This window comes from Gossypium hirsutum, chromosome A04 (genome assembly GCF_007990345.1).
Source record: "Gossypium hirsutum isolate 1008001.06 chromosome A04, Gossypium_hirsutum_v2.1, whole genome shotgun sequence".
Classification (NCBI taxonomy): domain Eukaryota; kingdom Viridiplantae; phylum Streptophyta; class Magnoliopsida; order Malvales; family Malvaceae; genus Gossypium; species Gossypium hirsutum.
In genome coordinates this window covers 86,766,968-86,908,586 of record NC_053427.1, presented here as the reverse complement: position 1 = coordinate 86,908,586, position 141,619 = coordinate 86,766,968, and the positions used below count along the sequence as shown (strand labels likewise).

The 141,619-nt window shown below is 32.4% G+C and overlaps 13 protein-coding genes and 4 long non-coding RNA genes across 29 annotated transcripts; 12 read left to right on the top strand and 5 right to left on the bottom strand.

Moving 5' to 3' along the window:
- The first annotated feature begins 39,629 nt into the window (after window positions 1–39,629).
- On the top strand, window positions 39,630–40,556 carry LOC107935008 (uncharacterized). The gene is made up of 2 exons (XR_001694128.2): window positions 39,630–39,939; window positions 40,222–40,556. It is a non-coding gene; the product is annotated as an uncharacterized lncRNA (long non-coding RNA).
- Window positions 40,557–41,189: 633 nt separating this feature from the next.
- Window positions 41,190–44,127, top strand: LOC107934999 (soluble inorganic pyrophosphatase 6, chloroplastic). Its single transcript, XM_016867531.2, has 6 exons — window positions 41,190–41,613; window positions 41,690–41,850; window positions 42,882–42,982; window positions 43,099–43,280; window positions 43,622–43,720; window positions 43,806–44,127. Exons 1-6 carry the CDS (start codon window positions 41,362–41,364, stop codon window positions 43,896–43,898), a joined length of 888 nt encoding a protein of 295 aa, XP_016723020.2. The 5' UTR covers window positions 41,190–41,361; the 3' UTR covers window positions 43,899–44,127.
- On the bottom strand, window positions 43,939–46,264 carry LOC107934993 (eugenol synthase 1). Its single transcript, XM_016867518.2, has 5 exons — window positions 45,993–46,264; window positions 45,790–45,924; window positions 44,830–45,058; window positions 44,531–44,734; window positions 43,939–44,435 (listed from the first exon to the last, which is right to left on the bottom strand). Exons 1-5 carry the CDS (start codon window positions 46,182–46,184, stop codon window positions 44,239–44,241), a joined length of 957 nt encoding a protein of 318 aa, XP_016723007.1. The 5' UTR covers window positions 46,185–46,264; the 3' UTR covers window positions 43,939–44,238.
- Window positions 46,265–50,541: 4,277 nt separating this feature from the next.
- Window positions 50,542–51,538, top strand: LOC107935014 (uncharacterized). The gene is made up of 2 exons (XR_001694129.2): window positions 50,542–50,899; window positions 51,183–51,538. It is a non-coding gene; the product is annotated as an uncharacterized lncRNA (long non-coding RNA).
- A 1,849-nt stretch (window positions 51,539–53,387) lies between these two features.
- LOC107935021 (RNA demethylase ALKBH9B) lies at window positions 53,388–55,608 on the top strand. Its single transcript, XM_016867552.2, has 6 exons — window positions 53,388–53,672; window positions 53,859–54,239; window positions 54,378–54,463; window positions 54,543–54,853; window positions 54,935–55,006; window positions 55,076–55,608. Exons 1-6 carry the CDS (start codon window positions 53,507–53,509, stop codon window positions 55,386–55,388), a joined length of 1,329 nt encoding a protein of 442 aa, XP_016723041.2. The 5' UTR covers window positions 53,388–53,506; the 3' UTR covers window positions 55,389–55,608.
- A 3,363-nt stretch (window positions 55,609–58,971) lies between these two features.
- Window positions 58,972–64,346, top strand: LOC107935030 (phosphatidylinositol 4-phosphate 5-kinase 7). Of its 2 annotated transcripts, none has more exons than XM_016867564.2 (10): window positions 58,972–59,439; window positions 59,716–59,864; window positions 59,950–61,026; window positions 61,155–61,322; window positions 61,443–61,608; window positions 61,796–61,906; window positions 62,256–62,443; window positions 62,557–62,711; window positions 63,618–63,786; window positions 63,885–64,346. In XM_016867564.2, exons 2-10 carry the CDS (start codon window positions 59,770–59,772, stop codon window positions 64,165–64,167), a joined length of 2,412 nt encoding a protein of 803 aa, XP_016723053.1. In that variant the 5' UTR covers window positions 58,972–59,439; window positions 59,716–59,769; the 3' UTR covers window positions 64,168–64,346. The 2 variants fall into 2 exon arrangements, with proteins under 2 accessions (XP_016723053.1, XP_016723060.1); XM_016867571.2 differs by having other exon boundaries at window positions 58,991–59,439; window positions 63,630–63,786.
- Window positions 64,347–64,405: 59 nt separating this feature from the next.
- LOC107935044 (uncharacterized protein At1g10890) lies at window positions 64,406–68,542 on the bottom strand. 7 transcript variants are annotated; one of them, XM_016867593.2, is made up of 7 exons: window positions 68,394–68,512; window positions 68,192–68,238; window positions 68,008–68,096; window positions 67,711–67,914; window positions 66,548–66,766; window positions 65,205–65,424; window positions 64,406–64,963 (listed from the first exon to the last, which is right to left on the bottom strand). In XM_016867593.2, exons 4-7 carry the CDS (start codon window positions 67,851–67,853, stop codon window positions 64,697–64,699), a joined length of 849 nt encoding a protein of 282 aa, XP_016723082.1. In that variant the 5' UTR covers window positions 67,854–67,914; window positions 68,008–68,096; window positions 68,192–68,238; window positions 68,394–68,512; the 3' UTR covers window positions 64,406–64,696. The 7 variants fall into 7 exon arrangements, with proteins under 7 accessions (XP_016723082.1, XP_040967612.1, XP_016723073.1 ...); XM_041111678.1 differs by having other exon boundaries at window positions 66,886–67,914; window positions 68,394–68,510; XM_016867584.2 differs by lacking the exon at window positions 68,008–68,096.
- A 6,593-nt stretch (window positions 68,543–75,135) lies between these two features.
- On the top strand, window positions 75,136–77,449 carry LOC107935074 (transmembrane emp24 domain-containing protein p24delta3). The gene is made up of 4 exons (XM_016867626.2): window positions 75,136–75,579; window positions 76,259–76,471; window positions 76,969–77,045; window positions 77,146–77,449. The coding sequence occupies exons 1-4, from the start codon at window positions 75,352–75,354 to the stop codon at window positions 77,288–77,290; spliced, it is 663 nt and encodes a 220-aa protein (XP_016723115.2). The 5' UTR covers window positions 75,136–75,351; the 3' UTR covers window positions 77,291–77,449.
- A 3,572-nt stretch (window positions 77,450–81,021) lies between these two features.
- LOC107935082 (putative uncharacterized protein DDB_G0290521) lies at window positions 81,022–84,601 on the top strand. 2 transcript variants are annotated; one of them, XM_016867647.2, is made up of 6 exons: window positions 81,067–81,675; window positions 82,201–82,270; window positions 82,454–82,563; window positions 82,655–83,026; window positions 83,222–83,888; window positions 84,008–84,601. In XM_016867647.2, exons 1-6 carry the CDS (start codon window positions 81,649–81,651, stop codon window positions 84,085–84,087), a joined length of 1,326 nt encoding a protein of 441 aa, XP_016723136.1. In that variant the 5' UTR covers window positions 81,067–81,648; the 3' UTR covers window positions 84,088–84,601. The 2 variants fall into 2 exon arrangements, with proteins under 2 accessions (XP_016723129.2, XP_016723136.1); XM_016867640.2 differs by lacking the exon at window positions 82,201–82,270 and having other exon boundaries at window positions 81,022–81,675.
- A 582-nt stretch (window positions 84,602–85,183) lies between these two features.
- On the bottom strand, window positions 85,184–86,675 carry LOC107939743 (E3 ubiquitin-protein ligase MPSR1). Its single transcript, XM_016873112.2, has 2 exons — window positions 86,046–86,675; window positions 85,184–85,937 (listed from the first exon to the last, which is right to left on the bottom strand). The coding sequence occupies exons 1-2, from the start codon at window positions 86,620–86,622 to the stop codon at window positions 85,903–85,905; spliced, it is 612 nt and encodes a 203-aa protein (XP_016728601.1). The 5' UTR covers window positions 86,623–86,675; the 3' UTR covers window positions 85,184–85,902.
- Window positions 86,676–88,007: 1,332 nt separating this feature from the next.
- Window positions 88,008–89,932, top strand: LOC107935095 (probable plastid-lipid-associated protein 4, chloroplastic). Its single transcript, XM_016867657.2, has 6 exons — window positions 88,008–88,429; window positions 88,516–88,629; window positions 88,726–88,824; window positions 89,284–89,358; window positions 89,570–89,637; window positions 89,739–89,932. The coding sequence occupies exons 1-6, from the start codon at window positions 88,094–88,096 to the stop codon at window positions 89,809–89,811; spliced, it is 765 nt and encodes a 254-aa protein (XP_016723146.2). The 5' UTR covers window positions 88,008–88,093; the 3' UTR covers window positions 89,812–89,932.
- Window positions 89,933–92,295: 2,363 nt separating this feature from the next.
- Window positions 92,296–94,452, bottom strand: LOC107935104 (basic blue protein). Its single transcript, XM_016867665.2, has 2 exons — window positions 94,018–94,452; window positions 92,296–92,768 (listed from the first exon to the last, which is right to left on the bottom strand). The coding sequence occupies exons 1-2, from the start codon at window positions 94,199–94,201 to the stop codon at window positions 92,569–92,571; spliced, it is 384 nt and encodes a 127-aa protein (XP_016723154.1). The 5' UTR covers window positions 94,202–94,452; the 3' UTR covers window positions 92,296–92,568.
- Window positions 94,453–97,748: 3,296 nt separating this feature from the next.
- Window positions 97,749–100,568, top strand: LOC107935116 (uncharacterized). 2 transcript variants are annotated; one of them, XM_016867680.2, is made up of 4 exons: window positions 97,749–97,942; window positions 98,080–98,145; window positions 99,168–100,169; window positions 100,478–100,568. In XM_016867680.2, the coding sequence occupies exons 3-4, from the start codon at window positions 99,175–99,177 to the stop codon at window positions 100,548–100,550; spliced, it is 1,068 nt and encodes a 355-aa protein (XP_016723169.2). In that variant the 5' UTR covers window positions 97,749–97,942; window positions 98,080–98,145; window positions 99,168–99,174; the 3' UTR covers window positions 100,551–100,568. The 2 variants fall into 2 exon arrangements, with proteins under 2 accessions (XP_016723169.2, XP_016723161.2); XM_016867672.2 differs by having other exon boundaries at window positions 97,757–97,942; window positions 98,080–98,149.
- A 1,103-nt stretch (window positions 100,569–101,671) lies between these two features.
- On the top strand, window positions 101,672–104,896 carry LOC107935132 (ribonuclease P protein subunit p25-like protein). Of its 3 annotated transcripts, none has more exons than XM_041111675.1 (9): window positions 101,672–101,853; window positions 101,965–102,101; window positions 102,191–102,271; window positions 102,442–102,530; window positions 102,909–102,983; window positions 103,123–103,187; window positions 103,404–103,460; window positions 104,271–104,477; window positions 104,558–104,896. In XM_041111675.1, the coding sequence occupies exons 2-9, from the start codon at window positions 101,979–101,981 to the stop codon at window positions 104,641–104,643; spliced, it is 783 nt and encodes a 260-aa protein (XP_040967609.1). In that variant the 5' UTR covers window positions 101,672–101,853; window positions 101,965–101,978; the 3' UTR covers window positions 104,644–104,896. The 3 variants fall into 3 exon arrangements, with proteins under 3 accessions (XP_040967609.1, XP_016723178.2, XP_040967610.1); XM_041111676.1 differs by having other exon boundaries at window positions 101,726–101,853; window positions 101,946–102,101; XM_016867689.2 differs by lacking the exon at window positions 103,404–103,460.
- On the bottom strand, window positions 104,823–107,585 carry LOC107935148 (uncharacterized). The gene is made up of 3 exons (XR_001694149.2): window positions 106,995–107,585; window positions 106,833–106,883; window positions 104,823–105,057 (listed from the first exon to the last, which is right to left on the bottom strand). It is a non-coding gene; the product is annotated as an uncharacterized lncRNA (long non-coding RNA).
- A 4,587-nt stretch (window positions 107,586–112,172) lies between these two features.
- Window positions 112,173–112,606, top strand: LOC107935155 (uncharacterized). The gene is made up of 2 exons (XR_001694150.2): window positions 112,173–112,244; window positions 112,394–112,606. It is a non-coding gene; the product is annotated as an uncharacterized lncRNA (long non-coding RNA).
- Window positions 112,607–113,958: 1,352 nt separating this feature from the next.
- Window positions 113,959–130,702, top strand: LOC107922072 (WAT1-related protein At5g40230-like). Of its 2 annotated transcripts, none has more exons than XR_005925826.1 (6): window positions 113,959–114,010; window positions 114,490–114,572; window positions 117,012–117,076; window positions 117,271–117,478; window positions 118,406–118,470; window positions 119,597–119,925. XR_005925826.1 is itself a non-coding variant. In XM_041111674.1 (6 exons), the coding sequence occupies exons 1-6, from the start codon at window positions 118,505–118,507 to the stop codon at window positions 130,696–130,698; spliced, it is 627 nt and encodes a 208-aa protein (XP_040967608.1). In that variant the 5' UTR covers window positions 117,488–118,504; the 3' UTR covers window positions 130,699–130,702. The 2 variants fall into 2 exon arrangements, 1 of the variants encoding a protein (XP_040967608.1); XM_041111674.1 differs by lacking the exons at window positions 113,959–114,010; window positions 114,490–114,572; window positions 117,012–117,076; window positions 117,271–117,478 and adding exons at window positions 129,136–129,198; window positions 129,285–129,401; window positions 129,769–129,866; window positions 130,484–130,702 and having other exon boundaries at window positions 117,488–118,528; window positions 119,597–119,706.
- The last annotated feature ends 10,917 nt before the right edge of the window (window positions 130,703–141,619 follow it).

Here is a 141,619-nt window from a genome sequence, read left to right as displayed (position 1 = left end):
ATAATATATATGAGTCTATTTTCAGAGAAAATTAACGGAACTTGATTTGGAGTTTCGTAGCTCCAGTTATAAATAATTTAGTGACTGTTGCTCAGGAAGACAGCTTGCAGTGAAATTATGATTATGTGGTAAACATTGACAAAAATTTGTTAATGAGTTGCTTATTGTTTTCTTATAAGCTTACTATGATCTGTAGGTGTGGTTGGCCGAATATTGTAAGGGGTTAATACGTAGTTCGTATTTGAATAGTTAGATTAACGTGTTAGTAATCAAATTGTAGGCAGTTCATGTGTAGATCTCGTCAGCATATCGTCGCAAACAAGTGTGTAACTAACACCCTTTTTCTTAGTCTAGATTGGCAAAAGTCGAAAATTAGAAATGCCGAAAACTGGTATTTTGTAGATTTGCGAGTGTGCGAATGCTCGTGAGGTAAATCGATTAATGTTTTTGGTAAGCTGCAATGTTTGGACTGCAAAGTGCATGATTTCTGTGCCCTCGATATTTTTGGGCTTAATGGGCCAAAATTGGAATGATGGGCCAACGGGCCTAATTTGGTAAGAACCCTCAGTACGTGATTTTGTAGTACGTGAAAGGTAGGAATATGCATGAAAAACCCTAAAATAGATAAATTACTGAAATACCTTTAAAAGTGGAAAATTTACAGTTTTACCCCTAGGAGATAAATTATCGAAATACCCCTAGGGTTAAATTGACTTAAATGCATGTTTGACTGTTGTTATTTACTGCATGCCATGTTGTTATTATCTGATTCATGGGATTGGGATATTGACGGAGGAAGTACTGAAAGTGGCTTGTCCACGTACTAGAGGCTTTGCCTCAATTTACTGTTAACTGAGCAGCAATGCTGCAACTGTGGAGTGTTGGGCTGGGTGGGTTGAGCTATCCCCACATGGAGTGTATGGCTGGTATGGATGGAGTGTAGTGGTTGGTGGGTTGAGTAGTCTCCCCAAATGGGCTTGCATATGTTATTGATGTTGCATGTATTTTGAAATGGGCCTATGGGCCATACTGTTATCTGAATAAGGGGCTAAGGCCCAGTTTATTGTAATCTGAAAAGGGCTCTGGTCCAGTACCACTGTTACCTGAATGGGCTTAGGCCCAATAGGCTTGAGCTGACTTGGGCTTTGAATGGGTTTTCCTTACACACTGAGTTTTCCCAAACTCACCCTTTTATTTTTATCCACGCAGAAAATCCCCAACCATAGTGGGCTTGGAGCTGTGAGGGAATTCGGAGTGGCCACCCATTCTGAAAGTTTGATTTTCTTCTGGTGAACTGGACATCCTTTTATTTACGTTTGAAGTTTTGGGTTTTTAAATGTAATAAGGCCGCTTAATTATTTTTGATGGTTTTAATATGTATTACTAAGATAGGTATTACTTATTTTAACTGTTGAAATTGGATAGCTTTAGGGCGCGTTTTCAAAAAACAACAATTGATTTCAAAATAACACGACAACAAGCAAAGCTTCTGCAATGAAAGTATTTTCCAAAATTAATCACTTTTCCTAAAAATGACTTAATCAAATCGGTTTCCTAGAAATATCCATGATGTTAAGGTGTGGCAATGACGGTATGCATGTCTAGGATTGGATCCGAAGGGAGCTTGGTACTTAAGCAGTCCGATGGACTCACCACCTCTTTTCCAGTTTCCTACCTGGTCACAGCTTCCATTCACTTTAACCTATAATGAAATTATCTTTTAAAACACTAAGTAAGTTTTTCTGGATCAACAATATAAAATGTTTTGAACGCTTCGATGTGGCATGTCGGATCCGGTCATAACGTCTGGGCCGAGTTTGGGGTGTTACAAATCTGTATACGCCACACAGCTTCTCATCGGATTTCTTCTTAATGTCCATTTCATTATGGATTCTAGATGATTGTAGACGACCTTTCGAATTCGTATGCAACCATTTGCCTAGGACAAGCTCAAAAGTCATCGGAGGCACCTTCCATGTAGATGAGTTAGGAAGTACGGGGAAATCATTCTCCCATACACGCAACATGCACTCGAGGGTACACTTCATCGATAAATTGTTCTACATTGAGCGAGACTTTAGCACAAACTGCCACGAAATGTGCACATGGATAATGAAGTGTCTGGAACCTCCTACAATCGCATCGTCTGTTTTGGAGATCAACTCTGTAGGACTTCGGTGGTATACCGAGTCGACGACTAATGGTCTTTGTAACTTGAAACATTTCATTACATTGTGAATATACTTCTACATTCATCAACCTCGTCATCCACCGATTTGCATCCATTGCATTCCTGACATATTTGACAAACTAGTATCCCGCCTCCATTTGGTTGACTTGGTGCTGTGCTATTCTTGGCATTAAGGTAGCCAACTTATAGAATGTAGCCGAGAAGACGGATGAAATCAGAAGATGTCGTGTTTTTAACAACACAGAGTTAACCCCCTCCGCCAAATTAGTGGTCATATGATTGTAGTGAAAGCCCTCGTTGAAACTTTGAGCCCATTGCCACAGCTCCATGGTACCCAACCATTGTCGAAAAAATGTGTTTGTGTGACCCTCCATGTCACTCTTAAGTCAAGTCATCCTTTCCCAGAAAATGTGTGGCTCTAGTTCATGCACTATGTATATATTAAGAAAATATAAGTTACAGTCTCGCCCTAAAACATTAGGTTATATATTGAAAGGATAAGGTTATTCTTTATCCATTCTCACAACTTGTTTCCGCCAGTCTACATTCTTTTAATCTCGATGAAAGTTAGCCACGATGTGCTGGATGCAGTAAACGGATCTTCATGGCACACTAAAATGCCTAATGGCAGCAATTAATCATTTCCCTGTATCGGATATGATGCAAATATTATTGTTACTAATAACATACCTCCACAAGTTTGTAAGGAAGAATTTCCATGACTCCAGGTTCTCCTTATCTACGATGGCAAATGCTATCGGGAGCATGTTCTTGTTCCCGTCTTGAGCAACCGCAAGAAGTAAGATTTGTGTATATTTACCGTATAGCCATGTCCCATCTACTTGCACAAACGACTTGCAGTGGGGAAATGCACACAAGCATGGATCAAACATCCAGAACATCTGTTGGAAAAAAAATTTCTTGGTTGTAATTGGTCATCCGAGTCGTAATAAGGTTGTGTCTGCAACTCAATGATAGTCCCCAACACGAACTCCCGCATAGTAGCTATCCATCCCTATAACTCATTGTACAACGTATCGAAATCACCGTACAATTGCTTCATTTCCATCTATTTAGCTATCCATGCCTTCTAGTGTGATACTCGATACTAAAATTGTGCCTACATTTTGGCAATCAATACCGAAACTTTAATGGTCTGCATGTCTTTCACCATTGGCATGATGCACATACAGATAGTTTTGGAATCAAGTTTTCGATGATCTTCTGTCATATGTGTTGAAGTGCATATGTGAAGCCCAACAAATTTTTGTATCTCCCACATTTGCAACTTCTGGATAAATGCAGCTCGTCTCCGCCAATTGCAGCCTTCCACTGACCTCCAACACTCTCTAATATATAATGTCGTTTAGACATGGAAAATTTGTATTCCATTGATATATTCATGCCATACCGCTTAATGGAAAATACGCACTTTTCCTTACTTTTGAATCCCTGACCCACGAACAACTCCTCAGGATCAGAATCTACGGCCAGCTAATGAGTAGGTAGTATTTCAGAGTACTCTCGGAACTTCGTCGCGTGCTCCTGATTGGGGTCTACTCGCGACATGTGTGCCTCAGGATTATTGTGTATCACAATACGACGAATTTGGTTCCCGACTGAAGATTCGTTAATGTTTCCATCGTCATTCACAACTTTGTCATGAATATCATCCAGGACCTTATTCACATCAGGATCACTATCACTATCGACCTTGTGATCAAAAGGATCACTACTATGGTATACATCATCACCAACCACATCAGTCTCGAGTGCAGTATTAAGATCAATGTTGATCTCGCGTATAGTCGATTGACTATCAACATACGATATTGGAACCACCATACACGGCTCTTGAGCTCCATGTTCTTCACCTAATAGAGTTGGATCTTTAGTTGGCTCCACACTAGCTAACTCAGCAAATAACTAAATCGGTGCATTTTGGTTGCTCCGAGTCCCACAATAAAGAGCAACCATTGTCTCTACGTCTTTATCGTCTGCAGGTTCTATTTTGGTTAATTTTATAGGATTAGCCGAAACTAGAAACTTGTAAAAAAGTTTTGAGATCATTCTTCCACAATGTCTATCAATTTTTGCACTAATCATTTTCCTTCATATCATCAACGAGATATTTCTATTAAATCTCATTGCTATTTTTTGGCGACATTCAAATATACATACCATGGTTGTTGTCAAAATTTCTCCATCGAAATAAACGCATATGAAAAATTGATTCTCCATCTTCAATACTAGATCTGTTAAAAAAATTCAAAATTCTCAAAACAGTGTCGAATAACAAAAAAGTTACTTACATAAAATTTTTAATGCAAAATTTTTCATTCAAAAGCTAACAAAATTAATAACCTAACAAAATAACTTTCAAATAACAAAATTACTAACAAAACTCTCCATTCTATTTAAAAAGAATTAAACTAAAATATCTTATGCTTCTTTTTGTTTTCCTTTCTTTCTTTCTTCTCCCTATCTTCCTACTTCTGTTCTTCTAAATTTTTTGGATATCTCCTGCTCATTTGATTTTCAGGTGAGTATAAATAAGTGAAAAATTAAGCACTGGTGCCGCCTATTAAGTTAGAGCCACCAGTGGCGCCTACCAGATATGCACCACCTCTCCCATACCGTATTCGTACATATACACGGGTCATGTATTGTACCCGAAAAAAATAATACAATTGGTGTCGCTTATGAGAAAGGTACCACTAATAAAATAATACTTAAAAAAACAAAAAATATATATTATAAAAAAAAAGATGGTGGTGCCTATGAGAAAGGCTCCACCCAAAAAACATATCGTTTTTGTAATTTATCCCATTGACAACCCATTTCAAAATTTAAATTTTTTTTATATTATTTAGGTAAATTAACCTTAATACGCAACAGAGTGTCGTTCATCCAAATTTAGGTATATGTGTTTACCTAAATACTGATGGTGTTGTTCACTCTGTCTCTGGTTTTTCTATTGCAGGTGGAGTAATTCGTGATGAGAAGGGGACTTGGATTTTGGGCTATAATCGGTTCTTAGGGAAATGCTCAGATGCGGTTGCTGAGCTTTGGGGCATATTGGATGGTTTAGCTCTTCTTCAGAAACAAGGTTATGATGAGGTCATTATACAGTCATACAATTTCAAGAATGTTCTATCTATTAGTGACAAGAAGACTACGAGACCAAAGAACACTCTAAGAAGGAGGATCCAGCAAATTCTATCCTCTAAAGAAAAATGGTTCTTGAGATATGTTCCTAGAGAGGCCAATCACATAGTTGATGCGTTAGCAAAAATGGCTCTTTCAAGTGATGAAGTGTTGCACATGTTTGAGGAACCCCCTTTGAAAGTTAAAGTGATCTTGAAAGAAGAAAACACTCCTGATGACTCATTTATGAATAGCCTTATGTAATCTTCTGTTTTATTTATCAAAAAATATATATTCCAAATGGAACTAAATTTAATCAATTGTATATGATATTAGTATAGACACTTCGAAATACCATAAATTTACAAAATCATGCAAATCTACGAAAAAAAAAGTTTGTAATTAGGGTTTAAAAAACTTTAGTCTTAATTTAATTATCAAGTTTGGAGTTTTGTGTTATTCTTGTTTCATGTCCCTATTGGAAAATTCAATGACACCCACTTGCTCAATTATTATGATCATCAATTATTATTGTTCGTGTTATTGTTGTTTCAGCACTTGTCTTTTTCTCCAAATAATTGTTCTTAAATATGTAAGAATCTATTTGGAGAATATCAATTTAGCTATTTTTACGGAAGGTAATTTAACTCCACAAAAAGAAGAAGCCATCCATTAGCCTAAGTAATTATTACTCTCATCTCCTGTAGATAATATTGAATAAATATCAAATTTGTAACAGTTTGATTTTTTAGTGATGTCGGAAACAACGACTCGAGGTCACTAAATCCGGCAAGTAAGTTCATAAATAATATTATTTAATTTTTACGAGTCAAATAGGGTTTTAAAAAGGTTTTCGAATTGGTAATTTATATTTTATAATGAATTATTAGGTTCGAGTGGTAAAACAATAGCTCAAGTGATTTTAGAAAGTGAGGTATTGGGACCTCTTTCCTATAAACCGAGCCGTAAATATTTTTATACATATTTACGGAGTGTCATTAAGATTGTATTAAAGATTCGTTGAAAAATTTTAACGTTTCGATAGTCAATTAATTAAAAAGAACTCAATTGAAAAAGGTGCAAAACTTGCAAATTATAATAAATAAGTGATTAAATTGCTTGAATAATAACTAAAGAAGGACCTAAGTAAAATAAAGCCATTTAATGGAAAATTTGTAAATTTTATGAAATTAAAATTACAATTTGAAATTTTAAAGTTTTCTAGACATTCTTCAAATTCTCGGTCAAAACAGCCATAGTAGGGGGTTTTAAGCTGGTTTTACCTATTTTTGCTTCATGTGAGTGCAATTCTTACTCCTTTCTTTTCTTGTAATTTTTATATTTTTGAGATTGTTACAATTAGGTCCAACTAAATCTTACTTTAGTTTTTTTTTTATTAAAAATTTTGGAAGTTACCATTGATTAATATTTGATGCTTTTGATGAATAACATGGATTTAGAGCTTTAATTTTTGTTGTGTGATGATTTTATAAAGTGATTTTGTTAAAATTTGATTTTAGGATCAAATTGTGAAAAGGTTAAAATATTAAGGTTTGGTAGTAAATTTCTGGTTTATTAAGGGCTGTATGATGGCCTAGAATATTTAGATAAATTATTAATTGAGAAAAACTAGTTAATTTGATAGATTAACTAGTTAAGGGATTAAATTGCAAAAGTTATGTAAATTTGAAATTTTGAAGGGTATTAATTGTGAAATGAATTGAACTGGAATATATGCTAATGAATGAGTAATTTTATATCTTAGATCAAGATCCCGTAGATACTCGTAAAAAAGGAAAAATAGCGGAATAGTCCCTAAACTTCTGCAATTATTAAATTCAATCCAGGTAAGTTTGTACAGTTAAAATTTAATATTTATATAAATTTGATGAATGGTGTTATTTATTTATTCTATTGTTGGAATTGGATTATTTTTGGAATTATAATATTGAATTGGATTCCGATTTGAATAGAACGCGAGATTTGAGTACATTCTTATTTTGGTGTATGATGGTATTGGAAGGAGACAATGGCATTTTTCCCAAGTAAACCGGGGTTTAGCATTTGCTGTGAACTCTCGTGTTTTACTTTCTGTTCAACTCTTCTGAGTTTCTTTTCAACTCTTACGAGCTTCTGTTCAGCTTTCGAGCTTCTAATTGGCGTATTTGGGAAGCCCATCTCTTATGAGCTTCTGTTGATGATGTACTTGTCGAAACCATTTTTTAAAGGGATGTTTGAAAAATGGGAATCGACTTTTGAAAAACGAAAACGGGAGTCGCCACCAACCTTTTTAGGTGTGATTGGATCACCTTATAAAACGTTTTGGTCTAGGAAAATTAAGAAAACAGGTTCGGGAGTCGATTACGTACGAGGAAGGATTAGCACCCTCGCAACTCCCCAAATTGGTACCAAATTGAATAGTTTTCTGTCTTAATGTCAAAAATTTGAAAGGATTTAAAAATAGGACCCCTTTTTTAAAATCAAAATTATTTAAGTTGAAAAATCGAGATTCCTTAGCTCCGAAAGAATACAAACATCACATCCAGCATGATAGGACACGATATTCTTAAACTCTTGTAACTGAAATCATCTCGTGATTTACAAAATCTATTTAGAAGGATACTTTAGGCATTTAGACAAGCGGGAAATCGCAACCCAGCATGTTAGGGCACTTTTTCTCGAATTCCTAAATACGAAAAACATTGCCTCATTTTAGAAAAACTTTTGGATAAAATATGACAATTAAATGAAATATATTTTTTAAAATAATGATTTGAGTAAAATTTAAAAAATAATTTACTAAGAGTAATACTAAAAAATTATTAAAAAATAAAAGAGTTTGATATGATACTAAAATTATTAAAAATTAAAATATATAAAAAAAGAATCAGGAAAACATGGATTAAATCAAAATAAAAAGGGTTGAAAAATGAAGATGAACAAAGAATAAAATAAGAACAAACCGTAGAAAATAAGAACGTAAGTGGGAGAGAAATTTGAGTGAAAGCTCTCAAAAATTTTTATTGTTTCCCAAAACTCCAGTCCCTTTACAATGAAGGGAGAGGCCTCTATTTATAGTTGAACCTCCTCAAATCCAACGGTACAGATCAATTACATCAACGGTTAAGATTAAAAGGTATCTACAAATTAAATCTCTAAGATTACAAAATCATATCTTATAAGATTGTTTATCACATCTAAGATTGTATCATATCTAAGATTGCATATCATATCTAAGATTGCATATCATTGAAGATTATATTTCCATATGAGTCAAGCTTGTAGATGGACCTTAAATCTTTTCAAGTAATGGGCCATTCCGATCGGGCCAAATTATATTTGTAATTCTGGACTGAACTTGGACTTCGTTTTTTTTTTAGGTTTATTATTTTTGTTTTTGGACTTATTTCTGGGCCGGGCAAAATTGAGTGTCTACAGTACTCTTATCCGTAAATTGTTCTTCAATTTGAGAAAGTCTTGGTAAGGTGATTTATTTATCGAATTTTGAAAGATAAGTTATTTATTTTTGTACCAATTTGTAAACAGATATATTTATCGATTGAAGATGAGATTGACAGGGAATTATCGAGAATGGCTTTATTAGTTGATTTATTATAGTTAGTTCGGTAAGATTTTTATTTACCCCATCGAACTTACTAATAAACTTCATTAAGCTTATTTGAGTTGTTTAATGTCCTTATAGATTTTTGGAAGGTTGGACGATCAGATCAACACTCAAGTCACACTATCCATCTTATTCCGGTAGTTTTTGAAACGTTCAATACGGTTTATATGGCATGTATAGGCTTTTGTGTGGATTGGGTCAAAGTTTGGCTTGTGTAAATGTTATGAATTATATTTTGCTTATAAAACTAACATATATATATATATATTGGTTTGAGAATGAGGCATATTTGTGATGTTGGCATGAGTGATATATGTTTGTATGTATTTAAATTTGTGGTGAACTTTAGTAGATTTGTTAGATGGATTAAATAGGTAAGTTTGGATATTTGGTTGACATGTTTATAATTTGTCATTTAATGGTATCATAAGAACATATTGGTTGTATGTGATGATGAAGCATGCTAAAGACTTGATTTTAGTTTGATTTGAATGTCTTGTTATGATTTGTCGACCTATGAATTGTTGAGGCTAGGTTGGTAACAATTTGGGTGAGGAATGTGGCTTGAAAAATGACCTATTTTCATCCATATGGGCGTCTGTCTCTGCCATGTGTGACACACGACCAAGTGACACGGCCATGTGTCCCATGTGACACGAGCGTGTGACTTGGTCGTGTGACCCAAGTCAGAGAGTTACACGGAATCTCTATTTAGAATGCCCACATGGCCTGAGACACGAGCGTGTCTCTTGACTATGTGAGTCACACGGCCTAGCCACACTGTCGTGTGTCCCCTGCAACTTTGAAAATTTTCAATGTTTTTCGAAAAAAAATTTGAGTACCTGATTTAATCCCGACTTGTTTCTAATGCATATTTTGGGCCTCGAGGGCTCGTATAAGGGACAATATGTTTGATTTTGATTGGTTTCTGACATGAATGTAATATGATACAAAATATATGTTAATTTAATCTGTAAACCCTGGTAATGCTCTGTAACCCTATTCTGGCGACGGATATGGGTTAGGGATGTTACAAAATTTAATTTTATAATTATAGCAAATGATTAAATATGATTTAATATTATTAACAAAATTAATTTTATTTTACAATTATCTATAACAATATAAATTAAGAATTTTAAAAGTTGTTTAACAGTTATGCTATATTGGTAAAAGTTCTTAAATTCATAAAGTCATAAAGGTATATAAATCCAATTATTAATGCAGCTGTATAAAAACAAAATCATACTAAGTTCAAAAGGTGTGAGCAAAACTCGGTTCGACCTGAAAAAATCGAACAAAAGAATTTAAATTTCGAGTTAAACGAATCAAGTTATTCGAGTCAACTCGAATTTTTTTTTTCTAATTTCAAGTTCGAATCAAGTTGAGTTTTTGAATTCAAATAATCGAATAATTCGAATAAATCAAATACTAAAATATAATATTTTACATTTTTACCCCAAACCTCTATACTTTTTTACTTTCCCCCAAAAACTTTTACTTCCCTCCCATCCCACCCCCTATCTAGCCCAAACATTTTTTCCTCACAATTTTTTTTTAAATATTTTCCCCCTAAACTTTTACTTCTCATCCTTTACTTTCAAATCAAAAATCGAATTTATCCAAAAAAATCCATAAACCTAAATAATAATAATTTCATTAATATCTACTATTTATATTATTAAATTAAATTTCACATTTTGTACTATTTATATTATTGAATTATTTAATCATATTGAATTTTTATAAATTTCTATTAAAATTAAATTATTGATAATGCCATAAAATATTCGTGTTAAAATTTAATGTTTGTATCTATTTCACATTTTATCTTTAAGATAACGTTTATTTAAAAAAATCACATTTTTTTTACATTTAATATATTTTTAAATTTCAATATACAAAGAATCAGAAAATAATTGAAACAACTACGCAAGGAAAGAAGCTAACTCGTATATAAAATATTTGAAAGTTAATAACAAATTTGATTACGGTGGGCAAATTTGATTATAGTGGGTGACAGTGGTTACAAGAACTCGAAGTCATTTTTTTAACTAAACTCGAACAAATATATTCGATTTGATTCAACTTGAATTCCATCTCACTCAACTCGATTTGAGAAAAATCCAAATTGAGTTAGGATGATAAAATATGATTCATAAACTCGATTAACTCAAAAAAATTTCATTCGATTGATTTGATTCAATTGAACACTCACCCCTAAAGCCTAACACCCAAGTTCCAAGTAAGAGCAATATCCAAATTTTGAACCTAGAATTAAAAAGTTATAATAAATTTTAAAATAAAAAACGTTTATGAAGTTGATAATGCTCATACTCTAAATATATATATCAAGTTGATATACATTTCACTGATCATAAATTATATATATATAAGATATTTTTTTTATAATTGTATACTATAATGAGATTCATTGTAGTATAACATGGTTAAATAGTTAAAGTATATGATAGAATTATAGTATGCATAATATATTAATGGTTAAATTATATTATTAGTCTCTGTAATTTGGTTATTTTTTAGTCTCTGTACTTTTCAAATTTAAAAATGTTGTCCTCACCAAATGCTAATTGTTAAATTCATTAAGTTAAGTTTTGCTATTTCCAAAATCTGATGTGACTTAACATATTATCATGTGTAATGTTATGTTAGCTTGTTATTTTCATATCTTACTCACTAAAAATCTTGTTAATGAATTAATGGATATTATTTATATCAAGACTGAAATTTCAAAATTCAAAATGTATAGGAGAATATGGACTAAATCTACAATTTTACGCATAGTAAAAGACTACCAATTAAATTTAACTAAATTGATTTAAGTGCTACTATTTGAGTCAAGACTAAAATTTCAAAATCTAAAAAAGTACAAGGATTAAAATTTCAAAATTTGAAAAGTATAAGGACTAAAATTGACTGATTCAAAAATACAATGGCTAAATTTGATCACATTAAAATAGAAGGACTAAATCCACAACTTTCGTAAAGTATAGAGACTAATAGCAGAAGTTAACCTATAGTAAAACACGTTCAATAGATGTGTAATTTGTTATATTACAATACATGCTGGTAATACATAAAATATTATTAAAATTTTAATATCTTAATAAAATATTTTTTAATTAGATTTTGGATTGAATTTTTAACTTTTATAAATACGAGTATTGAGTTTTATATATATATATATATATATATTTTGGATTAGAAACGTATGATATAATTAGTTTATTTTGGATTTGGATAATAATAAGTATGTTATTTGCGTTTGAACTTAGAATAATATATTTAAATTTTGAAATAAATATTCTAGAATATGTGTATTAGGTTTACAAATTTAATAAGAAAGATAAAAATTATCTAATTGTCAATATAGTAATATAATATACAATAAAAATTATTTTGTCAATTTAAAACTTTATCCAACTCATGCTTTTATTTTTATATATTATTTTAAATCAAATATACAAAACTTTTGCCTATCATATTAGTTATGTTTATAAAATTCATATGTATATGATGTATCGTATTTCAATATGACAAATTAAGCTCTTTATGCATTTAAAGAGCATGCTTTCGAGCAATTGGTTGAGTCTTTCATCATTTTTTTCGTACTTAGGTTAAATTTTATTTTCAATTGCAATTTTTAGTTTTTTTTTTATGTTTCTTTCAATAAAATTATCAATTACATGTCTCTATGAACTTAATTGTGGTTAAGACATTTTCAGAGACTTAGTTGTGGAGAATGAGGAAACAAGTGTGACACCCCACACCCGACTTGAACATTATAATCGAATCTTAAGGAATTGCATGAACATGTTTAGCAACCCAAAAGTAACTCTTGAAAATCGGGTGATCTTAAAAAGTTAGTTTTTGCAAACCTCCTTCCAGTTTTTAAAAAATTCGTGTTTTAAGTTGTTCATTTTATAAAAAATCGTTTAATTGATTACTTTGTTTTGCAACGGAAATTTCATAGTATTAAATATTGAAAACCGTGACTTAGTTTGTAAAAACATATAACTTGCCTTTCTAAAATAATAATTACTAAATCCAACAAAAACAAACCAAAACCAGAATGCAAAGTCCTAAACAGTTACACAGTCTGAAAAGTCCAAAGGTCCAGACTAGTTAAAAAAACGTGAACCATCAAATTAATTAACTGAGAAACCAATTCGAGATCCCACACGTCACTCGATCCTAAGTTTGCTAATTTCCTGAAAAGATACAAATAAAGGGTAAGCTAACAAGCTCAGTGTGTAACTCAACCCATGCAAACAGAACATATAGCAATATCATGTAAAAATCATGGTTTGAACAGTTACTAATGCATGGCATATCTTGTGAAGCAATATGACAGATAGATTAGTTACAAATACAGATTCAGATACAGATGCAGATTCAAATGTAAATCCTAGTCCTATCTGCTACACATCATCTCCATCCATCCCTATACACCAATTAGGGTAATAAATACCCATCCAACCTCACACAGCACAATAGTGAGTGGATGTCACTTTTCAGAATAATGCAGCCAAGCTGCCAGAAATTATGCAGTAATTTGCCAGAATTAGATAAGTGTAGTCAAGCCACCAGAACATATAAGTGGTTTAAACCACTAGATAAGGCAAATCATTAAACTATCAACAGTTCCTCTGCCACATAATTATCCCACCCCAATGCACATGCAATCACTAACTAGATATCCAAATGCACACTATAATAGGCCAATTTTGGCCTGGGCCTGAAAAAATAATAACTGAAGCTAAAGGATGCAATCAGTCGAAAACAAGCCAAAAAGGGCCAAATTGAAAGACAATTATTAAATTGTGGCCAAATCAAAAAGATGGAGAAAGCCAAGGGGTTATCAAATTTTGTTGACTTGGTAAAAGGCTAAAAATAGAAAGATATTATTTTTATTTTATTTTGTTTTATTTTTTATTAAATTAGTTAGGCTATTTTTAGTAAACCCCATGTATATAAATAGGGGTATTTTGTTCTTTGAAAGGGGACGAATTACTGATCGATTACTTTTGGTATTCCTACTTTAATTTGGAATTGAATTATTCTCTCTTTTCCTATTTTCTTTGGAATTGAATTATTTTCTTTTCTCTTTCAATTACGTGGGACTCTTGTCCATTTCATTTCAATTTCTTTGTTTTTTCTAAATTCGTCCAATTGCTTTTAGCCCTTCCGTTTTTTTATTGTTTTGCAATTAAGTTTTCATTATTCTTAATTTTGGCCCTAAAATTTGTTTTGACTACATTTTGGTCTTCCTTGAAGCTGTGTGTTTTGGAGGGTGGGGATTATTTCCCTTTTGGTCCCTCCTTGTTATTCGCACGTTCAAATTGGTCCATTCCCTTTTATTTATTTTTGATTTGCCCCAGAATTTTGCTTTAAGATTCGATTTAATCTTTTTTTTTTGGCTATTTTATTATCAAATTAACTAATTTAATATATTATCGCTATTATTATTATGTTTCTATTTATATTTATTTTGTTATTCTAATACTATTATTATTTATCTAATTTTGATTTATTTATTTATATTTCTACTATTATTATATTTCTATTTATTATATTTCTATTTCTATTTATATACTAATATTATTTTTATTATTTCCTTATATATGTTTTTTACTCTTGTTATTAACATTCTATTTATTTATTTATTTATTTTACTTTTTTGTTATTATCTATTTTAACTTTTTATACAACGCTCATTTCAAATTTTTACACATTATTTACTTTAATATTTTCATATATTTTGTATTTCAAACTTTTTTTTTACACATTATATATTTTGAATTCTTTATATATTATTTTAAAGAGTTTTATATATTATTTTATCTTGAATAGAAAATAAATTTTTTTAATAAAATTATTTTATATACTTTAGATCATTTTTATAATCACCCACGTTTCAAAGAACCCTCTCAACTTAAGGGATTATTTCGTGTTTGGAGGTCCGAGAAATCGTGCCCAATCGTGCTGGGTTTCGATTTTTTTTTCCGTTCAACTAAAATACGAAATATCCTTTGGAAATTTTGTCCATGCTTTTTAAAACTAAAATGAGGAAATATTTCATGTTTGGGGAGTCTGAGAGATCGTGCCCAATCGTGCTGGGTTTCAATTTTTCATTCGAGTAAAATACGGAATATCTTTTTTTTTGAAATTTTATTCATGTTTTCTTAAACTAAAACGAGGCAATATTTCGTGTTTGGAAGTTTGAGAGATCGTGCCCAATCGTGCTGGGTTTCAATTTTCCATTCAATTAAAATACAGAATATCCTTTTGAAATTTCATCCGTGTTTTCTCAAATTAAAATGAGGCAACGTTTCATATTTGGAAATTCGATAAATCGTGCCCAATCGTGCTGGGTTTCGATTTACCGTTTGGGCCGAATAGCCAAATATCCTTTTTAAAAGTTTTAAGTGCATGTGTTTTGGAAATCCTGAGATGATCTTGTGTCGAGGTTTCGAAATATTATATCCAATCGTGCTGGACGTAATATTATATTTCTTCTAAGCTAGAGAATCTCAATATCCAATTCAAGTTATCCAAACGTTTTTAAATATTGTATTTTAAAATCTTTCCAAATTTTCAACATTAGGACATTAATCAATCAATACGGTACCGATTTTGGGCGTTGCGAGGGTGCTAATCCTTCCTCGCGCGTAACCGACTCCCGAATCCGTCTTCTAGTTTTTCGTAGACCAAAAACGTTGTTTTAATAAACCAAAATGTTTTATTAAAATGATCAACCACAGGGTGACCCGATCACACCTAAACAAAACGGATTGGTGGCGACTCCATTTTCGTTTTAAAGTCGATCCCCGTTTTCCAAAATAAAAATGGTTTCGATAGCTTGGCGACTCCACTGGGGACAACAAGAGAGTCAAGCTGTAAAATTGATCATTTCTTGTCCTTTTGTTGAAAATTTAAAATTTGGTTTTTTAACATACGATCCTTTTATTGCATCTCGTGGGTTTTATGGTTTTCATCATGTTATTCATATTTTTTGAGTTCTAAGTTTTTATGTCCCCTCGCATTGCATATCGCATGACCGTTGTGGTCACACCTTTTAAGTAGGAGTGAGAAGTTATGCCTTCGTGAGGTTTTCACCTCCGCATGGGCTAGTGGACTGCTTTCGGGATACATTCGTACCTATGTCTTCGTGAGGTTTTCACCTCCGTATGGCCATAGGGAAATGTATTCCCCTGAACCGAACTCGATCCGTATGAGCCTATAATGGGTGAGGATTGAGGAATCTGCTAGTTTGGGTACCCTTTTTCTAGAACTGAGCTACATATAGTGAACCTTGAGGGTCCATTTAGGTAAAATCATGCCCAAATTTAGTGGTCGCCCGAATAGGTACTTTCTCTGTTATTTATTTTTTCTGTACTAACGAGTTTTGTTTTTTTTTTGTCTATGACTGTATTGCATTACATCATCATAGAAAGGAGGTGTTGATTCATATTTTATATCTAAATAGAACAGTTTGTTATAAGAAAACAAATTTCTTGATAAAGTGGATTAAAATACGGTTGTCTGAATATGGTCCAAGTAAACACAACTGAAGAAGGATGATAGTTCGCGGAGGAAAACAAGACTTTACCTGAGGATTCAAGTCAATAAAGATTATCTGAAAGACGTCACGTCTCAACTTTCTTAATGGATCTAACGAACATTGCGAGGATAGGTGAGTATTAAGTCACAGCCTGAATCAAGCAAAAGGAGCTAGTGGGGGCATCTATTGGAAGCTTGCGAGATTTGGCTTTTACAAAGAAAAGAAATCGGTGTCCTCGCCTGGAACATGAGGGCAAAGCCGTATATGTAATCCGTTTTATGTAAAGGAATTTGCTTCCTAGAAAAGTTGTTCTAATAGAATTGAATTCAGAATCAACACCTTACTTTCTTTTGCATTCATTCCATACATTTGCATTGCATTGCATCATGTGCATTAAACATCACAAGAGAACCCTAATTAATTAGAAATCGTATTGTAGTTACCTTGGAACATTATTACTACACACGAAGAAAAGCCAAAGTTATGGATCAAAGGTTGGAAAAACTAGAGCAAATGCAGAAGGAAATGCAGGATCGGCTGCAAGAACAGATGCAAGAGCACTGACCAAGATTCAGCAGGACATGAAGGATCAGATACTGGAATCGTAAAAGAACATGATGAATCAGCTAACTCAATTATTGCTCGGAGGGCCAAGAGAAGGGAAGAGCCCTATGGTCAACCCAGAGGGCGATAGCGAGATCCTTGCTTACCCTCCAGGTTTTACCCCAGCGAATACCCCAGTACCACCACAAAGGGTGTCTATCAATATCAAACCCCAGTATCAGACTGATATTTCGGCACCAATGAATTTCCCGATGGGCTCGTGTTCTAAACTCGAAGACGATCCTGTAAATCCTTCGGTCCCCAACTTTGATAAGATGGCAGAGGTGGGGAAGGCAAAAAGAGAACTCCTAGAGTAGCTAAAACTCCAATACAAATGGCTGGAGGAGAAATTCAAGGCGCTGAAAAGTGCAGATTATCAATGTGGTATGGATGCTAAAGAGTTGAGTTTGGTTCCAGATCTAGTGCTCCCTCCGAAGTTCAAAATACCAGAGTTTGAGAAATGCAATGGAACCAGCTGCCCTGAGGCCCACATCACAATGTTTTGTCAGAGGATGACTGGTCATGTCAATAATGATCAGTTGCTAGTTCACTGTTTCCAGGATAGTCTGGGCGGGGTTGCGGCCAAATGGTACAATCAGCTAAGTCGCACCCAAATTAAATCGTGGAGGGACCTAGCACAGGCCTTCATGAAGCAGTATAGCCATGTGACGGACATAGCGTCTGATAGGATTACTTTACAGAGCATGGAAAAGAAATCGAATGAGAGTTTTCGGCAATACGCCCAAAGGTGGAGGGAGGTTGCCATGCAAGTTCAGCCACCTCTCCTAGAAAAAGAGACTACCATACTTTTCATCAATACTCTGAAAACCCCATTCATTAACCATATGTTGGGAAGCACTACTCTGAGCTTTTTAGATATGATAATGTCTGGTGAATTGATTGAAAACGCAATAAGGAGCGAAAAGATAGATACGGGAGAAAGCGCCAAGATGTCAATCCAAAAGAGAAATAAAAATGAAGTGAACATCATGAGCATGCCTTCCAAATTGGTTAATGTAGGCCAACCGAGGACTGTAACCACTAGCTATCTATCCGAATGACATACTGGGAAATCTGAATGATATATCTGAAGAGGGAACCAGGAAATGGAAATTTCCAAACCCTTATATACCTGGGGATGTTTTAAATAATGGGACTGTAGAAGAAATCCCTGTATTTTTAGTGCTGATCTAGAGTAATGTTCAAAACGTGCTTGTTGCTTTAAGTCTAGGGGCAATAAGAATCCTTTTGTGAAATAGGCTTGTGTTCAAAATCTTTATTTCAATCAAATGCATCTTTTTGAGTAAATGTTCTTTCATTCTTGATATATTCTTTTGACTGTCTTTTAAATATGCTTCATTCATGATTATACCATACAAATAATCATCCTTAGAATCATTTATTTTTTGGAAGTGTGCCTTTACACCTACAATAGGTCCCCAGATATCAACGATAGGAGCAACGCTATAACTGACTCCCTTTTGGGTTTAGATATGTGTTTAAGTAGATCTCAGGACTTTGAAGATGACAGAGATTGTAACCTATGTCCTGGTGGTAGAACAAGATGAAAAATAGATCCTACTCTAAAAAGGGTCAATGTACATTGCGAGCCTAGGAAAATAGAAAGAGGCAAAGATCGAAACCAGCAATACCACAAAGAAAAGCGAGACGTCATTGAGTTATTTCAAGAATTCAAAGATGTTTTCGCATGATCGTATCAAGATATGCCTGGGCTACAAAGACCTATGGATGCTCAAAAGGTCTGTACAAGTGTCAGAAGGACACATGCTAATGATTTTACGTTAGCCAGGTTAATCATGAGGTTCGGGTGCTATTGATCCACCATAGAAGGGGATTGTATTAGTTATGGCGTAAATGCCAAATGGAGGAAGACAGAACTTATGTGCCATCTCCATTTCTTCATAGATTTGCTATATGTGGGGCATGGATGTTATGAGGCCATTCTCGTCTAATATACACCGATTTATCTTGGTGATCTTTGATGATTTCATGAAGAGGGTGAGGGTCGCTTCATATGCCATATTACAAGGTCGGTAGTCGTCAAATTTTAAAAAAAGGGTGCCGACAAGTAATGTCACAAAAGATCATGTTTAATACAACTGCACAATGTCAAAAGTTTACAGTTTGTTCAAAGATTAGATGCCATATCCTAATACAGCAAAGGCGGCCAAAAAGAAAAAAACAAAAAAAAAGGGAAAGAAAAAACAAAAAAAATAACAAAAAGAGATTGTAGAAGGTGACCGAGACTTGTAAGGATTGGCATAAAGAAGTTACCATTTACCTTCTATGCTTATTGAATGTTAACCAAGATCTTCGCTGGGGCAACACATTGCTCATTAGTTTATAGGATAAAAATGGTTTTGAAAACAAGATTCCTTTTCTCTGAGTCTTATCAGAATTAAAATAAGATGAGGCAAAATGAATCCAATCTTGATATGTTCAGTCGAATTTAAAGGATGTCCACCACAGTCAGATGATAGGGCTTATAGCAGAGAGGTTTATCCTAAAGAATTCCACAAGAGGAACTTGATATTGTAGAAGATCATTCCTATATAGAAGGATTTCAAAGGAAGAAATATATCAAATTGAGAGGGACTTTATGTAGTAAAAAATGCATGTTCTAGAAGAGTATTGATATTGAACGAAATGGATGGCAAGGACCTGCCCAATCCGGTGAACTCAAATTCAGTCACAGTTAATAGTTTCAAAAAAACACAAAAAAAAAGGAAAAGAAAAAGGAGAGGTTAAGGCGAAAACTCGCAAAGGGCGCTTTAAGACCAAAGGGGTTTTGAATTGAATACCCGAAAAGGGCAATTCAAATTTCGACCAAAGATGAGGCATATGGTAGTCTTACTATGCTGGAATCAACGAAGAGGAAGTACGTTACGTCTTGGGGCATTGACAAAGTACTATAGATCTCCTAAACACATGTCAAGCTCAAAATGGTCCTTAAAAAGTTCGTACAGAGAAGCTCAGGCTGCGATATCTGAGGCACCTAATTTTTCATTTCACCAATTTTTGAATTTAATATATTTGATTATCTTATTCTTTTCAAGATACACTCCAATAAATTTCCTTCTTAAAGTTGCATTTGCTTACTTACTTTGAGCTATGCTCCTAATTTTCTTCTGGTCCATTGTTATGATCCTTTTTTAAGCATTTTTGCATTGAAATAATGATTAGTGGACTAATAATACCTTCACAAAAAGAGGTTCTGCATATTACTCTGGAAGCTTCTAAATAATACAAGAACCTGAAACAGGACTATTATTTAGAACTTACCAAACTTAAGGGTTGGAAAGAGGAGTCTAAATTGTCACTATCTCTTTAGATTTTTTATCAAAAGTATCAGATACAAGATGTGGCATCGGTGACACAACCTCGACGAATGACGAACAATGTTCACCCAAGCATTAAATAGGATCAACTCGAAAAAAAAATTGATATTCTGCATACGCATCTAGTCATATTACTCAGAAATGGGTGTAATAAATTATTTGATTGAAGAAGATGGTACGAATCCTATACCTCTGAGTTGCAACAGGATTTATAGAAGAAACCAAATGTTATTCCCCTGAAGTTGCAGTGGGAAGTACAAACTTTATGTCCCAAAAGGTACAGTGGAAAGGACTTTGAAACTACATTGGGGCAGGCTTGCTGAGCAGAATGGGATTGCTTCTAAGTTTTTCAAGAATACCAGCCAAACAAGATGGCAATTAATACGTCAGTGATAAGGCCCTGATGAATAATGAGTGATAACATTTTAAGCATAAAAAAGAGGCATTTCTCATGACACTCTACATTCATACCAATGTCATTTATAGTACATCTAGTTAGGAGCATTTGATTCATTTTGATCATAGCATCCTAATTATTTGGCATAAGCATCACATCTAGCTAGGAGCATTTGATTCCTTTCGATCATAGCATCCTAACTATTTGGCATAAGCATATATACGTGAAACCTATTTTATAGATTATGTTCCTCAGAGGACAGTGCATGTATCGGTAAAGTTGCGAGCCTTAACTCCCTAAGCAGTAAGGTAACAGGCTGCAAATTATAGATCTTATCTCCATGTATCGGCTATGGAGTAGATCGAAAATGGAGGGTCTTATCTCTATGTATCAGCTATGGAGCAGATTTTAACAACTAGTCTTATCTTCCTGAAGTTGCAGGGAGCAGACTGCAAATTAGAGATCTTATCTCCATGTATCGACTATGGAGCAGATTAGAAAATGGCAGGTCTTATCTCCATGTATCGGCTATGGAGTAGATTTTAGCCTCTAGTCTTATCTTCCTGAAGTTGCAGGGAGCAGACTGCAAATTCCAGATCTTATCTCCATGTATCGGCTATGGAGCAGATCAAAGATGGCGAGTCTTATCTTCATGTATCGGCTATGGAGTAGATCAGAAATGGCGAGTCTTATCTCCATGTATCGGTTATAGAGCAGATTTTAGCCTCTAGTCTTATCTTCTTGAAGTTGCAAGGAGCAGACTGCAAATTATAGATCTTATCTCCATGTATCGGCTATGGAACAAATCAGAAATGGCGAGTCTTATCTTCATGTATCGGCTATGGAGTAGATTTTAGCCACTACTCTTATCTTCCTGGAGTTGCAGGGAGTAGACTACAAATTAGAGATCTTATCTCCATGTACCGGCTATTGAGTAGATCAGAAATGGCGAGTCTTATCTCCATGTATCGACTATGGAGTAAATTTTAGTCACTAGTCTTATCTTCCTGAAGTTGTAGGTAGCAGACTACAAATTAGAGATCTTATCTCCATGTATCAGCTATGAAGCAGATCAGAAGTGGTGAGTCTTATCTCCATGTATCGGCTATGGAGCAGATTTTAGCCACTAGTCTTATCTTTCTGAAGTTACAGGGAGCAGACTGCAAATTACAGATCTTATCTCCATGTATCGGCTATGGAGCAGATTTAAGCCACCAGCCTTATCTCTCTGAGGTAGCAAGAGAGCAGGTTGAAGATACAAGCCTTAACCCCCTAAACAATAGGGTAATAGGCTGAAAATTACAGATCTCATCTCCCTAAGCAGTAGTGGAGCAGATCGAAGACGGTGAGCCTTATCCCCCTAAACAGTGGGGAAACAGGCTGAAATTACAAATCTTATCTCCCTAAGCGGTAGGGAAACAAGCTGAAAATTACAGATCTTACCTCCCTAAGCAATAGTGGAGCAGACTGAAGATTACCAAATTTTATCCCCTTTAAGTTCCAGTGGAGTGGATCGAAGCTACAAGTCTCTTCCCCTTGAAACTTTAGTCGAAGATATAAGTCCCACCTTCCTGAAGTTGCAATCGAGGCTACCTGAAGAAAGGAAGCATCAAGATGTCGAGATTTAGTAGGTCCAGGCAAAATTAGCCCTTTTATAGTCTTTGCTCCATTCTCGTTACACAACAATAAGCAAAAATAGGCAGCTGTAATAGGCCAATTTTGGCCTGGGCCCGAAAAAATAATAACCGAAGCTAAATGATGCAATCGGTCGAAAACAAGCCAAAAGGGCCAAATTGAAAGACAATCATTAAATTGTGGCCAAATCAAAAAGATGGAGAAAGCCAATGGGTTATCAAATTTTGTTGACTTGGTAAAAGGCTAAAAATAGAAAGATATTATTTTTATTTTATTTTACTTTATTTTATTATTAAATTAGTTAGGCTATTTTTAGTAAACCCCATGCATATAAATAGGGGTATTTTGTTCTTTGAAAGGGGACAAATTACTGATCGATTACTTTTGGTATTCCTACTTCAATTTGAAATTGAATTATTCTCTCTTTTCCTATTTTCTTTGGAATTGAATTATTTTCTTTTATCTTTCAATTACGTGGGAATCTTGTCCATTTCATTTCAATTTCTTTGTTTTTTTTCTAAATTTGTCCAATTGCTTTTAGCCCTTCCGTTTTTTTATTGTTTTGCAATTAAGTTTTCATTATTCTTAATTTTGGCCCTAAAATTTGTTTTGACTACATTTTGGTCTTCCTTGAAGCTGTGTGTTTTAGAGGGTAGGGATTATTTCCCTTTTGGTCCCTCCTTGTTATTCGCACGTTCAAATTGGTCCATTCCCTTTTATTTATTTTTGATTTGCCCTAGAATTTTGCTTTAAGGTTCGATTTAATCTTTTTTTCCGCTATTTTATTATCAAATTAACTAATTTAATATATTATCGCTATTATTATTATGTTTCTATTTATATTTATTTTGTTATTCTAATACTATTATTATTTATCTAATTTTTATTTATTTATTTATATTTCTACTATTATTATATTTCTATTTATTATATTTTTATTTCTATTTATATACTAATATTATTTTCATTATTATTTTCCTTATATATGTTTTTTACTCTTGTTATTAACATTCTATTTATTTATTTATTTATTTTACTTTTTTTTGTTATTATCTATTTTAACTTTTTATACAACGCTCATTTCAAATTTTTACACATTATTTACTTTAATATTTTCATATATTATGTATTTCAAACTTTTTTTACACATTATATATTTTGAATTGTTTATATATTATTTTTAAAGAGTTTTATATATTATTTTATCTTGAATGGAAAATAATTTTTTTTTAATAAAATTATTTTATATACTTTAGATCGTTTTTATAATCACCCGCATTTCAAAGAACCCTCTCAACTTAAAGGATTATTTCATGTTTGGAGGTCCGAGAAATTGTGCCCAATCGTGCTGGGTTTCGATTTTTTTTTCCGTTCAACTAAAATATGAAATATCCTTTGGAAATTTTGTCCATGCTTTTTAAAACTAAAACGAGGCAATATTTCGTGTTTGGGGAGTCTGAGAGATCGTGCCCAATCGTGCTGGGTTTCGATTTTTCATTCGACTAAAATATGGAATATCCTTTTTTTTGAAATTTTATTCATGTTTTCTTAAACAAAAACGAGGCAATATTTCGTGTTTGGAAGTTTGAGAGATCGTGCCCAATAGTGTTGGGTTTCGATTTTCCATTCGACTAAAATACAGAATATCCATTTGAAATTTCATCCATGTTTTCTCAAATTAAAATGAGGCAATGTTTCGTATTTGGAAATTCGATAAATCGTGCCCAATCGTGCTGGGTTTCGATTTACCGTTTGGGCCGAATAGCCAAATATCCTTTTTAAAAGTTTTAAGTGCATGTGTTTTGGAAATCCTGAGATGATCTTGTGTCGAGGTTTCGAAATATTATATCCAATCGTGCTGGACGTAATATTTTATTTCTTCTAAGCGAGAGAATCTCAATATCCAATTCAAGTTATCCAAACGTTTTTAAAGATTGTATTTTAAAATCTTTTCAAATTTTCAACATTAGGACATTAATCGATCAATACGGTATCGATTTTGGGCGTTGCGAGGGTGCTAATCCTTCCTCGCGCGTAACCGATTCCCGAATCCATCTTCTAGTTTTTCATAGACCAAAAACGTTGTTTTAATAAACCAAAATGTTTTATTAAAATGATCAACCACAGGGTGACCCGATCACACCTAAACAAAAAGGATTGGTGGCGACTCCATTTTCGTTTTAAAGTCGATCCCCGTTTTCCAAAATAAAAATGGTTTCGACACACACAATTCATACATGTTTTACTCATCAGAACATGCTAACATGCTTTCAAATGTTGCACATACAGAAAGAAAACATCAGATTTTAGCGCCTTAAAACACTACCAAAACAAGTCGTTCAGCACAAACACATGAAACTCGAATAAAAAATCGATCATTACTCAATTAAAGCATACAACCACAAATGTTAGGGCATATGACCTAACAAACAAAATCAATCTTTACCCTAAAGGAGAGAGTCGACGACGATCTTAATTTGCTGGAGGAGAGTTTCGTGCCACTTGTGCTTTACCTAACGAAACATAAATAAGAATTAGACCAATAGAAATCAACCACAACCTCTTACGAATAGCACATTTAACGATCTTAACTGCACGCATAGACTGCACTTACCTCAGAATTTTGCTACTACAACTGAAAATCTTCAAACACACAAGACCAATCCAAAAAGTATAATTTTAACAACAGCACAACCACCACGATAGAGATGGAAAAAGGGGTGAATGAAAAGTAAAAAAAGGAAGAAAAGGAAAAAGAAACAGAGAAAATCTTTAACACTAGTCTAACATGAAAAGCAAAATTGGAAAGGGTAGAGAGAGAGTGGGGAGAAACTTGGGACAACATAGTGAGAGAAAGTGGAAAAGTGGGAGAGGAACATGAGAGATTTTTTTCTTTTGTGATATTTTCAATTTTTTTAAAAAATAATAATATCTCACAAAATCCTAACTTATCAAATTTTCTAGAATTTGAATTTAACTCAAATTCTGACCACATTAGGGTACAGACAGAGAATACCAAAAATATTTTTTCTTTGTTCCTGTCCCAGATATGCTCCTTATCAAACTCAATGTCTGTTTTGGTGTATGAGAATAAAATAAACTTATGAGAAATGAATGAAGGCTTCAAGGTGTGTATCAACATCACTTTCTTTAAGGTTCTATTCGCCCCCACCTATATTATGGTGTGGATAAGAGTTACTAACAAATGAACCTCAATGATACAATAAAACCCAAAGGCTGCCTATGTTTTACACTGACGAGAACAGTCCACTGAACACTGAGCGGAGCATAATAAGGATATCAATTTCTATAAAGAAATTTTGTAGTAATTCTTTATAGAACAATATAGAAATATAAAAGATGATGAAAGAAATAGAAAGAAACTTTGTTCCTATGTTTTTTTAGTGTGTCATACAAATGAAATCTCATTCCTAATTGTAAGAGTTTTCATGTCTCTTCATAGAGACATAATTACCCAAATGAATAGTCACATCTTTAGCAATAAACATAATTATTCAATAAATATATACTTGAATAATTATGACTACGTATTAATAATCAAGTGACATAATTTTTGAATTTAAAAGACATAAATTTTGGTTAATTATAACTTTTCATTTACAACTATTAGAACACTATATATATTTTGAAAATATTCCAATAGTCTCTTGTCATCATGACCTTACGAGTTACAAGATTGTATAGTTTGTAGTCGTTGTTAAGAGTATTATTTTTTGTATATGTTTTAGTACATGGTTTAGGAATAAACTAATTACAATTGGTAATTTTTAATCACTTACATGAATTGTTTGTGGCAAAAAGAAGTAATTTTTTTGTTTATTTTGAAGATGTCTTATTTTTACAAAAAATTTTACTCATTCTTCTAATTTCAATATTAAATTTGTACTAAGTATTTTTTTGTTTTATACCTAACTATTTTAACACATGTATTAAATAAGTTTTTTCCTTGTGTTATTACACTAATATCAAAACACGTTATCAAAGTTGATTTTTGATATATTCTACACCATCTTACAAAGTATTTTTACTTATGTCCATTGACATTCACATTTGAAGATAACATGGAACATGGTAAAAGTTCCATGGAGCCTATGTACTAGTGTCACGGGGCTAGACCTTTCATCTCACAATCCATGTAGCTTTAGGCGATCCACTTGTCAAAACTTGCCTAAGTCAGCCTTTACTCGAATGAGGATTCCTTAAGAACTCCTCCAAAGCACCAATTGTATAGCAGAAGTGATTTATGCCAAAAGAAGCAACCAAAAGAACAACAAAAAGAGCGCTCGCAAAGTGTTTAAGTAAATGCTCTCTATTCTTTTATTCACAAAGAATAATGAAACAATGTAATGGAGTGCTTACAAATGAGGGGGAGGCTTTCTATTTATAGTTGAGCTCCCCCAAAACCGACGGTTAAGATACATTTACATCGACGGACGAGATTAACTATATCCCATAATTTAAGGGATTTACAAGATATGTTATATCAAATCCTTTCTAATCTTTACAAGATATGATTCCCTCTATCTTCTAAGATTAGTTATTAAATCAGCCTAAGTTGTCATATCTTCGCTATCGGGCCAACCAGGCTTCAATCTGACAAGCTTCTCAACAGTTCTTTGAATCGGGCCAGCTTTGTGGGCCAAATGATCCTCATCTAAACAATAGACCTCCATCGAATGCATTTGGTGCAATGGTCATGGGCTTTGAACTCTGACCCGTGACACTTAGAGCAAGATTGCATTTTGCCTTATTTACTCAAAAATGAAAAAATTAGTCTTTGTACATTAAGTCAAAAAGTAAACTAGACCCTTTCTATTAATTCATCTATTTCTACTATTAAAAACTAGCGTGGCTGACAGACTAATCAAACATTACACGTGGTGTAACTTGTACCTTATTCTGGCATACAAGGATCAATTTTTAATAGTAAATTTGAATAAGATTTTTAACAAAAGGACCAATTTGCTCTTTAATCTAACGTACAAGAACTAATTTGTCCATTTTTTGAGTATAGAGGGCAAAATGCAATTCGGCTCCTATTACAAAAGTCTCCTTATTACTTTTACCCATGGAACATTTATATCTTAGTTTCGAGTATTAGCTTTAGTTATATAACTTATTCAATATACTTATAATCAAGACTAACTCGCATAACAAGGATTCTATAGTAAAACAAATTCACCAACAAATTAACATCGAATAGTTTGAACTCTAATTGAAAGAATTATTATACTTAAATGAATCAATAGGAAGTGATAACATATTTGGAATCCACAAAATACAATCAAATCAAACCTTTTTTATCTCCTCTATTTCAACATCTTCACAAACCCCCAAAAACCAATCTTTCACAAATGTCAAGAGCCAAGACATATTCCTTAATGCATGTGTCACGGGGCTAGACTTTTCGTCTTGCAATCTGTGTGACATTAAACGATTTCTTCGCTACAAATGTACCTAAATTAGTCTAACTCTTGTAAAGTGAGAATTCTTGCAGAAATTCTCCAAGGCACCAAAGCAAAGTGGAAGCAAACTTAAAAATTGAAGAAGCTACAACAAAGAAAGCCACAAAAAGAGAGTGCACACCAAGTGTTTGAGTAATGCTCTTAATATTTATTTAATTCGGAAAGAATGAAGTGATTACAAATGAAATGTGAGACCTCTATTTATAGTTAAGCTCCCCTAGATCCAATAGTATAGATCGATTGACGTCAATGGCTAGATTAGTGTCTATCTATAAGATGAGAGTCTTAAGGGATTTAAACTCTATACATTTTTATCTCTTAGAATTTACATAATTTACATTAATTACCCTGATAACTCTAGTTCTTCTAGAGTGTTTACTGGCTACCAAGGCTTTAAGTAGATGAGTTTTGCTTATCTTCCACGAATCGGGCCAGTTCAAGTGAATCGAATGAATCTCATTTCATCTATTGAGCTCTATGGGACGTTTTGTGCACATTGCTCACGGATTTAACCCGCGACCTATGACACATGGACAAGGATAGCAAATAAAAACCAACCCAATTGACATTAAAAATTGGAACTATTTATGCAAATAAAAGTGGTTAGATTACATGAGTGTCATGTATTTCAAAATTTGAACTATTGATACAACGTGTGTTAAATAGATGTAAAAATATTTATAATCTTATTGATAAGTGGGCGAGAGGATTGGGAGGAAACTGAGGTGACGTTAAAGGAACCGATCACATGATGCGAAACACTAACACCATTGGTGGGAATCTGTTGTTGTTGCCAATTTATTTCTTTTTTACCTATGGCCCCATTTTTCCATCCGTGTTAAACCGTGGAATCACATGTAAAGGAATAAAGGAGACGATGAAAAAAAAAATGTACTGGCGTCGCCCGGTTTCCAGTGTGGTAGACTGACATGATAACCAGCTACACCACGACACCACTGCTTCAAAGTTCTGTACATTATTTATAATATTGGTTCGGCTTAAGTGACTTGTAAAGAAAATAATTCCAAATTATGATACACGATTTTACAGGTTGAATGGTGATAAATAAAAAGTACATTACCCAATTCTGTCCACTAATATGCGATTGGTAAACCAAAACTGGAAAAAGAAAAAAAAAGAATTATTCATAAAAAATTAAACGCAAAATTCAATGGCGAATTAGTTTTTGTAAAGTTGATAGAAACATTGATAGGTAAGTCACTTCACCTTGCATTCATTTACGTCTATTTTACATTTTTTTGACCATATATTGAGGCGTGGGATCACACATTTAATGGTCAGTAAATAGTTGTCCCCAGGATTCCTTTCGCAATAATTTAATTTCGTTTTGAGATAATAATAGAGTGAGACAAATAGAATTATCATGTTTAGAGGTGTATGCACTAAATGGGTCAAGTTTGGATTAAGTTTATGTACGATATTAATACAATATAGAATTGTCTAAGATCATGATAGTGTCACAAGCCGCAATTCAAAGTTTGTGACCATTACACAAAAGTTGCTCCATGGAGGTCTACATATTAAATGGGGCTCATTTGACCTACAAGAGCTGGCCTGATTTGAAGAACAAGTGATGAAGTCTATCTACTTGAAACATTAGTGGCCCAATGAGGCAATTATGGGAAAATTAGGACTATCTCGGTAAATAGCGAAAGTAATCTTTGAAGATATGTAATCTGATAAGATTTGATTTTGTAATCTAGGAGATTATGTAAATCCTTTAATCGTAGATATGCTTCAATCTCGTCTGTCGATGTAATTCGATCTATATCATCGGTTTTGGGGGAGCTCAACTATAAATAAAGAGTCTTCCTCTCAATTGTGAATCATTCATTGTATTTCATTCTTTAGTAGTAAATACTAAATTGAAAGCATTTACTTAAACACCTTTCGTGTATTGTTTTTCTGTGGTTATTTTGCTCTTTTGTGTTTCCGTCATGATTTCGATGCTTTGGAGGAATTCTGTGAGAATCCTCACTTTATGAGAGTTAGACTAACTTAGACGCATTTGAGCAAAGAAATCGTCTAAGATTGCATGGACCGCAAGGCTAAAATTCTAGCCCGTGACAATAGACTCTTCTATAGAAACTTACAAAGACAATATTATTTCACCTTTGTTAAGTCTTGAATTTCTAGCCATTATTTAAGTTAGACATCTCCATGTATCATAATTAGTGAGTTAAGACTAATATGTGTTTGATATAACGATAAAGTATATTATAATTTTAAAGAAAAATGTAAAAGAAAATGTAAATTCGAACTTACAAAATGATATTATTAAATATAGAAAGAAGAGATTTTTTTTATGAAAAGGAAAGAAAGTGATAACAAGATTTGGGAACAAAACACAACTACAAACATTTGTTTTGAGTCAAATATAATGTCGAATTTAGACTGTTATTCCGACAAATAACATGAAAGCTGTTGGTATCCTTTCATTTTCAATATAAAAGGAGAGGCTATCAGTAAAGCGTACAGGACACAAACTAGATTTAGTAATAAAAAATTCTGTTACTTTAAAATGATTTTATGCTCTGAGCCTTATGGGGAGAGAAAACAGTATTAAATTCTACTTAAATCAACTTTTAATTTAATTTAATTTAATTATGATCCAAAACAATTACTAAATACTCAAATTTTATGTACAAATAAAATAATTAGTATGCAACAACCAAAAAAATAAAAGATTTGAATAAATAAAGAAATAAAATAAGAACGTTATCTCATAGTGGGATAATCACACCGTTGTTTCTAACCAAAACAAAAAGTCCCCACAAGAATTAATGTCAAAATAAAAGGCTAAAAATGGAGATATTTTTTTCAATTTCTGAATCACATGTTGTTCCATACTAAATATCTATACATTTACCATTCTTAAATTTTTTAGGTTTGTATGTAAAACCAGCTATTTAAATTACGTAAAAACTCTCTTTATACAAGTAAATATCTATTTGATTTTGATTAGAATAAGGTTTTTAAACTTATAAATTGACATAATCGTCTCTCCTCTTGTATCATTCGAATTCTATATAGTGAATTTTCTCCTCCTCTACCAATAGTTATTTTCTTCTTAATAAGGGTTTTCCACGTAAAATTTGCATATTCTTATTTTTTTTCCTTATTTCTTTGCGATCATTCCTACTGTCATTATCAACGTATAGTATAGCAGAAGGTTTACTTGGGCAGAGGCAAATGTGGAGGGCTGACAAGGGCCACGCCCCCCCTAAAATAGAAAATTGTTGTTTGACCCTTTAAAAATTTTAAAATTTTAAATTAGTAAAGGTAAAATATCACTTTGACCTCCCCTAAAACTATGAAAATTTAATTTAATTTAATTCTTTAAAAATTATAAAGATATAGATGATTAAAAATTAAAATTTTATTTTGGCCCCCTAAAATGATTTTCTAACTTCGCCAATGTACTTGGGTGAAATTTCTGAAGGAAAAATCAAATACGTTTAAAGCCTTTAAGAACTTGTATAAGGAGCTCATGAACAAGAAGGTCAACTAGTTGGGAAGATGATTAGAATCAAAAGTGATCATGGTAAGGAATTTGAGAATAAAGAATTTTCTAACTTTTGTGACAACACAAGCATGCAACATGAGTTTTCAACCTCAAAGACTCCACAACAAAACGCCATTATTGAGAGAGAAAATTGCATGGTCGAGGATATGGATACGATCATGCTAAATGCCAAAGGAACTTCTCACAGATTTTTGGGCGGAGAATGTGAATGCAGATTCACATATGATGAATAGGATATTGTCAATGCCCAAGATAAAGATGATCCCATATGAGATGTGGAGAGGAAGAAAGCTAACTACGAATTACTTCTATGTTTTTGGAAGCACATGCTATATTCTCAAAAACAGAACCTATTAAACAGAACTTGATGCACGCAATGACAATGAGATTTTGCTTGGATACTCCATCAATGGTAAAGCTTATAGTGTTTAACAAGTTCACAAAATCAATTACGGAGTCTTCCAATTTTGTTGTCGATAAACTATACCTAATCAGTGTGTAGAAAGAACTAGTAGAACTGAATGTAAAAATAATTGCAACTGAACCTGTAACTAAAGCAGCTGTTGAACATGCATGCGTTAAGTCTGAATATACTAATAAAAATATAAAAGTTATGCATGTGTTTAAAGCTATTTTAATTTTGTTTTGTTATAAGTGATTGCTTACCCCATTTTTAATTGCAACTGAAGGCCAATTTGTCCACACACCCTTCTTTGACCAACTTATACAGGTTGAGTTCAAATTTTCAAGCTTCCAAAGATAAAACCCAAAGAGAAACTGTAGGGCATATATACATACATACATACATACATACATACATACATACATTTCCTAACTTTTAAAGCTTCCAGCTGCAGTAGGTATTGTAATATATGATATTTGAAGGGAGATTTGTCACACTAGAAATATAAAAGCTAAACGTAGTTTCTTCACAAGCTCCTTTATTGTCATGCAGAATTCCATGCCCATCTGCAAAAGAAAAAATATACTATTGAAGAGAAAGTACGTTCATGACTTCCCATTGAAGAGCTTTTTGCATTTAGGGTTTTTTTAGTTCAACCAGTTATTAGGGTTAATTGCATTAAATGTCTCCAAATTATGGTTCAGATTTAAACTTTCATTTTAATTGAATATATTTAAAGCATATGAATCAAATTGTAAATATATGGGAATTTACTACGTAAAATATAAGCCGACTATGTAATAGGTACATATACGTACTTATACTTTTATGTAAGTTTTAAATACGTAGAGGTCAAATTTTAGCTGACATTTAATGCTATTGCTAACGGATCGAAGTACCTGAGCAACGATGGTTATATGAAGAGCACAATTCTCAAATGTCATTGCATTGCTGTTGATGACTGTTGGGTGACATTTCTCTATTCCAGAAATGATTTTCTCGAGAAACCTTTTCTTTTTCTCACAGTGAATGCTTATGAGAACACTTTGGTCACAACACCTTGCTTCAATTTCTGGTAATGGCTCATCAAATGGGGCACTGAAATGTTCATCCCAGCTTGAAAAATCACCATTACTGTCAGTCAAGAGTTGGTGTTTCTTCACACAGGCCACATATTCCATTGGTTTCTGCCTGGCCTGCTCTTCAAGTGTCTTCACTTTCTCTTGCAGTTGTTAGATATTCTTTATGGCATCTCCAAGCACTGTTGCCCTATCCATCTGCCAATCCCATTGCAATACAAAATCTCAACTATTTGGCATATAAATTAATTATATGCAATATAGGGATATTTGTATTTGACGTCCTCAAATTTCAATGAGTTCTAATTGCATTCTCAAAGTATATTATCATATCAGCCAGATCCATCCTTTCAGCCATGGTATGATCTTTGGTCCCTGAAATTCTATGACAAAAAGGACTGTGGTTGGAACAGGAAAAGGGGAGAATGTTTGGTGAAAAGGAAGATTGAATATCAACTGAAATATGGGTTTTGCATGAATTGCAGCCATTGGTGATTTTAAGCTGTTTTTGAGGTCTATCAATGGCGGCATGGCTAGAAGATGAAGCTTCATAGTGCTGCAAGTTGTCCCCAAAAGAAGCTGGTTCTTGGACTAAGAAGACACTGAGTCCATCAACCGAGTTCATATTATCCCACTGATCATTGAATAGGTTAGGATCCTCCATTAAATCCTGCGTGGGATTTTAAGATTTTGAAAAATGACTATGCTAAATGGCATAATATTCCATAATAACGAAAAATATATATATTTCCTACCAGTTCAAGCAATACTCTGATTGATGGTGGAATCTCCATTGAAGACCCCTATTCTGATATAGATATGAAAATAATATATGATTCTGATATAGATTCTAATCTTATCAGTCTATAAATAAGAGTATAATACACTCGAATTTATATATTTTTGCATTGATAATAATGTCCACACGTCAGTTGAACTAAGATTCCATCAATTAAATATGATTTTAGTTGAAAAGACAGAATTGTAATTGTCAAAACTATAATGAGTTAAGTTTAAATCTCATGATTCTCATTATGAGTAATAACTAAACAAGTAAAAATAGAGTTGGACACAATAGTTAGTTACACAATTCGAGAATTTTTATCATTGTGGAGAGTCTCTTTTGAAGAATAATTCACTATGAATTAACAGTACAAGTTGTAATTGAATCACACGTTTATGCATAAATTAATTAAGATCACTCTCCTACTAAAATATTGCCTTTGAAAGCTTGGATACAAATTAAACATCAAAATAATTTATTTATAATGTATTTACACTAAAACAATTTTCTAAAATTGAACTAAATTTGTGCTCTCTTTAATTTGTCCCTAATCACACAACCAATCCTTCTTTAAATAGGTATTGTAAGCTTGTAATTATTTGTTGGTGTGAGTGAAACATATTTACAGGACTTATGTTTCAAATAAATTTTTAAATGACATCAAAATAAGTAGAGATCTTTAAAATTTGAAAAGGTCAAGTTAGATCAATGTAGCCTATGGCATATGTTGGCAATGATTGGTCCATTGTGCCATGTGTTGTACAAATCTATTGGCCCAATTACACTTCCATCCCGAATGCAAATATATTGGACGACCATCACCATGTTCTCTAAATTTGTTGGAATTATTTAGACCATTCTGAATTGTCATAATAATCAATCTGACTAATGCCACTTTATATATGAAAACTGTCTAAACCAATTTTTTATTTTAAAAAATGGGGATCGACTTTAAAATGAGGTATGGAGTCGCCACAAATCTTTTTTGTTTAGGTGTGATTGGATCACCTAATAAAAAATTTTATTCTATTTAAATCAATTTTGGCCTACGAAATTTGAGAAAACGTGTTCGTAAGTCGATTACGTACGATGAAGGATTAGCACCCTCGCCACGTCCAAAATTAGTACCAAATTGACTAAATAATGTCCTTATGTCTAAGATTTAAAAAAATGTTTTGAAATACAATTTCTTTTAAAACATTTGAATGACATAAATTGGACGTCAAAATTCTCTTATTTCGAAGGAATACAGTATCACATCCAGCAGCTAGGACACGATCCTTTAAACCCTCGAAACCACAATCAATTCTTGATTTCCAAAAGCTCATACATTTGAAAATTACAAAAAGTTATTAGATTATTTGGTCCAATGAAAAACCGAAACCCAATACATTAGGGCACGATTTCTCGGATTTCCAAACATAGAACATTGCCTTGTTTTAAAATTTAGAAAACACGGACGAAATTTTAAAGGGATATTTGATTATTTTGGACAAATGGAGAATCGAAACCCAGCACATTAGGGCACGATTTTCCAAATTTCCAAACATCAAACATTGCCTTTGTTTTGGGAAATTTTCAAATAAAAAATTGCAAAGCCAATTCAAAACGCATTAGTTTGATTTGAAAATAATTAATTTGAATTGATAAGTTGAAAATTACAATGCAACACTTGTGAACGAAAGGCGAAACTATAAACATGGAACAATATACACGAATAATGTACTATACCTAGTGAGTGAACAAAAAAAACAAATTAACAAATACATAAGAGCAATGAGCACACATCCTATTTTGAAAAACATTAATAATCAAAAGAATGGAAACTAAAATATAACTAATCAAAGAAACATATTAGAATAAAATAGATGAATGATAATTGAAATAATAATACATAGGACGACTAAACAACATGCAACAGTAATATATGAAACAATATGAAAAACACACAATACACGAAACAATATGGAAACTAGAAGCCAAGATAATACCAAAACAACTTAAAAACCATAAGGAAAAAATTTACAAATATTGAATAATGCATGTTAGAATTCGAAATAACTTATGTGTATATAAAAACTAATAGAATATATATGATTATTAAAATATATGTTATGTAAGAAGAAATTCAAAATAAATAATATATAACATAATTTTAAATAAAACAAATTGATTTAATTAATGATATATACAAATAATATATATAAATGCAGTAATATATGAAAGTATTTAAAATAAATAAAATATACAATTTTAGATAAGATCCTTAAAGGAAACAAATTGTACATAAATAAATTTAAAAGAAAAAAAATATATATATATATAATAGATTTAAAAGAATATATTTACATAAAATAATATGAAAACAATAATGTATATAGAATTGAGCTAATTTTATCAAAAATTATATATGTATAATCACATATAAAAGTATTTAAATGTAATATCATACACAATTTTAAATTAACATGATATAAAAGGAACTTTTAAAATAATAATTTTGTAAGCTAAACAAAAATAAAGAACAAAATAAAATACTAAAGTAATTCAAAATGTGTAAAAAAAAATTAAGAAAATGAATGTTATATGAATTAGAAAATAAATTATACAAATTGAAATAAAAAAACTTAATTGAAATAAAACCAAATTCAAAGAGATAATTAATAAATGAAATAAACTATTGAAATTAAGAAAAAGACTAAAGCGCAATGCGTGCGAATGCACAGGGATCAAATCTGGAAATATTCCAGATCCCAAAACGTGGCCCTGAGGCGAGGACCAAATTTGATCTATGCACAAATTACACAGATAAATTAAAAAACAAGGAAAAAACAAATAAAGCTCAATTGAACAATAGCGCAAAAGGGAAGGATTTATCGCGCAAATATCCCCTTTTAGAAAAACGCACGGATCCTCATGGGTAACCGGATCAAGTCGGATCGGGTCTGGTCTATACGGCACCGTTTTTGTAACGACCCAAAATCCGTGGGCACCAGAAAAGTGTGTTATCGGGCCTCCGTCTTAGTGAAATAAGTTCGAAAATAATTATTAAAAATATTTATGAGTCTAGTAGTGTGTTTAATTAGGTTTTAATTAAGTAAATTTAGCTTAATTTAGAGTAATTAGTAAAAAGGATTAAATTGAATAAGGGTAAAAGTTTAATTATAGATTAAAGAAAAATTAGAAGGACTTAAGAGGAAATTAAACCATTTCCTATAGCTGAGGCGGTTTAACGTGAAAAATATCAAAGATTTTATTGATTAAAAAATATATATTTATTTAATAATTAAGTATATTATATTATATTATATTATATTATTATTATATATAAAAGAGACAAATAAGTTAAAAGAAAAGGAAATGAAAACGAAAACGAAAACAGAGAAGAAACAGGGGAGAAAGAAGAAAGAAAAGGGGAAATAAGGTTTATGAAGCTTGGAGTTAATTGGTAAGCTCAATCAAGTCCTTTTCTCATAATTTTGATATTTTAGAAGTCTTAAAACAAGTTTTTGATGAAATTAAGTTGTTAGTTTGGAAGTTCTTAGGTTTTTAAACAAAGTTCATGTTGAATAAAATGATGAAATAGGGGTTTAATTGAATGAAATTCAAGTTAGAATAGATATAAGGATTGAATTGCAAAGTAAGCTATAAGTTTTGTGTTTTAGGGACTAAATTGAGGAAAATTCGGAATTAAGAAAATATGTTGAAAATTTAATAGTTAAATTTGAGTTTAAATGAAATTTGAATAGGAATAAGGTGTGAATTGGTGTTATAAATTTGGTTATTAACATTTTACATCAAAACAGTTTTGGGAAGTAGCAATGGTCTGACTTTGAAAATTCACTAAAAATTTTATAAATTGAACTAGAAGATGAACAAAATATGGAATTAAAGCTTATTGAGTCTAGTTTCTTATAGTAGAAACATTGTAAGCAATTAATTGATGAATCAAGAGATATTTGAAATTTTGTAATACTGGTTCGGGGTGATTTCGAGATGCCCTATTTTAACTTTGGAAAATCATTAAAAATTGTACAAAAATTATTATGGAGTGTAATTTATATATGTGAACTCCTTAATGAATCTAGTTTCAAAACAAATAAACAAGAACCTTATTCGAGTTTTGTACAATGAGATAATTTATTTTTAGTAGAGAGAGGTCAGAACTGTCAAATGAAATAACAGGAGAGTATTTAACGAATAAACTGTACTAAATGGCTAGACCAAAAATTCTGAAAATTTTATGGTTAGAAGATATATGAGTCTAGTTTTAAGAAAAATTTACGGATATTAATTTGGAGTTTCGTAGCTCAAGATATAAATAATTTAGTAACAATGACTCAAATAGACAGCTTAATGGTGAAATTATATATATACATTAAAAATGGTTAAATTTGCATGTTTAGGCTCATGAATTAAATTGAATCATGTTGTATTGATGATTATAAATTATTATTTTGTAGCCAACAAAGAACCTGAAGCATCAGCATCGAAAGGAAAGGAGAAAGTCATCGAGGACTAAAACGGGAGAATTACGGTGTGTATTACTATAATTCGAATTTTAATTATTATTGATTGCTGAAATTTTAATTGTTATGTATGGTAAATAAGACTTGAGGTAAGTATGTGAAATTGAAATTAGAAAAAGTAAAATAATACCCTATTAACTCGTCGGACTAGATTCGATACAAATGGCATGCCATTGGATTTGTGATGTGATGAAGAGATTGTAGTTCGGCCGAGAAGATGTTTCTGTTATTATATACTTCGGTTTATCCGAATAGGCATTTAATGCCTTATTGGTGTGTTGGGAGGATATATTATACCGGTGTGTTATGGAGGATTTACAATATTCCGGGTGTGTTTGGGTTGGATATTCTGGTGTGTTTGGGTGGAAATCCGTGTATCTGTCATAGTCCGAGCTTTGTTAATAGGGTAAATAATTGAAATGAAATTTTGAAAATGAGATTATTTGTTTTAGCACTATTGAAAAGTACGAGAAATAATGTATGAGTTAAATTATGAATTGAGTTAGTATGAGAAAAATGAATTATGAATTTAAGATTTTATGAAGTAAAATAATTATATATAAAAGTAGTTTAAATAATTATAAAATTTATGGTTGATGTTTGTAATTTATTAATATTAAATAGTCTTGATTTATAGTAATACCACTGAGTATATCCATACTCAGCGTACGGTTGTTTCCGTGCGCAGGTTAGTAGAAGTCAAGTGTCCCGACTCAGCATCCAGAACAATCCCGACTCCAACACAAACTTGGTGATGTATATTTTTCTTTTGGGTAAAGGTGGCATGTACATAGGTGTTGTTTAGTCACTTGAATATGTATATTACTTTGGGTAGTGAATGATGAATTATAAAATTTAGATGGTTAAATGAAATGGAAAGAAAAGTACATGATATTTTGATACATGAACATTAAGTTGTTAAATGAATGAAGTTTTTAACCAATTTTAAATGATGCTATGATAGTAATTAAGTTAAAATTTTGTTAATGATATAAATATTAGTTATATGATTGTGAAATATTGGTGTTGGTTGTTTTGGTTTGAATTTGTAGGAGGGTTAAGTAAAAATAAGCAGAAATGCTGCCGAAATTTTTATAAAAAAAAAAACTAGAATCCTCGAACAATTCCCGTTCTACTTTTAATACGTGTTTGAACTTCGAGAGTTCAAGATAGGGACTCAATTATTATATTATACTATGAAAATTTTTAATAATTGTAAATTATTAGTAAGTTGTCTGATATGTCCGGTAATGCTTCATAACCTCGTTCCGGTAACGGTTTGGGGTTAGGGGTATTACAGTTTTGAAGCCACTGAAACAGGCTCAAAAGGCACCGTTTTTGGTCCTTTATAAAGGCTAAAACTAAGCCAAATAAATCCATTCGGCCGAACCAACCCTAGCCCCCTTTCTTTTCAACTAGCAGACCCTAAATCCCTTCCTTCAAACACTGATCTACCTCCATAAACGGCTACCAGTGCCTTCAAGCTTTGAAGGATGTTTTTTAGCCTCGAGATCCCCTTTCAACCTCGATTTCAACAAAGCAAAACGGAATCCATTGCATCTTCGTAAGGTAAGACTCCTTTTTTTGTTTTCAAATGCAATAACGAAAGACCTCAAGAAATAAACCGAAAGAAAACTCAAAAACTTAAAGAAACTTAAATCAGAAATCACCTTTAAAAAGTTTGATTGATTTCTTTGAATTCGATTTGCATGCGTAATCCATTTACACTGATTCTCTCGGCCTTTTATAGCCAATTTACAGAATAAAATAAAAAATATAAATCACGATTTTCCTATACATTTGCTGGCTTATTTCTGTTATTGGTACTGTTTCTGCTGCTTATTCTCACAGGTTCTAAGGCCGTACGGAAGCGTGGGGCTGTGGACGTGGCAGCGGTGAGCTGGAAATCGTTGCAGACGTGGCGAGGCCATTCGTGAAAGACCACTCGTGGGAGCGGCTGGCTGTGGCTCTAGCATGTTCCAGAAACCTCTAAGGTTTCTAGTATTTTCAAATTGTTGGGCCCCTTTGGGCTATTTGTAAATCGGGCGGGCCTGCAATTTCATTTATGATTTGGGCCTGAAAGTTTGTAAAAGGACATTAGACCCTTAAAAGTTTATTTTGGTTGATTATTTATTTGGTTTTATTTTTGTATGATATGGTAAAAACTATAAATGGACTTTTATTTATTGGGAGTTCTTTTTTGTTTTAATGATTTTGTGAGCCCGGGCAAAATGGGTCTATTACAAAAAAATATAAGAGACATGCAAATGGTGAAAACACAGTTGTGCTCACATGTCTCCGACGATAGTATGATTGTAATCTATTCTACTTGATACAACATCTAATAAATTGTAAAAAAAAAAATCCAGTTTGAGATGATATTAATTAAAATAAAGTAAACTCAACAACATAAAACATAATTTACTAAATGATTAGATTCCCTTTCAATATCAAACCATTCTTCTAATACGTGGGTATAAATATAAAACATTTAGAAATTAATGGATATGAAAGTTTAGGTTTCTATTTTAACCTTTTAGCCAAATGAAAACTAAGCAATTCAAAAAATATAAACACAATGAAAAAAAGTAGGTACCACAATATAAAAAATCATGAAGTAAAAAAATATTGATTACATGAAATCTATTTATTTTATTTTAAATAGATGAATCTAAAATATAATTACTTTTTAAAAATATAAAAATTGTTAATTTTTAATCTAAAATTTAGTTTAAATGAGCGATATTTGATTAGTATAAAAAATAACCATTAAATATACCGTAATAAACATATTGTTACGAATGTGGACGAGTTGAAGCGCATAATAAAAGCATATAATAAAAAAAAATTAGAAAGGGAAAAAGTATACAATAAAAATAATCAGAAAAGGGACAACGACTATACGAGAGAGCATTAAAATGTGCAAACCACTTACTTGCCCCAAAAAACACCCCTTCACTGATCTTTGAGTCCACCACACAAAAATCAACCATGGCAGCAGCAGCCAGAGTGATAGCCATCGCCGGCTACTCCGCCGCCGCCGCTTCTTCCTGCTTGCTTATCAAAACACCGTTCGCTTTGCAACGCTGCAGCAACGGACTTAGATTCAACAACGTCAGACGATCATCGAAAAGATTGTTTTCTTGCAATGCCATTTATAACCCTCAGGTTCAAATCAAACAGGAAGGCCAACCCGAAACTCTCGACTATAGAGTCTTCTTCGAAGATACTTCGGGCAAAAAGGTATTTTCACTTTTCTCTTCTTTTGTGTTTTTTAAATGAAGATTGTAATTTGAGATTTGATGGGGTGTGGCCTTAGATTTCTCCTTGGCATGATGTTCCATTGCATTTGGGAGATGGTGTTTTTAGTTTCATTGTTGAGATACCCAAAGAATCAGGTGCTAAAATGGAGGTTGCTACTGATGAACTTTACACTCCCATTAAACAGGATACAAAAAAGGGCAAGCTTCGATATTACCCGTAAGAATTTTCTGGTTTTGATTATGTTTAGATCATTGCTAATTTTCAATTCTTGGGTTATTTCCAGCGTGGGTTTGTACTTGGATATTTAATTTTTCTAACAATTTTGCAATTAGATTTTACATTTCACCATTTCTTTTTTTGTTCTTAGCATTTTGCAATGTCATACTATAGAAATTGTAAGTGACTGAAAATAATTTAGTTATGTTTCAAGTATACGGTAAAAGTAGCATGGAGTCCCTGGATTAGAGCTCAGATTGCATTTTCCACACTTTACTCAAAAAATGAGCAAATTAGTCCTTATACGTTAGCTGAAAGTGCAGACTTGTCTTTTCCGTTAAAAATTTCATCCATTTCTACCATTAAAAACTGGGCTGGTTGATAGAATAACCAGACAGTTACATGTGGCGTGTCATTTTACTGGTAGAAATGAATGAAATTTTTAATGGAAGAACCAGTTTGCCCTTTGATCTAATGTACGAGGACTAATTTGCCCCTTTTTCGAGTAAAGGAGACAAAATGCAATCCGACTTCTAGCACAAGTGCCTCTATGGTACTTTTACCCAGGTATACATATAATAGCTAGAAAATTTGTCTGCTAAATGGCAGAGTTGTTGAGTAGCTATGATTTTAGCTGAAGTAAGATTAGACTAAGGATGATAGCTGATTGAATATCTATAATTTTTTTAAATATCGGAACTCGAATATGATTAATTTATTTGAAATGTGAATCTGTTTATCATTGTTTCTTTGTAGAATCCCATCTTATGTAAAGAACCTGGTTGGATATCTGAATTCATTAAAAATTTTAAAATATGCAAATAGATATGAGATTTGGATATTTTACAAATAAATTGATATTCAAATCCACTGCAGATAGTAAATATAAGGTCTAAATACATAAATTATCCAAATCTTCCATATTCGAATCCACAATAAACAGATTAGCTAGAACCATTAATATGGCATGACTATCTAGTGTGTGTTAACAGAGGTTACATTTCTAAATGTTTCAATCCATTGTCCCTCAGCTATAATATAAATTGGAATTACGGATTGCTTCCACAAACATGGGAAGACCCATCTTTGGCAAACTCTGAAGTTGAAGGAGCATTTGGCGATAACGACCCTGGTAAATTCCGATACTTGTTTCAATATTTGGTACTTTTCTCATAAGATTGTTGTTCTTTGTTACTGTGAGAAGTAGGTTTAAAAAGATTGATGTTTTTTGTTTCCTTAAATTTGTAGTTGATGTCGTTGAGATCGGTGAATCCCGGAGGAAAATCGGTGACATTTTGAAGGTTAAGCCCCTGGCTGCTTTAGCTATGATTGATGAAGGGGAACTTGACTGGAAAATAGTTGCCATTTCATTAGATGATCCAAGCGCTTCTCTTGTAAATGACATTGACGACGTCGAGAAACACTTCCCGGTATTTCTCTCTATTCTTTCACGGGTTTTGTATTATGGTTTTAGTTTGTAGTTGATCATATGAACATCAAGAATAGTGGAGTCAGGAACTGCCATGTACTCTTATGAAGGGCTTCTCTTGTAAGTGATGTTAACAATGTTGAGAAGCAGTTCCCAGTATTTCTCTCTATGCTTTCATGGTTATGTTATAGTTTTAGTTAGCAAAAATTGTGAAGCCGGAAACCGGTAAGTTAGATCCTTGATATTGCTATCATGTTTTACAATGACTGCATGTATTTGAAGAAGTTGGTGTCTCTTGTTGCGAAATTTAATAATCGAGCATCAACCTGGTGATATTTTCAGGGGACTCTCACTGCAATCAGGGATTGGTTTAGGGACTACAAGATCCCTGATGGGAAACCAGCCAACAAATTTGGCCTCGGCAACAAGGCGGCAAACAAGGTAAGTATCGATCTTATATTTTTACCCTTTGCTTCATCCTTCTTCAGGCTGCATATGACCACTCTAAGTTCTATCTGTATAACAGGATTATGCTCTTAAGGTTATTACAGAGACCAACGAGTCTTGGGCTAAACTTGTCAAAAGATCAATTCCCGCTGGAGAGCTTTCGCTTGTATGAATGCTACCAGAAGCATTAGAGCAGCAATTCTTTCGAATTCAAATAATCATCCGAGTTTTTCCCCCTTTCGGGTCCTGATAATAGTACGAATTGATACCAATGCACTTGTTTCTGCTTATTATTTGAGTAAATTAGTGAACTCTTTGAACTTGGATAGTATTTCATGTTCATATGGTTGCTCTGGTGTGGATTAATAAGAAAAGGCGTACATGGGAATGACTTTCCTCTACAGATATATTCTTAGTAGACATTGGAAATATATATACACACGCGCACGCATGCATTAGTACATGTTTTAGCAGGTAGGGAGGTGATGAAAATGATAAAAATCAAGTCTGATTCAGAATGTAGCAAGAGCAGGCTTAGGTGGATCAACCAGGAAAACATCGAGAAGTTGATCGATGGTGGTATACTTATAATCTGGGTATAAACTAGAAGCTTCAAGGTCATTTTCCCCAAGCTCATAGTTCGCAAGATCACCTTTTACAAATAGACCGTGAAGAACCGATGCCCGTACATTATCCGGAAATGGTAAGGCTGCATTTTATCAAAGAGCTCCCAATTATTATTCATCCAACAGGTTCGGGATTCGAATTCGGAAAGCAAAATGGAAGAGCATTTTAAAAACTTACTCTCTGTCAGTTTCACAAGTTCTTCCTCTGGTACATGAACCTTCTTGAAATATTTACCTGTTTTCTTCTCCCACAACGAAATTAATTCAATCTGGGACAAAATATTCTTCTGCATCTTATAAATCACTATTTTATTGCATGTTCTTGGATCATTTGCTACTCTGATGGTGTAGTTTGCTATATCTTCTTCAAAAGTAAACGGAGCTTTAAAAAAAATATTATTTTAAACACGTCATCAATAAATTAAAAAATAATTTTTTAAAATAAATATAAATATAATTTGCTTTCATTGTACGTACCCTTGGCTTCACCAGATCCATAGATAATAACATCTTCCTGTTGTTCATGTAGACGAAGCAAGTAATTCAAAAAGTAAGCACCAAAACAATTTGCAGATACATACGTGTAAGGTATCCCACTTGCTTCCACTGCCCTTCTAACCTTTCGGTTCTCGTCTAAACAAGCTTCAAACGGTGGCAGAAAACTCAGCCGGTCTTCTTCGACCCCGAATTCAGACGGAAGGAACCTCTATATATACAAATATATATATCTATATGTTACATCTATCTATGATTGTTCAGACAGTCAAGCGATACAAATAGACCTTTTGAGGGAACTCTTTTTGAGATCACCTCAGCTTACAACTTATCTTATAGGCAAACTCACTCAATAACTACCACATCAAGTTCAACCATCACATTCCACTTGAGATGACTTAGCAGTAGCTGAATTTGTGACCAGGTTTTGAAGGGACCTATCCAAATTTTAAAAACTTTTAAGAGTTTAATAAGATTCTTAAAAAAAATTTGGGAGTCTAATTTGGGGCTTTTTAAAGGAGTTTAAATAATTTTAAATATATATATTTAAAAGATATAATGAGAATTTTTAAAAATTTCGGACTTAATAAAAAAATTTTGAGGGCCAAGGCTCCGTAGGCCACCATTACAATCGGTCTCTATGACTTACGTCACATCATAGCACCACTCTACCTAAGATTATGGCATCAAGCCACTTGCTTGGAGCTTAAGAATAAACTCAAGTCACCTACATCTCTCCTCTTTCTAGCTTACCTCCAACCACATTCTCTCCTCTTCGTTCTTGTTACTGCAACCATCCTATTTGGCAACTCTTTGTCTTATTCTAAACCGATTGGACCACCTACCTACCCATCATCATATCGACACTATACATAAAACCAATTACAACCATTTCTCCATTGAAATAATAAATCAAGATGACAATTTTTTTTTTTGACGTACCTTTATGTTACCTGCAACCTTAATGGCTTCAATAATATGAATCTGATCAGGTACTTGAGGGAATAGTAACAATGAGATCACAATATCTACTTGACGAAGTATTGCCACAATCTTTTCATGTTCCTTCAACTCCCCCTGTTTTCGTACATACATTAAACATTTACGATTATCAAATATACTTGCATGTATACATACATACATACCTGGATGATGGTGACACCAACAGACTCAAACTCTTCATGCAGGTTTATCTTGTTGAGAGTAGATTGTGGGGTGATAGGGCGAGCAAAAACAAAAGTTGGATGCCCTAACTTGATGCTTGCCTTCACCATGTATGTGCCTAAGTAGCCGGTTCCTCCAAATATGAGGATTTTATTTTTAGCTTCCCTATCCATATTCAATTTCTTTTCTTATGATCCACAGCTTCTTGCCATGCCCATATTTATATTGTCTTATCCATACATGTTCTTAAAAAATATGAATTTTTTTTAAATTAAGATTTTTTATATCAAATGAGAAAAATTGTGTAATATAAAACGTGATATAAAATGTCAAATCATTAAATTTATTTTTTAAAGGTACAATAAGATTAATTTGGATGATATTAAAAATAGAAATTAATTATTATAGTGGCGAATTTAAAATAAACAATACAATATGTACTTGAGTACAAATATAACGACTGCGATGAGATTAGAATAAAAAATAATAATCATTAAAGATATTAGATCGTGTATAATAAATAATTAAAATTATATTTATAGCATTTAATGAAATATAAATAAATATAATAATTATGTGTTAAAATATAATAAAAAATACACAAAAAATAGGTATCTTAAATAATTATAAAAATTTATTTAAAAAATTGAATTAAATAAAGAATGAAAGCTATGACACAATGTAAGTAATTTTCAGCTTCAAATATTTGAAGAATTACTGCCAAAAAGCTCTGTCCATGAAACCTCGCTTTCCTCCAAACTTTCATAATTGTTTATTGTCTGTATTGATATTTCCAAGAATTTTATATTTTGAACGAAAAATCATGTATGAGAATGATCTGAAATTTATTGTATTTATCCGTGTTGATCCTTCGTAATTAATTAATTATCGATTTTTTTCAAAGATATTTTTTTTGGGTGTTAGCATTATGTCCGACAATACTTATATGTATTTTTTAAAATACATATATTTTTCACTATTATTCAAGGTTGAAATTTTTTTTTTATTTTGATGTCGTTTTTGTTTTAGGCAATACCACCGTATCAAGTAGCAATGTTATCAAGTTTTAAAAAATTTGTTTTTTTGTGCTGCCGATGTGTTAGCCAAAATAAGCAAATAAAGAGAAAAAAAACACCGTAAGAACCAAAAAACGAAATTAATGTTTTCTCGTTTTAGATTTTCTAGGCAAGAGAGCATACAAATGACACATGAATTAAGGGTAAAGAAACAAAGGAAAGCCGAAAGAGGAAAATGAGGTTTGGTTTCTTTGGTCACTTTTGGGTTTGATTGAAAGCATTTTTGACAATGGTGCTGCCTAAGTGGTGTAGTAGAAGAAATTAATGATTTTTCCTTTCAAATTTTCTAGGCTTAATTGCATTAATTAGGTTCTAGATTTTCAAATATATAAAAATTGCATTAATTATGTTATTTATTATTTTTTTAATCCTGAAAATCTTTAATCACATTTTTTATCGTCTCGTTTACTTTCTTCTTGACTTAATTGATTTTGTAAATTAGTGTCAAAAAACTTTTGAGTTTTCTAGTTTTCTTTCTCGATATATTTTCTTAAGGGTAAAGATTCTAGACTTTTTCATTTTATTGCTCTACTCTTGCAAATAATTTTTCCACATATATATTTTTTTTCATTTTGTTTTTTCTACTCCTTTTTACTGTGTCCTGCCATTAGAGGGTTTTTTACCTAAATAGTACAAAAAAATGAAAATAATACACTGAAAATATTATGTACCAAAATGGTACAGCTGGGGTGGTGCTGCCGCCTATGTCAGAGGCATGACCACCCCAAAATCTGATAAAATATTTGTTAAAATTTTAAAAACAAAAAAGTTGTTAAAAAAATACATTTTCTCTATTATATTTTTTTTCTCTTCTCTTTCTCCTTCCTTCTTTCTCTCTATTCTCTCCTTCTCTTTTTCTTTTTCTTTCTTCTTTTTCCCTCACCTGTGCCGCCCTCTCATTCTCCTTCTCCTTCTCTTTTTCTTTCTTTTTCTCTTCTTCTCATTGCTTCTTGCTTCACCGGAGCTGTTGCTACTGAACTTGGGGGACCTTATAATGGTCCCCAAACAAAAAAAACAAAGGAGGTTGTGCATCCTTAGTGCCGCCTCTGGCACCCCCTCCATTACTTTTTTTTTTGTCAGATTTTGAGGTGGTCACGCCTCTAACATAGGCAGCACTACCTCAGGTGTATCATTTTGATACATAATATTTTCACTGTATTATTTTCGTGTTTTTTTTTTGTATTATTTTGGTAAAAATCCCGCCATTAGAGCTTCTGTTTTTAGCTTGGATTTTTTACTTCTTTTTTGGTTTTTATTGTGCAAGGTGTTACATTCTCTTTCTATATGTTTATTTTTGTCTTACAGTGCTCTTTTTTCTTCTCTTTCACCATATTTAATATTTGCTTACTTTTTTAATTATAAAAAAAAATATTTAAAAAAATTATTAATGTTGCCTGATACATTGACAACACAAACAACGGTACCACTTAAAACGGTGGTGAGATCAAGAATTTAAAAAAAAAAGTGTGGCCTAACACAGCAACACACCAAAGAAAAAAAATATTTTTTTTCTATTATGAATATTCGTGAAAATATAAATATTTTAAAAATTACATATAGGTGCCACATTGGTGACATCCAAAAAAGTTATTTAAAAAAAAAACCCAATAATTGACTAATGATAAAGGGCAGGCGATATATCTGAAAACACTAACAAATACAGTAAATTTCAAGTTATTCTCGTAGGTGATTTTACTTCTAAATTATTTTTGTAATTATTTAATTTATTTGGGTCAATTTCGGGAAAAAAAAAGGCACATTTACACCATCATTTCAATTTGCTACTTTTTATATATCATTTATGCAAGTGTGCTCAGTCCATGAAAAGTCTCTTTTCTCCAAATTTTCATAATTGTTTAGTGTCGGCACTGATATTTTCAACAACATACATATTAATTTCAATTTGATATTTTTTTTATATATTATTCATAAAAAAATCATTAATAAATTATATTAAAATTTGAAATTTTAAAGTTCAAAAACATATGTGTTTAAGAAAATAAATTTAAATATGTGAAAGAAATCACAATCACCTATTTGGATAAAAAAAATTAGGTACTAATTTAAAAATCGAAATAAAATTTAGATACTAAAACACATAATTTCCCTTTCAATTTTTTCTCTTTTTCCATATGCATTTAGCGAGAGCTTATTAAAACGCCCATTAACAATGTTATCAATTTAGACATACTATATAACATTATAAAAATAAAATATAAGAATTAAATTTTAAGTTTCAAACATAAAAAAAAAACTAAAATCATAATTAGAACAAATATTTATAAAAAAATATATTTAATCTATCATTACATTATTAATCAACGTAACGATGACACATCATCAAAAATAAAATCTATTAATTTTTTTTTAAAATTATTATGTGTTACTGTCTCATTGAGGAACAATATATATGATTATCAAATATAAAAATTTCAAAGTTTATTTTTTAGTTTTTAAAATTATTTTTCCATTTTATTGACAACTTCCTAGCTGTGTTCCCGCAACAAAAGCAAGCTCTTTTGATTGTAAGAAAGTTTGTAAATTGAATTGATAAAATTACCGTTTTGTAGTTTGATCGATTTAATTAGTTTATTCGTTTTAATTATATAAATTATACCAAAATTATAAAATTTTAAAAAAAATTACTGTCTAATTTAACCAATTCTAAACGGTCCACGGATTAATTAATCTAATCTATCTTTTCAAAATGTGGTATTAATTTTTAATCCAATCAATTAACCAATTTAATTTAAAAAACATTGCAAATAGCAGTAAGAAACGCCAAAAACCGCCCCATGTGGATTGAAACAGTGGAGACAACCCTCAAACAGTCGACACATGTGTGATTTCAGTTGCCCTAAAACAGAAAAGCTTGGTTAACTTGTATTCTATGTCATGTAAAGACAAATAAATAATGAATCTAATGCGAGTAACAATTAAATTACTAAAACATATGTATGTACGTGCGAACCAATTCTCGTTACAACACCTTCCAGCCCACCTCTAACTTAGAGGTGATCAGGATTGGGTCGAGTCAGGTTGGATTTAAGCCTTCTATTAATATATTTTATGTTTGTCTAAATTTAAGTTCGGCTTGAAATTTGGGCTTAAAATTTTATTTAAAAATAGTCTATATTTGTAAAAGTTTAACTCAAATTCATTTCAGGCTTACTCATATTATTTTTTAATTTTTTTAAAAATATTTATATTATATTATCTTAATATTTAATTATTTTTTATTTTTTATTTGTTAAAAATTTTTATATAGTTATCTTAATATTATATAAAAATTAAGAAAAAGACTAAAGCGCAATGCGCGCGAATGCACAGGGATCAAATCTAGAAATATTCCAGATCCCAAAACGCGGCGCTGAGGCGAGGACCAAATTTGATCTACGCACAAATTACAGAGATAAATTAAAAAACAAGGAAAAAAACAAATAAAGCTCAATTGAACAACAACGCAAAAGGGAAGGATTTATCGCGCAAATATCCCCTTTTAGAAAACGCGCGGATCCTCATGGGTAACCGGATCAAGTCGGATCGGGTCTGTTCTATACGGCACCATTTTGAAGCCACTGAAACAGGCTCAAAACGACACCGTTTTTGGTCCTTTATAAAGGCTAAAACCAAGCCAAATAAATCTATTCGGCCGAACCAACCCTAGCCCCCTTTCTTTTCAACTAGCAGACCCTAAATCCCTTCCTTCAAACACCGATCTACCTCCATAAACGGCTACCAGTGCCTTCAAGCTTTGAGGGATGTTTTTTAGCCTCGAGATCCCCTTTCGGAATCCATGGCAACTTCGTAAGGTAAGACTCCTTTTTTTGTTTTCAAATGCAATAACGAAAGACCTCAAGAAATAAACCGAAAGAAAACTCAAAAACTTAAAGAAACTTAAATCAGAAATCACCTTTAAAAAGTTTGATTGATTTCTTTGTATTCGATTTGCATGCGTAATCAATTTACACTGATTCTCTCGGCCTTTTTTAGCCAATTTACAGAATAAAATAAAAAATATAAATCACGATTTTTCTATACATTTGTTGACCTATTTCTGTTATTGGTACTGTTTCTACTGCTTATTCTCACAAGTTCTAAGGCCGTACGGAAGCGTGGGGCTGTGGACGTGGCAGTGTTGCGCTGGAAATCATTGCAGACGTGGCGAGGTCGTTTGTGAAAGACCACTCGTGGGAGCGGTTGGCTGTGGCCCTAGCATGTTCCAGAAACATCTAAGGTTTCTAGAATTTTCAAATTGTTAGGTCCCTTTGGGCTATTTGTAAATCGGGCTAAGGGGTTTTGGGTCCAAATGACACCCCATTTAGATTATCTAACTTTTGACTCACAATTCTATGTCTCCTTATAACAAACCTCAAACCTAGAGAGACAATTGTTTTACTGCCAATAAATTAAGCTGGTGCTAAAACTAGCAAGCCCTGATCTAAAGAAAATCTGAGCTCATGAAATTTTGGTTAAACCTACTTACTTAGCTATCAGTTAGAAAATTAAGTCATTTGACATGACAAATAGCTATCAAGAACATACAATCTGGCAATCGAAATTACAGGGCCAACAAACTGATCCCCAAGCAGATTAAGCCGCACACCATTTTAGTTAGATAGGCAACAATGACCATGCACCGAGCAATCCTCCAAGCAACCCAAATACAAGGTATAACTCTCATCCTAAGCATCTACATAGGTAATGTCCTATCAGAGTCCTTTAACTGTCCCCAAATTGAAATATTATTCTAAAATCCAATATTAAACTTTAAGTAAATTGCAAACACAAATATTTCGATTCACCCTTACTTTGAAGCTCTAAAACTTAATCCTCCAAATCATTAGACACTTTCTTTTTCACTTTACATCAACCAATCAAAGAAGCTATCAATGATATTAATGATTTTAATTAAAGCAAAACTAATGTTTTAATAATTAGACAAATGGTTCAACCCGTCAACTCACCAATTTTTAGTTTAATTGGTTCGACTGGTGTCCAACAATAATGAAATCAATAATTATAAAGTAATATAAAACTAGTTAAGAATTTAATCACTAATTTTTTTTGTAATTTTGTTTGAACCGAATTGGACTAGTCTGTCGGATCAATTAAACTGGAAACAAGTTGGGATACTGGTCTAGAGAGTGCCTTTAAATCAATTTGATTAAGGGTGTGTTTAGCATTGCTTTTAAGAAGCACTTTTGAGACAAAAAGCATTTTTGGGACAATAGCATTCCTAAACAAGCTGTGTTTTGAGAGAAAAAAAAATGCTTCTCCCAAACCAAAAATTGGCCCAAAAGTGCTCTTTTTTTTTAGAAGCAATGCTAAACTAAGCTTAAGAACTTATACAGACCAGTTGAATTGACAATTGAATCAATTTTTAAAATAATATTTAATCAAACTAGTTGAATCGACGAATTGATCACCTGACTGGTTCAACCACTAATCCTATTTAAAAAACATTGATTTTTTTTCTAATTTTTGTTTTTTACGGTTCCTAGCCGTTAGGTTAGAAGCGAGTAGACCTATTCATCGGTCGGGCTACCGACCTAGGCCCGAAGGCTCACTCGAAATTCGAGATGGTTTAGGTAAAAATATAAAGCCTGAAAAATGGGCTTGGGCAAAAAAAATGCTCGTTTAAAATATGGGTCGGGCTCGGGCTTGAATATTCAAGGCCTGAACCTGGCCCGACCCAGCCCAACTTGTTTTTAAGTTCATAATACTTTATATTATATTATTTTTATATATTATATAATTTAGAACACATTAAAAAAATAAACCTATACTAAATATATAATACTACTCTAATGTAAACATTAAAATAATGTTAAGATGACTATATAAAAAATTAAATAAATCAAATTGTATAAAATTGTTAAATATTAATATAATATAATATAAATATTTTTAAAAAATAATATGAGCAGACCTAAAATGGGTTTGGGTTAATCTTTTACAAATATGGATGAGTTTGAACAAAATTTTAATATCATATTTCGAGTCGAGCTTGAGCAAGCATAAAATAGGTTAATATCATGCTTAGACTCAACCCAAATCAGGTCCAGCCCGACCCATGAACACATCTAGAAGCGAGTTCAACTTTTGCATCAAAATGAAGTACATAGATTCCATGTATATTAAATGAACAATAGTACAAATTGACATAAACAAAAGGACCAAAAGTAGAATTTGACATTTTTACGCGTAAAAGATAAAAAGTAAAAACCCTAAACGTCAGTAATGCGTGTGTCACTTTTAACTGCTTAAATCACTAAGATAAATCCGAGCAACACGCGGATTTACTTCCCCTATTTCGAACTAAAATCTAACTTCTCTTCTATATGTACTGTCTGTAAATCTTCTTATTTCATTGTTCTTTCTTCGGTTTTTCTTTGTTTTTTAAAGTGGCGGCAACGATGGCTGGAGATATCCCCGGAAAATTGACCGATTCCGCCGGCCGAACCGGCACCATCGGGTTACTGAAGACACTGAACCGCGACGAGCTTCTTGAAGTTTTATCTCAGGGTTTTTGTCAACACTGCGAGGCTCTTTTAGAGGAACGAATTCATCAGCTCTTGAACAGTAAGTTGCTTTGAATCTCACTGTTTATAATTCTTTTCAACACCAGTTTTCTGGGAATTTTTTTACTTTTTCTTGGAAAATTTTATTCTTTACTTTGATTGCTTGTATGTTACTTGGGAAAAATTTTAACTCAATTGATTCTGATATGTGAATGTTGTAATAATCTGATTATTATTTCAATTCCAGAAAGAGGTAGCGAATCAGGTAGCGAATCAACTGTGACCTCAAATAATACCCTATCAAATCCGGTGACCGGAAAACAACTAGCTCGTACATCGCCGCCGCCACCGGCGGCGAATTCCGATATATTGCTTAATGATGGACTTGGTGGAAGTGGAAGTACATCCTCAGACAATGGATTGTCTGAAGAACAAAAGGAACATATTAGATTCTCCCAAGTTGTAAGAAAAAAGGATTTCGTTCACATGGAGAAGATCAACGGTAAATCGATGAATGTTCTTAAAGGACTCGAGCTCCATACGAAGGTCTTCAATGCCGAAGAACAGAAAAAGATCGTCGAATGCGTATATAATCTTCAACGTATGGGCCAAAAAGGGCAACTTAGAGGTATAAATAAGCTTTAGAACTCGAATGATTCGTTGAACTTTAGGTCGAAATAGCTTGCTATGAATTAACCAATTATCTTGAGTATTAGCATGAATGGTAGTATTGCTTTTCGTATTAATACATTTTGAATGTTTGTAGATCGTACATATTCAGAACCGAGGAAATGGATGCGTGGTAAAGGTCGTGTTACGATACAATTTGGTTGTTGTTATAACTATGCAGTGGTAATTTACTAACTTTCGACTCTTTAGTTCTTTATTTTCCTCGGTTTTGCGCGTTTTGGTCCTGAATTTCATATTACAGGATAAAAAGGGGAACCCACCAGGGATCCTTAGAGAAGAAGAAGTTGATCCTTTACCCCCATTGTTTAAGCAAATGATCAAAAGGATGGTCAGATGGCATGTTTTGCCTACTATGTGTGTTCCGAATAGTTGTATAGTGAACATTTACGATGAAGGGGATTGTATTCCTCCACATATTGATCACCATGACTTTCTAAGGCCATTTTGCACCGTGTCGTTTTTGACTCAATGCAATATTCTCTTCGGTTCGAGTTTGAAGATTGTGAGTCCGGGAGAGTTTTCAGGACCTGTATCGATACCTTTGCCTGTAGGGTATGTTCTTATGTCCTTTGCTGAATGTGAACCGATTTGATTATTGCCGTCTCAGTTCTAACCTAACGCTCGGGTATGCAGATCTGTGCTTATTCTAAACGGTAACGGAGCCGACATTGCTAAGCATTGTGTCCCAGCTGTTCCAGGGAAAAGGTATCCAATCTTTGTCTTTTCCGATTAATTACCTCGAATATCCATATGCTCAACAATTTCATCATGCAGGATATCCATTACATTCCGGAGAATGGATGAAAGCAAACTTCCGTACAAATTTTTGCCGGATCCGGAATTATCGAGAATTAAACCATTCATCGTCTCTCCTTCTTCAGCTCCGCAAGGCCATCATCAAAAGCCGGTTATAAATTCTTCTTTTGTTAAGGCAATCATTCAACAAAACCAACATCGAAATGATCAAGTAATCAAGGATAAACCCGATCGAGAAGCTACTAAAACAACGAAGAATGATTCGTTTCTATGTGGAAACGACGATTTTCCTCCCCTCGGTAAAGCAAGCAAAGGCGCATCGAGGCGATGACGAGTTCTTTCTTTCGGATAGATATGTAACAATTGGATTCTGTAGACTTCTCATTCATATATTCAAGACATTATAAGTTACAGTTTCTAGTTTCCTCCATTTGTTTTAGCCTTGAAGGCTATTAAATTTTGGTTACTACATATATAGAGAGGTACATCATTGTAAAAGTAAAGCTAGAGTAGCTTTTATTATTATAATTCAATTTTTAGTCAATTTGATATCTCTTCGATTTAAATGATTATTTATATTAATATATATGAAATAATTGAAAGTTATTTATATAAATCATATAAAAATATATTGATTAAAATATGTAAAAGTATAAAATTTCAACTTGTGGAGTCAATTCAATTAAAAGCTTAAATAATAGTATAGATTCTTAATTTATGTCAAATTTAATATAAAAAATTTATATAAATGGTAAAAAATAAAATATGACGGTTAAATTATTAAAATGTTAATATTAAAAAAATGAAAGTGTGTAACATTGGTACAAGTGAATATCCGTCGTATATATACACACAATTTAAATTTTTAATTGAGTTGGTGTCACGAGTCAATTAGACACCAACTTGATTAGAAAAATTATTAAAATATCCATCTTCTTACAAAATTATAAATACTAATATAAGGTTATTTTTGTCTTTACATATTTTTAATAAAATAATTCTATAATAAGATTTGAACTTATGTCAAATGAATTTTAAACTTTTAATTTAATCATTTTAATCAATATCTCGTTTAATTTTACAATACAATTTTTATAAGTATATTATTCACATACGGGTTTTTTTTACTCACAACGTGTCTATACCATAGAACTAGTATATATATTAAGAATGTAAATGAAAAAGTGTCAGTGCACTGGTAAAACGCATTGCACCCCTAAAAAGATAACGCGGGTTTGACCCTTGAAAGTGATATTATTAAGAAATGCATTAGTAAAATACATTGCACTCCTAAAAAGATAACGCAGATTTGATCTTTAAAAGTGATATTATTAAGAAGGGTAACTACGAATCATGAATATGAATTGTAAAAACGAACAAAGTAACTGAAATATTCTCTGAATGCAAAACTTTCATGATAAAAGTTTAAACAAGTTTAGAATATATGTATTAAAAGTTATATATTAATGTACTTAAAATACCCATTAAAAAGTGGTATTTATTTTATAAAAAGAAAAGTGATATTTATTTATTAAAAAAATAATTGGAGAATAAAGTAACTTCATTTTTTCTATAACCATTTGAGACAACAATAGGAAAAAAATTATTCCAATGAATACATAAATATTTAAATGGTATATTACATCCCATTATTTATTTATTTACTAAAAATACGAAATATAACATAGTGCTTGCTTCCCACAAAATGAACAACTCATAAAAATATTTAAAAATTAACATATATTATCTTATGTAATCACCAATAAAAATTATTTTACTTATCTCTCCAGTGTTCTTTAGTGTCATTGTAGTTTGAATTTCATTTTTTTTACCGATGATTTTTCTTAGATGCTACTAATGGATGTTATTTACAGTTCTAAACATAATTTTTAATTAATATATAAGTCCAACACTAATTAAGTGATAATTAAAAGATAAAATCAGTTATGCTTAAATTTTGATTCAAGTTATAATTCTATTTTAGAGTCAAAAAAATTATCTCAACTTACTTTTAAATAAATTTATAACTAATAATTTTAAATTATATTATACATGTTTTTAAATGTTAATTTAGTAATATGATAGAAAATAAAGGGCATTCTCGTTGGTTTAAATTTTTTTTCTAAACTCATATTTTTATATATATTATAGACTATAAATATAGAGAGAGAAATTTTGAGTAAAATTAATAGGTTAATTGCATGATAATTGATAGTTCAATTATAAAGTGGTCCCGAACTTCAAAATGTTATAATTCAAGTATTTAAAGTAAAAATATCATATTAGTTAGGTCTTTTTTAGATTTGTTCATGAGTAAGGTTATTGCCCAAGCCCGAAGGTCGGTCCAAAATTTAGAAGGCTTTGGACAAAAATAATAGGCTTAAAAAATTAGACCCATTTAAAATATGAATTAAGCTTGGGCTTGAACATTTAAGGCCGAAACTGGTCCGGCCTGACTTGCTTTTAATTTTATAATATTTTATATTATGTAATTTATAATACATAAAAATTAAATCTATAATAATATATAATACTATAATCTAATGTGAAGATAATTAAATATTGAATTTTCATAAATTAAAAATATATAAATATATATTTTTATAAATAATTTGCTCCTTGGATTAGTAAATTGTAACAATTATTAAAAAGGGGTAATGCAACATTGGTAATTTCTTTTAACTTGATCTTTAAAATTTTTGCAGTTTATGTTCGTTAAATTTTCTCTATTTGATGTTGAACTTGGATTTCGTTCAATAGTAATGACATGACACAATTTGGAATTTTAAAAAATATATAAAATATAAAAATACAAAAAAAATATAAGGAAATTATAATTTTATTAAATTTAAGTGATGATTTAGCATAATCTCACTTATAATCATACTTTAACAAAATTCAAGTCCAACGATCAAATTGGAAAAAGGCTGCCAAGTTTCAAATCTAGTGTGGACCAATGTGAGAAAAGTTAACAAATCCAGGGGTTAAATGTTAATTTATCCCATTATTATAAAAATAAAACTGCACAATAACATTATTAAATAATAAATTAAATTTAAGAATCGTCTTAGCAAATTTTCTAATTAAAAAAAGAGAATTCAAATCTTGGCTTTGGACGTTGGAATTATTTAAAAAATAAGATAAAAGTTTTCAATCTGGCCCATGTGATAAAAACAAAGGGAATCATACACGTAATATAAGCTGTTCACTGTGCAAAGCAGACAATACCAGCCTCTGCCTTTCCCCAGAGTTTAAGGCTTTATATCTTTAGGGTTAATGCCATTAAAAGTCCCTAAACTTTAACTGATATTTTAAATTAGTCTTTAAACTTTAAAATAAAAAAGTATTAAATAATTATAAAATACACCTAAAATGGTTTTATCTCAGTTCAATTGGCCTGTATTGATTCATGGGTCTACTAATTTTTTGTTTCTCTCTGGATCGATACTTTAACTAGTTCTGAAAACACTATGTCGTGTTGTTGGTGCACACATGTTTTAAATATGGTCCGTGCCATATATTGGTTGTTATTTATGGATCAAGGTAATTGTAAAATTTATGAAAAGACATAATTAATAAAATAATGATAATTTGAAGGATCAATTAAAACATTTTGTAGTTAAGAAACTGATTTAAACTCTAAACCATATTTTAGGGACTGATGGAGGAATTAACCCATAAGTTTATATACCTTCCGTAATCGTGGCACCCACTTTAAAGGCTGTCCCAAAATAATCATCTACAACTCAGGTACACCCTTTTTGTTTCACTTCCTTCACCAATAGATAATCGCCACGTTACAATGGGACCCACTTGATCCTCTGCCGTCAAATCAAAATGTTACGAACAAGTTATTCCTGTAAGACACGTGGCTAAATTATGTTCCCCCTTTTGTCTTTTTTTTTTTTTGGAGGTTGCTTTGTTTATCAGTTCACAAACGCAAAAGTATAGCAGCAGAAGAAAGAAAAAACCATTTTTAGTGAAAACGAAGTTTTTATGTTTGTCTTTTCAAAGTTTCGAACTTTGATGATTTCCCAAACTGTAAATTCATAAACATATTATATAAATGAAGAAAAAAGAGATACCCATGGTCCATAAATTTAGGAAAATATTTATAAAAAATAATAATTTGGAGTTGAGAGCGAGAGCGAGAGAGATAAAGTGTCAATTCTAGAAGAAGAGATTCGTAGGGCATAGTGTCGGCTGCTTGAATTTTTTTGATAATAATCATTTAAATTCATTTATTTCTTTTAGCCCCTTTTAATTTATATGGTGTAAAATTCTAGGGTTGTTCTTATTTTCATTCATTTATTTCTTCAGTTGTTGTTATCAATCTGTCCAGTTCAGGTGGAGAAGGATCTGGGTTTTTCATCTACTCCAAGGTATTTTTATTTGTTTTTCTTTGATTTAATTAAATTTCAGTTTTGTAATATCAATATTTGAGATTTAGTTATGAATTTCTTAGGTTATGGGCATAGAGAAATAGTAAAAGAAGAGGCAATGATCATAGATTTTATTTGAAATAGAAGAGTTATTGATTATTCATTAGTAATAAAAAGTAGAGTGTAAGTGTTTTGATTTAAAGTTTACAATTTCGGTCGGTTATCAAAAATGGGTGGTTTAACTTTAACTTGGGGGTGAATGAACTGCCTTTTCAGATTCAAAAGTTAAAAGTGAGGGGTGCTAAGATAATTCGTTATCCGAGCGTATGAATGACTCGTTTAAAGACTCTGTTTGATGAGGAGTCTAAAGCAAACGATGAACAACTCGGTCCTTCATCATGCATCAATGTGGAGAGTGTTGAAAGGTATTTATATACTCTTCGGCACTAGATCTTGTGTGCTCAGATTGTGTTTCGTTAGGGTTAAAAGTAAATTGTTTTGTTCTTGTAGGCTTAATGAGAAGGCTTTCCCTAATGGAGATTTGTATGTTGGTGATTTTAAGGAAATTCTTCCCCACGGTAAGGGAAAGTATACATGGTCCGATGGAACGGTATATGATGGTGATTGGGAAGCAGGGAAAATGGCAGGCAAAGGATTGTTAATTTGGCCATCGGGAGCAAAATACAACGGTGATATCTCGGGGGGTTACCTTCATGGTTTTGGTGCATTTACAGCTTCTGATGGTTCCATTTACGAAGGGCATTGGAGGATGAATATACGGCATGGATATGGAAAAAAGAAGTATTCCAATTCGGATATTTATGAAGGAGAATGGAAAGAAGGGGAACATGAAGGGAAAGGTATATATTTTTGGAATAATGGAAACAAATATACCGGGAATTGGAAACGTGGAAAAATGCATGGTAGAGGTGTTATGGAATGGATAAATGGTGATCACTATAATGGCTGTTGGTTTAATGGTTTCCGTCATGGAAATGGAATTTATCAGTACGCAGATGGGGGATATTATTTCGGAACATGGACGAGGGGCCTTAAGGATGGAAAAGGATTATTCTATCCTGCTGGAAGTAAACGTCCCTCTTTAAAGAAGTGTTGTACCTCTTTGGGATACGATGATGACCATAAAACCGCGTTACCACAGTGTTCATCACTACATTTAGAAGAACATATAGTCAAGAAACCGAGTATTAAACGTAGCTTGTCCGAAAAGATATCAGTAAGTGGAGTTTTAAAAGGTTCAGGTCGAATGTCAAGCAAGACTGCTGAAAGTTCTGGACTTTCTGATTCCGGAAGAGAATTCGTTCACCATAATTCCTCAGGAACATTCTCATTTGATTCCGATGCCGGCCAAAGTGAACTGCAAGAAAATACGGCTGTAATTTACGAGAGGGAGTACATGCAAGGAGTTATGATTAAAGAGAGAATACGAGATTACAACGAATTATCAAAGAAAGCTGAAAAGAAAACTAAATTTCATGCCAAAGAAACACAAAAGAGCTCATGTGTTGGCATTTTCAAAGGCCATAACAGTTATCATTTGATGCTTAATTTGCAACTCGGTATAAGGTAAACCGATTGGCATACTCCATGTCCTTTACTTAATCTTTTGTGAGAGTTATTTTTGTTATATACAGAATATATATTATCTTTAGCTTTTATTGCATGTTATAAAATGCTTGATTTGAAGTTCTCAGGTATACTGTCGGTAAGATAACACCAGTGCCTAAGCGTGAGGTTCGAGCAGCTGATTTTGGTGATCGAGCTAGAATTACTATGTTTTTCCCTAAAAAGGGTTCACAATTTACCCCTCCACACAAATCAATTGATTTCTACTGGAAGGATTACTGTCCCATGGTTTTCAGGTACTAAAATAATATTGCCACACACCTTTGATGATTGAGTTTTATTGGTGGACATATATATATATATCAAGCATGTTTATGATGTTATTCTTTGTATATATTGTTGCATTATGTTTAAAGGCATTTGAGAGAGTTGTTCAAGCTAGATGCTGCTGAGTACATGATGTCCATTTGTGGCGATGATGGCCTGACCGAGATTTCTTCTCCAGGGAAAAGTGGCAGTCTTTTCTATCTATCTCATGATGATAAATTTGTGATTAAGACATTGAAAAAATCCGAACTCAAGGTTTGAATCTGTATAGCTTTTCATGCATTGTATTTGCTAAGTTATATATATATATATCGAGCATGTAATTTAAAAGTAGGATCTGTCATTTTCTTTCACTGCACAAACAAACCAATAACTTGGCGAAGATAACGTTACACCATGACGGATGTCCTCTATGTTACGTATGTAATTTTGTTCTTTATAGGTTTTACTCAAGATGCTGCCTAAATATCACAATCATGTCAAAGAACATGAAAATACTCTCATAACAAAGTTTTTTGGGCTTCACCGGATAACTTTGCCGGGGAGAAGAAAGGTATCTGGTCATCCATCTGTCTTTGCTTGGTAAATTTACCAAAGGCCCTTATACGAGGAGTCAGATTGCGTTTTACCCCTATACTCAAAAAATAGTCAAATTAGTCCTTGTTATTATTTAGTTACTCCGTTGACCACATCAGTTTTTAATAGTTCAAATGAATGAAATATTTAACAAAAAGAACCAATTTGCTCTTTGATTTAATATAAAGGGACTAGTTTACCCTTTTTTTTGAGTTAAGAAAACAAAATGCAATCCGACTCCTAGTACAGGAGCCTTCATGATACTTTTACTGTCTTAGCTTATATATAGCAATGTGCCTGGCTTATGATAAGTGTCATGCTTCTAGGTGCGCTTTGTGGTTATGGGGAATATGTTTTGCACGGAGCTACGAATTCATCGTCGTTATGATCTAAAGGGATCAACTCATGGAAGAATTACAGATAAAGATAAAATTCATGAAAACACTACGTTGAAAGATCTTGATTTGTCATATGAATTTCATATGGACAAATCATTGCGGGAGTTCCTTTTTGAGTAAGCTTCTTATTTTCATCTTATATAACATCATCTTCTGCAGTGATACTATGATTTTCTCATAATCGGTAGGTTATATTTAACCATCAATGTTCTTTTTGCTTGTATTGCAGCCAAATTGCCGACGATTGTGCATTCTTGAAATCTCAACAGATAATTGATTATAGCCTTCTTTTAGGTTTACATTTTAGAGCTCCTGAGCCACTTGACGGCCTTGTAGAACCTCCTAACATTTCGCCTAATATGCAAAGCTCACCTGCTGGCCAAGGTAGGTTCCTCTTTCTCATTTGATCATTTTATGTTATTTATATGGCTTGGTTTATGTGATGGTGTGCAAAAGGTGGGAAGGAAGTAGTTATACTGTAATATTAAAATAACTTGGGAGTTACTAGCAAGTGTTAAATGCATTGGTAAAGGCACATTGCACTCTTTGTTTTTTTTTTTGGGGGGGGGGGGTTGGGGTGGATGAACCCCGAAAAGATTAGTCTTCATAGACTGAAAAACAGACATGGAGGATACCTTGGTCATACCAGAAAAAAGTAATAAGACAGTAGTTGTGCTGACCCTTTTCCTAGATTTGGCCCTCGAGCACTTGAAGTAAGCTGAGGTGCACTATGGAAGAAAATTTACATGATACTAGAGTTCTGCTCTCTTGGATGCTTTTGGTAATATTTATGTGGTTCTGATAGTCAACCAACTTAGAAAATAAGATACTATAAGGGGGCGTTTGGATTGGGTAATCTCACATATCGTGTTTAGTTCAACAGCTTTCCCTTGAGTCGGTAATGTGATATTTGCAACACTGCCAAACTTTGGTAATATAGGGGATAATCTCAGTACTTCTTAGTTCTTATATAATCTTACATTAAATCGGTAATGTCTCATTTTTAATGACTTAGATTCATTTTGCTTAAACCATAATGAAATAATAATAAAAACTAATGAATCAAACTCTTTAGTTCTTTGCATGAGTCATCACCAAACTGAGCATAAGAATATGCAGGTGCATGTGATATACAACCGTGACTGGTAAGCCCCAGAAAGTAGACATGTGGTCCCCTTTTGAACTCTAGGAATAACTTTTATATTTCTTTTCCGTCGCTACTTCCCGATCTTGGGTTCCTTTGTTTTCATATTATCGAATAGTATGCACCTTATGTTATGCTTTCACTAGGTCTGACCGCAGATGGTGAAGTGTTGTTTCCTTCAAAAGGCTTCGTGTTACTTGCCCATGAACCCAGCTCTGTTAACACCGACCCAGGTCCTCACATTAGAGGAAGAGCATTACGAGCTTTCTCTTTGGGCAACCAGGAAGTTGATATTATGGTGCCCGGTACTGGAAGGTAGCTGCTTTCGTTATTATTCTGAATATGGAGATTGCTTTTTATTCAGTTATTACCGAGAGTCATTTTATTCAGTCGGCCGACTGCTTTTTACTCAGGTTACGGGTGCAATTAGGAGTAAACATGCCGGCACGGGCTAATCACAAGCTTCCCCAAGATGAGTCCGATTCAGCCGAAGTCGAACTCTTTGAGGTATATGATGTGATTCTCTATATGGGAATTATTGATATTTTACAGGAATACAATGCAAAGAAAAAGGCAGAGCATGCATACAAATCAGTGAAATTTGGCCCCACGACAATATCTGTCGTGGAACCCGAGCTGTATGCTAATCGTTTCACCAATTTCTTGAAACAAAAAGTTTTCCCTGGACAACCATGAACACAAATTGTAAATATTTCATCTCCTTTCCATTGCTTTTTCATTCCTTTTCAACCTTTTTTTTTTGTCTTTTTGACACAATTCTTTTTACACTTATTGTATAAAATTATCACTGTCTGCGCCTGTTGTTGTATACTCTCATGGTATAGTTCTTAGTAAATGAGTTTCACATTCTTCTCCCTCTGTATGTACTTATATATATGTTTGTGATTTAACAACCCATATCAAAAACTCAAAATGATTTTGGAATAATGATAACTTTATTATTCTCATAAACATTTTTTCACAGCATTACTAAGTATTTTTTTCAGCCCACATGCTAACAATCAAAATATATTTCAACCTAAAACTTTTTTTTGGGCACCAATACTAAACTAGCCCTAACTTAACCAGTCAAGAGCTTCACTCTTAGCGAATCTATCCCCAGCGTTCGAGTCTGAACCCTGAGCAAGCCGTAATAGAATTCAACTTCAAAACTGGACAGACAACACAACTATTACAACGTAGAGTAACAACTTTTCGGATTCTATCATTTTGAACCGAGTGCGAAAGACAACTTCGGTCGCAGTTTGTTCTTTCCCAGTAATATCATCTGGTTTAAACGTTCTTCCTCCTCCTGTTGCTTCTTCCTTTTCATTGCCTCTTCCTTTTGTCTTTGAAGCTCCTCTAGTTCTCGATACCGTTCCTCCTCCCTTCGCTGCTGTTCCAGTGCTTCCCTTCTTTGAGCTTCTTCCACCCTCTTCCGGTTCTCTTCGAGCATCTTTTCCAACTCCTCTTTCTCTTTTCGAGCTTGCTCCTGTTTTAATAAAATCAGTCGAGGTTGATCATAAAATAGCATGAAAATAGTCACAGCTAGAAGTTAGTGAGATAAAATTAATAAACACTGTCATCGTACATTGAATATTATATGAGGAAATAATGTATTCTTTCTCTCCCCCTGTACAGAAATACTTGTGTATGGGACAATTGAGGATTCGGTGATCAGATATGCATTCACAAGAAAAATTGAACCAAACGCCTTGTGTCTTGGATATTACCTCTTTTTGCCTAGCCTCAAGAAGGGCAGCTTCCTTTTCTTTTTCAAGTTGAATTGCAACTTCATCATTAAGTCTTCTCCGTCCCTCCTCTAATCGCTTCTGAATTTCCTGCTTGATTTCCTCGGAATTCAATCTCTCTTCAACCTTTTCCAGAATTGCTTCTTCCACTCTCTTAGCAGTCTCTTCTTCTATGAGTTTCAACTCTGCTTCTTGTTGACGCCTGGAAAACAAAAGAAATGTCAAGCAGGAAAATGACGGCATGCATTCGGGAATATGCTGCAACCTTTCATTACAGATATCTTTCCAAAACCAAACCACAGTACAAAAAAAGCAGCTGACATGTCATGTTTTCTTTTTTCTCTTTGTTTCTCTCACCATCTTTCTTGATGCACTATGTAACTATAATAAATGGGCAAACTAACCTTCACGACGACAAGGCACTAAAAATATGCTATGCTTTTAAGGCATACCTCTAATCGAACCTGATCCAAACAAAAGAGTTACAAAACTGGTGAACAGTAGATAAAGGTGCATCCAATCAGATTATCAAATATAACAAAGTTGAATTATAGCGGTATCTTCCTTCAGTAAATCCTGTGGAGAAGAATATCAAGTAACTTGCGCAATTTTATAACTAATCATTGTAATACTTCAAATCTCGCATCAAAATACAGTTTTGACAAGAAGAGCTTGTATCTTTTTACAGATATCATCCTGTTTTTATGCATGGCAAACAATATTCAACTTAAAACATTTAGTCAGAATGACTTTCACTGTAAATTACAAAACCAACAGAATTAAGATGCTCGGACAGCACTAACATTTCTCTCGGTGTTCTAGAATGGCAAGCACATAAACAATTCTCTCTCTTTGGTTTTTCTTTGTATATTCTGTGGAAGCAAACTTCCATGAGTTGTACAAAGTAGCCCATAAACCAAGCTTTTGGTAAAATGCATCACAATTCGGAAGGTAAGGAGAAGGGGTTTGTGTACATGCAACTAAATGCTCTTTGCCAAGATTGAAATTAAGGCCTGGAAAAGAGTTCAGATTTTGGCAAGACCTAACAAACTACATTAAGCCTTGCTATCACAGTATCATGTCTCCCATATGATTTGTGGTTATATCATCCTAGTAAACCACATATCATATTGTTATCACAAAAACTATACAATAATATATCAACTTCCACCAAATAGTTGATGGACCCAAATATCAATAAAATCAATAAATTTGGAAAATGTAGCAAAAATAGAAAACCAGAATGGATATAATTCAAGAAGATCTACAAGAACAGTGGAAAAGAAATAAAATAGGCTGAATAAATATGACAGCATACGATATACCTTTTCCTCTCTTCCTCTTCTTTTTTCAGTTTCTCACAAGCATTTTTGCAGTCTATTGACCCAAGATTTGGGCTAGCTGATTTATGAGTAGGAGACAATGAAGAACTCCTACTTCTTTGCCTCTTATAACGCTTTGGAGTTGGAGAACGACTTTTATGACGTCTTGCAGAGGGAGAACGGCTTTTGTTGCACCGTGGACTAATGGAACGACTCTTTCTTCTGTACAGCAACACAAATTATTAGCAACAGCAATAGAATTTGGGCATACTAGCTACACAAACTAAGAATGAATAAAGCTCACCATCTAGCAGAATAAATATAAAAGCATATAAAGTTACCTCATACATTGTTAAGATAAGCATTGAGCTCCGTCATTTATGACATGAAGAAGAAAATGTTACATTCGAGCAACGAAAGGAACCCACAGCACCCAGCTCAAGTGATGGGAAGAACTTTGTCTTTAATGTTCTAACGAAGAGCATGCTTCCTATCACTGTCATAGAATTCTCTATACTTTGCTCCAAATCTATTTGAATTTAGCATATTTGATATTTCCATTTTCCCAAGCAAAAGGAAAGTTCCTCACACATCAAATGCTCACCAAGACATTGATAATTTCATAGAAGATATTTAATAATACACCATCAAACTTTATTGGAATAATTCAGCAACACTTCTTTATCAGAAGGGTGATTATTAAACATAAATATATAATAATGTACTCAAGGAAGTCAGGCAGTGAAGCCATCTGTACAGAAAAGCACCACGCGCATAACAAAACATGTTTAACTGCAATGTAAATGAAACTGAAAGCCCTGTTCTACAAAAAGCCAACACCACATCCTCAACCGCAGCAGCACCTCCAAATTTAGCGCATTCAAAAATCTAATTGCCACTCATTACCAGATTCTTGTCTAGGATCTGATTCTAAAAAATATGATCATAATTGTAAACAGAAAGCAAGCTACATAGTCTTTCAGTAAATCCGAAAGAGCACCAAAAGATATACAAATAAGTACAGGCTGCTTACACATAAACTTCAAGAATTTGTAATTCCAATCCGCAAGAATAATTCCAGTGTTCCAACCTTTCTTACAAAATTCCTTACGGTATCTCGTACATTAACAAATTAATATAAACAGCATGAATATAAACGGGATCACCTGCTATGAGAATAAGATGAATATGGCGATAGGCTTCTATCCCTTCGGCTTCTCCTTCCGTATCTATGCCTTACAGGAGATGGCGATTGTCTACGCCTATAAGAGGGTGAGCGAGATCGCAATCTTGACATATCTCTAGGCATCTGCTATCAGTTAACAACCTCAACCTTAAGCAATATCTGTTTCAATATTTAAACGTTTCTCCTGCAAATTGAAATATTTATCGCTAAGTCAATACGGTAATCATTTAAAGAAACTAAAAAGAATAAACTTGGATTCATCTGTGATCAATTTGACCTGAAAATTCCAATATTGCTGAGCGGAAAAAATAAAATTATCAGCTTAATAGATAAGATTTCGTTTTTCGGCATTCCCTTCTTGTTTCTCTAAAAAATTTCCCGGATTTTCTAGTTAAACAAACAAAACGAAAAGTAAAACAGATAAATTTAAGATAATAGAATAAACCCTAGAGCAGGCCAACCTGCGAACCAATATCGAAATTCTTCAGAAATCATCCTTCACATGAAACTGACATTCAATAATTAAAAAATTTAAATTAATTAAAAAATAAAACATATATATAGCAAATTAGAACCAAACCCCTAATTGGAGAAATTAAACAAAAATCGTGTACACCAATTAAAAATTGGATGAGGCAAAATAAGCGAAAACAAATTCAGTACCGTTAATTTGGATGAATTTTATGAAATATCTTAACTTCTGATCTGATACGGAAAGTTCCTGCATTTGCCTTCAATATTATTTTAGGGTTTAATAATAATAATCGGAAACAGCATAATATTTATAATTATAAATATTATTATGACACTGTCCAAATGTTGGCGTGGAAATAGCTCATTGGAGGAACGCAAAGGAGGTAAATAGACGTTGAAAAATATTGACTGAATTTTTTTAAAAGTTTTAAATTTTTTAATATAGAAAATTAAAAAAAAACTTATAATTGGATATTTACCCTTTCTTATTTAATTTTTGGGTAAACTAAAAAAAATTTAACTCTCAACATTCTACACATTTTGTAATTTAGTCTTTTTTTTAGTTTTACTTTTATTTATGAGATCGATGGTTAATTTTAAAAGAATGAGAAAAAATAAAATTCATTATCTTGGATATTCAAGTGTTTCTATTTTTAGTATATTTCTAATTAAATTTAGTTTATAGAATTGTTTTTTAGCTTTGTATATGAAAGAGTCGTAAAGAAAAGTAAAACTGAAAAAAAATACATAATGTGTAGACGTTGAATGTTAAACTTTTTATAATCAAGACTAAATTAACACGATGTATAAATGTTGAGAGTTGTTCGACAACGGGATCATACACACTAATGTTTTATATTAGTTGTTGTTGTGACATATAAGATAAATAATGATATATCAATATGAAATTTATGAGATTTATCTCGTAAGTTGTCACACAAATAATATTAAAAAATTAATATTTTAGTCAATTTATCGTTAGAAAAACGATTTCACTTCTTTAAAAAGATTAATAATTAAATTTAATTAAAACAAAAAAGAAATAATCACGAATTTGACAAAAAAAAAAGATTAAGAGCTAAATTTAGGTGTAAAAGCTTTCACTGGGTTTTTTATTCCTGGGAGAACATGGTTTTTACAAAGTTCTCTATGCAAAGCAACAATCACATGCAATGAAAGAAAAACCCATAAACAGCCCCTTTCAATCACACACGTAATACGAAAAAAGGAAAATTTTCATTTTCCATTTTCATCAAGGATGAGCCTTGCTTCTAAATGAAGGTCCTCTCATGGCAGATTTTTTGGAGGCAAAATTTGCAGCTTTTTCCATCGAATTCCCCATTCTTTTAGCTTTCTTTTGCAGACTATTTTCAGCCATTAACATGCGTTCCATTTCATCCTCGAACTTCCTGAATTCATCCATTGCAGTTTCCATAACTGAGTGAAGATAATCCTCGCCTTCTTGCATGGCTTTTTCAGCTTCTTTTTCTTCCATGGCTGCCATTGCCTTTGAAAAGAGCTTCGTTGGGTCTTCAATTATCGATGGATCAATTTTATACGGCTCTAGCTAGCGAATAATTCTAGTGATAAAAGAAAGCTTGCGGAGTGGAGAATCATATAAAGTAGGTTTAATTATGGTTTTAGTCCTCTACTATGTTGGAAATTGGAATTTAGTATCTCTATTTCAATTTGTTATAAATTGATGCTAAATTGATGCATTCTGTTGATACACAACAGAGTTACAGCGGTCGAGAACAGTTCAGTCAGCCAATAGAGGGAGAGCTATGAGTAGACCTATTCAAGAGTTGGGTAACTCATCAAGACGGATTTGGATTAGATTTAGACAATCAACTCGATCCGAATTTGATTTAATAAAAATATATGAAATATTAATTAAAAATATTTTTTAAATATTTTAATAAATTTTTAATAGTAAAACAGACTTTTTGAGCGGTCAATTTAAAAACGGGTTTGAACTGAATTTTTTTTGAAATAGAGCCTGCTCTTACCTATAAATAACTCTAGTCATAACAAATGATAGAAAAAGAGAGATGTGTCTTTGATCATGTGACATCAACGTGCCATACGTGTTGCTCTTTTATGAGCCATATATTTTTTGGAGCTCAAACCACTTATTGATGTCTCTTTCTCTAAAGGTTAGATTGTTTTGTTAAGACAATAAATAAATATGATGCACAGATGATGGACGCACTATCCCTATCAAAGGTGCGCTAGCCTCACATTGCGTGTGCTCATCTTACATTAGGCTTGCGGGGTGGAAGGCTCCTGACCTCGGTTGGCAAGATTGTGTTCCTTGTGTGTCAGCTCATGGCTTCTTTTGTGTAGGTATACCACATCCTTAATTATTTCTATTGAAATAATGATGTGGATTTTTGTTTTATTTATACTTGACTTAACAATCAAAATGACTTAGAAAATCCAATAATAAATTTACATGTTTTTGTTAGTGTTAAAGTTATTTAAAGAAAATTTATACCATCATTTTAACTACAATAATTAATGATTTTATTAATTTAAAGCTATTATAACATAATAAATAATATAAAAATAGATTATTATAAATTAAAGCGAAAGAGGTTAAACTCTAAAGTTAAGAATAGTAAAAAGAATATATTTATTGTCTTAACTTGTTTTATCATACGTCTATTGAGAAATTATTCTATGAACCTTTTCCATCATATCATTTATGGTTCATTTTTCAATTATTTAATGACATTTTTAATAATTTTTTTCATGTCATTGTCACATAATTCTGATAATTTTTTTTTATCTTAAATCCTGAATTTTGAATTCTAAATCCAAACTCGAATCTTAAACCCTAAATGAGTTTACGATTCGAGTTTGTGTTTGAAATTTGAGATTTGGAGTTCGATATTCATGGTTTAAGATTTGAAGCTCAAGATTTAAAGTTTAGGATTTAGGGTTTAAAATTCATAGTAAAAAATTATCAAAATTATATGTCAATAATATGTAAAAATTACTGAAATGTCATTAAATAATTTAAAAATGATTCTGGATGATGTGGTGAAAATGGTCTATGAAATAATTTCAACATCTGTCTAGCACAAATTCAAATTGTGTTCCTCCTATTTCCTACCCAATATTTATAAAAAAATATAAAATTATTATCTAAGCAAAAAATAGAAAATTATAATAAAAACTTGTTCTTTATTTTTGTTTCTTCATTTAATTAATCTTTTGTATAAATCCATTTAGCTAAAAAATTTAAAAGAAAAAGAACCAAATTGTTTTTTTAATTTCTTTTTTTTCCATAAAGTGGTAGAGAGATGTGGATGGCTTTAGGCCATTCATTATCTCGATGAACGATTGGAATCAATGAACAGTAAAGCCATGATTTGATATTGTCAAAGCATCAAACTTTTTTCAATGTAAATTATTCATGAGGTAAGAAAATTATATCATCAAATGAAAAAGATAATTTCATTAAAATGAAGCAAAGTAAAGCTAGCATACAACATATCATCAAATGATAATTGCATTCCTAAAAAGAAGTATAGATTTAAGTTTTAGAAACGATATTATTGGAAAAGAATAACTACGAATCTTGAACATAAACTATTAAAAAACATGAAAAAAAACAAACTATAATAACAGCTCAAAATGAAAGAAATGAAATTGCAACCAATAGTAAAAAAAAAACCGACAACCAAGGAAGTAGTGACATTGCTAAGCAAAACACCCCGAATCGCATGAACAACTCTACATCCCGAAATTGAGAACTCCACCGTAACACCACTGTGACAGTCCGAACCCTCCTTGTTGGGAAATGTGCCCATATTGTAGTAAACATGTAACTGTTTTCTATTTATTTTCACGATGAATAAATAAGTAAAGTTAATTTCACTATTATGTCTTTTGTTTTTCTGTCCTTTATTTTTTGCATGCACAGCGAATTTATGACAAACAAATATTAGCTCATTGATTGTCTAAGTTCAAACTGAAGATAAGTAGCATTGTAAGGATGTTTACATTGCAAAGAAGACAACTTACTTTTGTAGATAATCTAAATAAGCCTGTAATCCTGTAAAAGAATTAAAGTGAACATTTGGTTCAAATACTGAGAAGGATTATTATGTCGTCTACAATTTCAATTGGGGAGATGGCTGGTCTTGGCTATCGAAGTAGTTGACTCCATGGGTAAAAACATAGATGTATTCATTGGTAGAATGATATATTGGACTGGATCCAAGATGAATTAATTCTAAATCTGTTTGTGAATTAATTCACTTGTGATATTCATGGTGTGATTTACCTAAATCCTGAAATAATCATTGACCATGCGTATGCAACTCATGTGCTTTAATATAAGTGAAGGCTTATACTTTAAATGATCGAGCCCATAGCCGATATGTTAGGTACATGACTTGTGTATGGCATGGCTTTAGTAGCACCAGTGGAATTCATAGCTCAATCAAAAAGTTAATGTCATCCTCTTATTGGCATTATATGGAACATGGTCATGGGTTGCTCATTCTCAAACGTGTAATTTATCACAATTATTTGTTGGCAGTGATTATATTAATCATTAAGAAGACACAATAGTGACAATGAGATAAAATAAGATTATAAAAGAATATTATATTGAGTGAACGAATTTAACTCAAAAGAATTAAGGATATCATATAATGGTAACACACAAATGACGAGATCATTAGACAAAACAGTTAGATAAATTGTTTTCGTAAAGAGTATACAATAAGGAGTTTTCAATCATGGTACTTATGATGGACTAACTCCACGATTAAGTAATTGTGAATTATCGGAAATATGCTTATGGATATAATTGTAATTACTAGAGCCTAACTGTATATGTTCGATTAGACTACATTTGAATCAGAAGAAAATTCTACAATTTTGGAAATAATTTAATTGATTCAATTTCTTCGATATGGAATTAAATTAGGTGGTCGTGAGAATAGTTCAACTAGAGAATTTGATTAAAAAATTTTCTTGAAAAATTAATTTGGAAAATCTAAGTGATTTTTGGAAAAATTAATTTTGATCAAGTAAATTTAAATTAATTAAAATTAATATGATATTTTTGAAAATTAATTTTGAAGTCAGACAATTAACTAAATGGGTAATTGAACTTAAAAATTGGACATGAGATCGTACATTGGGTCAGGGAGCCCAAAACCAAGATCAAAACCTAAAAACTGATCAAATCAAGCCCAGTTTCACATGCCGGGCTAGCAATCTAACCAGTGGTTAGATCTGATCGGTCGCATCATCATTGACTCGGACTGAATTGGTAGCAAAAGAACTGACTTGGAGTGCCATAAGAGTGTTGTACCTGCATCACAGAAACGACGGTGTCAGCAGCTGCAACAACAGCATCTCGATGGTCAACTGTAGTTGGCATTCGGTGGTTGAGTAGTGTAAGAGTTACACTCCTACTAGAACTCTACAAGGGAATTTTATTTTAAATTAACTATTCCAAAAATAATACTATTTTAATAGTTTAATATTAAATTAAATTAAATGTTTATTTATAAATATTACATTAATTTAATATTAAAGTGATTAAGTTTAATTATAATTAAACTATCTAAACTTTCTCTATATAAATAGAGCATTGGGTCATTATTTTATATACAACAAAATTGTAGAGAGAAAATTCTCTAAAAAGATTATTTCAGATAATTTATAGAGATATTTTTCTTATTTACAATTTAACTTAAAAGTTTAGAGAAATTATAAAATTACCCCACTAGTAATTTTTTTTTAAAAAAATTTGATTCGAAGCGAGCCCACATTTGCCAGGTACAGTTTTGATTGAGTGTTTATTATTTTAGATATCACAGTCAAGATCTTGTTTTGGAAAAAAAAATTAAAACACTATTATCTCTAAATTTATTTTTCGCTACATTTTTCAAACTTTTTTTCCAACACTTCTCATCAAAAACCATTACAACAGAGTAGGATAATCTGTTTGGGATAAACCTGATTAATCAACAAATAAGTAAAATAAAAAAAATGGAAAAGAGTGAATACAAATATTTTACTCTGAAAATTTGTAAAAGCTAATACCTAAATGTATAATGGGTTATATTTTTAGGGTGAAAAAGAATCTATTTTAGGCTAAATTCGTAGGTCAAATAATATTAAAATAACCTACACTAACTAGAGTTCAACTAAGATAAATAATCAGAATTCCACTGGAAGAAGAAAACTGAGAAAATTGCATAACATGTTGCCTCGTTGTGACATGGTTGCTGCCTCATTGGGACACCTTTCATTGGGTCGTTGGGACGTCAATGGTCGCGTCGTCGAGACGACACCTCTTCCTCGTCAGGATGTCAACTTTGTTTTGAAAAAAAATGCGAGGTATAATCCTTTTAATTCCTTGGCGTGGTATGCTTCTCTCTTATATACAAGTGATTTACTTACTTTATATAAAAATTTATTTATTTTACGTAATTTTTATACAATTAATATCTTAGCAACTTAATCGAATGTAAACAACCAAAATGGTTAAAATTTAATAGATTAAGTTTGGATAGTTCTGATTCAAATTTTGGCCTAGTATAATATATAATATCGAAACTTGACGAATAAAAATATTATACACCTTTATTTTGTATATTAGAATATAAGTAAGGACTGATCAGTATGAATGATATTTATAAATTAAATTTACGAAAATATATTGAGTTAACTTAAATTATTTCGATAGCAGATAATAGCATTTAATTCGAATTTGGATTTAGATAACAACATTCTAATAATTTACTAATAATAAATTAATTCAAAATTTTTTATAGATTTAGATTCAGATAATTCAAAAAATAAAAATATCCGACTTCATACTTTTCATAACCCTAAGGATGGGCATACTTTTTCATTGGCCCAAAACTTATATCTGGTTCTCAACTAAACCAGCCGAAAGAACCGGGCCTGTGAGCTGAGCCGCCCACAATTGCATAGCTATTTAATTAACTCTCATAAATAGTCAGTTTTTTCTTTAATTTTCCTTTAAAGGAAAGAAAACCTGAAGCTTAGCCTCGTTGTCTCTTAGTTCGTGCTCTCAGATACACAGATCCAAATTATTCCTTCGTCAAACACCCTTTCTCCGGTCTTCTCACGGCCAAAATTTTAAACAGCGATGCCGGGAAATGCTAAATTGCGGCGGTCGGTGATGTTCCAGGCGGTGCTATTAGTGGTATTGATGTTAGCTTCGAGTAATGCTCCGGTCGGTGACGCCATATGGTTGAACGTTCCTCCGACTGGCACTAAGTGTGTTTCGGAGGAAATCCAGAGCAACGTCGTCGTTTTGTCTGACTACGTCGTTGTTTCCGACGATCACGGTCACGTCCCTACCATTTCGGCCAAGGTTCGTTTCCGCTTTTGCCCTTCTGCTTTTTTTTTTCCTAATTTTTAATTTCGATCTGTTAGGACAAGATTGTTAGGGTTTTGACTTGCTTTATTTATTTCTTTATTTTGATGAATAAATGGAGAAAATTAATGAAAAATTTTGAACTTGGATGTTATTTGAAAATTTAAATGAAATAAGGTACAATGGTTAGATTTGTTATTGTTGACCTCGAAATAGCCTGTTTTCGATGTAGATTCAGAAAGTATTTTATTTTAGGGGAAACTATCGACCGTTTTAGCTGTAATATTTTTAGGTATAAACTGAAGAATTAGGACTTTATGGAATCCAATGGAATTTAGATTGAACTGTTGACTTGAACCCTCTTAAGTTAATATTTGTAGAATCACCATAGGATTTTAGAAGAATGGGAATCTAAGGATGAAATTGTAAATGTAATGAACCCAACATTGAAATTATCCCTAAATTTTCTCAAATTTGCTCTTTATCCCCAGATTTACCCCATAGGATATATTGTACCATGTTTTTGAACTGACATTTGATTACCGTTGTCTCGTTGTTTTATCTTTTTAATATATTTTGCGTCTCTGAAAAGGAAACTCTAAAGCCCCAATGGTGACGTATATTGAAGCATAATTTACTTTTCGCAAGCTTCTAACACTTGATTTGTATTCTATAGGTGACATCCCCTTATGGGAACAATCTTCATCACAAGGAGAATGTGACACATGGTCAATTCGCATTCACTACTCAGGAGGCTGGCAATTACTTAGCATGTTTCTGGACAGACAGCCATACTCGTGGGGCCGGAGAAGTTAGTGTCAACATTGAATGGAAAACTGGTATTGCAGCTAAAGACTGGGAGTCAGTGGCCAGAAAAGAAAAAATTGAGGTATTTCCTTTTTCCTCCATCAATCATGTTTGGATTTAGAGAGAACCATGGATGTTACTACTCTTATTCCTAGTGCAGAGTAAATGTTGGTGTCAAATGATTTTTTAGATTGGCCTACTTAAGGATTTTTATTGCTGCTGCTGGTATAAAGGTGATTTATTTTGTTGCTGAACTTCCAGTTTTCATAAACCCATAGGTGTAACAATCGACTTTTGCTCAAAAAGAATCAATATCCTTTTGCTTTGCAAAGTTTGTGAGGTAGGCTGAGTAAATGATCATATGGGTGTGGAAAGCTTGGAACTTCATATTTTTTAGCCAAACTTTTTGAATGATCTTGGAATTCATTTGATAAGTTTTTATGGTTTCCACTTAACATAATGTGGTTTGTGAAAAAGGTAAACGAATTGGTTTCTATACGCTTCCTCTTTTGTGTGTTTCATTGTGCTTATTTATACGCTTCCTCTTTTGTGTGTTTCATTGTGCTTATTTACGTATAGGGTGTTGAGATAGAGCTGAGGAAACTTGAAGGAGCGGTGGAGGCCATTCACGAGAATTTACTCTATCTGAGGGACAGGTAATCATTAATAATTTCTTTTTAGGGCTTGTTCAAACTTTAGGCTTTTCTTTAAGGTAAGCTAACATCCTCCGTTTATCCCATCCTTATCGGTCCACAGAGAAGCAGAAATGAGGACAACGAGTGAAAACACAAACGCTAGAGTCGCGTGGTTCAGTATCATGTCTTTGGGTATTTGCATCGTGGTGTCAGGTTCACAAATTTGGTACTTGAAGTGTTACTTCCAAAAGAAGAAGCTTATATAAAGTCCTAAACTCGCTGATTGGTAGACAAGAAAATTCGGAAACTTGTTTTCTTTTTCTTTTTCATGTATGTTTTACAGAGGAAAGTTTTGATACCCCATTCAGAGGGTATTGTTAACATTTACCATACTAAGAGAATTGTTTTAGTTTCTTGACACTTAAGTTAATGCTTGATCCGAGTTTATAAGTACTACTAAAAATGCCTTTAATGGTTAGTTTATAATTTTACTAGAAATACCTTTAATGGTTGGCTTGCAACTAGGGTTTTAATTCGAGTTTGAGTTGTTGCAAGTTTGAGCTCGTTTCGATTCGAAATAAAAATTGAATTGCTCAAATTTGATGGACTATCCATATTAGTCATTAAACTTGATAGTTTTTCTCTAGTTTTGGTTTATGCGATGATGATGATCTTTTCAGGTAATATCATATTATCACATAAAAAAAAATTAGCGAGTCTCACGTTACATGGATCAAAATGAAGAAAATTGTCTAAGTTAAAAATTAATGTTGACCAGAAAAAATTCAAGGATTAAGCAAAAGATGACAAATTTAAGAATTAAATGTTGCTTTTATTTTTTTTTATTTTAAAACTTTTATAAAATTATATTGACAATGAAAGCAATTTTATAAAAAAAAAAATCAAAACACGGCTTAAATTAAAGGGTTATTTAGTTGATCACCCAACTTTTATAAAATGAAATTTTTGCAGTTTTGTTACTCAACCTTTAAGATGTTTATTAAATTTCTAACAGCAGTTTGTCACATCATATTCACATTTTCAATTTGGTCGTCTAAAAAATATCTTTTTTAATAATATTGATGGGTATAAAAAATATTAAAAATTAAAGTAAAAAAATGATAGTAACTAAAATAATACTTTAAAAATTGCCAAATTGTATTTATTTACCTCTTGTGGAGAGTTTTAATTTTCTTTTTCAATATTAAAATTTTAAATTTTAAATAAGTTATTGAAAATTTCTTTTATCTTTTGATAGTGTCAACCGATTTATTACTATGATATTGAAATTAATTAAATTAATTTAGTCTCCTTTTAAATCTTAAAATTTAATTTTATGTTTCCAAATTAAAATCTACTCAAATAAATTATCTTTAATAATACATAAAACTCAAATTTCTTTTGATTATATGATTTCGAGTCTTTCAAACTATGCTAATAGCAAAGAAAAATCCTTACAATTAATTAATTTTATATTTCATGCCAAACAAAATCCAGAAGTTTTTCATTACTCCTTTACTCAAATGAAGAACAATCAATTAATTTAATTAACTGCAATGATTTTTCTTTACTTTTAACTTAGTACGAAAGATTTGAGATTATATAATTAAAAGAAATTTAAGTTTTACATATAATTATTAAATATGAGTCATCGAGTTGATTTTATTAAAAATATTAAGGAAACATAAAATAAGCTTTTAAAATTTAGAAGGAGATTAATCTAATTAATTTCAATATTACAATAATAAATCGATTAATATTATCAAGAGATAAAAAAAATTCCAACAATTGATTTAATTGTTTTTTATGTTTTGAAATTTAAATTTTCAATATTGAAAAAAAAAAGAATTTTCTGCAATGTGATAAACAAATACAATTTAATAATTTTTTTGATATATTATTTTTGTTTCTATCGTTTTTTTACTTTAATTATTATTTTTCTTACCCCAATCAATACTTTAAAAATAATAATTTTTTAGGTAACCAAAATGAAAGTGAGAATACGATATGACATATACAGTTAACTATCGTTAGAGATTTAACGGTTAAGTAACTAAAATGAAAACACTCTAAAAATTGATTAACCAACTATGTAGTTTGTCCTTTGCCTTTTTACTACTATAAAATTTTTTAACTCTATAAACGAGATTGAAATTTTACTATTTATTTTTTTTATATAAATATATGAAATTTTATATCTTAAGTGGACAAGCAAATTGTGTCTTGTGGAACAAAGGGTCAAATGTAGGTCTATCAAACAAAACCAGCTCTTTATCTTGTCTAAAATAAAGTCAGACCAAATTGTAATGTCCTTTTCTCTTGTGATCTTTTTTTTTTTTTTAAATGTAATCATTTTTTAATATTTTAAATTCAATTAGTAAATGAAAAATGAGATGAAGAGAGGAATTATCCAATAAGCTTACACCTACATGTGTTGGTAAATGTTTGTCCAATCAAAGTAGACATAAAACCAATGCAGCATTAAAATTCGATGTTATAAAAGATCTTTCACTTATTATTGGTCCACGTGTATGGTCCATACTGGTCAAACTTTTCTTTCCCTTACCAACCCCTTGTGTGAATCCCAAATTACATAAAAAAAAGTAGTTTTTATTTTTTAAGTTACAATTTTATTGGTATAAAATATTTTTTTATTTAGGCTAAATTAGTCAAATATATCGAAAAAATATTAATATGTAAAATAGATTGATTTTTTTAAAATTTAAGGAAATAAGTTACTTTTGGATAAAGAGTGTGAAAGCACACCCAATTAAAAGTGAATTCTAATAATTATAAAGAAATCACGTCTAGTTGGACGCACTTTTCCTGATATATTAGCAGGAAAGTTCAATTGAGCATGCTTTCCTACCCACTGTTCAGAAAATATTTTTAGTTAGACGCACTTTCAGATACTCTCTCCAAAAAAATTTATTTCTCTAAATTTTTTAATTTTAATTTTATATTAATAATTTAAGGAATTTTGGATGAGATGAGATAAACTATAAGTATATCAAAATAACTTTATATAAAAAAAGTATACCAAAATAAAATATTTAAAAGAAAAAAAAAAGAACCTTATCTTTAGCTTTTAATAGATTCCTCATAAATTTCATCACTTAATTAAATTCAGTAAACAATAAAATTTAAATATTGCATTTAATATAGTTTGTTATTAATTTCTATTATTATTAAAAAATTTATTGAGTTTTGTTTCATGACACTAATTTAATAGTAAATGACAAAAATATTTATATATGATTATAGTAAAACTTCATCAAATTAGATAAATATCACATTTATTATTAAAAACTAACCTCTAATAGATAAATATTATTAAAAAATACTGGTTAAATATTAATTCGATTGGCATGGATATTATTGTCAATACAGAAAGACATGGGTTCGAGTGCGCTGAAGCATATTATCCTCTTATTTATGGGTTGGAGAGAAATTATGAAAAGTTAAATCGATCAAATCGTCGGTTCAATTGATTTCGAATAGTTTTCTTAAAAATAAACCTTTTCTTTCTACTAGAAAAAATAAATTAATCACTTTACGTCAAATCGAAGAGTAAATCGATCTTTTTTTATTAAAAATTTTATCTATTTGATCTCTTAAAAACTAATGTGGTTAACAAAATAATCAAACAGTAACATACAATGTACCACGTGTATCTCATGCTAATGTACATGAGCTAGTTTTTTAATAGTAAAAATAGATGAAAATTTTAATAGAATAGCAATTTACTCTTTGATTTAACATATAAAGATTAATTTATTTATTTTTTAAAAATAATAAAGGTAAAATACTCGTATTTTTACCCTTCTTTTCTAATTGTATTTGTAAACTCTTTAGAAAAAGATAAAATTTCCAATAATTTACATTATCTCAAAATGGCCTAAGTCACTCACTTTGCCTTTTCTTTCCCTTTACCCTTTGCTTCTCCTCAACGTTCGGTAGCCCATAAAGTCATTTAAAATTGACTTGAAAAAGAGTGCAAAACACTGTCAAATTCACTAATAAAAAAACAACTCGATTAAATCTAAACATCCCATTAATCCCATTTGCTTGAAACTGTTCAAAAATCAATTTCAAATAACACCTAGGTATATCTTTATATAATTAAATAAGAGAGCAAAAAGTGAGTGTTTAGAGAAAGAAAGAGAAAGGGTGTTGTCAAATTTCAGTAGTTAATTGAGAGAGAGAGAGAGAGGGATGGCATATGCCTACCATTAACACTTGTGTCACAATCCACACACCCATTGTTAATAAGGGTGCTGTTCTTGGTGGTAATGGTGTTAAAAGTGAGTTTTCTAAAGAGTGAAAGATAAAAGAAAAGGACCCATTCTTTTGTTTTTTTTTTTTGTTTTGGTTCCAGATGCTCTTTCAATGGGGAAAAATGAAGACCAGAATCTACAACAAAGGGAACAACAAAGTATTGACTCAAGGAACAATGAAGGGTATCATCAAGGGTTCTTCTTTTATGGGAGATTTTGGATGGTTTTTTCAAGCTTTGCGAATGAGTTCAATTTCAGATGTGTTTTCATTTTGTTCCTCAGTTTATCAGTGTTATTGCCTGGGATCTTTTGGATCTTCCCTTTTCGTTCTATAAAATCTGGGTTTGATGCTAAACAAGCTATTAAGCTCAGTGGTAAGCCATTTTACCTTATTGAAGTTCAATTTTATTTTTATTTTTTTGTAAAGTTTGGTACCAATTTCTTTGTTTGATAGGGTTTTTTTTGGTTGTTGTTGTTTCCACCAAATAGGTATTTTTTTATTTTCACTGCATTTTTGTTTTTTAATTTGGATCCTCAAGTGTTGAAAGCCAATGGGTATTTCAAGATCTGTACTTTGAAATCTGGAATTTTGGTGTTCTCCATAGATTTCTAATGATTTCTTTTAAGTATGGACATGCATTTATTTCACTTTCTTCTATTAAGGCAAATTCATCTTTTATTCCCAAATAGGAACTATATATTTCTATTTTATTGCAATTTTATTTAGTGTTTAAATTTATGGTTCCAATTAAAATTGTATCATTAGAAGTAAATATTTTGCTATATTTAGATCATTTTCTCATTTTAGCAATAGGGAGCAAACCATTAATGGTTTGTTTGAAATTTCAATGCCAAATTTATGAGACAAGGGCTATGTTTTTTTTATTGTTTTTCCATAGCTTAAATTGATAAGCAAGTTGTTGATCACAAAGAAAAATGGTGATATTTTGCAACATCATGTACCACTTTGTAAGTATTCGATTCACTATCAAACCTATGGTCTTGATATGTTTACTTTCTCAAAATGTGCTATTAAACTCGATCTTTTCGGCTTTGGTCTATATGCATATCAAAATAAGACCTTTTCCATTGGTTGTATTTCTATAAGTTTTCCTTGTTTGTTGCTTATATCACCATTTAATCTTTTTGCAGCTCCCGTTCATGCATACTTTACGCTCAAGAAACCAGTGTCTGAGCTTGTTCAGAACATTCAAAAGTTGGAGTATGATATATATGAAGAAATAGGTGTTCCGGATACTAAGGTTTTTAGGACAAACTTCTGCCATTGTTTTACATATAATTTACTGTCGTATTATGTGAGAAGTCGATCTAAAAGCTACTCATTTTCAACAGGTGGCTATCTTATCCATGCACCAGTCCAGTGTGCCTAACTCGACGTATGTAGTGTTTGGTGTTCTTCCTGATCCCGTAAATAGACTGATAAACCAAGTATCCCTAAGCGTGCTGAGAGCGTCTTTAGTTGAGCTGTTCCTCCGACACTCCAATCTGACTTTGACAACCTCCATTTTTGGACAGCCTTCTAAGTTTGAGATTTTAAAGTTTCCCGCTGGGATCACTATAACCCCCTTACAATCCGCTTCAATCTTGCAAAAGACCCAGATTCTATTCAATTTTACTTTGTATAATTCGATATCCGAAATAGATGACAAATTCATGGAGTTAATGGATCAGCTACAATATGGATTGCATTTGAGGTCTTATGAGGTATGACATCGATTCCAACTTTCGAGCAATGTTCACTTATTCACTTTCACTATTGGTTCGTTTCCAGGTTGATCTATGGTAGCCTTAAGATATGGTGGAACCGGAATCAGGGTTTCAGGGAAGAGAAGAGAATCTATTTGAGTCCCATTTTTTCGATATTACTTGTTTCTAATAGTTTTTATTTGTTAATTGCAGAATTTGTTTGTGCAATTAACAAACATAAATGGCTCCACGATGTCCTCTCCGGTCATAGTTCAAGCTTCTATTATGTCAAATGGTTTCAGTAGACTTTTGCCTCAGAGATTAAAGCAGTTGGCTCAAACCATCACAAGCTCTCCTGCGAAGAATCTTGGTCTTAATAATTCGGTTTTTGGTAGAGTTAAAAGCATTAGCTTATCGTCTTATCTGAATGGTACACTTCATCCTACTCCTCCTCCCACTCCTTCACCAGCTCCATCTCCAGGGCTGTTGATAGCCCCCAGTCCTTTATCTTCACCGGCTCACTCTCCAGCACCATCACCCGATAAACATCATCTTCCGCCTTGTCCCGACTGCAAATCTCCTGCTCCTTCCAGTCATAGTCCTTTGCGTTCACCAGGTCCGGAGACTGGTTCCTACCCTACTTTTCCTCCTTTGGTTTCTCCTGCACCATCTAGTGCAGCAACGTACCCCCCTCCTCCTCGTTATTTACCAAGACCTCACCCTAGCCAAACTTCTAACCACCAACCTGTAATGAGTCCTCAATCAAAGTTGTCCCCAAATCTACCACCTTTACCTTCAGTGTCTTACGGCTCTCGTCCAGACCAGGGTATGAACGGTACTAAAGGTCCAGTTTCTACACCACCTGCGCAATCTCCATCATGTAAGAACATATGCTAAGTGAATTTTTACAATTCTCAGTAAGCATTTGTTTCGAATTTTCATCATGTTATTTAAATTTATAGCTAATTGTTTTTATGTAATTGTTGTGAGCATTTGCAGCTATAGCAACAGGTGTTCTCCCCAAGCAACTCTGGTTATTGGCATTCTTAGGATTCTTGACCTTTCATCTCCATTTATGATTGAATCGAATTCGTTTCATGTCACGCCATCCAACATCCTGAGACATCTAAAAGACAACAATAGGTGATACTTATTTCCGGACTTTGATAAGGCAAAAACACGGTAGAAGCCCCTGCAAAAAAAAGTTCCAAACATTTTCCATCTCCTTCAGGCAAGCAACGTACATTGCGCGAATGAGATGGAAGATCAACTTCACCAGGGGGCCAAGCCGGAAATTTCACAGGCCGGACATCTTACGACATAAAAACATAAAATGTTTTTTCTTCCCAAAGGGTTAAATAACCCTAAAGAGATGGTGTGTGTGACTACTTAAAAAGAAGCAGTCATAAAAAAAAACATGCCAGGTTTGAGCAAGGAGCCATCTCTTTGTATTTAATTCAAAGTGTAAAGAAAAATGATGGTTCTATTTTTGGAACAAAAGTTATTATGTCATGTTGTGAACTGTAAAAACTATTGTTTTATAATATACTCAAGGAATGATAAATAAATAAAAAAACAGTATAGATTTACAAAGTCATTTATACATATGATTTTCATGTTTGATGGTTCAAATGTATTTTGTAGATGCAAAAAAAAAAATAACTTTTAAAGGGGAAACAGGACATGGGTTTAAGGTTTGTATTGTACAAGCTATCATGTTGTTCAAGTGTTGGCATCTTGGGTTTTAGCTGATGTGTCATGTTCATTTTAGGTGTGTTTGGTGCACCAAAGGATTGGGATATCATATCATCCAAAGCAATTACAAAGAAGAAAATTATGTTATATATATATACATATATATTATATACAGTAATAAATGATGGTTGTTGTGCACTAGATGGCAGTCAGATTTATATTTTAACTAAACAAGAAACTTGAACCCGAGATAAGGTTGATGTTTTTCTTAGTCCCCGCGACTCATTTTGCATCAAGTTTTGGTGGTTTGCTTTTGCTTTTGCTTCAGTCTTTTCTCGAGGTTTCCTAGCTACCCTTTGAGTTGTTGGTCGGAATGGAATGGCATGGAGTCAACGCCCCAAATCTGTTGATTCTGTGGTTGAAGCCTAGTTAGATGGTTTGACCCTAATCTCGTCCTTCCTTCAGTTTGTTCATGGTGGTTCAGACGCTTTGTTTTCTGCGGAATGATCTCCCAGGTCAAAGGTGTGCATACGGTCGATGGTGATGACGACTCCTAAGTTTTGTTGGCTTGTTCCTATGAACTAGGGTTCTTTGTGAGCTTTGGGTTCTCCTTGGGTTGAGTTAGGATTTGTGCCTGTTCGTACTTTATTGGATTTATTCTTTTTAGGCCTTTAAACTATTATGTAACATTTTTTGCTTAATAAAATTTAGATAATTAACAAAAAAAATACACAAACTCGAAATAACTTAAAATTTTTAAACATGAATTGATTCAACCCAAACCTACCCTACTTATCCAATTGACCATTCTAGTTTCAATTGGTTTATCAATATGATTTTATTTTCAATTGGTTTATCAATATGATTTTATTGCATGTTATAAAATTCTTCAATTTCCTTAAAATATGTGTTTAATAACACATATTCTAACATAATACAGAAAATATATATTTATAACAAACATATATTCATATCTAATACTCAATTCGAATATTAATAACATATGTCCATGTATACTCTCCTAACTATGCATGTAATTGCAGTAATAATTTAACGATTTCTCTAAGAAAAGAAACTTATTTTTAACACTTATTTTCAATTTTGTAATGTGAAATTTAGTATCTAAAAACATATACATATATATACATATTTACTTACACATATACATACATACCTGGCCGCTGGTATATATAGATAACCTATAGGATGAGCCAAGAGCGCCACCAGGAGATAGCTGCAAGGGAGATAAGATAGCTACTGTGTTACACAATCTTTATATGTATGTATGTATGTATGTATGTATGCTTGTAAGTATGTATGTAGATGTGGTAGAAGATCCTACCCTCTTGAGAGAAATTATTTCCATTGATCATACTATCGAGAGAGTCAAGACATCCACGAGTCCAATGAGAGAACACACGAAGAGGCCTCGAAGAGAGTAACCGAGTCCGCAACCAAGTCAAGCCATTTGCCAAATCTTCAACACCAAGACCGAAATCCCCACGATCAATCTCATTCATTTCGTAGTCACCAGGAGCGTTACCAGACTCATTGTCGATCTCGTACCGACAAACGGGGCACGTGTTGTGGATGTTCAACCATGGCACGATACAATCCGAGTGATACAAATGCTTGCACGGTAACTCTCTCGCTTCTCCACCGATCTCGAACTCATCCTTGCAAATGGGGCAATGCATTGTGTTGATAACATGGCTTTCACTGATTTTCACCATTGGCAATGCTCCAATTGCTGAAGCAGTTGCAGGGGGAGTCCCTTCTTCAATGCCTGCATTACTCGGTTGCCGGTCTGGTGGTTCAACGAAACTGAGAGTGATCCAAGGTCCATTTTCGGGACCCGATTCCCATCGAATTCTTCGACCAAAATCAATATTTGTATAGGGTTCAAGGCTGAGAGACATGCTTTATGTAATACAAATGGGGATTGATTCTATTTTCAAAAGCATCTTATATATAAACAAAAAAGCGAGAAAAAGGATACCTTCTGGATATACAGCAAGTGATACCTTTTTCTCCTTAAACAGGAACCTTTTTTCCTGGATTTTCTGTTTGTAATTTCCCCTGATTGTGTCTATCTTCTAGGAAAAGCAAAGGATAATTTAAGAAATTGATGTTAATTTTCGGTAGCCTTTGTTGAATCCCAGGTTTCTTTATCTACCAAGTTAACCACATTTAAAAGCAAAGTCACATCAGTCTTCCATGGCTGTCTCCAAGTGCCATTGGCCAACATATTGGTGTAGGATGGCATTGGCTCACAATTCTAGTTTGTTTCTGTATCCACCTTGTAAACATGTGTGTGTGTGTGTGTGTGTTTTGATGTATATTATACGGTCCTTGTGAATCAGTGTAAAGTGATAATATGGCCAGGAATAATCACAGTAGGAGGGAACCGCCATGGTGAAGGTTTTACATTAGAATCAGTCCAAACCATCTTCTAAGATGGCCTGAAAGGGTGGAGTGGCCGAATATGGGGTCGGACCGATTGTGATTTCGGTAAAAATGGCAGTAGCTCATGTCAAACAGGTAGCTGTGGCAGTTCCATTAATTGTACAATAGATTTAACTTTGCCCATTGTGATTAAGCCAACAAGTGATGTTGCCTGTTTGCCTACGAATTATCCCAAGAGCTTCAAACAAGTGTGCCCGGTGGCATCGTGCTATGCATACAAGGAAGCCAAATCTAATGGCATTTTCCTTAGTAGAGAAATCAATCTCCTTGGAGAGTGGCCCTTATAGGCCAATCTTTGAGTTCAAGTGGCGCTCATGATGTAAACTATTTATAAGATAATATTTAGTTAACTCAACTTCAAAAAATTATAAAATAATTATTAAATTATTTAAAAAATTCTTTTAAGTTATTGAGATATTAAAATCGTTAATGTATGACTTGTTTTGTTTAGATTATTGATACCAATTAAGGCTCTTATTTCACTTTTTTTTTGTAGTTCAGCTTAGTTTGAATGTCACGAATCTACAAATTAAAATCTAAATAGTTTTCCTTTTTGATTTTTGACCTTGACTATTAGATCTACTTGATCTAACATATGTTTTTCTACCCGTCGATAGGTATTAATTTACTGTACCGATCGTCAAATAATTGCTTGAAACTTGTTAGCGAATTTTTTTTTAAAAAAAAGAAAAATTAATAACTCAGTGACTTAAATAAAATTTTTTAAATAATTTAATAACTAATTTATAATATTTTAAAGTTAAATGATCAAAACCTAAATTTACTAATAATTTAGTCATCCCGGTGAAATTTACCCTTCCTCCTTTGAGTCCTCTTGGAATTAGGACTGACAACCACCTAATTTTCAACATTATCCACACTTCCCTTAATTAGTAACTTTCACAAAAACAGCTTAATTCAGGAATGGCTCTCACTTCTTCGTCTTCTTCTTCTGCCATTACTGCTCTGCTAAAACCTCATCTACAACTTTCAAACGAGCCCATCATTTCTTTTTCTCCTTCCTTTTTCACCTTATCATCAAAACCACTTCTTTCATCATCCAAACCCAATGTGAAAATCAACTTTTTTTCATCACAAACTGCTGTTTCCCTCAAATGGAGGACCGAAGCTTCAATCTTTTCTGGGCTTTTCACCAAAAGCAAAGACATTAAAACCCTAAAAGATGAGCTTTTTGATGCTATAGCACCTCTTGATCGTGGAGCTGAAGCCGCCCCTGAGGATCAACAACGTGTGGATCAGGTTCTTTTGTTCTGTTTTTTCATGCAAATTAAATAACTCTCTTGCTTTTTTCCATTGATGGGGGGTTTCCTGATTTTTTAAATCAGATAGCACTTAAACTCGAAGCTTTAAATGAGATAAAAGAGCCACTCAAATCCAACTTGTTGAATGGAAAATGGGAACTTTTATACACAACATCTCAATCACTTTTGCAAACAAAGGTCTTATCTTTTTTATCCATAAATTATCATTTTTGTCCATAAATTACCCAATTTTCTTCAAAATAATCCCATTCATGACCTTTCTTTTGACATCAGAGGCCAAAGTTCTTGAGACCCAATGGAAAAATATACCAGGCAATCAATGTGGATACTCTCAGAGCTCAAAATATGGAAACTTGGCCTTTCTTTAATCAAGTAAGTATTGCTTCTGTCATTATTTTGTATTCAATTGGTCATCTATGGAGATCCTATTTTGCTACTTTACTAAAATATCCTTTGCTAATAGTAAACTGATTATTTTTATTCCATTACAAATTGCATACTACGTGTAGCTTATGATCGCATACATCAACCAATTGAATGAGCAAAATGCAATTTAAAAAGTGATTTTACCTACTTATGATCCTAAAAACATGAAAAGAAAAAATAATAATTGATGTATTGGAAGTGCAGAGTTAATTTTTAATCGAATCAATTTAAATTATCAAAATTTTCAATCATTTCGGATGCCAATTATATCATTTAGACCATTTCAAGCTCTGGTAAATGATTTTCTCAAACCGAATTATTTCAGTTTTAAATTATTTGGAGTAATTTTATATTACATGTTGAAGTAAAAATTAGTTAGGGTGAATATTTTTTTCTTTTTCGCAGGCCACTGCTAATTTAGTTCCTATAAATGCAAGAAGGGTAGCTGTTAAATTCGACTATTTCAGAATCGTTGGTCTGGTATGGATTGTATTTGTTTGACGTAATATCAAATTTAACTTTTAATGTTTATATAAACGTTGATAGTTACATTTAACATTATGTCAAATTTTATGTCTAGTGACTAGTGCTGTATATTGCTAAGCATTCCTGTATTTGACACTCACTCTCGAGTCTCACTTGTAATCTCATTGCGGCAACTCATTGTCCGTCGATTTCCGGTGATTTGCAGATACCGATTAAGTCACCTGGAAGCGGCCGCGGTCAGTTGGAGATTACATACTTGGATGAAGAGCTACGGTCGGTAATTTACGAAAAAAAAAATTAACTCTATGCCTGAAATTAACACGAAACCATCGCCTAATTGCTGCATGCAATCATGTTTGTTCATATTTCTGCAGGATATCAAGAGGTAACAGAGAGAACTTGTTCATTTTGAAAATGGTTGATCCATCCTATCGAGTCACTCTCTAGCTGTTATACATATGTACGTATACACGTGTATATATATATTAGTTTTATTCCCGTGCCATGTACACAGATTTATTTTGTTTTATATTTAAAATATATTAAATTAATACATATTTTTTTTCAATTTAACGGTTTTACAAATAATTTTAAGTAAAAAACTGAAATAAAGTAATTGATATATAATCTATTCAAACAATATATGTGGTAGATTTGCTCATGTGCCAGGTTACTCGTTCAGGCTCGTTTAAAAAATGAGAGAGTTTAGACAAAATATAAAACTCGAAAAATGAGCTTAGGTAAAATTTAATGCCCATTTTCTATAGGGGCTGGGCTTTGGAAAATATTTTTTTGGCTCAAGCCCAATCTGAATATATATTATGTTGTAAAAAATATTATATTAATTAGAACAATTAATCTCATTACTCAAAACTTTAAAAAAAAAAATTACCCAACTAAATAATCTAACCCAAAATATAAAATTTTAAAAATTATATTTAATACAATAAAACATTTATTATATTTATGGTAGTGTTTTTTAATATAAAAACTTTTTAATGTATTTTAATGTGTTCGAAAACTTTTATTTTAGTGTTTTTTGGTACATTTAGTGTATTATTTTTTTAAAATTGTTTTTAAATAAAAACTAATTTAAAAATATCAAATATGGGTGGGCTGGGCTCGGGTTTACCTTTCTTAAATTGGGCTAAACTTGAACAAAAAAGGAAGCTCATTTTTCGGGTTAAACTTAGCCTTAAAAATTAATCTAGATACCTTATATGGTTACGACTCAAATCTAACCCATTCACAAGCACATCTAATATGTGGTATTAAAATAATAAATAATTTATATTACTAATATAAATGTTAAAAAAATTACAACCTTCTTATTTTTTAAAAAATGTTGTTGACGTTATATGAATTATGGCCTACCTTTTTACTGGGAAATTAGGATATGGGCACATCACTAAAGTCGAGCTTTATGCTATATATAATGTTCTTCGTCCAGCTTGGGAACATGGCATAAGGAATCTTGTTATCAAGTTAGACTCATTTGTGGCTGTTAATAAGATTTTGACCCTCTTGCAACAACATGATTCTTTCTTTAGTGATCTGGAATTGTAAGGAGCTGCTTCAATGCAATTAGAATTGTAGTCTTGTTCATTATTATCGTGAAGCTAATATGTGTGTAGATTTTTTGACAAGCTGGGCATTTTAAAGGCCTTTTGACATAACTAAATTGGTTCACTCTCTTAGAAACCTTACCAAAGATTATCCAGGAAGACATGATTGGTGTAGCTAAACCTAGCGCCATTATTAATTAAAGCGGTTATGTACCTAAAAAAAATTATGAGCATATAAATTAATTTCATAAATTGAGAAAATAATTTTTTTTATTTTATCAAAAATACCAATTGAGATTTTAAAACCCTTCTTAATTTTTGTAATATTATCAAATATTAATTGAGATTTTAAATCCATACATAAATACCCTCATTATTTGGATATTTCTTAGCACAAATAGAAATATATTTGAGGTTCCAATTTATCGGTACTGGTGATTTACCTTCTTTAATATGGGACAATGAATTATTTATAGAGGTTGATGAGTTTCAATTAAATTAAATATAATAGTTTAATATCTTTCTAATTTATTTTTTAAATTATGTCGAAATTATGTCGATTGAGTTTTAACTCGATTAATATCACTATTGTTGCCAGTACAAGAGGTTATGGATTAGAGTGCGTTGAAGTATATTATTCTCCTATGAGTAGGGGTTGGGGTAGGGGATAAGGGTTGGGGAGGGACTATGAGTAGTTCTAGGCATTATATAAAAAAATAACAGATATGATGAAAGCATGAGATTAATGTTAAAAAAATTTGTCAAATTACGGTTTATTTATTAATTAAGATCGACAAAATAAAAAAATGTACTTTATGGGCTAAAGATGAATCATAAGTTTTTGAAGGTCAAAATGTAATTTTACCATTATACTTAATTATAATTTCATAAATTTTAAAGAAGATGAACAGGGACAAAGCCAATAATTTATTTTTGGGGACCAATATTGAATTACATAATTTTTAAAGGGGTTAAAGTATAATTTTATCATTGTATTAACATATAATTTAAGATTTTTTTACAGGACTAAACTGAACATTTACCATTTTAGAGGAGCCAAAGTGCAATTTTACCATTATAGTAACTAATAATTTTAAATTTTTTAAAGGGACTAAAAAACAATTTTACCATTTAGGGTCAGGATTAAATAAATGATTTACCATTTTTAGGAGGCTAAAGTCACTACTTGCCCCTTGTCTTCACCCTACACAAATGTATGTACATTTATTATATATACTATCAGGATTTATAATCAACAATAGATAAAAGTAGGAATGAAGTTAGAAAATTGTTTTAGAGGACCAACAATTAATTATAAATTTTTGAAGAATCAAACTAAAACTATTATACTAATTTAAAACAAAAATTAAAAGAACTATAAGGTAAATTTACCATTTTTTAGGCTAAAGCCACCGTCTACGGATATAAATACGTATCCGACACAAAAGTTTATTTTATTACAAAAAGAGAGTACATGTAAACCATTGCCACAAAACATTACTCAAAAACGATCATATTATAGATCATATATGTAAAACTGAACACTAGCACTAGACTTAAAGACTTTTTGACACCAAATCCAACACTAATTATACTTAAGAAAGCTGATAAAAGCAAGCTTAGCTTTGCTTATCATTGGCTAAGCAGCAGTGACTGCTATTTTCATGCCAGCTTGACAATGTCCAGCATAGTTGCAGATGAAATAGTTTTGGCCTTTGACAAGCTTGATTTGATCCTTGCCCGACTGGTAAACTTTAGCACCTTTTGGGGTTGTGCATGAACTGTAACCTGCCCTGTTTACAGCTACCACATTGTGGATTGATGGGTTGTATTTGAATACTGCAATGAAATTGAATCTTCAAAATATTAGTATCATATAAGGGGTGAAACTAAAAATTTGGTTTAGGGGATCAGATATGAATCATAAATTATTATGGGAATCAACATGCAATTTTATCATTATATTGACGTGTAATTCCACAAAAAATTAAAAGACTAAACGACAACTCTACAATTGGGGGACAAGGCCAATGTCTACCCACCCAAGTCTGAAGGTCCGCTTGAAATTTGGGAAGATTTGAGTAAAGATATGAATAGGCGTAAAATGGGCTTAAGTTAGCTATTTATAAATATGGGCAGACTTGGACAATTATAAAGTGTGTTAATATCATGCTTAAGCTCGGCCTAACCCATGAACACTTCTAGAAAGAGAATGTGTGTATTGTCCTTCTATCCTTATGTTCATGGCCATCTAAGGGGTTACATTTGATAATTTCTCAATGTGTCATGTGTTGTTCATGTATTGGTTTCAAATTTCGTGTCATAAATATGGATTGTCATGTTAGGACAATAAATATATGTGACATGTAAATGACAAATAATTTGTCCATACCAATGATTCAGTCTCGATGGTATGGGGTCGTGAGCTCTTTAGCTCACAAAATGATCCTTCTTAACTAAGGACATTGAGTCACGAGGTTGTAAGATAGGCTTGTAAGATATAGATATAACATGATCAAATTTTAAACACGTATACTTATTATATGACAAGAATAATGCTTTAAAAAATAATGTCATTAAAATTAACAAGGCTGTTTTTTTTTTTAAATTTGTTAATTTTAACTGGTTCATTCTATAAGACTCCTAAAATAAGAAAATTTTTTATTTAGGTTTTCTAAAATTTATAAAATTTTAAGTTAATAATAGTAAAATTGTAGTTTGATCCTCTAAAAATAATAAATTTTGATTTAGTACTTCTAAAAACCATAAAGATATAATTCAATAATATAATGATAAAATTGTATTTTAGCACCTATAAAAATATATAATTTAATCTTGACCCCTAGAAAAAAATTTATAGTTTCACCCTTGATGATAACTACATATGTTTACACTTTGATCAACTTGTTTTAAATATGTTAAATGCTAGATCTGACTTAATATTGAATATTTAAGTTTATGATTTGGCTAAAAGAAGAACTTGATAGGTGTAATACTAATAATCCAAGGATTAAATTAAACTATTTTAAAATTTGGAAACATTTGGTGTAATTAACCCTCATAAAAAAAATCCAAATAATACGCTTACCAAGTGTATCACCAGCCTTAAAACGCTTATCTTTGGTCCAACCAGCCACGTTAATGGCCCAACCACCGGTTCCACCAACAGTATACGTTGCTGCTTGAGCCAACTCAAAGTGACTCAGCAACAAGCAGAGCACCGCCGCCGCCACCGCTGCCACCGCTATTGCACCGCCTCTTGCCTGAGCCATTTCTTAAATAAAAAAACTTGGGAATCAAAGCTTAAACACTGAGTTTCAAAGGATATTGAGTGATGAGGACTGTGGACTGAGCTAACTATTGGGAGGAGCTGCCTTTATAATGAGTTCCTTTTTTTGGTGGGGGCCTTGAAATTTAAGGAGCTACACCATTTTTTTTCTTTGAAAATTTCAACCCCAAATAAATGGAGAGCTGCCTTCTTGTCAGTGCCATATTAATGAGGTTTGAATGTGTAGATAACATTGTATGGGTTAGGCCGGTCGGTTTGTGATTCAATTTATGAATGTTGTTATTAAGGGTTAATTTCATTGGAGGTCCCCGAACTATAATTTGTATTCTAAATTGAGTTTAAACTTCAAAATAATCTAATCGATCCCAAACTATAATCAAGTCCTTCTATCACCGTAATGTCAACTTGAGTATTAAACATCAGTTAAGATCTGATGTAAAGTATATGTAAAACACGTTGATCAAATTTAAAATGTCTTCACTTATTATGTAGGTAGCTTGAACCTGATCTATTAAAAAAGGTTGTGTCGTTAAAATTTAAGGGCTATTTTAAGAGTGAAGTTAGAAAATTATTTATGAGGGGCCAACATTGAGTTATAAAATTTTGTGCAAATTTATCATTTGTATTAATCTATAATTTTGCAATTTTTGAAGATACCTAAACACAATTTTCTCTTAGGGGTGTAAATAAGACACTGGTGTTTGCAAACTACTAAAGTCTGACCGGAGAAAAAAACTCGAACTTGATTCTATAGTATCGATCTGAGCTATTGGTTGAGCCAAATTCGAGTTTAGTAATACTCGACTCAAACGGCTCTCGAACCTTATCAAGCTTTTCATTTTTAATATATATTTTTAATATATTATTAAATTATATTATTACCCTTAGTATATATTATTAACCCTAAGCTTAATTATCAAGTCGAGCTCGAGCTTGATACGTACAAGCTTAATTGAGTGTGAGTACCAAAATTGATAACTAAGCTTAATCAAGCTAGAGTACCCAATTATATTGCGAGCGGAGCTCAAGCTTAAAAATAGATATTCGATCAAGCTCAAGCCGAGTATCGAGTTTCAAATTTCGAGTCGAGCTTAATCTCGAGTGTACCAATATTTAAGTTTTGTTCAGTTCGATTACACCCTTAGTTTCACCATTAAGGGGGGGTGCCCCTACTTACCCTTAATGTCGTCCTATTTGATTCATAAGTTTTAAATATGTTCCATGTTAGATGTAAGCTAAACATTTAATGCCCAAGTTGGCAGTTTAGCTCACTAAAGGACTTGAATGATATGATACTGATACTTTGAGAATTCAATTGAAACATTTTAAAATTTAAAGGTAAATTTTGAAATTTAAATCAAAATTTGAGGACGTATTATTCGATTAACCCAATTAATAAAAAAGCAAACTAAATTAGAGGAGGGTGAGCTAACAACCCACCACACCCCGACATCAAATGTTGATGACTCCATGTTCTAAGCATGATTTTTTGCATGAATCACCGAAACATATAAATAAAATAAACAAATAAATGACTTTCAAAAATAAATAAATAACAACCCATTGTCAGAATTATAAATAAAAAATTAATTTCATTGTTGAAAAATGGAGCTTTTTGTTAGTATTTTCAAAGTTGGGAGAAAGACCCTCTTGTCACTACAAATGACTCTTTTAGTCAAAGCTAAGCCACTACATCTAAATCATCACAATATTAGAATATACTTTGAAAAAAAATAATTATATAATACGAATTATTAATATCTATTAATTCAACAATTTATAAAAATTGCAATTTAACAATTTAATTCAATAAAAAATTGGTCAATAATGCTTTTTTTTCTTTCTGAAAACCTTCCACGTTAGCACTTTAAATGTAATTTGAACTAACTAGTTAAGACTAAATTCTAATTAGCGTAGTTGAGGGACCAAATCAAGAATTTGACCTAAAATGCACCAACAATGTGATAGCTAATTCCAATTAGGAGTTTGGGTTTCTATGGTCATTGGTTTTTACTCATAGCCCAAGCTTTTATTGGGTTTTCATTTATGTACCTTTCAAGACCCAATTCATTTCAAACCCTTCATTGTAAAAATAATATGATCTTTTTGATACAATATTTAAAAATTAGGTATAGTTTCTTTTCAACTCTTAAATAGGAGGATAATGCATTCTAGCGCACTCAAATCCACGACCTCCTGTACTGAAAAAACTAAGACTCAATTGGTAGGATTATTTTCCTTTTCATTGCAAACTATTCATTGACGGAGTAGGAGTTACATGACTACCAAACAATTCAAATAAATTAAATTACAGATAACCTAAACGAATGAGGCCACAAATGACCAAACCAAAATGATCATAGATGACACTGAAATAAAAACTACTGATGATTCTAGCAACAAAGGTCATAAATGGCTTACAACAAAGGACAACGGTTAAGATACATGGAACTCAATACAATCCTAGATCAAACACCAAAAGCCGAGTAGGAAGAATATGACCCTTATCAAAATCCCAAGTGATTGAGAAAGATGAGGGCCACCCAACCACAATAGCCTTCATGCGGCATTTAGCGTCCTGCAAATGCTTTACAAGCTCGAAATGCTTTAAGGTGGAGGAAGGTTAACTGATCGGAAGCTAGACAATTTCAGTAAGAATTGATTTACTTCTTCGAAAAGGTGAGGTGATAAGACCATGACACTTGAAAGAGAAACATAAAGTAAAGAGAAATTAAAGCATGAAAGACAACCTCAAAGAAAACTTAACCAGAACTAGATCTGATCATGGGTCGATCACCTACCCAAATTCGAAAGTTCATCCAGAAAGTGGGAGATTTTGGGTAAAAATATAGGCCCAAAAAATAAATTCTGTTTTCTAAATAGATCGAACCTTGGGTAGAATTTTTTTCCAGGCCCAGCTCGAATCAGCTGTTTTGTTGTTGTTTTGCTACAATTTTGCTATTATATTACTATTATTTTGTTGTTATTGTTAGAATATTCTATAACTTTTATATTATTGTTAATTTTGCTACTACTTTAGAGGTATTTATCTATTAAATTGTAACTATTTAGTTTTATTTAAGTATAAAGACTTTTTTTAATATAGTTTTTAAAAAACATTCATTTTAATGTTTTTAATTTGTTTTTATATAAAAATAATAATCTAAAAAAATTAATACAGACAAGTGGAGTCAAATTCAAGTTTAATATTTTTAATATACATCAAATTTAGATAAAATTTTAAACTCTTTTTTAATTCAAACCCGAGTCAAGAAAATAAATTTAAAATTTTACATTAACCCAACTTAAAACCATGATTAGTTATAGTTAGACCCAAACTCTAAAAGTGAGACCCAAGACGACTTATTAACTTTGCTTATAAAACTCTTACTAAGCAACCGTATCCAATTAGAACCCGTCAAGTAGGATATTATTTTCCCATATGTACCAACAACCCACGTATTATTTTCAATTGAGAGCGTGAATTTCACACCATCCTAACAGCGCGTGAGATTCTCATTTCTCGATCACTCCAGTTCCCTAAGAAAACACCTATCAATCTGATTCGTCGACTCATTTCTACGCTACTTTTCTCTCTTCAATTTGGTCCCTCAATTCATCCAATTTCGTGCCCAAACACAACCCTACTTTCCCTCCATTCTCTAATCCCCAATTTTAATCCTAGATCTTAGATGGGATAAAGCCTAAAAAAATTCCCATGCGGGTAAAAATCGTAGCTTCATGTTCTCCTCTCATTATTTAATTACTTAATTTACTGTATAATTATGGCTTGAATCTGTTGTTAAAGAACATTGTTTTTATTCTTTTAATTCTATGGTCTCTGGTTTTTTATGTTATCAGATAAGACTTGGTATCTCGAAAAGACCCATTACATCGATCTAGACTTCAACTCTTTTTTTTCCCAAGGCAGGTGAGTTTTTCTTTTTTTTTTTTTGAAGTTCGTTCTTTTTGAATTTTGAGTTTTCGCGTTATATTTTGGTTGCCCATTGATTAGATGTTGCTCTTTTGCGATGTTTAATCTTAAAGGTGATCTAATTCACTTGTGAAATGGATAATCAAACATGAGTTTTGAGTTTGGTTGTGTGTGTTGACTCTGGTAGATAATCTAATTCACTTGTGAATTGCCAATGATGCCTCAACTGTGTTCTGGGATCTTGATGACTCAGATTCGAGTCTCACCATGCGCAAATGCCAATGCTAAGCCTGGGTTCTCTTCCAGAGTTTAAATAACACATTCTTCTGTTTAAATTCAGATATACTTAAGTTTTCAGTCTGTTGTGCTTTGTATTGAGTTAATTGTAGGTTTAATTGATTGGATATATATTATTTGTGATTTGTACTTGTAAATGGATGTGAATTTTATCAAGGATAATGGTCGATGAGTGAATTTTCATTATGTTTACGGTTTATGAAGCCCAAATTTTGGTACTATTTATTTGTTTTTATGTATGTCGACTGTTCTGTTTTTACCATGGTTGTTTAAACTGGACCGGCTGGTTGGATTGGCAACCGGCCATTATACCGGTCCGAAGAAAGGGATTGGACTGGCTGAACCTTGAACTGTTTTGAACTGCAAATCGGAACCGGCTGAACTGTTAAAACTGCGAATTTGTAATGTATATTTGATGTAGTTAATTTAGTTAATGTTTTAAACTTTTAATTGAATTTGTAATGTATAATTGATGTTTATGTCATTTTTGTTATTTTAATGTGTTTATAAGTTTTTTAAATATCTTTTCTTTTCTTCTGCTTTTCCCCTATTTTTCAGAATTTTTTTTTAAACTGTGGACTGATTGGACTGGTGGTTCATTGGTATTACCGTCGGTCTGGTTCTAGAATCATTGGTTTTTAGCTTTATATCTTGGACTTGTTTTTTTTTTTTTACTATAAGATTTTCTGATTTTTTGCAATACTGTTCTGTGGTGTAGTTTGCAAATGGCAAAAGGTAGCAAAGGACGACGTGGAATTGCTTTCCGGCAAGTCCGGCCAACCCCGTACTCATTTACCTCACGTAATGAAAACATTTCAGGGGATTTGTACCCAAAAAAATGTTCCAAAGCTTTGGGTAAGAATGATTGGGAAGACGCGACTTGTTCTGTTTGTATGGAGTGCCCTCACAATGCCGTGCTTCTTCTCTGCTCATCCCATGACAATGGTTGCCGTCCTTACATGTGTGGAACTAGCTTCCGATACTCGAACTGTCTCGATCAATACAAAAAGTTCTACACTAAAGTAGTCTCATCCAATGAGGAAGAACCTTTGTTTAGTTCCATTGATACTCCGGTCTTGGCACCAGGTTCTGGCTGGTCAGTCAAGAAGTGTGAAGTAACAGAACTCGCGTGTCCACTTTGTAGGGGTCAAGTGAAAGGATGGACAGTAGTGGAACCTGCAAGGGAATATCTAAATTCTAAAAAGAGAAGCTGCATGCAGGATGACTGCACTTTCATCGGGACTTTTAAAGAACTAAGGAAACACATGAGATTGGATCATCCGTGTGCTCAACCACGAGAGGTGGACCCTACTCTCGAACAAAAATGGAGGAGGCTTGTACGGGAACGGGAACGGGATGATGTGATCAGCACCATAAGGTCAACAATGCCAGGGTCAATGGTTTATGGTGATTATGTAATAGAAGGAAATAACCATGGTTTCGAGACAGATGAAGAAGAGGATGGTCAGAATGGAGGTTTTGAAGCAAGTTTGGATAGTAATTTCGTGAATTTCTTTCTTCTGCTGCATGCATTCGGGTCATCCGGGAACGACCTTGGTAGTATACGACCAAGGCAGCCTACACATGCAGCTGATGAGAATGCTGAATCCATCAATTTATCTGATCAAGATGATGACGACAATGATGATGATGATGATGGAGGCAATATTGCTTTGGTTAGCAGCCTCGGCCGACGTTCAGGCAATAGACAAACAGGAAGGTAACATAACTGGATAGTTAGGCAAAAACTTAGGTAAAAAAGAAAACACATAACAAAATAATACACTTTGAGTTTCCACTCATTTACATGTCATTCAATTTAGGGTGAAATATAAAAAATATCATATGGTTGGCTTTGACTTTGACTTTGTTGTATGTATATACATTTCAATGTACCCACAGTCTCTTTGTGTTTGCTGAATTTGTGCTCTGTAAACTTGTAATTAAGTTCAGTTCTGTTAATCATGGACCCTGTATAGTCTTGTGCTTATAAATATTATTGTTGAATGATTTTAATTTTCTCTGTAGGTTGTGGACATTTACACGGTGCTTATATACATGGACATATTTAATGTACGCATTTGATGTGGGAAATATATGAAGACTGAAATTAAGTCTATTTTGAGGTTAAAATTGTTGGAGGGTGCTCCTGAATGATTGTTCTATTTTGCATGGTTTTCAAAATCAGATCATCGGTTCTCAATTTAAGTAGATTAATTGTAGGTCGGATTCAGTTCATTATTAAAAATTATTAAAATAGAGAAAAATCAGAATTTTTTTTAAAAAAAACTATAAATATAATTAAATAAAAATAATACTTTTATTTATTTAATTTTAAATTTTTGGATTTGGGCTAAACTTGGGCCTATTGGTTAGTAAATTTAGGGTTGGTTTTTTTCATAATTTGATTCAAAAATTTGATCCAAAACATAAAAAATTAGTTTAATCGATTAATCCAATCCGTTAATATAATAAAAAAATTAAATCATAATTAAAGTATAAATAAAAATAAGAATGAAAACTCTTTTTTTTGGTGATATTTTATCTACTTATAAACTAAAAAATAATGCATTTATTTTATAATAAAAATATTTTTTTATTGATTCCAAAAAAAATTGAAATTTCTTTTTATAAATATAATATTATTAGAGAACAATAAAAAAAATTCATTACAAAGTAATGAAATATTAACATGAATTTGTCATGGGTTACGCAAAAGAGTATATAACCATGATACATTTAAATGATTCATCTTGTTTGTGAGAGGTCATATGACTCAACAGAATTGACACATTGTTTAGAAAGATTGAATGCCCATCTATACTGCATGGTAAATATGAGAAATAGCTTTTGAAGATATGCAATTTTAGAGAATTTGCAATCTTAAAATATTTAATTTTATAAATTTTAGAATTTTGATTTAATTTGTACAGTTAAATTTGAGAAAGTTCAATTATGAATAGAGGTCTCTCAAAAAATTAATTTTACTTTATATTGATGCTTTAAAAGATTTTTACGAGAATCTTTATTTTTTCAGAATTAAAATTAAGATTGCGAGATTAAATATCTAGTGCCGTGAAAAATCTATCAAGTAGGGCAAAGTAAAAGGCTAAAGGCGTTTTAGAGTTTTGACTAAAACAAACAAGCGTTGAGATTGCAACATTTAAAGAGAGAAAATAGAGCCAAACTAATCTACGTGTCAATTTGTTATTGGATAATCGTACGGATAGAACGGTTTGAACTTCACACAAATCCCCTAAAACCCTAAATTCCCTAAATAATACCTTCCTCCGTTTTCAAAAAAACAAAGCAAAGAAAAGAACATTAGCCTCTTTTGCCCTTTTGCCCCCCTTTTTTGTTTACACCCCATTCCCCTCTCTTCACAGCCACTGTTTGTCTCACAGGTAAACCCTAGATCTCGATGTCACCCCTTTTTTTGTTTTTAATTTCATTTTATTGAATATAAATTTAATCTCTGAATGATTTTCGACCTTGGGTTCTGTTTTGTTTTAAAGATTTTTTGAAAATAATGGACCGGTACCAAAAGGTAGAGAAGCCTAAAGCTGACACACCCATAAACGAGAATGAACTGAGGATTACAGCTCAAGGGAGGATGAGGAATTATATTTCTTACGCCATCACTCTGCTTCAGGTTTTTTTTTTTTGCTTTTTCCCTACTTTTTTTTTATATGTTGAGTAGTTGCATTGTTATTGATTGTTGAAAGCTTTTGTATTTTGTAGGAGAAAGGTGCTAATGAGATTGTGCTTAAAGCCACTGGTAGAGCTATCAACAAGACTGTCATGATTGCTGAATTAATTAAGGTGTTTTATTTTTTGAAAAACAAACTTTTTTGGGTTCTTGTTTATAAATCTCGTGTAGGTTACTGACATTATTCTTAATATGTGGGAAATATGTAGTTTTAGTTGCATATATATATATATACACAGAGAGAGACTTATGTATTTGATTGGTCTTATATTTATAATCCCAGAGGAGGATTGCTGGTCTTCATCAAAACACATCAACGGGATCGATAGACATAACTGACACATGGGAACCGCTGGAAGAAGGCCTTCTTCCGTAAGAACATAGATTTCTTATTCTTTCTAGTAATAAGAACTATGCTGCTCGTACTCTTCATTTAAGTACAGGTTTCGGAACTCGTGTCTGACACATGGATATGGGGATATGATCTTAAAAGATCTTCCAAATTGGTGGAAAAACTTGTAAAAATCTAACCATGCCCTTGTTTGATACTCACATCCTGATTATGGGGATATGAACTTCAATGATCTTCCAAATATATGGAACAATTTTGAAAAATCTAACAGTACCCATGTTGGATACTTACCTATATTTGATATTCACACCTAAGTTTGAGTAACATTGAGTAAATGTATTAATCTTCTTGCTAGAACTAACATCATTGCCACTAATTTTTGGTTTTTGCTTGTGCAGCCTAGAAACCACACGCCATGTTTCGATAATCACTATTACTTTGTCTAAGAAAGAGCTTGATTCGTCTTCAATTGGGTTAGCTGACCTCCTCTTATCTGTATTTAAAAGTTAAACCTTGTTCAATATAGTCCTGTAAATTGAATCCTGATATTTACTAATGATTATATTGATGTGCTGCTTTGATGGTTTGTTAATTTGTTGATTTGATGTTCAGATATCAGCCTCCGATCCCGGCTGATCAAGTAAAGCCGTCAGCTGAGTTCGAGGACAATGAAGGAGGTGAGAGAATTATGTACAATTGATGTCATTATGCATTTCTGGTTTATTTTGCTTCTTGCCTGAATTGATATTTGTACACCCATATCATGCAAATTAGAGATATCCAAAGCTAAAGCACATGGTCAGGTCACATGAGTTGTTTGGAGGAATATTATATTTTCAATAGGTTTTAGTACATGAGTTAGCAATAAACTGCTTTTGCTTGTTCATTTTTAGCCACTTACATGACCTATTTTCGTCAAAGGCAAGGAAATTCTTTTACCTATTTTGGAGGTATTTTTTACTATCCTTCTAATTTCTAAGTTTAAATTTTTACAAATGCTTCTTTTATGTTATGATAAACAATTGTAATACTTGTGGAATAATTAAGCTTTTTCTTGTGTTAATACACTAAATAAACGAATGAAGCATAGGTGTTTGAGCAAAGTGATTTTCCTGCTTTTATAGTACTTGAAGTCGTTGAGAAGTTAAAATCGATTTTAGCCTTGTCATCTTGCATTTCCAATATGGGGTATGCATAGTTTGGTATTAGTGTATAATGGACACTTTCGGGGAAGGTTAATGGGACAATAGAGGAATATGGTTGACAAAAGTACCATGGAGGCTTTTATACTAGGATTTGGATTGCATGTTGCACCCTCTACTAAAAAAATGAGTAAATTAGTCTTTTTCTGTTATAACTTTTATCCATTTGTACGTTAAAAACCGGTATGGTTGATGGAGTAACCAAATAATGACATGTGGCATATCACACGTCTCATGCTGACGTACAAAAATCAATTTTTAAATGTAGAAATAGATGAAAATTTTAATATAACTAGTTAGTTTTTTTATCTAATGTGCTGGGGTTAGTTTGTCCATTTTTTGAGCATAGTGACTGAAATGCAATTTGACTCTTAGTACAGGGACCTCCATGGTACTTTTACCATGTTTTTGTTGGTTGGAAGTAGTTGCTAGGTTTTAGAGCCTATAGGCGACTTTTCTGTATCCGATTGATTGTAAGAGTCTGTTATCCAGATTCTTGCCGTTTATTAAATTGTGCTTGTGTTTTTCCTGAATTCATTGACATTCTTTCTTGCGCAGGCAATATCAATGGTGGCATGGTGGAGCACAGGAATGGAGGATGGGATGGTGGGCGAGGCTATGGAGGAAGAGGTCGAGGTCGTGGTCGTGGTAGGGGACGTGGTTTCCGAGGGCATGGAAGAGGGTATGGTGGTGGAAATATGCAACGGGACTCGGGATATTACAATGGTAATGGTCCATCAGGACCATTGCCTGCCCAGGGTCGTGGTGAGCCCTTTGCTTTCAATGTGTTCTTGTACCCTGTTTTAGTGCATTCACCATTTTTGGCTAATCACTTATTGCATCAGGTCGTGGACGAGGTCGAGGAAGGGGACGTGGAGGCGGTCGTGGTCAGGGTTTCACACCCGATGGTCCATTCCAGAAAGGTGCTTGAAACAACTAGAGCATTAATCCTTAGATTCTTCTGCAGAACTTTGGCTTTAGTAAACAAAAAATCATGTCCTTTTTCGACATTAATTAAGGCTTTGTTTTTTACTTGGAGAATTTGTGTTGTAAGGGACCTTTAATATATTGGTTTTTCATTCTAGGCCACAATTTTTGTAGGAAAGTTGGTAGGGATAAATTTATTTTTTATATAATATTATTGAACACAAAATCTAGATAAAGATACATAATTATTGAACTTACTAGTATCTCTTCAATGCTTTAAGGTAAGACGATGGATAAGAAGCTATATAAATGCTTTTATTCAACACAATACATTTGAGTGGTATATAGCAAGAAACTATGTAGTAAGTAGATTTTGATCTTTCAATTAGCTAACCCAAATTCCCCTCTACCTTGGAATCTGCACAAATGTCATAAAAAAACATAAAAATTAGTTCTAAAAAGCATTAACTATGTACTTAATTCCAACATTAAGCAAAAACTAAACAAAAACCCTTCATTCAAAACTTTGGGGTTTCCTTTTTTTTTCTTCATTCTATATTATAGTAGCTTGGGTTTGTAAAAAGTTATAAAATAGTAATTGAATTTAAATAAAAACTTTCGAATAGTTTAGTGGGTTAAATGAAAGATTTTAAATAATTCGGTTATATTTTATAATTTTTGATTTAAAGATGTAAAAAACCCTCAAATTTTTTTTAGAAAAATAATTTAGCTTCTTTTTTTTTTTTACTTATTTAGGTACTTAAACTTTTAAAATACATTAAAAAAGCTTTTAAACTTTTTTAGAAAAAGCAATTAAGCTCTTATTTTTTTTTTTGCACTTAATTGGGTACTTAAACTTTCAAAATGCATTAAAAAGACCTTCAAACTTAAAAAAAAAATTAGACCCCTGCTTTTATTAAAAATTATAGAAAATTAAAATTAATAAAAACTATAAATATTATTAATTTTTAATAAAAAATTTAATATTAAAAATTAGAAAAAATATAAAAATCTTAAAAATTATAAAATACATAGAAATATAAAAAATTATAAATTTTATAAAGTCATAAGAAAATTATACAAAATGTAAAGAAATATAAATTTCGTAAAAAAAATTTATAAAAATTATCGTACCAAAAGAAGTATTTTATAATTTTTCTATTTTTTTATCATTTTTCGCCACATGTCACGTTATATTGTGACACGTGATGACTTTAATTTAAAAAAACCTACGAGTTGTTAACTTTAACGATCAACAATTAAAGTTAATTGTTAAAACGGCTTTTTGATGCATTTGATAGTTTACAATAATTTTTTAAAATTTTTAACAATTTTTTTTAATTTTTTATATTTTTATTAAAATTTAATAATTTTTATAAAATTTATTATTTATTATTTTTATAATTTTTTTATAATCTTTAATAAGAGTAAGGACTTAATTACTTTTTAAAAAAATTTTAAAGAGTTTTTTAATGCATTTTAAAAGTTTAAATATCCAAATGAGTGAAAAAAAGACAGAGACTTAATTATTTTTTTTGAAAAGTTTAAAGTTTTTTTAATACATTTTAAAAATTCAAGTACTCAATTGAATAAAAAAAAGAACAGCTTAATTACTTTTTTTTTTAAAAAAAATTGAGAATTTTTTACACCTTTAAACGAATTAAAATACGGATTCTTGTGTCGTTATAAATTCTAATCACTGAGTTTAAGTAATTTTGTGTTGCTTAAGTTATTTTAAATTTAGATTATTTCAAATATAGTATAAATTTGAGTTGAAGTCATGTACTTTTTCTTTTAAATTAAATCAATAGGTTGGCTGAAAAAATCTAATTAAAATAGAGTGAATTAAGACAAGAACCCAAAAAAAGACATCCCAACAAAAATGGGCAACTTAGATATGTCCAAAACACCCCAAAAAGGAAAGAAGATAAGGCTCTAGCTAAGTAAGATTGACCGACACGACACATAATCATATGATAAAAGGTTAAAATATAACATAGATACCTATCCTCTTCCTAAATTTGGAGTTTAGTCTGTGCAATTTTATTTTTTTAAAGAAATTTAAAATTTAAAATTTATTAAGACTGTTAAATAGTGTCTGAATATTGTAAAAATAAAATTACAGGGACTATATTTCAATCTTTTAAAGAGTTCAGGGACTTATTGCATATTTTAACCTAAGGTAAACCTTACCTGGACTGCATCTAATCTGGCACTTGCGATCACATCGCTGCTTAAGCCTCGCTGCATCACCCAAAAACAAAAACACCATAACCATAAGACCAACATCCAAGATCAACCCACCACAAAAAAAAAAAAGAAATTGAAAAAAGGTTCTTCTTTTTGTGAACTTACTGTTACTTTGAACGCATCCAGTACTACACGCGTCGTAGCAATCTACCTGTGGTGTTACGTTTTCCATTTGTGAACTTAAAACGCAGAAAATAAGAACAGCAATTATCATCATCTTCTTCATCCTTATCCCTTTTTTTTTTTTCCCTTCTGATGGATGATTTTTTTTTTGCTTTGCTATTGAAGGTTTATATAGAGGGTCTTTGATTGAAATTACCCATCAACTTGCATTGATCTACGTATTTGCCATGTTAAAATGAACAGCTCTCTCTTAGCAGCCACGCCGACAAGTGGGCCTTTGAAACTTTAATGCACCGTCTCGCCAATTCGTTTGACTATAGCCGCCTACTTTTACCTGATGGTCAAATTTTGCAGTTTTTGTTATCCCTCCACTTTAGCAAGAACACCTGGCATAACATGGAACAACTTGTAATCGAACTCCTCACTTTAGATGATCTACGATAACTTATTGTGCATTTTAACCGAACTGGTTTGGAGATAGTTGGCTACATAGTCTCGTGGGGATCACTTGCTACATACTTACTGTGAGAGAATGTTAGAACAAAACTACACAGTACACTATATAATGACAACTGACTTATGATGACCCTTTCACTTAGCCATGATCATATGAATTTTCCGTGCTAATGGCTACGTGATACTACAAGATAAGGAGTGACTCCTCTGTATACGCTTCAGCACACGAGGGATAAAGATCTCTTTTTTTTTTTTCCAGAAAAACCTAAATATCAGCCTAGCCATTCTCTCCTCCTTTTCCCTTAGCACCTAGACTTCGACTCTCTACCTGTCATAGATGAATCAAGATTCCTCTCTATTATCTTCTCCCCTTCGTATTCTTCCTTGGTGAAAATTTGTATCAATAATTTTATAATCATTTTAATTTGGTTAGTTATTGTGAGAAATTTTTTAATTTTGACATGAAAAAAATCTATGTTTTAATATTGTTTATACAAAAAGAATGTAGAAAAGATTGAAGGCGGTTTCACCCAACGGACCAAAAGCCACAAGTGATTAAGTTGGAGCTTAGCTAAGAGAGTAATAGCAAAAGAAAGATTAAAGTGCGTAAGTCAACTATCCTTGATAATCTAGCCACTTCAACAGGACATTATCACTTGTTTATCACATATACTGTAACTTGGTAATATTGTATCATCTTGCTGACTTAACAAAGGACTAATGAATGACGGATGGCCTAGGGGGTCATCTCATTTATCCTCTTCTACTCCTTAAAAAAAGATCTCTCTCTTCCAATGTTTTTGAAATCGGATCAATGGTCTATCTTGTTAGACCTGTTCAAAAGAAATAAATTATTAAAAAATTTAAAAAAAATTGATTCAACCAATTTTATTATCTTAGTTCAATTGATCCATACTAATTTACAAGTTAATCGGTTTTACACCTCTCACCAGATCGGTATCCCAATCCAATTCAGGCAACACTGTTCTCTCCCTTCTCTTGTCCTCTTCTTCAAACTTTCACTCCTCCTTTCTCCCTAACCAGTTTCACCCCTCTTTCACCTTGCGGCTCTCGATCCAGCAAGTGAAGTGCCACTTTAGCCTCCACAACACTTTCTCCCTCAACAATTATTTAGATTAATAACTGATGTTATAAAATTAAGTTGCTTAAAAAATAGAGTAGTACATTTTCTTTCTTTATTTTCTTAAACTAGTATAGATACGAATACGTACATATATATTATTAAACACAAATACTAGATAAAAATACATAATTATTGAACTTGTTTATTTCTTCGATGCTTAAGAAAAATACAATGGATATAAGCTATATGCCTTTATTCAACACAATACATTGAGTGGCAAATATCAAGAAATTTTGTAGTAAGTAGATTTTTATCTTTCCATGAAATAACTCAAATTCTCCTTGGAATCTGGACAAATTTCATAAAAAAACAACAACATAAAATTAGTTTTAAAAAGCTCAAATAGTAATTTATTGAGGGTAGATTCTTTTAGGAGAAGCTTTTTGAGCAATTGGTTGAACCCTTAAAAATGAAAGGTATTGTTCTCGGTGGGGGTTTTGCCCCTTGTGCTCTGTCAAGAGCAAGCATGCCTTAAGAAGCTGCTTGAGGAGGTTTGATTCATAGAGTTAAGAGTGCCTTAGTTGAGTGGTCGATCTAGTGTCCAACGGACAACACTTCGAAGACTTATCTAAAAAAAATTGATCCCCTCAACGTAACTATGTACTACCATATAATATAGCAGCTCAACTTTGTGATTTTAAGTTGGAACAATATGGATTAGACAATTGAGATTTTAAAATTTGCCAATCATTTCAATTCAAATAATTTTTCGAATTTAGATTTCGATTCTTGTTTAAAGTTTGGGTTGTTTCTGTTTAAGTTAAACCAGTTTAAATTTTTGACTTTTTATTATTACATTAGATTATATCAAGTTTGAGTAAATTTAAGTTCAGATTGAATTGAACTAGTTTAGATTATAGACTTTTTGTTGTCAAATCGAGGTGGATGTAGTTTACGTTTAGATGTGGGGTTAGTATTTGGTACACTAACAGTGTATTTTTATTCTACAGGTAACTTTGAAAAATTAAAATGTGTCTATTTTTTTTAATATTTTACTATAACCCTATAGGACACTTGTCAACCCAAATTTTTTTGATTATATGATCTTGAGTCTTTCATACTAAACTAAAAGTAAAAAAAATCATTGCAATTAATTTAATTAATTGCATTTAATTAAATTTAATATTACAGCAACAAATTGATTAACATTATCAAGCGATAAAAAATTTTCAACAATTTATTTCATTGTTTTTTATGTTTTGAAATTTAAAATTTCAATATTGAAAAAAAAAGAAATTTAAAATTGTTAGCAATGTGATAAACAAGTACAATTTGACAATTTTTTAATACAATATTTTAGTTTCTACCCTTTTTTTACTTAATCCTTAGTTTTTTTTTTTACCACAATCAAAACTTTAAAAAAATTATTTTTTTGTGACCAAAATGAAAGTAAGAACATAATTTATTTTGTGTAGTTAACTACCGTTAGAAATTTAATGATTGGGTAATTAAAATGAAAGCATCTTCTAGTTGAGTGACAAAATTGCAAGGGCCAAAAATAAAAGCCTCCTAAAAGTTAAGTAACCAACTAGGTAGTTTACCTTATATTTTATTGGTATAATAACAAATTTAATCATAAAAATTTTACACATTCTATCAAATTGGTATTGTTTAACAAATTTAACCCACAAACATTTACATATATTATCAATTTGGTCTTGATTTAACAAATTTAGCTCGTAACATTTATATATTCTGTCTAACAACACAAAATATATATAAACATTAAGCACTAAATTTATTATTATACCAATCAAAATTATATATAATTAACTGAAAACTATGATTAATTGTCCTTAATTAGTTGTTTATTTTCAAAATTGAAAGATTAATTTTTTTTAAGAATCAATTTGCTCATAGATATTTATAGCATGTTTAGTTGGTTGGAATTGCTATTCTATTCCTGCCCTATTCCGCGCGCTACAGTAATTCTCAAGTTTGGTTCACCGTTTAGGTGATTCCACAGCTTTGTTATTACACCCATATTCCCTCAGCTGTTGTAGTAGGTATCCAGGGGTGGGGGCTCTAAATTGCTATTCAACACCACACGCTTAAAATTTATCCCCAAAATAGCCTGCTTTTTTCTCCCCAAAATTCTGCTCCAGATTTCTTTCAACATTTATCCCAAAATCAATGGTACGTTAGCCCTTCATCTTCATCTCCCAAAGGATACGTTTTCTTTTTTTTTATGATAAGCTCCTAAAACAAGATTTTTTTTCTCCTTCCTCATAACTTCATAACTCTTCTTGTATGGGAACGTGGTTGGATGAAAATTATTGTTATTATGATTCAAGTCAAGGTCACACCTTAGATCCAAAAAGGGAAAGATTCTGCTACCACGAGTTCTTGAACTATGCCTGTAGTATGTCTTCGTCAGTTTTGTTATATATATATTTTCTATTTCCAATTCATGACGAGGAAAAGCTTGTTATTTTTTTGACAGGAAAGTATTGCGGCAGAATTTTTGGACAGGCTTGTGAAATGGAGTGAGAACATTAAAATTTCAGATCCCTTGGAAGAAGGTTGCAAGCTTGGCCCCATTGTTAGTAAAAGGCAAGTATTATTTCAATTTCGTTGTTTGATTTTAGGTGCTTTATAGTTTTTTAAGCTTTCATATTAGCTGAAGAATCAATTTGTGCAGAGACCACTTTGTGAAAGGTATAGGTTTCAGGTTTGGTCTCTGCTTTAGGTGTTTTAAAATTCATAGAAGAAACATTTAGTACTACGAAAAACCATTGGTTAGTACTACAAATTGGTTAAATACTTCCTTTAGATTAATAGTAACAGTGCCTTTTGTGTTTAGGTGGAGAAAATGTGCACACGTAGCTTGTGATCCAAATGGAAATATTGAAACGGATATAAGGAAAGACACCCAAAAAAAGATAGAATGAGAATGACTTTAAAAAAAAAAAATTAAAGTTGATGCAATCATATATAAACTGGGAGAAAGGATGCTTTAATGAATTTGGTCATAAGCATGGTTTAGATGCTTTTTGTTGAAAAACGATTTTTAGTATCTAGAAAAAAAAGAAATGAAATTTAAGAGTGAGACAAGAGTATGCTTTAACAGAGGGTGAATGGAAGGAAAAGATTCGTGTAGTTGGCTCAAGAGTTTTGCTTTTCAGATCTTTAGGATTCTTGAATGTGTAAGGCTATAAGGTCAATGCTGAACAGAAACTTAAGCAAGCTTGACTGGCGCTTTTTGGCTATCAGGATACTCTGCTGCAAGTTTCAATTAGATGGCCAGTTAGTTTTCCATTTTTTGATTGAACAGTCATGCTTCTTTGATTAAACTTTAACCTTAAAGAGACTTAATATTAAATAGATTTCATATTAGTTCTTCCTCTTAGAGCATTCTCAACAACCAACCTTATAGCTGCATTTTAGTTTGTTTGGCCAATTAGTGATTACCGCCCATAATTACTGCACTTGGCAGTTGCAGTATCACTGTAATCTATTGTACAGCCCTTAATCAATATGCTGTTTTGTTGCATCCATAGTTTATTGAAATTGTCAAACTGCCTCTTATGTGGCTAACTGTAGATGAAAAATCATTGTTTCAATAGGCTGATCAATTAGGAACCATAGTCAAGATCCTTGTAGAAGATGGCAAAGCAGTCAGCGTTGATACGGTGAGTATTCTTTGCTACCTTGATTCCAAATAATGTATATAGATGGATGGATGGGCATTGAATTGTGGATTTGAAGTAAATTTGATTGTTTTTGTCCTTTTTGTTTTGGCTTTCTGTTGCTCGGACGTTCTTTTTTGTCATCTTTACAGCCTCTGTTCGTGATTAAACCTTGAAATAAGACTGTGGAGTAGCAAAGTAAAAGGTAGGAAGGACAGGCAGGCAAGCAAGTTGAGTTGGTGGGATTTTTCTTCCTGTTAATGTAGTTTGGATTCATTAAATGGGCAGCTTCTTTTGTAGTCTGGTAGCTTATTATATACTTTTAGTCTTACAGTTATAGTAAATAAAAATGTTATTCAAACAAATGTTATTATATACTTCTAGTACGAGATACTTCATGCTTTTTACTTTCCCTTGTTCAAATAAAAACGTTATTCAAACAAAGGAACAAACTGAGTTCAAACACAAAAATGATTGAAAATGAATATGATTAGATAGGGGCTATCGAATATGATTGGCATACTTTTGAATATGAAATTAAAATATAGAATTAGACTAAAATCAAATTCAAATAAAAGAAATAACAAGAAGGCCAGTAAAAAAAATTGAAATTTTAATTAGCTTTTATGAGAAAAGTAATTAATAAAAATCTGTCGTTTTCTTTTTCTTTTCCTAAAAATACATTATGTTTTTTAGCTTTATAAGTATCTTCAAACACGGCTTGGGCTAGTATCAATGAAGAAATTTTCAAAGAAACCAAAATGACTAGTAATTAAAAAAGCTTTTCAACCTAGTAGTATAATTAAATTATTTATTTCACTAATGATATTTTAGCACATTAAATATGTATTGCAGTTTAAAATTAATAAAGTAGATTATATAATATAGTATTATATATTATGATTTTTAATTCATATTATTAAAAAATATATTTAATAATAATTATATTAAAATATAGTTAAAGTATTTATTATTTTTATTAAATTATTTTTAATAATAATCTTTTTCCATTACAACCTTATTGAGGTTTTATACATAAAATGGGTCGAATTGAGAATATTTTTCATTGTATAAAGCTGCCATTGTTAATGGTATTGGTATAGATCATATTTGTTGGTATTAATGTAATATATAAGTTGGCTGCTAATGATGGGATGAGTTTAAGGGTTATTGTGTGTAACGGCCAAAATTTCAGTGGTGTCGGAACAGTGATTCAAAATCACTAAATCCGACATGTGAGATTAGTAATTTAGAAATTAATAAGTAAAAGTTAGTTGTGATTTTAGAAATCTTTTCGAATTGGTGAACTTTTGGGAATTAAAAGAAATTATTAGGTCAAATGAGTCAAGAATGAGGTACCGAGACCTCGAATTCATAAACCGAGCCATAAATATTTTTATGAATATTTATAGAGTGTTAATAAGATAGTATTAAAGTTTCGTTAGGAAATTTTAACATTTCGGTAGTCAATTGAATAAAAAAGGACTAAATTTAATAAGATGTCAAACTGTGAGAAGTGATTAAATGGCTAAAATAATAAATAAGAGGGACATAAAGAGAAATTTGGCCCAAAATAAAGTTGGCTGGACGGTTAGGTATGGCTGAAAAATAGTGTGAACTAAGGGCAAAATAGTAATTAAGTTGAAATTGAATAGTTAAAAATTGGATTTAATTAGAATATCTAGAATTCTCTTCATTTTTCTTCATCCTCTTCAGCCAAAAACACCATGAAGGGTTTCCTTAAGCTGGTTTCTCATATTTTACTACATGTAAGCTCAATTCTTGATTATTTCTTGTAATTTTTGTGATTTTAAGACCTTTACAACTAGGTCCTATTATCTAATTCATTAGTTTTTGATTTTATGAATGATTTAAAAGGTTTTCATGAATAAATTCTGGAATTTTATGATGATTTAACATGGAATTGAAGCTTTAATTTTATTTTGTGATGATTTTATGGAGATAATTAAATAGAAATTGATTTTTAGGACCTAATTGTGAAAGTTATTGAAATTAGGGTTTTGTGTTGAAATTTTGAATGTAAAAGGTTGTGAAGTAGTTTATATTGACTAGATAAAGTATTATTTGAGAAGAATTAGTTCTATTGATGAATAACTTGAGCAGGGATTAAATTGTAAAAATTGAAAAGTTTAGGGTAAAAGTGTAATTTTAAAATTAAAGGGCATAAAGTATGAAGTAGAGTAAAATTGTGATAAATACTAATAATTGAATGATCTTATAATTATAGATCAAGAACTCGAAGTAAATCGTGGAAAGGATAAATCGCCAGAATAGTCCCTGAATTTCTACGACTTTTGTAAATTAGCCAAGGTAAGTTCATGTGGCTAAATTTAATGTTTTGATATGAAAGTTTCATGAATTTTATAGTTTATTATTGTGTCGAAACCATTTTTAAATCGAGTTTTGAAAAATGGGAATTGACTTTAAGAAAAACGAAAACGGGAGTCGCCACCAATCTTTTTAGGTGTGATTGGATCACCTTATAAAATGTTTTGTTTTTAAAACATTAATTTTGGTCTACGAAAGTCGAGAAAACGGATTCGGGAGTCGGTTATGTACGAGGAAGGGTTAGCACCCTCGTAACGCCAAAAAATTGGTACCTAATTGATTATCAAGTGTCTTTAATGTCGGAAATTTGAAAGTTTTAAGATGCAAACCTCTTTTAATTAGAATGTATCAATTTTGAAAATTAAGGCTCACTTATTTCAAATGAGTCAAAACATCACATCCAGTAAGTTAGGACGCAACATTTTAGAACCTTCGAAACTAAGCTCGTCTTTCGAAAATTTCTATCTCGAAACAACAAAACGCCATATCCAGTAAGTTAGGACACTATGTTTTGAAATCTCGAAATAATTGTTTAAGTTTTGAAAACTCAAAATCACTTAGAAGGGTGCTTGACTATTCGAATTCAACGAGAAAAGTCGCAACCCAGTAAGTTATGGCACTACCTTTCTCGAAGTTTCCAAACATCAAGCATTGCCTTTTATTTTAAAAAAAAAAACCTTGGAATATTATTTTAAATGACGTTTTAGGATGACATATTAATGCATCATGAAGCATAGATGTACAAAATATTCTAGCATTTCCATACAAACATAAATAATATCATTAAGACAAAACTAAATAACATTAACATACGTTTAATGAAAAAAATCAAACTAGGGTAAATATAAGATAATAAACAAATAAAAACATGAGTAAACTAAAAGAAAAACATAATACATGCAAAAATTATACAACGATATATATCATAAAATAGTACCTAAAAGAAATAATTAAACATAGCATATAAAAAAAATGAAACTATGCACAAATAAGATAAATGACATACACTAAAAAAATGAATAAATAGAATATTTACAAATTATAAAAATATAATGCAATAGTTCAAAATACATGAAATCATAATATAATATATATACATGCATAGAAAATATATATTTGAAAATAAACTATATAAAAAGGTTAAATATTATAATATATAAAATACATAATCAAATGTACAAAAGATAGGAATAAATATACATATTTGAAAAATGAAGAAATTAAAATAAAAAATGTTGAAAAACTAAGATAGACGAAGAATAAAATAAGAACAAACCACAGAGAGTAAGAACGCAATAGGGAGAGAAATTTGAGTGAATGCTCTCAAGAATTCTTATTGCTTCCCAAAACTCAAGTGATTTACAATGAAGGGAGAGGCCTCTATTTATAGTTGAGCCTTCCCAAATCCAACGGTACAGATCAATTACATTAACGGTTAAGATTAAAGGATATCTACAAATTAAATCTCCAAGATTACAGGATCATATCTTCAAGATTGCATATCATATCTAAGATTGCATATCATATCTAAGATTGTATCATATCTAAGATTGCATATCATATCTAAGATTACATATCCTTAAAGATTATATTTCCATATGAATAAAGCTTATAGATGGACCTTAAATCTTTTCAAGTAATGGGCCATTCCGATTGGGCCAAATTATATGTTTGTAATTTTGTACTGGACTTGGACTTCGTTTTTTTTTGGGTTTATTATTTTTGTTTTAGGACTTATTTCTGGGCCCGGCAAAATTAAGTGTCTACATTATTGCATATGAATGTCATTAAACTGTGATAATTGTGAAATAATTTTTGAGTAAAAGTACAAATTAAGTGGAATGAAGGATTTAAGTACTTTCGTTCTGTGGCTAAGATGAATTGACGGAAGAAACCATGGTCAAATCATGGAAATATGTGATTATGTACTTTCGTATAAGACCATAGCTGGGCTATGGCATCGGTATGATGTGATTATGTGCCTCCGTATAATACCATATCTAGGATATGACATCGGTGCGATATGTACTTCTGTGTAAGACCATATCTGGGATATAGTATCAGTGTAGTATGTGATCCGTGTAAGACCATGGTTGGGCTATGGCTTCAGTGTGTGGTATGTGAATATATGCAAGACCATAGTTTTACTATGGCATTGTGAAAACGAAGTACTCAATTCTATAATCGTTCCTTAATTTGATTAAGGTAAATGATAAATGGGCCCAAGAGATTAAAATTGGTTATTAAGTGACATTAAATTCAATCAAGTGAACTTATCACTGATTTTGTGATTGACAGGAGGAATTAGTGAAATTGTATATTATATGATTATTGTAAAATGTTCGGTTAGATTTATTTTCTATGCCTATGAGCTTACTAAGCTTCTATAAGCTTACTTGTGTATGTTTATTGTTCTTGTAGCTTGGTGTATATACATTCGGAGGATCGGATCTACATCGAGGATCACACTATCCAGATTTACTCCGGTACATTTTGTTAAACAACTTTTTGATTTATATGGCATGTATAGAGGTTGAAATGATAATGTAATAAAATGAATGATTAAGTATCCAAAGTAAATTGAATCCAATGGTTGTGTTAGTTAATGAAATATACATATTTTGGCTTGAAATGGTTGTTTGGTTGGACTTATTTAGTATATAAATGTGATTTTATGCAGGAAGATAATATGAGGGTGAGAAAAGTGGTCTTAAATGGCCTATTTTCGTCCACACGGTTTTCCATATGGGCATGGGACATGGCATCGACATTTTACCTTTTTGTATGAGGCTTATTGGGTATCCTTTAGTATTCCAACTGGTTCAACGGGTGATTTAAAGATTGTGTCATGATTGAGAAAAGTTATGATTATGTTGCAAGTGGTACAGGTATGTGTGCAAAACTCATGAGAGATGATTTCAGTTTATGATGCATCTTTGGTAAGGATGCAAATAAGTAAGTCATGCCCATGAGAATGATTTTATGGTGACTTTGTGATTATGAGTCTATGCTTATGATGTATAAATATGTATTTTTACCATGATGGTTGAAATGATTTGTAAAGGTGTTATAAACTTAGCTATCATTATTTTACACTAAAATAGTTTTGGATAGCAACAGTAGTCCGATTTTAAAAATCAACCAAAAATTGTGGAAATTGAGTTAGAGGTTGAATAAAATATGAAATTAAATCTTATTGAGTCTAGTTTCACATAGAAGAAACAGTGTAAACAAAAGAATTTCATGTTATGAGATATTTGGATTTCTGTGAGACAGGTCTAGAATGATTTTTGGGTTCCCTTGTCTTAACTTTGGAAAATAAAAAAAAATTGTATGAACATAATTATAGGTTAGAATTCATATTACTAAATTCGTAATGAGTCTATTTTCAAGAGAAACAGACGAGAGCATTATCCGAGTCCCGTACTGTGAGATAATTAATTTTTAGTAAAGAAAGGTCAAAGCTGTCAAATAGCAGAATAGGGGTAACTTTGAAGAATAAACTGTACTTATTGGCTTATCCATAAATTCTGAAATTAATATAGTAGAAAGATATATGAGTCTAGTTTCAAATTCTTTTAATGGATCTTAATTTAGAATTCCGTAGCTCAAGTTATCGATAATTTAGTGACTATGACTCGTGTAGAGAGCTTGGCTGGAATATGAATAAATAGTGGAATTATGTGCAATTATGATTTTGTTACCTTGAGAACATGTTGTGAGAATATGGCAAAAACATGTCAATAATTCTCTTATTATTTTCATATGGATTTACTAAACTATAGCTTACCCCTTCCTTTTTCCTCATATTATAGGGTTTGTAAGCTAGCTCAGGTTGGAGATCGTCGGAGATTCTATCACACTATCCAGCTATTGAAGGGTATAAATGATTTCAAGCACTTTAAGTCTATGGCATGTATATGGACTTAGTCAATTGGGTATGTGTCATTTGATTTGGCCAAATGTATTGGCTCATAATGGGAATAGAATTCATTTTGTATATGGCCATGAGATGTGGCTCATATTGGTTATTGGGTTGTAAACCTATTTATATATGCATGCATGTGCTAAAGTTTTCATATGTTGTGGTCATGTGTGTTTGGTATGGATGAATTGTGAATGTGCCCTAGATTACTTGATGGTTTTAAAGTGACTAAATTGGCCTATGGATAGACCTTAGCATAAGTATGAAGTGTAAAAATGTGTTAAATATAATCATGGCATAAAGTTGATAAGTTTAAACTAGACAAAGTATTGTGTCTTATGCATGAATAAATTGATATGAAATTGCCACGAAAAGTGCTATTGAAGTTATGTTTAAGTAAGTGCTAATGAGGGTGCCAAATGGCTTGGTAAATAGCCATTTTCTGGGCCACACGGGCAGAGACACGGCCGTATGTCTCATCCGTGTGGAGGACACGGGCGTGTGACCACACGGCCTAACCCACATGGGCGTGTGACTCTCCAAAACTAGAAAATTTTCTAAGTATTGTAAAAGGTTCGTAAGTTCTCGGTTTAGTCCCAAACCATCCTTGATGTATGTTTTGGGCCTTGTAAGCCCATATAAGGGACATTATAATATGAATGAATGTTTTTAATTTGAACAAATTTTTTATGGCTCGGTTTTACATAATTGTGTATGTTTAAGTCTGATAATACCTCGTACCCTGTCCCGGCCTTGGACCCGGGTAAGGGGTGTTACATGTTCGCCCTTCATCTTCATCTCCCCAAAGGGTACGTTTTCTTTTTTTATGATAAGCTCCTAAAACAGGATTCTATTTCTCCTTCCTCATAACTTAATAACTCTTTTTGTACGAGAACATGGTTGGATCAAAATTATTGTTATTATGATTCAAGTCAAAGTCACACCTTAGATCCAAGAAGGGAAAGATTCTGCTACCACGAGTTCTTGAACTATGCCTGTAGCATGTCTTCGTCAGTTTTGTTATATATATATTTTCTATTTCCAATTCATGACAAGGCAAAGCTTGTTAATTATTTGACAGGAAAGTATTGTAGTAGAATTTTTGGACAAGCTTGTGAAATGGAGTAAGAACATTAAAATTTCAGATCCCTTGGAAGAAGGTTGCAAGCTTGGCCCCATTGTTAGTAGAGGGTAGGTATTATTTCAATTTTGTTGTTTGATTTTAGGTGCTTTATAGTTTTTTAAGCTTTCATGTTAGTTGAAGAATCAGTTTGTGCAGAGACCACTTTGTGAAAGGCATAGATTTCAGGTTTGGTATCTGTTTTAGGTGTTTTAAAATTCATAGAGGAAATGTTTAGTACTACGAAAAACCATTGGTTAGTACTACAAATTGGTTAAATACTTCCTTTAGATTAATAGTAACAGTGCCTTTTGTGTTTAGTGGAGAAAATGTGCACACGTAGCTTGTGATCCAAATGGAAACATTGAAACGGATATAAGCAAAAATACCCAAAAAAAAAGATATAATGAGAATGACTTTAAAAAAAAATTAAATTTTATGCAATCATTAATAAAGTGGGAGAAAGGATGCTTTAATGAATTTGGTCATAAGCATGGTTTAGATGCGTTCTGTTGAAAAACGATTTTTAGTATATAGAAAAAAAGAAATGAAATTTAAGTGTGGGACAAGAGTATGCTTTAACAGAGGGTGAATGGAAGGAAAAGATTCGTGTAGTTGGCTCAAGAGTTTTGCTTTTAAGATCTTTAGGATTCTTGAATGTGTAAGGCCCTAAGGTCAATGCTGAACAGAAACTTAAGCAAGTTTGACTGGTACTTTTTTTTATTAGGATACTCTGCTGCAGGTTTCAATTAGATGGCCAGTTAGTTTTCCATTTTTTAATTGAACAATCATGCTTCTTTGATTAAACTTTAACCTCAAAGAGACTTAATATTAAATAGATTCCATATTAGTTCTTCCTCTTGAAGCATTCTCAACAACCAACCTGATAGTTGCATTTTAGTTTGTTTGGCCAATTAGTGATTACCGCCCATAATTATTGCACTTGGCAGTTGCAATATCATTGTAATCTGTTGTACAACCCTGAATCAATATGTTGTTTTGTTGCATGAACCTATGAGAGCTTGCCATAATCATCATCTCATCTCTTAAAATGGTTTTGATGGTTGAATTTAACATATATTTTAATTTAATATATGTTATGAAATATTTATGTGGATGTCATTATCAACCCCATAAGTTATAAAACACTTCCTATACCCCAAAAGTTATGAGACTTTTCCTATACCCTATTAATATGAGAGATAAAAGGTCATGGCCCTTTAGATGCCCTATAATAATTAGAGAGTTACTTTTAACCCCTATATATATGGGGCTCATGTACTCATGAAAAAATATATATATAAAAAGAAGATACACTCTCTACACTCTTTCTTCTATCACATTTTAGTTTATTCTTTCTTTATTATTTTACAACACGTTATCAACACGAGTCTCTAATACAAGAAATCAAGGCCAACAAATTTTTCCTTAAAGATTGCCGAAGGACGCTTAGGTGAAGTAAGGGTAACAAGTTGATCTATTTCATTTGCATATGTGTTATTTCATTTGCATATTAACATGCTTTATTTTACATTATTGATTTGTATATTTTGTCTTATAGTTTGTAATGTCAAATCTTACAAAACTCGAATTTGTGGCTCTGGGCATCACTGGAAATAACTATTTATCATGGGTACTAGATACTAAAATTCACTTAGATGCAAAGGGTCTTAGTGAGACTATTAAGGAGGGAAATGAAGAAAGTACACAAGATAAGGCCAAGGCCATGATTTTCCTTCTCCATCACCTCCATGAAGGTCTAAAGACCGAATATTTGACTGTTAAGGACCCTCAAATTCTTTGGGCCAATCTAAAGGAAAGATATGACCACCAGAAAACTGTGATTTTGCCTAAAGCTCGTTATGAGTGGCTGAATTTAAGATTGCAAGACTTTAAGTCTGTTAGTGATTATAACTCGGCCATGTTCAGAATCACTTCACAATTGAATTTATGTGGAGAGAAGATTAATGATGTAGAAATGTTAGAAAAAACATACTCAACTTTCCATGCAAATAATGTTGTCCTGCAGACACAATATCGTGAAAAAGGCTTCCAGAAATATTCTGAATTAATTTTTTGTCTCCTAGTGGTGGAGCAAAACAACGAGCTGCTAATGAAAAACCATGAATTACACCCAACTGGCTCTGCTCCATTCCCTGAAGCGAATGTGAGTTTACACAATGGGCAAGAATTAAAAGGAACACACCATGCAAATAGTAGTGTGCGTGGCCGTAGTCGTGGCTGAGGGCGTGGCCGCGGACATAGATATGGATATGGTCGAGGTGGTCGTTTTAAAAATTCACATTCCTACCAGAAGTGGGATCGAAAAAATGGTAACAGGGAAGAGAAAGAAAAAGGTGAAAATGTGACTAATGTATGCTATCGTTGTGGAGGAAAAGGACATTGGTCTCGTGTGTGTCGCACACAAAAGCATCTAGTTGATCTTTATCAGCAGTCCATAAAACAGAAGGGAAAGAAAGTAGAAACCAATCTTGTGTATAAAGATGGCGAAGGTGATTTTGATGATGGCAATGCAACCCACTTAGAAGTGGCTGATTTTCTTTCTACCCCTGAAGGAAATTATTAAGGCCACAAATTTCGATAAATAATAAAATAAACCTCTACTACTCTATGTTTCATTTAGCAACTTTAATAATGATGTTATGACCTTTACTAGTGCTATGTTTTATGTGATAATATTGTTTTATAGACCTTTTAATAATTTGAACTTTGAATACCTGTTTTCACCATTATGTGTGACATTTTGTGGTTATTTTGTTTCTTTGAAGAACATTATCTCGCAAAGGCAATCAACTATGAATGGTGAAAATATATGTCTAGCAGACAGTGCAACTACTCACACCATATTGAAAGACAAGAGATATTTTTCTCATTTAATAATGAAAGAAGAAAGTGTGAGCACTATATCTGGTAGTACAACTATTATAGAAGGCTCCGTAAGAGCAATTATTTTATTACCAAGGGGAACAAAAATTGAAATTATTAATGCATTATGCTCCCCTAAGTCTCAAAGAAATTTATTGAGTTTTAAAGATATTCGCCAAAATGGATATCATATTGAGACTTTAAACGAAGGAAATTGTGAATTCCTTCAAATTACGAGTATTGCTCAAGGCAATAAACAAATTGTTGAGAAATTACCTGCATTCTTTACTGGTTTGTACTACACAAAAATCAGTTCTATAGAAACACATGCTATAATAAACCAGAAGTTTACTAATGACTTTGTCCTTTGACATGACCGGTTAGGCCATCCCGGTTCAATAATGATGCGAAAAATAATTGAAAATTCATGTGGATATTTATTGAAGAGCCAGCAGATTCTTCAAAATATTACATGTGCTGCATGTTCACTGGGGAAATTAATAATCCGACCATCACCAGCTAAGATAAATAACGAACCACTTACTTTTCATGAGCGAATTCAAGGGGATATATGTGGGCCTATACATCCCCCATGTGGACCATTTAAGTACTTTATGGTTTTAATCGATGCATCGAGTAGATGGTCTCATGTATCTTTGTTATCAACTCGCAACCTGGTGTTTGCAAGATTGCTTGCTCAATTGATTCGATTACGAGCCTATTTCCCAGATTTTCCTATTAAGACCATCCGTCTTGATAATGCTGGTGAATTTACTTTTCAGTCTTTTAATAACTATTGCATGTTCATTGGAATAAGTGTTGAACATCCTGTAGCTCATGTTCATACACAAAATGGTCTAGCAGAATCTTTAATAAAACGACTTTAATTGATAGCAAGGCCATTACTTATGAAGTTAAAACTCCCAATCACTGCTTGGGGGCATGCAATTTTACATGCAGCTGCATTAATTCGCATCAGGCCAACAAGTTATCATAAAGTCTCCCCCTTACAAATAGTTCATGGTCAGGAACCAAATATTTCCCATCTAAGAACATTTGGATGTGCCGTATATGTTACAATTTCTCCACCACATAGAACTAAGATGGGACCATTTAGGTACTTTATGGTTTTAATCGATGCATCGAGTAGATGGTCTCATGTATCTTTGTTATCAACTCGCAACCTGGCGTTTGCGAGATTGCTTGCTCAATTGATTCGATTAGAGCCCATTTCCCAGATTTTCCTATTAAGACCATCCGTCTTGATAATGCTGGTGAATTTACTTCTCAGTCTTTTAATAACTATTGCATGTCCATTGGAATAAGTGTTGAACATCTTGTAGCTCATGTTCACACACAAAATGGTCTAGCAGAATCTTTAATAAAACGACTTCAATTGATAGCAAGGCCATTACTTATGAGGTCAAAACTCCCAATCACTGCTTGGGGGCATGCAATTTTACATGCAGCTGCATTAATTCGCATCAGGACAACAAGTTATCATAAAGTCTCCCCCTTACAAATAGTTCATGGTTAGGAACCAAATATTTCCCATCTAAGAACATTTGGATGTGCCATATATGTTCCAATTGCTCCACCACATAAAACTAAGATGGGGCCTCAAAGAAGGTTGGGTATATATGTTGGATTTGAATCCCTATCCATAATTAAATATCTAGAATAATCTACAGGGAATCTATTTACGGCTCGTTTTGTAGATTGTCTTTTTGATGAGTCAATTTTTCCAACATTAGGGGGAGAAATCAAACAGCTGGATAAGAAAATTAGTTGGAAAGAGTTGTCATTAGCTCATCTTGATCCTCGAACTAAGCAATGTGATTTAGAAGTTCAAAAGATTATTTATTTACAAAGTTTAGCTAATGAATTGCCTGACGCATTTTCTGATCCAAAGAAAGTGATTAAGTCACATATACCAGCTGTGAATGCTCCAATAAAACTTGATGTCCCAGAATGACAAAATCTAGTTGCTACTGAGTCTAATACACGCCTGAAGCGTGGTACATCAATTGGTTCCAAAGATAAGAATCCTCGAAAAAAGAAAGGAGCAAAGATTAATGATGGCAAAATCAAAGAAAAAATTATTATACCGGGATCTCCTGAAGAGACTATAGACATGACTGGAAGAATAGTTTCAGAAGAAAATCAGGTACCTGACAATGAAGAGATCTCTATTGATTATGTCATATCCGGTATAAAATAGAACCGAAATCAAATCGATGTCGATGATATTTTTGCATGCAATGTAGCACTAGATGTTATAAATAATAAAGAGGATTATGAACCAAAATTGATTGAGGAATGTAAACAAAGAGATGATTGGCCAAAATGGAAAGAAGCAATTGAAAATGAATTGAAATCGCTAGCGAAAAGAGAAGTGTTTGGACATGTAGTCCGTTTACCTACAGGTGTGAAACCAGTGGGATATAAATGGGTTTTTGTGCGTAAAAGAAATGAAAAGAGTGAAATTGTAAGGTATAAAGCACGTTTAGTTACACAAGGATTCTCACAAAGACCTGGAATTGATTATGAGGAGACATATCCTCCTGTGGTGGATGCAACTACATTTAGATTTTTGATAAGTCTGGCTATAAGAGAAGGGCTTGATTTACGCCTAATGGATGTAGTAACAGCTTATTTGTATGGCCCACTGGATACTAACATTTATATGAAACTCCCTGAAGGATTTAAACTGCCTGAAGCAGTGAGTTCAGGTTCTAGAGAACATTATTCGATCAAATTGCACAAATTCCTTTATGGATTGAAACAATCCGGATGCATGTGGTATAATTGCCTAAGCGAGTATTTGTTGAAAGAAGGATACAAGAATGATCCAATTTGTCCATGCATTTTCATTAAGAAGTTTAGATCTGGATATGTAATTATTGCAGTATATGTTGATGATTTGAATATCATTGGAACTCCTGAAGATATCCAAAAGACTGTTGAGTGCTTGAAGAAAGAATTTGAAATAAAAGACCTTGGAAGAACGAAATTTTATTTGGGGTTACAAATTGAGCACCTAAAAGAAGGAATCCTTGTGCATCAATCAACGTATACTGAAAAGGTGCTAAAGAGATTTTATATGGATAAGGCACATCCAATAACTACCCCGATGGTTGTAAGATCACTTGATCCAAGTAAAGACCATTTTCGTCCTCGGGAAGATAGTGAAGATTTTCTTGGTCCTGAAGTGTCATACCTCAGTGCAATTGGGGCATTAATGTATCTTGCTAGCCATACCCGGCCTGATATATCTTTTTCTGTAAATTTGCTAGCAAGATTTAGCTCATGCCCAACTCGGAGACATTGGACTGGAGTAAAACATATATTTCGTTATCTTCTAGACACAAAGAATATGGGTCTATTTTTCCCTAATAAATCAAAGACAGAGTTGATTGGTTTTGCAGATGTAGGATTTATGTCACAAACTAGATATGTTTTTACATATGGAGGTACTACAATCTCTTTGCGCTCAATGAAGCAAACAATTGCAGCAACCTCGTCTAATCATGCAGAAACCTTAGCAATCTATAAAGCAAGTCGTGAATGTGTATGGCTAAGATCTATGGTCCAGCATATAAGGAATAATTGTGGTTTATCATCTGGAAAGAAAGCTACAACTGTCTTGTTTGAAGACAACACAACATGCATTGATCATCTCGATAGTGGATACATCAAAGGTGACAGAACAAAACTCATTACACCAAAATTCTTCTTCACTCATGACCTCCAGTAGATTAAGGAGATAAAAGTTAAGCAGATCAGTTCAAGTGAGAATTTAGCAGATTTATTCACTAAGGCGCTTCCTACATCAGTGTTTCAGAAGCTTGTTTACTACATTGGAATGCGTCACCTTCGAGATCTCAAGTGATGTAGCCATTAGGGGGAATTAATACGCGCTGTACTCTTTTTCCCTTAACCTTGGTTTTATCCCACTGGGTTTTCCAAGTAAGGTTTTTAATGAGGCAGCACATCAAGCGTATAATTATGTACTCTTTTTCCTTCACTAAGTTTTTGTCCTACTGGGTTTTTCTTAGTAAGGTTTTAACAAGGCATAATTAGATAATGAACATCCTGGGGGAGTGTTATGAAATATTTATGTGGATGTCATTATCAACCCCATAAGTTATAAAACTCTTCCTATACCCCATAAGTTATGAGACTTTTCCTATACCCTATTAATATGGGAGATAAAAGGTCATGACCCTTTACATGCCCTATAATAATTAGAGAGTTACTTTTAACTTCTATATATATGGGGCTCATGTACTCATGAAAAAATATATATATAAAAAGAAGATACACTCTCTACACTCTTTCTTCTATCACATTTTAGTTTATTCTTTCTTTAATATTTTACAACAATATAATTATTTAAAAATTATTATTAATTTATTATGTGTAAGTGGTGGATTTAACTTTTTTTTATTTTGGTAAAAATATTTAATATCTATGAGCAAATTGATTCTTCTTAAAAAAAATTAGAACAATTTAATCTTTCAATTTTGAAAATAAACAACAAATTAAGGACAATTAATCATGGTTTTCGGTTAATTATATATAATTTTGATTGGTATAATAATAAATTTAGTGCTTAATGCTTATATATATTTTGTGTTGTTAGACAGAATATGTAAATGTTACAAGCTAAATTTGTTAAATCAAGACCAAATTGATAGAATAAGTAAATGTTTGTGGGTTAAATTTGTTAAACAATATCAATTTGACACAATGTGTAAAATATTGAGGACTAAATTTATTATTATACCAATAGAATATAGGGTAAACTACCTAGTTGGTCACTTAACTTTTAAGGGGCTTTTATTTTGGGTCCTCACGATTTTGTTACTCAACTTTAAGGCGCTTTCATTTTAGTTACCAATGGTTAAATCTCTAACGGCGGTTAACTATGCAAACTAAATTATGTTCTCACTTTCATTTAGGTCACCAAAAAAATATCTTTTTTAAAGTATTGATTGTGGTAAAAAAACTAAGAATTAAGTAAAAAAAATGGTAGAAACTAAAATATTGTATTAAAAAATTGTCAAATTGTAGTTGTTTATCACATTGCTGACTATTTTAATTTTTTTTTCAATAATGAAATTTTAAGTTCACAAATGGAAATCGTAGCACCACAGGTGGATTGCTACGACGCTTGTAGTACTGGTTGCGTTCAAAGTAACAGTAAGTTCAAAAAAAGAAGAACCTTTTTCAATTTCTTTTTCATTTTTTCGTGGTGGTTTGATCTTGGATGTTGGTCTTATGGTTATGGTGTTTTTGCTTTTGGATCTTGGATGTTGATCTTAATATTGTCTATATTAAGATGCATTTAATGGTTGAAAGTTATTTACATAAACTGAATAGCTAGAAATTTTTAATTTATGTCAAACTTGTCATACATGATCTACATAAATAAAATATAAAATATGATGTTAATTATTAAAATATTAATTATATAAAAACCACTTAAATTTTACACCCGTCTAAGTGGATCCCTACTATATATTTCTATAAATATTCTTACAAGTAAGGAAAATTTGAATGGTTGGTATAATTTTTATTAATATGGAAATTTTTAAATTTTATTAACTTTAATTAAAACAATCCTAAATGTTAATTTTTTTAATTTATAAAAGTGATAATTAATTTTAATTACATATATTATAAATTTTATAATTGATTTTATGAATAACCAAGTAAATTCTAAATATTATTTTAAATCTAAAATAGTATCTTTTTATTATATTATATACTTTTACATTTACACTATTATTATAATACTACGAATCAAAACTCAATCAGTTTTCTTCGATCTTCAAAATTAACTATCACATTGACTTAGATCTAAAGTATGTTCTTCTACTTATCGAGAGATATCGATCCACCATACCAATCGTCGAATTGTCACTTAAAACTTACTAGCCAGTTTATTGATCATTTTGTAACTTTTTAAAGTTGAATGTCTGAATCGCAAACTTACCGTTAGTTTAGTGACATTAGATGTAGTTTACCCTATATATTTATAATAAAATATCTCATTTACTAATTAAAAAATATTTTCTACATTATTTGAAAAAAAATAGATATATATATATTACCAGCATGAGAATCCCCAAGATTCCACCTTCTACTTTGGATTCTTTGGACCATAGAGAAAATTACTATCTTTTGGATTTATACACATTCCTGGGTTTTTAATTTTTCAATTTTGGGTTCTCCTTGAGCAAAGGATTAAGCGTGAAAACAAGAAAAAACCAACAAAGATTTCTGGGTTTTTTTTTTCTTTGTTTGGTTTTCATATTATTGAGGTTCTATACATAAAATGGGTCGAATTGCGAATATTTTTCATAGTATAAAGCCGCCATTGTTAATGGTATTGGTACAGATCATATTTGCTGGTATTAATGTAATGTATAAGTTGGCTGCTAATGATGGGATGAGTTTAAGGGTTATTGTGGTTTATACATTGATGTTCGCCACTGTTATCATGGTTCTGCTTGCTCTTATTTTTGAAAGGTTAAAGCTTAATCTTTTTTGGTTTCAGTTGTTCTTTTATCAGTTGTTTTTTATTATTTGTGTTTTGTTTTTTATAGGAAGAGCTTGAAGAAAGTTAATAGAAAAGTACTGCTTGAAGCGTTTCTTTGTGGATTATTTAGGTATGTTTAACTTAAATTTATATGTGTATATATTTATATATACAAAAATCTATTTGCTTTAAGCTAATTGTAAAGGTATTTTAAAGAGGATCATTGGTTCAAAACCTGTACCTGCAAAGCTTAGTGCATACATCTGCAACATTTGCTGTAGCCATGGTCAACCTTGCTCCAGCCTTTACTTTTATTTTGGCTATTTGTTTCAAGTACACTTCTTAACCCTTGGTTGATTTTGATTTTTGTGCCTGTTGGATACTTCAACGGGTGTGTTACAGGGTTCTTGGTGTTTATGTTGGATTTTATTTCTAGTTTTTGTTCTGACTCTGTTGAGAGTTCTAGTGGATTCAGTGACTCTGCTAAGAGCTCGTGGAGTTGACAGGCAGCAGGAGCACACTCACCCACTAAGGGCGTTGGTGAGTGAAAATTTGTGGACCGCCGTTACCTCATCGAACTCTCAATAGAATCACAAAACTCAGAGATAAAATCGAATATAAATGTGGAACCCAATTCCAATTGTCTCTAAATTTTTGCCATTTTTTACATGTATTGAAACAAAGTTAATTATGATAACAGGATGGAGAAACTGGTAATAAGAACAAATGCAGGGAAAGCCAAAGTGTGTGGGACATTAATAGGAATAAGCGGAGCAATGGTATTCACATTTTACAAAGGTATAGACATAAACATCTAGTCTGGTCAACAAATGTAAACCTTTTAAAGCATCATGATCATCAATAAGTAGGTCATGGACCTTCATATCATGGCACTGGTCACTTCACTATCGGTGCTTTTTTCGGTCTTTTGAGTTGCGTTTCTTTCTCTTTGTGGTTGATCAATCATGTAAAACTTGGGTTCTTTTCCTTTTCTTATTCCATCAATTTCACTCTACTTACATGGTCTTTTTTCGTACTTAACTTTTGAACTTTGTTAGGTTAAAATGAGTGTGGGGTTCCCTTACTTGTATTCAAGCACTGCTTTGATATGTTTGATAGGATCAATACAAGGAGCTTTGTTTGCAGTTCATACTGTGAGGGATTGGAATCAATGGAAGCTTGGGTCGAATGTTAGGCTTTTAGTTGTTGTTTTTGTGGTATGTTAATGGCTTTTAGCCCGAGTAGCCCAACCAATGCACATTTCTACACACAACACAAAGAAAACCCTTTCGTTGGATAATTCTACTCATAAAAACAACATATAAATTGCTAGTTACATATTGCTGCTACACAGCTATAATAATATATAATAAATGATCTAATATCAGGTGTACAAATTGGCCTTTGAATTACAGGTAATTGGCCCTTAGTGGATGAGGGTGTTTCTGCTGCCTGTCAACTTCTCGAGCTCTTAGCAGAGTCACTGAATCCACTAGAACTCTCAACAGAGTCAGAACAAAAATTGGAGATAAAATCCAACATAAACACTAGGAACCTAGTAACACACCCGTTGAAGTATCCAACAGACACAAAAAATCAAAATCAACCAAGGGTTAAGAACTGTACTTGAAACAAATGGCCAAAATAAAAGTAAAGGCTGGAGCAAGGTTGACCATGGCTGCAACAAATGTTGCAGATGTATGCACCAAGGTTTGCAAGTACAAGTTTTGAACCAATGATCTTCTGTAAAATACCTTTACAATTGGCTTAAAACAAACATATTTTTGTATATATAAATATATACACGTATCTGTTGGTGCTGTAACTGAAACTAACAGATTCAGTACAGACTTGTCGAGCAAGTCTCGAGACTTGCTGAGCAAACAATAGAATTCGAGCAAGAGAAAGGAAGAAAAGCTAAGAGAAAATGAAGAGGAAAATTGATGAACAAACTGAACTTCATTCATAAAATTGAATAATGGCATAATGCCAATACATAAACCAAGCACTAAGCTTGTCAAAAACAGCAAATAATTACCTAAACATCACCTACTCCCACTAATTACATGGAAACTTGAAATTTTAGCTTGTAAACCTATACAAAGTTGTGTTTACAGCTCATACATAAGCTAATTACATCAGTCAACAACCTAACTTAGTTAGAAATGAACTAAGATTACATTTCATTGACTAGAAATTACAAAATAAATAAAATAAGCTTGCATCAGCAGCTCCTGCATGTCTTGGTCTTCATGGCCTGCATGCTGTCGAGTTTGCTGCATGCTGAACCAACTTCATCACTCCTCCTTGGTTTGCATAGAGCAAACACCTAACTTCTTCCTTAGACATTCGAACCTTGTGACATTAAGGGCTTTCGTTAAAATGTCTACAAGTTGATCCTTTGAATTACAGTGGATCAGCTTTACTTCCTGAGCTTGCTCCATTTCTCAAACAACATGTAACTTGATGCTAAAATGCTTTGTTCTTCCATGGAACACTGGATTTTTAGCAATTGCTACTGCAGATTGGTTGTCACAGAAGATCTCAGTAGCTTCCTCTTGATGCACATTCAAGTCAGCCAATATTTTCTTTAGCCATATGGCTTGGTTGACAGCACTTGCTGTTGCCACATACTCTGCTTCAGCAGTAGATTGAGCCACTAGACTTTGCTTCTTCGAGCTCCAGCAAAACATGGCTGAACCAAGGTTAAAAGCATACCCTGAGGTGCTTTTCATGTCATCTATCGAGCCAGCCCAGTCACTATCAGTGTAGCCAACCAGCTTCAGATTTCCTTCTTTGCTGTACTTCAAACCATAGTTTAAAGTGCCTTTGACATATCTCAGCACTCTCTTTGTAGCTTGGAAATGCTTCTCATTGCAGCAATGCAAGAACCTTGAGAGCAATCCTACAGCATACATGATGTCTGGTCTAGTGGCAGTCAAGTATAGCAAGCAACCAACTAGACTCCTGTAGGTTGTTTCACATACTTTCTCAAAATCACCTTGGCTCGATAGTTTTTCTCCAACAGCAACAGGTGTTTTAGTTGCCTTGCTGTTTTGCATGGAGAACTTGGTCAGAATCTTTGTGGCAAAGCTTCTCTGGCTTAGAAATATCTCATTCTGTACTTGAGACACCTCCATTCCAAGAAAATAGGACATCTCCCCAAGATCAGACATTTCAAACACTTCCTGCATCTTGGTCTTGAAATCAGCCAGCACTACTCGATCTCTTCCTGTCACCAGAAGGTCATCAACATACAGGGACACAATGAGTTGTATTTGTGTCCCTTGTTTCTTGACATACAGTGTTGGCTCACTCTTGCTTCGATCGAATCCCAGATCAGTCAAGTAGCCATCGATTCTGCTGTACCAAGCCCTTGGAGCCTGTTTTAATCCATATAGGGCCTTCTTCAGTTTGTAGACCATATGCTCTCTGCCAGCTATTTCAAACCCTTGTGGTTGTTCAACATAGATGTCTTCATCTAAGAAACCATTCAGAAAGGCTGATTTCACATCAAGTTGATGGATTTTCCATTCGAGCTGTGCTGCTAAGGCAATCAGCAGTCTGATGGTGTCGAGCCTGGCCACTGGTGCAAAGGTCTCCAGGTAGTCCAGGCCATACCTCTGACTGAACCCCTTGACAACTAGCCTTGCTTTCAGTTTGTTCAAGGTTCCATCAGCATTGTGCTTGACTTTGTACACCCATTTCACCCCAATCACCTTCCTTTTGACTGGCCTTTCAACCAATTCCCAGGTCTGGTTCTTCTCAATCATGCTGATCTCCTCAGCCATTGCCTGCTTCCACCCTTGCTGAGCCTCAGCCTCTTCAAAGTTGCTTGGTTCAGCTATGGCTTCATGAGCCCTTTCATAAATCTCAGTCAATGGCCTTGTTCCTCTAACTGGTTCATCATCAATGTCCATTTCTGGAACATTTTGGTCTGGCTCAGCTTGGTCTGTTGCTAGTTCTTCAGAAACTTCTTCAGGTTCATGTCTTTCCCAGTTCCAACATGACCTTTCATCAAATACCACATCCCTGCTAATTGACACCTTGTTTGTTGAAGGATCCAAGATCCTATAGCCCTTCTTAACAGTGCTGTAGCCCACCAGTACACCAGGTTGAGCCCTTTCAGACAATTTGTCCCTTTTAACAGTAGGTACATGTGCATAACAGATGCATCCAAAGACCTTCAGATGAGCCAGTGATGGCTTGAAGCTAAACCAGGCCTCGAATGGAGTCTTCTGATCCAAAGCCTTGGTTGGAAGTCTATTTTGAATGTATGTTGCAGTGTTAACTGCTTCTGCCCATAGTGCTTTAGGCAGATTCTTCTGAATCATCAAGCACCTGGCCATATCCATCAAACTCCTATTCTTCCTTTCACTTACACCATTCTGCTGAGGTGTATATGTGTTGGTAAGTTGATGTTTGATGCCTGCCTTATCACAGAAGGCTTGGAACTGAGCTGAGGTGTACTCAGTCCCATTATCAGACCTTATGGTCTTCAGCTTGCAGCCTGTTTCAGTCTCAGAAGCAGTCTTGAACTTCCAAAACACTGAGGCCACTTCAGATTTTTGTTTTAAGAAGTAAATCCAGCAATATCTTGAAAAATCATCAATGAACAGTATAAAATACCTGTTTCCACTTAATGACTCAGTCTTCATAGGGCCACACACATCAGTATGCACCAGTTGGAGTTTTTCAGAGGCTCTCCAGGCTTGATTCGAGGGAAATGGGAGTCTGGCCTGCTTTCCTAATTGACATACTTTACATACATCATCATGGTCCACTGAGTTGATGAAATTTTCAGCCAGGTCCTCTCTGACCATTCGGGCCATCGATCTGAAGTTGGCATGTCCCAGTCTTTGATGCCACAGCTTGGATTCATCTGAAGTGGCTGTGTAGGCAATGTCTGACTTTTTTGTCCAGTCAACCACAAAGCTCTTATCAGCCATAGGGACTGCCATCAGTTTGGATCCACTTGGATCACTGATTTGGCACTGGTGGTCTTTAAACACAACTGAATAACCTTTTTCCAGCAACTGAGCTATGCTGAGCAGGTTTCTATCAATTTCAGGCACCAACAGCACATTTGAAATCACTTTGGTACCTGTAAGGGTGCATATCAGCACATCACCCTTGCCTTCAGCTTGAATAAAATGACCATTTCCTATCTTGACTTTAGTTCTGCAGCTTCTGTCTAAAGACTTAAAGATTGCAGCATCAGGTGTCATGTGGTTGGTGCATCCACTGTCTAGGAGCCAACCAGATGAGGACCTTTCCTGAGCAGCTGAGCATGACACAGCAAAGACTTACTCCTCTTGATCACTGTCCTCCTTAGCTACTCGAGCCTCAGCTTTCATCTGTTGAAACTGATTCTGCCTCGATTTGGTCTTACTCTTGCAGACTCTCTCAACATGACCCTTCTTCTTACAATACTGACATACAGCTTCTGGATTAAACCAGCACTTTTCTTCTGGATGACCAACCCTTCTATAGTGCTTGCAAGTCTGACCTTCTCTCCTTGCAGCATCATTCTTTGGTTTGTCTCTCCAGGCCTTCTTGCCTTTGTAGGCAGTATTTGTTCTTGCTTGAAAGGCACCTTCTTGGTGCTCCTCCAGTCTGCTTGCTCTCCTCTGCTCTTGAGCATATAGAGCATTGATCAACTCTATCAGGGAGATGGTGGATAGATCCCTTGAGTCCTCGAGAGATGAGATTTTTGCCTCATACCTCTCAGGCAGAGTTGCTATAACCTTCTCCACTATCCTAGCTTCATTGAACTGCTCTCCAAGGAGCCTGATGCTGTTAACCACAGCCATAATCCTATCGGAATATTGCTTGACAGTTTCTTCTTCCTTCATCTTTAAATTCTCGAAATCTCTCCTCAAGTTTAACAACTGTTGCTGCCTTGTCCTCTCTGTCCCTTGAAACTCTTCCTGCAACTTGTCCCAGGCCTGTTTTGGTGATTCACAGGCCATAATCCTTGTGAAAATCACATCAGACACTGAATTCTGGATGCAAGACATGGCTTTGTGCCTCTTGGTCCTCTCATCAGCATGCTGCCTGATCTGAGCCACTGTTGGATTGCCTCTAAGTGGTTCTGGTTCAACATCTAAGTTGACCACCTCCCACAGATCGTATGCCTGCAGGTAGGTCTTCATTTTGACCACCCATATGTGATAGCCTTCTCCATTGAAGACTTGAGGTGCAGCTGGTGAAAAGCTTGATGAAGCCATGTATTTGTATAACAGATCCCTTAAGAAATAGGCTCTAGATACCAATTGTTGGTGCTGTAACTGAAACTAACAGATTCAGTACAGACTTGTCGAGCAAGTCTCGAGACTTGCTGAGCAAACAATAGAATTCGAGCAAGAGAAAGGAAGAAAAGCTAAGAGAAAATAAAGAGAAAAATTGATGAACAAACTGAACTTCATTCATAAAATTGAATAATGGCATAATGCCAATACATAAACCAAGCACTAAGCTTGTCAAAAACAGCAAATAATTACCTAAACATCACCTACTCCCACTAATTACATGGAAACTTGAAATTTTAGCTTGTAAACCTATACAAAGTTGTGTTTACAGCTCATACATAAGCTAATTACATCAGTCAACAACCTAACTTAGTTAGAAATGAACTAAGATTACATTTCATTGACTAGAAATTACAAAATAAATAAAATAATCTTGCATCAGCAGCTCCTGCATGTCTTGGTCTTCATGGCCTGCATGCTGTCGAGTTTGCTGCATGCTGAACCAACTTCATCAGTATCAATTTAAGTTGAACATACCTAAATAATCCACAAAGAAACGCTTGAAGCAGTACTTTTCTATTAATTTTCTTCAAGCTCTTCCTATAAAAATCAAAACACAAAAAATAAAAAAAACAACTGATAAAAGAACAACTGAAACCAAAAAAGATTAAACTTTAACCTTTCAAAAATAAGAGCAAGCAGAACCATGATAACGGTGGCGAACATGAATCTATAAACCACAATAACCCTTAAACTCATGCCATCATTAGCAGCCAACTTATACATTACATTAATACCAGCAAATATGATCTGTACCAATACCATTAACAATGGCGGCTTTATACAATGAAAAATATTCGCAATTAGACTCATTTTATGTATAAAACCTCAATAATATGAAAACCCAACAAAGAAAAAAAAACCCAGAAATCTTTGTTGGTTTCTCCACTTAATCCTTTGCTAGAGGAGAACCCAAAATTAAAAAATTAAAAACCCAGGAATGTGTATAAATCCAAAAGATAGTAATTTTCTCTATCCTCCAAAGAATCCAAAAGTAGAAAGGGAATCTTGGGGATTCTCGTGCTGGTAATATATATATTTCAAATAATGTAGAAAATATTTTTTAATTAGTAAATGTGATATTTTATTAGTAATATATATAGGGTACACTACACCTAATGTCACTAAACTAACGATAAGTTTGCGTTTCGTATATTCAACTTTAAAAAGTTACAAAATGATCACTAAATTGGTTAGTAAGTTTAAAGTGACAATACGTCAATTGATATAGTGGATCGATACCTCTCGATAAGTAAAAAAACATACTTTAGATCTAAGTATATATGATAGTTAGTATCGAAGATCGAAGAAGAAAACTGATTGAATTTTGATTCGTAGAATTATAACAACGGTGTAAATGTAAAAGTATAAAATATAATAAAATGATACTATTTTAGATTTAAAATAATATTTAGAATTTACTAGGTTATTCATAAAATCAATTATAAAATTTATAATATATGTAATTAAAATTAATTATAACTTTTATAAATTAAAAAAACTAACATTTAGGATTGTTTTAATTAAAGTTAATAAAATTTAAAAATTTCAATATTAATAAAAATTATACCAACCAAGCAAATTTTCCTTATTTACAAGAATATTTATAGAAATATATATAGGAGAGATCCACTTAGACGGGTGTAAAATTTAAGTGATTTTTATATAATTAATATTTTAATAATTAACGTCATATTTTATATTTTATTTATGTAGATCATGTATGACAAGTTTGACATAAATTAAAAATTTTTAACAATTTAGTTTATGTAAATAACTTTCAATCGTTAAACACATCTTAATATAGACAATATTAAGATCAACATCCAATATCCAAAAACAAAAACACCATAACCATAAGACCAACATCCAAGATCAAACCACCACAAAGAAATGAAAAAGAAATTGAAAAAGGTTCTTCTTTTTTTGAACTTACTGTTACATTGAGCGCAATCAGTACAACAAGCGTCGTAGTAAACCACCTGAGGTGCTACGTTTTCCATTTGTGAACTTAAAATTTCAGTATTGAAAAAAAAAGAAATTTAAAATAGTCAGCAATGTGATAAACAAGTACAATTTGATAAATTTGTAATACAATATTTTAGTTTCTACCCTTTTTTTACTTAATCCTTAGTTTTTTTACCACGATCAATACTTTAAAAAAAGATATATTTTTGGTAACCAAAATGAAAGTGAGAGCATAATTTAGTTTGCATAGTTAACCATCGTTAGAGATTTAACGATTGGGTAACTAAAATGAAAGCGCCTTATAGTTGAGTGGCAAAATTGCAATGGCCCAAAATAAGAGCCCCCTAAAAGTTAAGTGACCAACTAGGTAGTTTACCCTATATTCTATTGGTGTAATGACAAATTTAGTCCTCAAAATTTTACACATTGTGTCAAATTGGTATTGTTTAACAAATTTAACCCAAAAATATTTACATATTCTATCAATTTGGTCTTGATTTAACAAATTTAGCTCATAACATTTACATATTTTGTCTAACAACACAATATATATGTTGACACAATTTTTTTGATTGAAAAACGGGGTCGACTTGGATTTTAAAAAAAAGAATGAAAACGGGAGTCGCCACCAATCCTTTTTTGACGAGGTGTGATCGGGTCACCTCAAAAAGTGATTGTTTTTAATAAATGATTTAATTTTATTGAAACAACGATTTTCGTCTACGAAATTCAGAAAAATGAATTCGGGAGTCGGTTACGCACGAGGAAGGATTAGCACCCTCGATACGCCCAAAATTGGTACCTAGTTGATTAATTAGTGTCTTAGTGTCGAAAATTGAAAATTTGAAGAGTTTTAAAAATACGATCCTTAAAAGAAACTCTGATAACATGAATTGAAATATAAGATTCTCTTGTTCCGAAGGAATATCACATCCAGCACGTTAGGACACGATACTCTAAACCATCGAAACCAAGATCACCTTATAGTTTAATGAAACCATACTTTGAAGCTTTAAGAGGATATTTGGCTATTTAGTCAAACGAGAAATCGAAACCCAGCACGTTAGGGTACGTTATCTCGATTTTCCAAACGCGAAATATTGCCTTATTTAGAAAAATTTTCCTTTTGGTGTTTAGTGTCAATGCTTGACAAAACAATAACGAATGCGACAAAGTGAGCAAAATAAAGTGAGTAACAACAATACAATAGGCAAAATGGAATGACGAGGCGATTACATAAACAAAGCATACAAATAAATAAATAGAACTAACATTTTAGAAAAAGCACAAGGGTATATGAATAAATAAACAAACACCAAATAACAATGATGACAATAAATACAATTATGTAAAAATGTGTATGCATGTATGATTTAAAGCCATAAAATAAGAAATGCATGTAAATTACAGAATATGAGAACATAGATAAATGTATACATATATAAAAAAATCGGTGAGTATTATAAAAATAACAACGATGTTAAAATGATCGTGATGAGTTTAAAATAGATAATGCAAAACAAGAGATTTAAGGTTAATAATGTACACAAAAAAATGGTATATATATATAAGATAAAACAAATAATGTATATAAAGTAATACGAAGGAAAAGAAAAATCTTTGAAACGAAAAACAAATAAAACATTTTTAAATAAATAAGTTGCGTTTAAAAGATATGTAAAACAAGTGTAAATAATAAAACAATTTTAACTAAATAATACATAAAATGGGTTCAAAATGAAGATAAAAATGACAATTTAAAAGGAAACAATAGAAAGCAGTTTATAATATTTAACATATATAATACATCTTAAACATAAAATAAAACAAACAATAATAAAAGCAAATCGATATACATATAAAAAAATTTGAAATGTCAGTAAACTTAAAATAATATATATATATGTAAATAAAATTATCTAATATAAATGATACGAGAAAGAAAGAATAATAATAATAAAACCGCTTAGATGAAATGACATAAAAATCTACACAATTTAAAAAAGAAAATAAGATGAAATCAAAATGAACAAGGAGACTAATAATAATAAACAAAATAATTTGAAAGAAAAGTAAATATATATATATTTATGAAATAAAGAACTAAGGATGAAAATGGAAACGGAACAGAATCTGGGGATTGAAACTGTAAATAAATATAACAGGTGGCTAAGGGGCTGAAATAAAAGGCATTGAGGATATGGGGGATCGATTGCGAATATTCCCGTCCCGTATGCGCATCGTTTTGCGCGGGACCAGGTTGAAAAGGGCGCAAAATTCGATGGCCAAAATTAAAGGAAACAAAAGGTTTCATTGAGGGTGCAGCAGAATTTGGGGGACCAAAGGCACAAATTACCCATTAGGGCAATAGTGCACAGGTCTTTCTTCCATTAACGACGCCCTATGGAATATTATAAATATAAAACAAAAAATAAATAAATAAATAGAACCCTAAAAAAGAAATTAGCCCCCACTTCTTTCTCTCTTCTTTCAGACAATCTAAGAATCCCAAAAAAATGAAGGGGGGTTCCCTTTTCTGTTCCAAGGTTCCAAGACTACGAACCCCGTCGCCGACTTCGCCGCACCACCACTATCGCCGGTGGCCGACGACAAGCGACCACGGAGGTAAGTTTCTCGTATTTCTCTTTTCTTACATTTTTCATTTTTGAATGCACAAGAAGAGAAAAAAAGGTGAAATAAAATATGCTGAAATTATAATGCAAAAAAAAACAAAAAGGAAAAATCCCCTAAAAATCGTTCTGCTTTTGGTATGTCTTGTTCACAAAACAATCGTCTGATTGAGATTGATTCTTAAGAAATAAAAAAAAAGCATGAATAAGTAAATAAATAGAGATCTTGAGAAATAAAAAAGAATGAATAAGTAAATAAATGGATAGCAAGCAGTTTGAAGATTAAAATCAACCTTTCAATATTTCTTTGTTTCCTTTTGATTTTCTAGTGTTCGTAAAAGAGAGGAAGCCCCCTTACAATCATCTGATTTTCAGCTTTTATAGCCGATTTACAGCCTTTTAGTTTCTATTTTTTTTGTCACTTTGATATTTGGCTTCTTGCAGGTGGCCATGGCCGACAGTGGTGGCAGAAGCGTGTGAGTGGAGGTGTGGGCTGGAGGCGTGGCAGACGAGGAGGTGGAGCGGCACACATGCGGCGCTCATGGGCAGTTGGGGCTAGGGTTTGCTGTTGCTGAAAGTTTGTTATGGGCTATTAGGTTTGGGCTTGAATTTGGGTTTGGGCATTTTTGGGTTAATTTTTGTTGTAATGGACTAGAAGTGTTTTACTAGTCTAGTTTGTTTGGGTTGGTTTGCTGGTATGGGCCCGGGCAAAATGGGCTCGTACAGCTGCCCCTCTTTGCTCATTTTCGCGTAACGAGAATAGAGCAAAGACATCAAAAGGGCCAATTTTGCCCGGTCTTGCCGAGTCTTGACTTTTTGGTGCTCATCTTTTTCAAGTAGCCTTATTCCAACCTGTCACGTCTTGTTGCTTTGATCTACTCTTCTGCAACTTCAGATACGCCTTGTAGCTTCAATCTACTCTGCTACGACTCCATGGGGATGAGATTTGTGTTTTTAGTCTGCTCCACTACTACTTAGGGAGATAAGACTGTAATCTTCGATCTGCTTCTCTGCCAAATACAGGAAGGCAAGATCTGCAATCTTCGATCTACTTCAACACCAGTATGGGAAGACAAGATCTGTATCTTGGATCCACTTCCTATCAATATAGGAAGATAGGACCTGCTATCTTCGATCTACTTCACGCCAATACATGAAGACAAGATCTGCTTTCTGCGATCTACTTCGCCACCAATATGGGAAGACAAGATCTGCGTCGTGGATCCACTTCCTATCAATATAGGAAGATAGGACCTGCTATCTTCGATCTACTTCACGCCAATACATGAAGACAAGATCTGCTTTCTGCGATCTACTTCGCCACCAATATGGGAAGACAAGATCTGCATCTTGGATCCACTTCCTATCAATATAGGAATATAGGACCTGCTATCTTCGATCTACTTCACGCCAATACATGAAGACAAGATCTGCTTTCTGCGATCTACTTCGCCACCAATATGGGAAGACAAGATCTGCGTCGTCGATCCACTTCCAATCATTATAGGAAGATAGGACCTGCTATCTTCGATCTACTTCACGCCAATACATGAAGACAAGATCTGCTTTCTGCGATCTACTTCGCCACCAATATGGGAAGACAAGATCTGCATCTTGGATCCACTTCCTATCAATATAGGAA

What these genes read in the sequence shown, in the direction of transcription:
- LOC107935030 (XM_016867564.2), top strand. Translation starts at nt 59,770, where the DNA reads ATGACTCGTTTAAAGACTCTGTTTGATGAGGAGTCTAAAGCAAACGAT. An exon ending in TACTGTCCCATGGTTTTCAG is followed by an intron (nt 61,323 to 61,442) that starts GTACTAAAATAA and finishes TTATGTTTAAAG; the next exon opens with GCATTTGAGAGAGTTGTTCA. An exon ending in AAGCTCACCTGCTGGCCAAG is followed by an intron (nt 62,712 to 63,617) that starts GTAGGTTCCTCT and finishes TGCTTTCACTAG; the next exon opens with GTCTGACCGCAGATGGTGAA.
- LOC107935021 (XM_016867552.2), top strand. Translation starts at nt 53,507, where the DNA reads ATGGCTGGAGATATCCCCGGAAAATTGACCGATTCCGCCGGCCGAACC. An exon ending in AATTCATCAGCTCTTGAACA is followed by an intron (nt 53,673 to 53,858) that starts GTAAGTTGCTTT and finishes TTTCAATTCCAG; the next exon opens with AAAGAGGTAGCGAATCAGGT. An exon ending in TCGATACCTTTGCCTGTAGG is followed by an intron (nt 54,854 to 54,934) that starts GTATGTTCTTAT and finishes TCGGGTATGCAG; the next exon opens with ATCTGTGCTTATTCTAAACG.
- LOC107935044 (XM_016867601.2), bottom strand. Translation starts at nt 67,853, where the DNA reads ATGCCTAGAGATATGTCAAGATTGCGATCTCGCTCACCCTCTTATAGG. An exon ending in TCATCTTATTCTCATAGCAG is followed by an intron (nt 66,767 to 67,710) that starts GTGATCCCGTTT and finishes GTTGCTGTACAG; the next exon opens with AAGAAAGAGTCGTTCCATTA. An exon ending in GAAGAGGAAGAGAGGAAAAG is followed by an intron (nt 65,425 to 66,547) that starts GTATATCGTATG and finishes TTTGTTTTCCAG; the next exon opens with GCGTCAACAAGAAGCAGAGT.
- LOC107934993 (XM_016867518.2), bottom strand. Translation starts at nt 46,184, where the DNA reads ATGGATAGGGAAGCTAAAAATAAAATCCTCATATTTGGAGGAACCGGC. An exon ending in TTGGTGTCACCATCATCCAG is followed by an intron (nt 45,925 to 45,992) that starts GTATGTATGTAT and finishes GTACGAAAACAG; the next exon opens with GGGGAGTTGAAGGAACATGA. An exon ending in AGGTTGCAGGTAACATAAAG is followed by an intron (nt 45,059 to 45,789) that starts GTACGTCAAAAA and finishes TTGTATATATAG; the next exon opens with AGGTTCCTTCCGTCTGAATT.
- LOC107935095 (XM_016867657.2), top strand. Translation starts at nt 88,094, where the DNA reads ATGGCTCTCACTTCTTCGTCTTCTTCTTCTGCCATTACTGCTCTGCTA. An exon ending in CTTGGCCTTTCTTTAATCAA is followed by an intron (nt 88,825 to 89,283) that starts GTAAGTATTGCT and finishes TCTTTTTCGCAG; the next exon opens with GCCACTGCTAATTTAGTTCC. An exon ending in ATTTCAGAATCGTTGGTCTG is followed by an intron (nt 89,359 to 89,569) that starts GTATGGATTGTA and finishes GGTGATTTGCAG; the next exon opens with ATACCGATTAAGTCACCTGG.
- LOC107934999 (XM_016867531.2), top strand. Translation starts at nt 41,362, where the DNA reads ATGGCAGCAGCAGCCAGAGTGATAGCCATCGCCGGCTACTCCGCCGCC. An exon ending in ATTTGGCGATAACGACCCTG is followed by an intron (nt 42,983 to 43,098) that starts GTAAATTCCGAT and finishes TTAAATTTGTAG; the next exon opens with TTGATGTCGTTGAGATCGGT. An exon ending in GCAACAAGGCGGCAAACAAG is followed by an intron (nt 43,721 to 43,805) that starts GTAAGTATCGAT and finishes TCTGTATAACAG; the next exon opens with GATTATGCTCTTAAGGTTAT.
- LOC107935104 (XM_016867665.2), bottom strand. Translation starts at nt 94,201, where the DNA reads ATGGCTCAGGCAAGAGGCGGTGCAATAGCGGTGGCAGCGGTGGCGGCG. An exon ending in TAAGGCTGGTGATACACTTG is followed by an intron (nt 92,769 to 94,017) that starts GTAAGCGTATTA and finishes ATTTCATTGCAG; the next exon opens with TATTCAAATACAACCCATCA.
- LOC107935074 (XM_016867626.2), top strand. Translation starts at nt 75,352, where the DNA reads ATGCCGGGAAATGCTAAATTGCGGCGGTCGGTGATGTTCCAGGCGGTG. An exon ending in TCCCTACCATTTCGGCCAAG is followed by an intron (nt 75,580 to 76,258) that starts GTTCGTTTCCGC and finishes TGTATTCTATAG; the next exon opens with GTGACATCCCCTTATGGGAA. An exon ending in CCAGAAAAGAAAAAATTGAG is followed by an intron (nt 76,472 to 76,968) that starts GTATTTCCTTTT and finishes ATTTACGTATAG; the next exon opens with GGTGTTGAGATAGAGCTGAG.
- LOC107922072 (XM_041111674.1), top strand. Translation starts at nt 118,505, where the DNA reads ATGTATATGGACTTAGTCAATTGG. An exon ending in ATTTTGGCTATTTGTTTCAA is followed by an intron (nt 129,402 to 129,768) that starts GTACACTTCTTA and finishes TTATGATAACAG; the next exon opens with GATGGAGAAACTGGTAATAA. An exon ending in GGTATTCACATTTTACAAAG is followed by an intron (nt 129,867 to 130,483) that starts GTATAGACATAA and finishes TTTGAATTACAG; the next exon opens with GTAATTGGCCCTTAGTGGAT.
- LOC107935132 (XM_041111675.1), top strand. Translation starts at nt 101,979, where the DNA reads ATGGACCGGTACCAAAAGGTAGAGAAGCCTAAAGCTGACACACCCATA. An exon ending in ACGCCATCACTCTGCTTCAG is followed by an intron (nt 102,102 to 102,190) that starts GTTTTTTTTTTT and finishes TGTATTTTGTAG; the next exon opens with GAGAAAGGTGCTAATGAGAT. An exon ending in CTTGATTCGTCTTCAATTGG is followed by an intron (nt 102,984 to 103,122) that starts GTTAGCTGACCT and finishes TTTGATGTTCAG; the next exon opens with ATATCAGCCTCCGATCCCGG.
- LOC107939743 (XM_016873112.2), bottom strand. Translation starts at nt 86,622, where the DNA reads ATGTCTCTCAGCCTTGAACCCTATACAAATATTGATTTTGGTCGAAGA. An exon ending in AAATAATTTCTCTCAAGAGG is followed by an intron (nt 85,938 to 86,045) that starts GTAGGATCTTCT and finishes TCTCCCTTGCAG; the next exon opens with CTATCTCCTGGTGGCGCTCT.
- LOC107935116 (XM_016867680.2), top strand. Translation starts at nt 99,175, where the DNA reads ATGGCAAAAGGTAGCAAAGGACGACGTGGAATTGCTTTCCGGCAAGTC. An exon ending in GGCAATAGACAAACAGGAAG is followed by an intron (nt 100,170 to 100,477) that starts GTAACATAACTG and finishes TTTTCTCTGTAG; the next exon opens with GTTGTGGACATTTACACGGT.
- LOC107935082 (XM_016867640.2), top strand. Translation starts at nt 81,414, where the DNA reads ATGGGGAAAAATGAAGACCAGAATCTACAACAAAGGGAACAACAAAGT. An exon ending in ACAAGCTATTAAGCTCAGTG is followed by an intron (nt 81,676 to 82,453) that starts GTAAGCCATTTT and finishes ATCTTTTTGCAG; the next exon opens with CTCCCGTTCATGCATACTTT. An exon ending in TAGGTGTTCCGGATACTAAG is followed by an intron (nt 82,564 to 82,654) that starts GTTTTTAGGACA and finishes CATTTTCAACAG; the next exon opens with GTGGCTATCTTATCCATGCA.